Below are 142,999 nucleotides of genomic sequence, written 5' to 3' on the forward strand. Positions count from 1 at the left end.
TGTTTGAAGATTGAGAAAAGACACAAGGCAGGTTACTGTAGCGTCTCTCTGGGGTGTTGGTTGCTGTCTGCCCCTCTCTGTAAGCCAGCCTGGGCCTGGAGCAGCAGACCACAGTGTCCACAGAGCCTTCAAACACAAGCCTGGCCATCCTCCGTCAGAAAAGGATGGCTGTGTCAGATACACCGTCACCTCTACCGGTGCAAAAAAAAAAACAAAACAATGGCCCCTGAGATGTGTATGTACTGTATATGTACGTAGACATGTGAAAGATGTGGCTGTTGATAGTTTGTAGAGGTAAAACCAAAATAGAGCCAGAAAAACACCTTTCCATACAAAACTGTTTTTATCTTTTAGCTGTCAGTATCAGAACTGAGAGCAGTTCCAGGTGCTATGTTGAATAACTGACAGTCAAAATTCAAGAGGTTTAGCTAATAGCAATTGTTCTATTAAATACAGTTTAGCCTAGAGAGAACCACTGAACAAGCTTTTTCTTACAGAGCGCAGACAACCTTTGTCTAATGAGGGCCAGACGTGTTCACCCCCAACCTCCCAGCAGCCCATACCCTACAGCCCTCCACCCCAGCCCAGATCTCCAGACACTGGGCTGGAGAGAGGCATGAAGAAGGGGGCCAGACTGCTAACCATCCATCACATCCGTCTGACCCGCCCCGCGGTGCTGAAAAGACCACGGTTATCACTCACCCCTGACGCAGCCATCGACGTTTACCCTTAGATGCACACACACACACACACACACACACACACTTAGAAAGATACGGAGGCACACTGAAAGACAACCCACAACATCTTTGCAGTCACTCCAAAATGCCCTGTCACCTCTTGTCCTTCCCTCCATTGAACTCTCATCACCATCCATCAACCCTCATCATTCACAAAAATGCCAACACGCTCAACAGATGGCTCTAAACCAGCATAATGACGAATGCCAGGTAGCTCCCAACAGGGACCAATCACGTCAGTGTGCACAACTACAAAACAGTTATTTCCAGTCCTGGAAAACAGTTTATGCAAAGCTAGTGTCAGCTTCGACCTAGACTGGTGGGGGGCCTTTGTGCTGATCTGAGTTTGGTGTTACAATAGCTTGTATTGTCCCGCTGCCTCCCAGCTTTATTACATATGTATGTGTTGATTGCTGCAAAACAACAATGCTGGTGCATGACATTAAGCAGTAACAATAACAGTGATGCTTGGCGCTCCTACTCAGCGTTGGATGTTTATCCAGCAAACCCCTGTGTTGACGCCCAGTGCCCAATGGTGTGAAATACCAGCAGAGGAGCCAGCTTGGGAATATCATGAATGGGGACTTTATAGAATACTTTCCTTTACTGGGGCATATTTCAGTGAAACAATGACAGATCAGGGATGATTGACTGCATTTATGGCGGCACATATCATGACATGACACAGAACTGACTCAGACTTCAGAAGTCATCTGAATAACTTTTAGTTTTGGCCTGGCTGGTCACTAAGCTTTGTATAGGAAACCAGAAAGATCCATACTGTGTTGATGTGTGAAACTGATACAGAATCCACGGCACAATGGGCACATATGAGAGAGCTCCACGGGCTCAAAGGTCACCTGGCCCACCCACGTCACTGTGGTGTAGCAAGGCTGTGTGGAATGCCAGGGGGTCGGTCTGGTTGAAAACCTTGGGTTTGTCACCCGCTCAACCCTCCAACCATCGTGACACACCCGAGCGGGCCAAGCAATGTGCACCCTGTGGTATCAGAGACCTCCCCACCCTTGGGTCCCATTCACACAAACCCACACATGGGCGTACGCAGACAACAGCCATCTCTGATGCCCTTCTGATTCTCCCCGCTGGCATTTAGCTGGAGAAGCTTAGTGTGTGTGCGCATACGTGTGTCAGTGTATGCGTGCGTCTGTGTGTGTGTTTGTTTCAGTGGGGCTGTGTGCAGCAGGGAAGAGGGGTGGGGGCTGAGGTGACAAGAGTTGTGGTGCAGATGTCCGCACAGCCAGCGGAGCCTCATGAATGGCGACTGTTGTGATGGTGACGGGGAAACGCGTTGGAGGCCTGGCCTACGCACTCCAGTCATCTGAATGGCTGGAATTCAACATGGTCGAAAAGACAAGCTCATGCGTGCAGACTGGAAACAATGTGGCCCTTTTATTACTTTTCCTCTATCTCCTCTGTCAGTCTCGCTCTTTCTGCTTTGGCTTTGAATCAGTTCCCCTCTGTAAACGTAGCTTTAATTTTCATTGTGTTGATGGTTTCATTGTGAGGTACCTTTAAAATTACTGTTGAGCATCAAAAGTTACTGTATGTGTCTGAAAACATAAAAGAAATTGATTAATTTTTGATAATACATCATGTGAGTCACATAATTCTTGGAGGATGGAGCACAATCTATTGAAACAAAGGAACAAAGATGGATAGGAAGCCACGGGATAATTGATTTGAAGTGGAAATGTTATGATTGATCTATTGATTTGCTGTCTGGCGTTCCTGCCCTTTCTAACAGCAGACATACAGCTTCACTCAGGGGACCATGAAGCAGAGGACACGCAGGTCCATCTATTTACCATGCCACTGTGAGGACTGTGAGACAAAGGAGAGACAAGATGAGGCTGCCTCCTCAAGCTCTGTCCTATTAAGCATCTGCTCAGCCAATCCAAGAAGTCGATGCTTGGTCAAACACATTTTGTGACTGTTTACATCTTAGATTTAACTGTCACATATCAGCATTTTCCAGATGAAATAGTGTGACTGATATTCAATTGACGAAAGACAGAAGGGGAATTGACTGTTTGTCTGCGGAAAACACATTTCCAGAAGAAAGAGTGAATCCTCTGCTGCTCTCCGTTTGCCCTAGATTTACTTTACAGTACACTGTCAGCATTATATGTAAATGAGAGCACACACACACTTGCACAGATGCACATAAGACATCTACCACCAGTCTTTCTCAGAGTTACAGTCCTGTATCAGTCCACGGGTGTGGGAATCTCCTCACACGCTGTTTATTCTATTAGCTAAACCAAACAACAAACTGAATTACAACAGCTATACCACATTTGTGAGATGACATTAACACACAGGATATGTTCAAACACATTCAAAACTCAAAAATGTTCAAAGACAAATTCTGCTTGATACCGTCATGCATCTAAACCCTTAGTTCCAATTCTTTTATTACTGACAGTGAGACTACAGTGAAGTCCTTTATCCTGAGTAACAAACAGATAAATCACTCAGCTCTTACCCACACACTCACACACACAGGGCAGCGACAGACAGTAAATGTCCAACATGTCCCAAGAGAGACCAAGAAAAGGATTCTTGTTTGAAGCAGGAAGGGGTTATTGTTCACCAGATGCCAAGGCGTGGGCACCCAGGCACTGATTAGCTACAGGGAAACATTATCTCTCTGGCCCAGTTTACAAGACCCAGTCTGGCCTGGCCAGGCACAGTTTGGCCATCTAGGTATTTTATGTTCTGAGTGGCTCTTGTCTCTCATAAGAACAAAGTGCAGGCTTGTTGGAGGAACCCAGGGGGGTGAGTCCCTGCTCTCCTCCCGCCTCCTCTCCTCCCCTCTGGCCCCCGGACCAACTGCAAGACTGCTGGAGTTCAAGCCTGGCCACGTGTTGGCCATTACACTCCCACAATGACCTTGTTGAGCTCAACATTTAGAGTTCCATAAAAACATTATTGTCCGACTCCTGGGATCATTTGTTCACTACCACAAAGGCTCAGAGAAAACCAAAATGTTAACCCCCCGGGGTTTTGCGGAGGCACATTTTTCAGATTCTGCCCCTTCTCCTCCTCTCTACCAGTCCGCCCTCCTGGTACCACATTGCGCCCACACTGACGTACTTCCCAGCGGTGCCCACAGGGCACTTCTACACCAGCACAGTCAGAGATAAAGAAGGCTGCTTGGTCAAAATGCTGCGCCATAAAATAGTCATTTTGTGTTTTGTACTCCCAAAGAGCAAAACCAACAATAATATCCATTCTCTTCTGCATACATCACCATTTCAGCTATTTTCCTCTCATTTTATTGTCTTCTGCCCACAAATGTTCCTGTTTGTCATCCATCCATCTCTCCTTCCCTTTCAGATGCATAACTATGGACCCATAACAGCTAAAAGTCCCTAATGGTCATTTACTCTCTAAATATGTCCATTTCACATCGGCTGGGTGCATGTACCTGCTGAGTGAATGGGCAAGGTCGTGCCAGCCTATTAGCCATATTAAAAACCAACCCATTATGGTAATTGGAGAGGTCTAATGCATGTACAGGTTGCTTAGCGCCCATGTATTAGCTCTGATAGATGACTCAGTGATTAGCATTGAAAGGTACATTGTAGTACAGCGTGGCTGCTTGCCCTGTGCTTGCCGTCCTCTGATCCTGTCTCTCAATGTGATGACCTCTGCTGTGGACACTTAGGTCAGTTCCCTGATGTCCCTGACCAAATGGTTGCTGCTGGGAATCGGAGTGACTGCTGTGGACAAGGACATTCGTTAGTCACTGTGACAGTGACAATGAAATTTTACTTTTTTTTTTTTTGGAGGACTGAAAAATAGACTTTTCATTTAGACACAAGGACATCATCGTGGTTAGAAACTGCGCAAGGCGCATTTCATCCTCATCACCTGATTTTACATTAATGGACTTAAGATGCGCATTTAAATGTGGACACTGTACATCCTGGACTCAGATCCTCTGATCCACCCAAAAGAACAGTACAAGTAAACCAAAGTAGAATTACCCCCCCCCCCCCCAACCAGTCAAGTTACAGTTTATACATGTCTGTCCAGACTCATATAATAAATGTAGTGTAGACTTTGAAGGGATTTAATAAAACAATATTCAGTATTTTTGTTAAGTTCCTCACTACTTTGACATGTATGATTCCAGTGAATAATTTCCTGAGAGAAACATGCTGTCTTCACTTAGAGACTATTTTTACTGAGGAGCCAAAAGGACTGATAGAGAGCTTTGTCCCACGGTGCACCGACAATCACCTGAAGCTCAATATCAGCAAAAACAATGAGCTTGTAGTGGACTACAGATATGGATGCTGCTGCAAAGAAGCCACAAATTCTAAAATGTGACGTCACCCATGGATTTCTGAAGAAGCCATTGTGATGCTCAGTGACAGCAGCTCCAGCCGTCGCCATCTTAACTTTCGTCTAACCCAAAAATGGGCAAAGAGGTGATGCGTGGGTGGAGCTGAGGCGGGCCGAATGAAGCCTGGTTGCTGAAAACTACTGGCTAGCTGTCTCTCAAAGCAGCCATGGCCGTAATTATGGATAACTTTAAGCCTTAATATAATTTAAACAAGTGACTTGAAGCTGACTTTTGGACTCAAGTGTTCATTGAAGGAACAGCAGTTTTTGGCACTTCTGCATTGGCTTCATTTTTCAGCCCTGGAGGTTGCTGCTTGATTCATTCTTGAATCCAAGTGAACATGGGTGTCAAATTTGAAGAAATTCCCTCAAGACGTTGCTGTGATGTCGCGTTCGTAGAATGAGATGGAGACCATGGTGACCTTGACCATCAAAATCTAATCAGTTCATCCTTGAGTCCAAGTGTTTCCCAAGAACGTTTGTGCCAAATCTGAAGAAATCCCCTGAAGGTGTTCATGAGATATCGTGTCCACGAGAATGGGACGGCTGTACATACAGTACATATGTCTGTCCACCCTGCTGTTCTGTTGTCCGCTGTCTTGCGGGATGGACAACCCAAAAACATAATGTGTCTGGCTATGGCTGTCGACAGCGTGGAGGCATAAAAATGGTTTTAAAAAGCCAAACATCTCAGATGTGTAATTATTAAGTAATTAGTACTAATCAACAACACCGTCAGATTTCTGGGAAAATCTTATTTCATTATTATGAATGCAAATATCTCAGAATTCAAAAAGCAGTGAAAATCTTGAATGGAGGATGTGGAAAAGAGGTGGCAAGAACCCACAGTCATACTGATGAGAAGTGTTAATACTTCACTACAAGGTTTTAATTTAGAAATCCATAAGGGAAATGCTTTGCCTTGAGTATCCAGATCACATTTCATTAAATTTTACCATCTGTCCTGAACCACCGGCACCCACCCCAATCCCCGTCGTACTCCCCATCCAGAGCTCCCATTCCCTGCTCTATGAGCGGCCCTGACTGGGTCTCTCAGGGAAGGGAGCACATTCTCCTTTCATCCCCTCTTGGAGGACAAACATCAGTCCCATCTTGCCGACCATCCATATTCATGAGCCGCTTATAAATATCTGATAGCAGCCTCGCTACAGCTGTTTAGCTGGGAGAGCAACGTAAAGCGCCTCGCACACACACACACACACACACACGCAAACAAACAAACATTTGGCGGGGTTGTGCATGCATGTGCACATACATACATGCTCAATACAGTGCAAACATGCACTGTATTGGTCTCTCTTTCACACACATAAACACATACACTGGTCGGAGGCCAGATATCGGCCCCACATCTCCCAGTGGTTCTACCTGCCTGGCCCCCTGATAGCATCGGCTCATTGCAGGGCTATCGCTCTCTCTCGTTCTCTCTCTTTGGCTTTAATTAAAATGTAAGTGTGACTACAAAATGAGAGAGGAATCCTTAAGTGCCGTATTTACCTTCCCTCTGACAGGCCTCATGCTTATCAGTGAGGCGAGAGTACTAGAGCCAAGAGACAGGGACTTCTCAAAGGCCTGAGTAATCGCTCGCGCTCTTCTCCCTCAACACACATAAACACACACACACACACACACACACACTCACACTCTTCCTCAGCTTGAGCATCACCCATCTTGTGATGCCTCTCTCCCTGTTTGCATGCATATGGAATACAAATGCTTAGTTCTCATCAATTTCAGGAATTTAAATGATCTAATGAAACATACAGTAAGTACAAAGAGTTTTAACTAAATCAACATCCGTAACACCTCATTAAGACAAAACAAAACAACATAAGAGTGTATGAAAGGGGAATTTCTTACGTTCAGTCCTGTGGCTGTAGCGATTCATGCTAATTATTCTTCTATTAATTCCAAACAAACAAAGTCTTTTTTACTGTTGTTGGAACATTTCACTTCCTGTGTGCCAGAGAAGTTTTCCCTGGGAAGATGTAATGTACACCCAGGTGTTTTGAACAGGCAGTGTAAAATCTCATGAAACTGGCATCAGTCGTATCATGTTGTTCTACATGGAATTGCAAAAGAAAAAGCAATGTAACAATGATGAATATTGCAGAATATGAAACAGTAAAATTGCCAGAACTTGGCCAGACGGTGTGTGGTGCGCTAGATGGGGCAGCGACCAATCCCACACGAGGAACACGATGGGATCACGGGCTGTGAGGGATGGCCAGGTGGCGCAGAGGACACAGCTGAAATAAATTAACTGTTAGAAAATTAACTGACCATACCTGACATCCATCGTATATGTTCCTGTAGAAGCTATGCACTGTAGAAATAAACCTTATTTCAGATGCAGAAGTTTAGATGTCTAGCCTGTGGATATTGTATCCTGCCTATTGCTTCACCAACTGCTGAGGGAAACATCTGTCTCTTTAGCAGCTAAATGTTCTACTATGTTCACCAGCTAGTCGCTAACTTTGTCTGCCGTTTGTGTCTGTGAACGTCTTCTTTCACGTTCATTTCAACCATTGCTAATATAAAAACATTTATTAGAGCAGCTTTTAAGTTCACATGTTCTATTTTCCCCTTTCCCTTATTTTTAGGCTTTACGCTTGATAAAAATCCGTCTTGCATTTTTCCATATATGAAGAGGAGCCTTGCAGCCATTTACAATGCAGAATCCTTGGGAGAGAAAAAACAGAAGGGGCCTCTTTGTCCCGGGGCTCCAGATTAGAACGGTGATACGAACACCTCCCTATCACTGTCTGGTAGTGGCTTCCTAATCACACCCGTGCAACTGATACTGAGGCAGAAACAGAACGTGAGAGGGAGGGTGAGCAAGAAGAAGAGAGGGGAAAGATGGAGAGAGAGGCGGCGAAAGGCACAATCTTGGAAATCAAATGCCACAATCCACCGCATGCTTAGTATGGCACAGATAGAGCGACAACATTCAAAGGTGACATTGCAATCATTGGACAATACTGGCACGGGCTGCTGCACTTTCAGGAAGGTAGAAGACCCAAAAACTGCACTTCTGAGGAACTTTTGCTGGTGTTTCTTTTCTTTTGATTCTTTTTTTTTATTTACTGATACCTAACCGCTTCCAGTCGCTCGTCTTCTCCTCCAACTCATTAGAAACATTAGAATTGCTGATGCCGGCAAGAAAACACATTTTGCTTCGGTCTGAAGAATATCTTTGTTCTGTTTCCAATACAAATAGAAGGAGATTTAAATATTGCTCCTCTGGAGTGTGCCTGTGTGGCTGTGTAAGAGAGGGAGGCAGGGAGAGAGTTTCAGTGTGCAGTGAGCATCTGTGTGTTGAGCCACGATTGGTTGTGCATACGAAAGGATGAGAAATTGTGTGAGCTTGTGTGTGTGTGTGTGTGTCACTATGTGTGTTCCCAGAGGGTATTTCTGTTCCTTGTGTGGAGTACAGTTAAAGTGAACAATAGGCAGTGCTGCACTGCACCCTATGCAGCGCGATACTACAGAACATCAACAAAAGGCAGACTACAGCTTTGTACAGGAATCTGGATCTGAATCCTGCTACACTTTTGGAAATGGCCCAAAATTTTGTGAGCTTGTAGCCACAAAGGTCTTGAATATCAATGGCAAACCCAAATGAAGGTCCAGTAGTTGGATCAGATTGGCCAATGGCTTTGGTCCTCAACTTGGAAAAGACAAAAGAATACAGTGCAACTGCGCACTGCAACAGGTGCGTTAGGTAGTTGTTGTAGCATATGTCAGTCATCAAAACAAAAGCACAGGGACAAAACTGGGGAAACATAATATAAAAACATAGCTAATTCAGAGGAATCACAAGTTGAGACAGACTAAAGAATACAGTAATATAGAATTACACGTGAGCAAAAGAGGAGGAAAATGAAGCATAACAGAAGGAAAACATAAAAAGGACAAAACAGAAGTAAACAGAAGATGGGGAATTGAAAGGAGAAAGGGGAGGGAAGGCAGAAGCTAGCTAGCTTTCCTCATTAGCCATGCAGAGCATCTTGGCTCCTCTCCCACACCTCCCGGCTCATCATCGCCTGGGCCCTGGCTGCCAGCACACCCCCATCTCCATGAGCCATCCCTCTCTGCCTCATCCCTCCATCCCTCCCCTTCCAGCCCCTATAATCACACCCGCAATCGCAGCCCCTAATTAGGTTAATTAATTTGTATCAGCCCTTGTAGGGACTTGGCTGATGAGGCAGCCATAATAGCATCAGCGATCGCTGCCCCCACCCCCTGAAAAAAAAAAAAAAAGATCTGATGCAAGCCTCTCTGTGACAAGACAGGACTATAAACCACGGGGTCACATTTACCTCCCCACCCCCAACCTTTCTCTCAACTATATCTTTTCTCCCCTCTAACCCCAACACATCCCTTCCCCCTGCTCTTGTTATTCAATAGGGGTGACACTGACACCTAAATAGTGATATATAACCCATCGTGTCACAGTCCTTCATTGTGTCCACTGGAATGAAAACATCCTGTATAATAATAATTGAGTCTGCATCTTCCCAGTGACGTACATCCATGCATATGGAAGTGTGCTGTTTTGCTTGTTTGTTTACACTGTCGTGGTGTTCCAAAAGTGGGGGGAAAAAGTGCATGGCATGATAATGATTCTCTTGGCGGTTTGTCTCTGTAGTTGTCAGAGAGACCGACTGAAGCATCGCATTACAATCAGCGGCCCTCATCGCCCCTCATCAGGCCACTGACGAACAAACTCTGATTAACACCCCCATCTGATTACTGCAATCACCCAGGCTAACCACGCACAAGCACTGTCCCCCAGCAGCGCACACACACGTGCACACTCATTCTGTCACTGCTGAGCAGATCTGAGGCGCGCGAGTACACAGAAAGGAGCTCTCATCATGCATCGTCACATAGCTGCCATTAGAGAGGTAGAGAAGCAACACACTAACACTTTAGAGCGACAAAATGTGCATGACAGTGTGTTTGTGAGATCATGAGAATATTTTTATGAAGTGAAGTTTAAAAGTAGAGGAAGCTGCTGTAATGGGTCATCTTTAACACACCTACAGAGCCAAGCCCAAGTACAGTGTCCAGTGTGTGTATTGCTCAAATTTAAGCGTCCCCTTCCCCATACACAAGAACTGGGTGCGTTCAATCGTGATGCAAGCAGACACATGCATAAATATACACACACACACACACACGCAATCTCAGGCAGACAATGACACGAGGAGGCTGCGAGACAAGGACAGATCCGGTAGTTAAAGCGTAATGAACACGTCCCCGAGGCGCGCGCCTGGCATTCCCCTGAATGATGGACTGACAGTAATACCGGGGCAGATGGGTGCCCTCCACGCCCCGTTCAACACCACACACACGTACACACCCTCCCCTTGTTCTATCCTGTCCCTCTCTCCTGCAGAGATACCCCCTGTAGGTCTGATGTGGAGGTGGTGGTGGTGGTGGAGGGGATCAGAGGTGCTGTGTATGTATGTGTGTGTGTGTGTGTGTGTGTGTGTGTGTGTGTGTGTGTGTGTGCGCACCTAGAGGTGGGGGGCACAAGTATGAGGCCCCCGTCATGATTTAGGCTCCCATGCAAATTTAATCAATTCGAGTACCTCTCGCCAGCCAGGGCTCATTAGCAGCAATTTAAAAAGGGGGCTCTGTGATCCCCACCTCATTGCATGAGCCAGACATTCAACGCAGGCACACACACACACACACACACACACACACACACACACACACACACACACACACACACACACACACACACACACGCAAACATGCTAAGATACACACCCATATCCAAATACTGACACACAAATACACAAAAACGCACACACGTCAGGGGCACTGTCAAGGCTGTAAAGATTTTCCTTCAGACGTCTTCCCCCTGGCATGGAGAGAGAGACCCTGCCTGCACGCCAGCCGAACCCCCCCCCCCCCCTTCTGTCCCTCCTCTCTATCCACTACTTCAAAAGCCCCATGACACCCAGCTTCAAGTTAAAGGAGAGAGGGATCCGAAGATAAAGACTACCTCTCATCTCCCACCCCTCGCATTCTGAGACACCCTCCCAACACTCAATCCCCAGGCTACCTCTCTCTTCTCCCCACCTCCCGCTCTCCAGCTCTCCGTAATTGGGGGATCGATTAGTATTGTCCTTAACCATCCTTACCCTCGGCTCTGTACGCTGGCTTTGGAGCAGGGCAGAGCTGTGTTGGTGAACGAGGTGGGTGGAGGTGCAGCACTTGTGGTTCGTGAGGATCAAGTGCCGGGTTAAACCCATGCGGGGAGGTGATAGCAGTGTGTGACTCATTTGTATTCTGTATCACCTGATAATAAAGAAAATGTGACCACAAAAATCACCCGCCGTGGCTTAAAAAACTGCCCGGATTTTTTATTTGTCTCTGACATTTTTGCCACCACCACAATATAATTGAGGTAAGCACTGAAATATTACATTTTAAAAATTTAACAGCTACATCGCTTTCCCGAAACAGAGCCCCTGCCAGTCGGGGTAATGCACAGAACACACTGTCAACAGTTTTCATGGGGATATTTCTTCAGTGGAAAGTAGTTCCATTGAAAACTGCGGTCTATAGATTATGGAGAGAAACTTTTAATATTTTGCAAGCAGGACAGAAGAAATGTTCTTCTGCTGTATTCAGATGGTGGCTGAAATCTCAAAACCAGGGCGAATAAGACCTCGTGTGTGCAGGTCAATAACACACGTGTTAAGTGGTTAAGTGAGAAAGATATAACAATGCAAGTATATTTAAAATGCACAGAGTACAGAATTAAAGAGACGGTGGGATTAAAAAGAAACTAATCACAAAATACTCCACTTATTTGTATTTTTTTTCCCATTGCGTGTTTTATAACTAAACTTGTAGAACAAAGATCCTCTGTGTTGTACCCCTTCTTAACCAGGCTCCACTTTTACTCTCAGTTGCCATATATTGGGGTCAATGTCATACCCTGCAGCTGTGTGACTACCACATAGCGCTGTAACCCCCCCATTCCAAAAATGACTATTCGTAAGCAAACCTCCAGGGTCATTAACTTTAGAGGTGGCGCTGGGGGTGGGGGGTGGCAGGATGGCCTGTGTGAGTCGTCAAATGAATTACGAGGCTTTTGACAATAGAGAAATGCCTGTCTATATCTTTAAAATCAGAAGGTCGCCCACTGCCCACCCCTGAGCCCTGCCACTGCACCCCGGCGCAAGAGTCCCGTTGCTGGGGGGAATGAAAGGAGAGCTTGAGCGGGAACAGTGGCTCGTCTGTGCTCGGGTCACACAGTCAGATAGGGGTCCCGGAACTGCGCACATAGTGTTTTGACCCCTGGGCTCTCCTCGACGACCTCCACCCCCTCCGCTTATGGACGCTGGGCCCGAGGGTCCCGATACACGCACGCTCTCTCAGCAGTGTGACGCAATAGCAGAGGGCTGGGAGGGTGGGAGGAAGGAGGGAAGGAGAGTTGGCGGAGGACGTCAATCACTCTTTCACTATGTGCAATTCTGACATGAATGGTCAACGCTGAAATGCGACTGAAGGACCTTGCAGGGTCTTTTGCGTGCTTGTACAGTGCACTGCACGCATGCATTTGTGTAGTCTTAAACATGTTTGTGTTTTTAAAACACCTGCAATCAACATTTCTACTAGGATTTGGAAACTGCTGTTAGCTCTGTGCTGTGTTTTAAATGAGAGCCACCAGTCCAAGTGGACACCCGCCATCACTCTTTCCCTGTTTTGGCCCATCCTGAGGTGTTGACTCACCTTTGCTCTGGTCAGCAGTGTTTGGGCCAAGGCCTCTGGTCCCTCTCCTGCAGCCCCTCCACCTTTCACTGCATCTGGTGACATTTCTGCCTGGCTCCCTCTCTCCCCTCTTCCCCTCCAGTTGGCTCCCAGGAGAGGCTGATGGATGGGCCCTGTTTATGAAGCTGCTGCCACCACAGTGATCAATCAAACCTGGGTCACTGTGATCTGCTGCCGGGCGCCAGGTCTTCAGTCTATTTCACTATCGGCTGCAGGAGCCACACGTACAGTTTGTTCGTACTCACTGCATGCATGCACAAGTGCACGGAGGCTGATGGAGAAAGACAGCGCTATAAAGAACTGGAAAAGGATACAAGAAAATTTGAGTGCGCTTGCCTCACCTGTGCTTCATTACATTTCAGAGAGCCCAGAAGTCTTGACTTCAATTGTCAGGACAGGGACTTGGCGAGGACTGATGGCAGGAGGATCAGCAGAAGAGCTGGCCTTCGTGGCAGTCAAACCAGGGATCTTACAATGAGGAATCTGAGCTAATCCCTGCTCCACCACGCACCCAGGCAAACTGATCAGCACACGCACACACTTTCCTGAGGAGTCTAATTAGCCAAAGACCATAACCCTGCGTGAGCTGGAGAGTCTTGCGAAAGCAGAAAGATGTGAGGAAGACACGGAAAGTGACAGCCCTCACAGGCCTTTCTCATGGGAGACATTTTGACGTGTCACAGCAGGAACAGCACAGGCTTTAATAAAATGAATGATGGCTGAATTCCATTTAGCTGCGTCAGTGTCTGGGCCCTGGTATTGTACACCTGCCCAGAACAGATTATTAGCAACACCTTTACTATGATGAGTCAAATGTTTGCTGTAAGAAAGGCCGATCATGTATTGTGAAGTGTACATAAGGCGCTGATTTGGTTCATTAAAATCAGGATATCTGGCAGCATCACATTAACAACTCAATGAAAGAGAATAAACTGTGGAAATGGATGCAGCCATAACAATAGTTACATTTGCCTCTCAGGGGAACCTTTTAACAGAGACATTTTTGCATAAGCACAGCTGCAGCTAATAAAATTAATAATGGGTAATTTTGATTAAAGTGAGCTAATGAGTAAGCATTGAAAATACTATTATTAGCAATGCTGGCTAACTGACACCTAAATCATACTTAATTTTATTAGCCGCAGCTGTGTCTGCCCTGCTCTGACATGTGAAAAGGGTCTGTTGGAGGTGTACAAGGCCTGCAACAAAGGTGTGTCCTCCACAGGCTCTTAAGCTGAACCCCCACCACGGTCCAGCCTGACACACGCTCATCAAACGCTAAGTTTATCAGCAGGAAGTTACCCTCAAATGGCCAAATGAAACGTTTTTTGGGGATCACATCATGTCCTTTACCAGCAGCTGATGACCACATGAATGCAAACACCTGATCAATATGCCGTGGACGTGTGATATTTCCAGATTTCATGGGTTGACGAGGACATCCTGAATGCAGCTGAGTCGCTCGCGGTGAGCTGTGGGATAATGAGGGATGCCAAAGTTTTGTCCTTCAAATTCTGGCAGAAGAACTCGTTTCTCAGTCACTTTTTGGAGAAGCCTTTGAAATGGAGCATCGCAGTCTATTTCCACAGGCAGTGCTGGAATGTATGTAAGTACATTTACTCAAGTACTGTACTGTAATTGGCAACTGGTAAAGTCATTTTTCATGTACTAACATTTCATGGATTCAGCTTCTCACATGTGAGGATGTGCTGCGTTTCCTTTGAATTATTTAAATAATTTAATTTTTGAATAGTTTTGGATTATTGGTTGGACAGAACAAGCATTATGAAGGTGTCACTTTGGCCTCTGAGGAATTGCGATGGCCATTTCTCCCAATTGTCAGCAGATTAATCCACAATGATCATAATCATTTGAGGTCCTGTATAAAGTAGTTCAAAATTGGCTCCACCTCAACCAGCTACAACTGTCCTGCTTTTACATTCATGCATGAGCAATATAATAACAGTCACTGGGGACTTTTACTTCTAATACCAGTACATTTTCCTGATCATACGGGGCTTACATTTACTGAAGTAACTTTTCAATGCAGGATTTTTACTTGATACGCAGTATTGTATTTGTACTTTTACTGAAGGATGTGAATAGTTCCTTCTCCACTGACGACAGGTTTGAAATGCAAATGAGGGGTTCAGCTCTTCAGTTTAAACCTACTGGAGAGCCGTTTGTGGCACACAAAGACAGAACCACAATTTACCTCTTGAGACTAAATGTTGGGTTTTACTGATGTCTGACTTCCAGCTTTGTCTGCTCTCTATGCCTGTTCCTGTGTCTTCAGCCACCAACAGATTTTCTCCCCTAACACTGTAATAAGGAACACTAATGCCACCTACTGGAGGAAGACCAAAATACAAACTACTGCCACAATTGTTGGCTCAGCTGTCGCGAGCACACAAAACCTCCCTAAATTCAGTCTGAGGCCTCTTTCATGATTTTCTGTCCCTCCATCGACAATGAATCCATAAAGAAACTTCAAATCAATCTGCAACAAGAAGGTCAACCATGAGTTACACACAAATCAAGAAGCCACATAAGTCTGTTTGTTCTTCTGATATTTATTTGAAAGAAACTAAAAGTTGTATATAAATATGTACAAAACTGCATGGCTGCAACAATATTTGAGGGAAAGAAAATGATTCTGTCTGTGGTGTCATCCAGAGGTCCATTATTCCACCAGCATCTCACTGGTGAAGTTGGTGACTTCTCCCTTTCTCAGCGCTTCCTCTTGGTCTCAAACTTGTAGATCGCTGCAGCAGTGGACGTCTCCTTTTTTACCTTCACTTTCTTGTTCTTATCCTGCCGCACAGATTAAAAAAAAGCTTAACATTGATTCGATGAACAGCAGTGAAGACGGTCATTTGAAACTGAAACCAAAACGCTTATTAAATCAAAGACATCTCCTCACCTGTAGGTCCATGCGGGTCTGAATCTTCTGGGAGATGACAAACATCTTCTTTTCTCTGTCAATCCTCTGGGAAAGGATCTTATACTGGTGCTTCCTCTGCCTGGCCATCTTCTACAAGGAGAGTGAGCAGAAAACATGAACCATCAGTGAGTTAGAATATGAATCACACACTTTTTTTTCTGTACAGATTACCGAAGCTCCGAGTGCTCATGCAACAAATGAGGCTGATTTTCATGCATCACAAACACAGACCTTTATACTGTGAGGCTCCACAGCTCCCTGGATGGTTTTAGTCTCCAGAGTTTCCAGAGTCGGCCTGTTGTACACTCGGTCCACCAGCTCAGGAGCCGTCCTGAGTTGTTTTGCCAGGTCAAATGACTTAACTGAGGAGAGATGGTAAAGCTTCCACTGAAACCGTTCAGTGAACTCAAGAACTACTAAAGCCCACAAAGACCAGGATGTTCACAACAAACGTAATTACTGCACATTTATATTTACCTTCTTTCTTGGAATCCACAAAAAATGTGTGCTTGTTTTTTTGTTTGCTGTCTGCATCCAGAAGATGGAGCTCTCCTTTCAGCCTCTCAATTTTCTGATATGAAATGATAAACAGGCAAAGGTTACAGGGGACAACAGAGGCCTTATTTAGAGAAAACTGAGGTTCACAACAAAAGTCTAAAGTTATTTCAGACTAGAGCTGTTCTTCGCTCTTGTTGCCTTGTTATATTGCTAATGTTTGGAAAAGGCAGAGAGCCGTCTGAGAAGTTGTGGATGTTATGAGTGTATTTTCAGCGTGAGGGGAAAACACTGGCAAACACAATGACATTTGAAAACATAAACGCACCTTAGCCTCTGCAACTCTTTTCATCTCCACGTATTTGATATCCTGCGTCCTCATCAATTTCTTCTGCTCCTCCGTCACCTCCTCCTCCTCCTTGCCTTTTTTCGCTACGTGAACTCCATCCTGTCAGCACAATAAGCCAACATGTCACATACTATGGCCACAGAGATGAGATAGAGTAAGCTGTTTAGAAGGTTTTTGGGGTCACGATGCTGATCTTGCTGCTCTGAAGCTAATCTCACCTGCAGCTGAGAGCTGATCATTTTATAGTAAAACTCATCTGGGTTCTTATCCAGAGCTTTCTTTCGCAGAGCAGCGAGGGTGTTTTGTTTCTTGTGGTAGTCACTGTAAAAAAAGGAGGCAATGTCAGCTCATCACAAGACTTATTCCTCAACCATGTTTGACAGCAAAAGTGTTATGATTTTGGACAGAAAACACGTCTTCAACTCACTCTGCACGAAGTTTGTAGTCTTTCTTCTTCTCCAACAGTCCCAGATGTTTCCTAAAACCAGGCTGGTGGTACAAAGTGATACAGTTAAGACACTTAATACTAAACATTTCTAAGTACTCCGTGTGCCACAGTAACATAACATCCCGTTAGTTAGCTTTGTGATAACATGGAGACATCTCAAAACAACTCACAGCAGGCTAGCAAGCTAACAAGCTAGCTAGCAAAACACTGAAATGCTCACCTGAGATCTTTCATGGTGGTTTTTCTGTCGGGATTTCAACGCTTTCCTGAATGAAGACATTATGAAAAATATCCTCAAGCGTTATAAAGTCAAATAGTTTAGTCAAACCAGGTGTACGTGGGGCTTTTCTGGGCTGTACAGACTGAACTCTCTCTTGCTTCAGGTCTAGCTGAACATGTGGGCTTCCTGCCTCGTTCAGAGCGTCTTTTCATTTCCGGTCCGCAGATTCGCCACTCACGCTGAAAACACCACCGGAGTTATAAAATAAATGGCGTTGTGGACAATTTACCAGCAACATAAATCATTTAATTAAACTTTGTTATTTAACAAGACGCAGAATGACAGATTTTCTTGATATAATAAAGTGCATTTGATTTGCATATAACGAGTTGTAGAAACGCGTAACACGCAGCAGGTGGCGCTGTTGCACACATTTTCAAAATGTGACGCACATTTCCAGCTGTGTGAGCCTTTGATTGAGGAATCACAGCAGAAGTAAAAGCAGTAGTGGAAAGAACAGTTGCTTGTACTTTACAGTTTCCATTTCATGCCTCTTTATCCTCACACTTAACTTTTTACAGCGGAAAAGCTGCGTTTCCACTATATTCACTGCATGACTGGTTAATGTGCAGATTAAGAGCTGACAAACAAAACATATGGTCAGTTTATAAAATAGGAACATAAAGTAGTTCAAATTTACATGCATCTCACTTGTGTATGCATCAATCATCATTCACAGGGCTGTTCTGCTGCAAACATTACACCTTTAGATGTTTTTGCGTGTACTTCTATACTTGGTTTCAATGCAAAACCATCTCCTGTACCTTTACTTGAAGTATTTTGTAACGTTTTATGCTACTTTTACCCAACTAAAGGATCTAAATGGAAATTGTTTTAATTATATTTATCCAAGTGGAAGACCAAAACAGTCGGTATCTGCTATTTCCAAGTTGTCTACACGCCTGGCTTGGCACAGTGACCACTTAAAACAAGTGAGGGTTATCACAGCACTGCTGACTTAATACATTTTGGCTTCACTGTTCATACACCAAATTATTTTGGTCATTATAATGAGGGCTTGCATTTGCCAGAGCACACAGTTAACACTAATTGGTAACAAGTTTATGTTTTTCCAACATGGACATTTATTGCATGTTTCTGTTGGAGTTCCAGACCCCTGTTTTGATTTATGTCCACACCAATAGAGCTTAAAGAGATTACATAGAAACGTGGTAATATGTCTTAAAACATCCACACACATTCAAATGGGAAACAAACCAACCATGTCATTTGAACTCAAACATTTTGTTGTTTGGATCCTACAGGTAGAACTAAAACTATGAGTTCAGCTTTCATGCAAAGGCAGCAGATATGCACATATGAACGTGCAGTCTTTTTCTCTCCATTTTGAGAGGAAAAAAGTGCTGCAGCAACTTGGAAGATGAGGGGGTCATCATTCTGCTCTGGGGGAAAGCTATCCACTTCCTGACATGATATTTTGGGTAGAGGGTAGACAAAGACAAAGCCGCAAAGGCACCAGTCCCCTAATCTCACCCAGACTCCCAACTCGCTGTGGATGTGAGAAGAGGCCTGCAGGACAGAGAGTGATATTCCACTAAACAGCCATTTTTCCCCCCATGGCAGCTCGCTATCCCCCCACCAACCACAAGGAATTTGTTTTATATGTGTGAGATTTGCACGGCATGCAGAATGTTTTGCGGGTGATTAGACCTATGAATGGGATCAGTGTTTCCACATTATGTCACAGGCTTGTTTATCAGTCTGATGGCTAATGACCCCGATTCCTGTGAAGTTTTCCTCCCAAGGCCCGACTGATCCACTCACCCGCTAACGTGTTTAACTAGGCAGACACAGAAGGCAACCAGGATTTACGGGTTAAACGTCTGTGTTCTGACTTAGTTGGCTCCTTGCTGTTTAATTCATGGGAGTATTTATCATTACAAGTGAAATGCCTGGTGAGCCACGGCAGGGGTAAATACTACTTTGGAAATCGGGGGCTTGTAACAAGCTGACGCAAGAGCAGGAGGACAAGAGGCTGTGGGTTTGCTCAGGGTCAGCGATGGAGGAATGCCCTTGTGGGGCAGATGCAGATCCATTTGGTTTTCTAATATGACCCTGTAAAAATAACACTGCTGACATATTGTAAGACTGCTGCACTTGGGCTGAGCTCAGGGCTTTGGTATGTCTCCCCTGACCATGGTTGGTCCTCAACTGCAGCGAGCCGCCAGGCCAACCCAGTTGAAAAATGCATGAGCCAGAAGTTCCTCCTGTGTTATTATTTAGTTGCATCTCCTAAAATTCAGGCAGGAAATTAACATAAATAACTCATTTCTGGCAGTGGTGGCACATAAATAAGTGCAGTTATTTAAGTACTGGACTTTTGAGGTGCTAATACTTTACTCGCCTCCATTTTCTGCTACACTATACTTGTACTCACCTACAGTGAGTCCAACCTCGTGTTTATTCTACAGCTACAGTTATCATTACTTTTCATATTAAGTTTTTACACACAAAACATGCGATGATCTTATAAAATACAATGCATTTTCAAAGACTACACCAGAGATTGCCAACCTTACCCCCCCAGCAGTGACTCCTTGTCACATTTCAGATGTGTGTGCGTGTCGTTAGGAGGTCCACCAAGAGCGCTTTCCACTCTCAGCTTGATGGTTTAATGTAAACACCCATTTGAGTCCCTAACAGGTGAAATTATTATGAGAGAAAAGTGAAAAATAAAACCTTAAAGGACCAGTGTGTTAGATTTAAGAGGATCTGAATATGGAAGACATGGACTATAACATTCATGATTACGTTTTCATCAGTGTATAATCACCTGAAAATAAGAATCACTGTGTTTTTGTCACTGCTGAATGAGCCACAGAGGGAGTGGGCCCACTTCCATGGAGTCCACCATGGTGCACCACCATGTTTCTACAGTAGCCCAGGACGAACAAAACAAACAAAGAGGGCTTTTCACATTTTTCATGTTTTCAGCGACCACTGCAGCTTCTCCTACACGCTTGGAATGGAATGACGAGGCAAGGTGTACTCAGCTGGCTGCAATCTGCAACCTCACCTCTAGATGTCACTGAATCCTACACACTGGACCTTGAAGACCTTAAATCGAGCTAAACCTCGACTCACTACAACAGTAAAATGCTAAATGTGTAATGATAAGCATCAGTATGAAGAATCTAATACTGTAACCCTCACAGGGTCTATTTTTCTGCAGGATGAGTGCCTCACTGTTCATGTTTACTTTGTAGGTTCACTTAAGTAAAATATTGAATGGAGAACTTTTGCTTGTCATAGAGCTACTTTCGCTTAAGCAGGGGATCTGAATACTTCCTCCACTCTTAACCTGGACCTCCAAATATTCCCATCTACCCCACCATACCCCAGCCATACAATGGGTGCACTCCTGGGTGGGATTCTCACCATAGCCCCTTAACCACAAACTCTTGTAAAACAAAAATTGTCTTCAATTAAGTTCCAATACGGTGCTTATTTTCCCTGCTTGAGTTTTAAAGTGGATATCGTAGCCTGGCCTGTTTTATACTCTAGACAATCACAGCGGTGAAGTGTCGAGAAGTGGATGAGTTTCAAATGAGGCCAAGTATACTTCAAGTGCTCTGTAAAAAAAAACTATTAATGCCAGTATCGTCAAAAGGATCTTTCAGTTGGCGGTCTTTTGGTGTTTGTTTTGAGCTTATCTTTAAAAGCCAGCACGTGATTCCGCAGGTGAGTGTGTGCATCACAACACTTGTTAAAATAACCAGAATTTCTGCTCACCATCACAGACGTGGTGAGCGCAGACACATGCTGTGACAAGCCACAGTTGCCTATTACTCAAGTGGGACTTTTAACAGGTTAATTGATGCATTAGTCTGCAGCTCAGGGCCATGATGCTCATTAGAGTTAATTTCACTCAGGTGTTCCAAAACCACACATCCAAGAAAAGAGTTTATGGTTTGCACTCATGTTAATTTCATTTGTCAGAGCATGACCGTCACTGCAGACGTCATCATCGCCGTTCACACGCTGTGTCAAAAGTTGTATTCTTCATTTAAGGTCGAAAATATCATCCTAAAGTTAGGTTTGATTAGCTTCCCCATCGCCGTTCGCACACTGTATCGAATGCTGTATTGTATTCTTCATTTAAGGCAGAAAATATCGTCCTATAGTTAGGTTCGATTAGCTTCCTCATGCAAAAAATCTTTCACAATTTCCATCTTTAAACTTTTTTTGTTCTCCTCAGCGTAAATGTCAATGCTGTGAACTGATTACTGAGTTATCCCCCATTAACCTTTTAACTTGTTTCTTCCAAACTGAAACAGAGATGTTTTATGTGGTAGGTAGAAAGAACAACCCTTAACCTTTTTTAACGATGAAAGAAGCAGCGAGGGAGTCATCAGGATGAATTGACAGGCGTCTATCCTCTAATTTGTCGTGCGCAGGCTGACGGGACCACGCCTCAGCGTGCAAATTTAGAATTTATAATTAGGGGTTGTGGGGAAGACGGGGGGGAGACCAGTACTCTTTCAGTTGTCACAAGACCATGAAAGATAAGAGTCACATGCTCAGGCAGTTATTTTAAAGGTCAGTGTTTAATGAGATGTTTCATGTGTCACATTTTGCAGCTGCATGGCATTTCCAAAAACATCATACATACACTGATGCCAAATCAGGCTCGCATGATAGTGTTTTAATGCTCTTAATTTGAGTTAAAGGTATAATCCAGCAGTGTGAAGAATGTTATGCAAGGTGTTTTTAGTAAGACGGTGGGCGAGACTCAATCACGGCCGCTCTATGCCGCCATCGGCCAGGTGTGCGAAGGAGCTCGCTCTCTTTTTCATTCTTCTCTTTCATTATGAATGAAATCCACGAGAACCATCTTTAAATGTTATTACATCTCTTCCCCCTCTGCCGCGGCATACTTTTCACCTGGCCTTCATTTGTGGCCTTCTGGATACCTGTAATCACTTTCGCCTGGTTGGACGACATATCGTAGGAGCTAGGTGTCTTTGAGCATAGACCCACCTTAAGTGTATGTAAGACAATACTCAGATTGGTCTTGTAGATGTTTTTTTTTTTTAACACGCCATGAACATAATAATTTGTGAAAAATACAAAACAAAATATTTCCTCTGGGTGACTGCGGTCTTGGTATCAGCCTACAAAATCTCATATCATTCACACTCTTGTGTCGTGCTGCCTGAGTTACAGCAGATAAGGCTGAAAAGACCAACCACAGAGAGTGCATGGTGACCGGAGGGCCGGCTTCTGGCAGCCTCTCTGGATCCTTAATGTCAGGAGAAGCAGTAGAACAATGCTATCTACCATACAGGGTGGAGCCTCTGCCAACAGCACTGTGTTTTAACAGGGTGGGCACAGACTGATTAACGGTAATGACTCAAATGATCAGATGTAAGAATCATTCCATGTATGACAGAACGGCGGCCAGCTGCGTTCAGGATCGGCGTCACTCCCACTTGTTGAGTCATGACAAAAAAAGGAAACATCAGGAGTGGAGAAAGGAGCCACACTGTAAAATATAGGGAAGTGAAATTTGAACAGCTGGGTCTGTCTTTACCCTGTTTGGTCATGTCAGAGCGCACAAAGGACTGTCAACAAAGGTCACTTAAGAACAATGTGCACAGAGATACAAGTGATGCTGAAGTTTGTTTCACCTTTTTAATGCTCAAAATTTGACATTTATTTAAAGTTTGCCTCTGAATAGTTGTCTTGCTTGAAGCAGTGTTTAGACTGAAGGACATTAAAACTCTCCATCAGAACCCAGGATGTATTGTTATGGCAAAACTTTCAAGTGACAACAAATAGAAACGACACCTATTCTGTATTATGTAGCTCTGAGCCTTTGCTGATTTGACACATACAAACTATTTCTTAAGGGAATCAGAGTAAAAGAATTCAGATTTTCCAAGCAAATTGTGGCCAAAACTCATTGTAATTAATAATGTTGTTGTGGATTGATCCGATCAAACCTCCAGCATCAGTGATCCACAGGTGGAACTCCAGGATGTAATCATGGTAAAGTAATAATGATAATAATTGCACCATTTTCACTGTTTTGATGTTTATTAAACCACCTTTAAAGACCCTCATCTGAATAATGTCAGACTGAGCAGCGGCTGTACAGGAGTTACAGAAAAATAATGCATTTTATTCTGAAATCTAGTTTGTTTGCAGATACAAACTCGGTTGATATCATTAAAATGTCGAACTTTTTGTTTATCATCGCCCATCTTGTAAATGGTTGATTTACCGATTGGTCAGCAAATTTAGTTAAAAAGAAGCTCCAAAGTACCTCGTGATGAACCATCCCTCATTCAGTAAGAAAAGCAGGCCTGTCATGTTCTCACCATTGAACCCTAATTCTATCAGAACAAGTTGGCAGTAAGCGGCACCGGAGCGCAGACGGAGGGCCCTGCTGGGAGCCGCTTCCATCACACCCTCCACCGCCTGGACTCCTCTCTGCTCTCGTTTGAAGTCTCTGGAAAGAGGGAGGGAGGACTGAGGTTTTTTGGGGGGGCGGGATCTTGTGACTCAGAGGCAACTTCCTCAGTAGTAGGACAAATGTAGCCGGCACGCCGCATCTGCAGTCTCCGCCGCAGAGATTTGACTGCTGTCACAAGGAACACAGAAAGTTTTCGCGCTGGAGGGCGACGCTCCTGAGCCGACCTGCAAACTGATCCCAGTCCTGATCCCAGTCCTGATCCGAGCGAGTGTCTGCTGGCAGAGAGAGGGAGGCGGCTTACCGCTGTGGCTGCAGAAGGTGCCTCCAGACTTCAGACATTACTCCTGGTAGGACTTTTTTTTTTTTTAAATACTTTTTTTTTGGTACATTGTCACTTTTCACCTCTTCAGCAAGGAATTTACTCAGAAAAGTGTTTTATTTGATGGGAAAATGAACTAAGTGTCATTTAAAGCCTTATAGTGGTTGTGGCTGAGGTTTCCAAATGGAAATGAATGACAGAAAGAGAATCAGCTTCAGTCGCTGTGACTGTCAGCAACAACAGCAACCATTTGAATCTAGAATTAATGGAAATAAAAGTTTTTGGGGAAAAGTTGCTTCCTTTGGCCAAAGTTTGCCCAAATTAAAAGTTTCAAAACAAATAACAACTATGACTATTAATAGTATTTTTAAACGATTTCTGGTAGTATTAGTTGCACTGTAACTTATTGATTAATGCATGTTTAATTTCACACCTAGAGATCGTATTTACTCCACACTTTTGATTTGAAAAGTTTTGGCTGTTTGGTAAAAATCTGTGAGGATTAAAGCAGGCGAGGGCTCGATGTTAGGACAAGCCTTAATACTTCACGCCTTAGTCAAACATGCCGCCTGGGGAGAAGCCTGCAAAGTAAAACCCTGACGAAAGAGGAACCACTTCCTGTGACAAGTCAGGGGGTCTGGACATTTTCTGTGTGTCTCTGCTTTCTTTGTCTATGCCTTTCTCTAATCATGGTCTCACACCTGCACTCACACGCACACACAAGTAAGGCAACCCCCCCCTAAAACAAACAACGTGTCATGAGTGGAGGGACAGGCTGTGACCCATTGAACTGTGTGGAGGAAGGACCGAGGAACAACTGTTGTGTCACAGAAGCTCCCAGCTGAGCGGTGCGCGAAGGCCTCAGAGAGCAAAGTCCCTCAGGCTAAAATTGTCTTTTCTTTGGCAGCAGGAAGTGGGATCAGGCAGCGTGCGTCTGGGAAGGGTGTGTCCGTGCCGCTGCAGCTTCTAGTTTGTTTTGGGCGTACATCATCGCATCAGAGCTCATAGTAGTGGTGTCATCCACATGATGACTGTTTCCTGTTTCACCTGTTGCGTCATGTGGGAGCAGCGGGCACTGTGGGAAAGTAAAGTGTTGGAGCTTGCCAAAAGGGAAAATTTTATCAGGATCTCACATGTTTTTGAAGCTTCTGTGGAGGGTGAAAGAACAGGGATGATGTCGCTCTTTAGCCTCCTCTACAGTTCATGTTTTGTCTCGGTTCCAGTTGGAAGAACCATTTGATGTTGTCACACCTGTCTTCACACTCAAATATAACTTTTTCAGCATTTATTCAACTTTTAAGATCTTTTTAAGATTCGCAGTTCATTTTTAAGCATTTGATGCCTGTTGTGCTGATAATATAGTAACATTAAACTCTTAATCCTACAATCTGTGCTACTAATAGAATAATTAAAACTCATTTTAATCAGGAAGGAATGGTTTTTAGTCATTTTGAAGCGCCTTAATAGATGTGTAACCTACAGAGATGCAGTCAGGTTTGATTCTGATACGAGGTATGAAATGAAAACTTGTGTCTTTAAACCTACAATAACTCATAACAAGGATTTATCAGAACCTATTAAGTTTATATGGCAAGCTTGTTAGCAACTGATTTAAACATCTAGCAGTTACAAAGCAACATTATCACTGACTTAGATGCTTGTGGCCACCTGGTAAATCCAGGTCCAACATCCACTCCTTGTAGCTCTGTGTCTGGTCTCTGCCAACTCCCGAGAGAAATATGTGGCTCTTTAGCTGCTAAATGCTCCACTATGCTCACCAGCTAGTTGTTAATTTTGCCTATCCGGTGTTCGGTTCTCAGCAGGTGGTGTGCAGTGGAGCATTTTTTTGTTGTAAACAGCTGCTGCTGGAAAGGAGGTTGATGGGAATGCTGAACAGAAAAAGTAAAGCTGCAGGCCGGAAAAAGCAAAGCAATGAGCTGAAGGATGCTGAGAGAGAGGCGTAGGGTGGTAATTCTCTGTGAGTTTGTCACAATGAGCAGCTTGTTTAACATCACACATACACACTCGCTCCATTGTTCAAAGAAAGACATTGATTAGTGAGGCTTTAATTGATCTTCAACATTTAGAGATTCAGGCAGATTTGAGTTACGACAGACTTAATAGAACATTTCTTAAACTGTGTGTCGTAGCCTTTGGTAAAATGATGCCTTAAATGATGCACATTTGAAGCTGAAGGCTAGAAATTCTCAAATCTCATCAGCAGACTTTGCTCCCACACTTTTCTGTCTGTTGCTACAGACATGACACCTTGGAGGAATTTGCTCTCTGAGGCATCACGCTGTGCTCTCACCACTGACAGGTTGTTTTTACACAAGCTGTTTGTCACAGTAACAAGCAGAAATAGGCCCCTAGCAGCCAGAAGCCAGTCATTCTGTCCCATTTACCATCTGGGAAGTTTGCCTTGACAGAGCCCACGGGCTGTATAATGTATTTGTTTGCTCTCTTCCTCTTCCTCCCTCTCGCTCTGTTTCATTGACCATGGTCACATTCTTCGGAGGTCTCAGTGTTTTCCAAAGGTTAGCTCCGCGTGGTGGTTGGACCCCAGCCAGCTCTAAACTGCAGTGGGACTGCGAGTAAATGACTCGGACTGGTTGTGGCTGGTTTTATGGGTTGGCATCGTTTGAAACGGGGCCAACGATAATGATGGAGAATCGGCGGTCAAGTGGTTGCAGGTGGTTGGAGAGCAGAATTTAGATTTGTGTTGAAGCTGTGCCCTTTTGACATCCTGCAGCTGTCTGTCCCTCTGTGGTGTTTCAGAGGACACTGGACAGAGTTTGCTTTCATTGCGTTGTCGCATTCTGTGAAAGGTTGCGTTCGGTCTGGAGGTTTTCATGCCGAGCTCCAGACGGCTGGTCGTATCTGATGGTTTTCACTGCACACTGTGATGCGTCCTGAGCGTGTTTCACACACATTTTGTCAAGACATGTTTGTCCAATTCGAAAAGATACAGGGTCTCTCTGTAATCACCAACCTCTTGTTCTCTTACTTTGTTTCTTTGTTGTGTCTTGGTGTCCTCTTTTATGCTTAAAGTTTGACAATCTGGACATTCCAGCACAGCTATTAGGGTGCATACCTTTTTTTTCAGCCTCTTATTCATGTGGTTCCAACCAGAATTAAACAATGCAACCCAATCCAGCTTTTAGCTGTTCAGGCTGATTAAAAAAACATCACATCTGTGTTACATGTGAGACCAAAAAAGGGAAATTGGAACTCTTTCTGCGTTGGTGTTAACAGAACCTGTCTGGCACACAGCTCTCACTTCTGTGAACTGTAACACTGAAAACTTGGGAAATCATCTTTTGTCATAAATCAAATCTTCTTTTTAGTTAGTTATATGAGTATCTCCATGTCTTTCCCCTGGTAGTCAGGGCGCCCCCACGGCCTCGTGAATAGGCTGTGGGGGCGCGTGGCTGGCAGCGGGAGTGTGTCTGAATTCCCTGAAAGGGGGGAAGTGACCTCAGGTTTCCTGTGTGGGGATGGCCAGGTGTTATTGTGAGGGGCGCAAGACTTCCTCCATGGATGCTTTGTTGGTAAACGTCTGAAACGTGATCCTTTGAGCCAGGGCCCCTGTGGGAGGTAATATGCCCCCCCCCCCCCCCCCCCCATAACCCAGCCATCCTGCCTCTCTCTCGTTCCCTCTCTTCTTTCTCACTCTCTGTGCTTCAGTGATCACTTCATGTGAGATTTTATGTAAAGAGAGTGTAAACTTTATATAGGCAGCTAAGGAGTGTAAAAGGTAACTGACTCTGTGCTAATGGGGTAATTATATTCTTCGAGGCATACAATTACAGGTCTATACCTAGCACTTACCTGCTACTCTCAAAGGAAGTGCTGTTTTCAAAGGAAATACCAAATTGTAAGCACAGAATTGGAGATGCCTCATAACTACACGCTTACGAGTTTAATACAAACTAATTATATGTTATGGAGGACTAAGCTTTGCCTCACTTTACCTTTCACTTCATCTTCTCTGTGTAGCCTCTCCTGTCTGTTATACTTATTACACATTGAATTAATGCCACCCTCTCTAACTTATCACTGTTTCCTTTGCATGTCTCACATGAAACAGATGTTGTTTGGGTGCAGGAAACCTGTCGACTCACTGCAGCATCATCACATTCTGTCATGTTATGAACGTGTGCAGGGCGAACGTGTGAGTCAGCCGTGACTGTTTCCCTGCACCCTCGCCTGAAGGTAGCAGGGGAGGGTCATGTGCCAACAGAAGTGTATGGCATGTACGAATCGTCAGGGTTTGATGAAAGGAATGCCATGATGCAAAAACGTGCGACGGTTACCAACCCCTCCACCGTGTGCCTAACCTACATCTTGGGTACGTGATCCCACATGAACCTGTCTGTATTTCCTTGGAAACTCTCTCACCTCTGCTGTGGGTTGACAAAGACTCTTTGCCAAAAAGTGTGCAATTCCATTTAGAGGTGCTAAACGTTGCTGTTTGCCCAATACGTTGGCTCCCATTAAAAGATGTTATCCTGTGCAAACAGAACATTTCTACACACGGAATAAATGTCGCAAAAGCCCATAAATAAGCATGACAGTTGGGTATATTTTGTCAGATAACTGGCCTCCAAAACCAAAAAAGCAAGTCACATCAAGCAGCGGGGAGAAGGGAGGATTGAGAGGGAAGCACAAATCTAACGTCTGCGGACAAATTGCAGTGGTTTTTATACAACTGGTAATGCGATATGTATTATGAATTCCTATAACTAATGGTTATGTTGGACCGTGGCTAATGGCAAAATCATAGGATAACCTATGGTTAATGGAGGCATTTGAGGAGAAGAATGTGGGGTGAGGAGAATTTGATGTTATTTCACCTTGATGGATCTCTGCTAAGAGAGATGACAAAGTACAGTAAAGAACCAAGGCTTACACTTCATACTGTACCACCACATCTTCATGAGAGAGTGATCGTCTCCTGACCTACAATTATCATGGCTTCTGTCAGATGTGAATCACTTTTAAATTGCTGAGTGCTTTACTTATTGTAGTCTTAGTGAAGAATTACCAAATCTTAGACACTGACTGACAAGCCTACCCGCTATGGTATCTCTGAATTGGGGCTTGTAGTAAAAAATATATGAGCATGTGAGTCTGTGATAATCTAACGGAAGCCATCCAGTGACACATGACTGACAGGGTGCTTTTATTTCTATGGGAGTAGCAATGTCGTCATCTTTCCCATTGGATGTTGTTCCACACTGGCTTAATTGGGCAATAATTTCAGACCAAGCTGTGGCAAGCAGTCCTAAACCAAGCAGTGATACACAGCAGGCCTCAAACAAGGCAACAATGCCCGGGGCTCAAAATGTCGCCTTTCAAAACACTGTAAACCCAGAGAGAGTGGGCCGTTAACAAAGTATTTCTCCACAGCAACATGCTAGCAAGACTCTGTTCTCATAACAGATGTCTTGGAGAGGTAATTTCGCCTTGGCAGCGTTTGCGTTGTTTGTTCCACCATGCCACTACTGTATCCCCACGTCCACCCCCTGCTGCTGTGGTAGTTGTGTCTTTATATGGCTAGTAACTTCAGTTTGCCACAATGCCAACTGCATTAGTGTTGATTGCTTCCCAAACACTTAACAGGTTTGGCTCCCACATGTGCAAGGAGTGAACCCAGACTCTGACATCATGGCAGGGGAAGTGCAGTCATGAGAGTGTGGGTGTATGGCGAGGTGTCTGCGTTCAGCGCATTTTTATACAAATGTGTGCGAATGTTGCGTTGCACAATCATCTCCCGGGGACGAACCAGAAGGACCTGACTTGTCGGGACGGCATGGAAAGCTGTTGCTTGTTCAGATTCGATGTGTATTATCTTGCCACTGATAAATACAAGGTTGTTTATTTGGAGTGCAGCTGTGAGTGAGAGCGTTCCCCTCGCTGAAAGTAAACACTGTTAAAATGCCTGCTCCGCGTGATGAAACGAGCGAGCGATCAAGAATGCGACTCCTTACCCAGAATGTCTTACACCATCTCTCTCTCATCATTGTTTTTTTCTCAATGCTCACTCGTATTTACACAGGCACACACACACTTTGTCTCACCCTCTCACTTTCGTTTCTATGGCTCTGTTGGAGAGACAATAGTATCTACAGAGGAGACAGGCTGAGACAAGCCAGACTTGCTACATACACTGAGGTGTGAATTTATGTCAGTCACATAGCAGAGTGCACTTGGCACCGCTCGGGCACACTTTGGCACTAACTTGTAAAGCTGTCAGAGGCACGTTGAATAGGAGTAGGAAGCGGGAAGGATGTTTCTTGGCCTCCTTTGCTTCCCTGCTTTCTCTCACCTTCATGGGATACTGACCGGCCCTCGTACGGTGCCTTGGAGGAGCCATAAATGGCAGAAAGTGTCCTTGGTGTGGCTATAAAAGGACGGCAGCTCCTCGATGAGAAGATGATGGTGATTTACGGCAGCGACGAGTAATAGAGCGCTAAGGAGGGATTTCTTGGCTTCTTCAGTCAGGAGAAGTTAGGAGAGAGAACGAAAGAATGGGATGGAGAGAGGAGTGGCCTGAGCACACTATCATTGCCTGTGGGCACATCTGTCAACAGGCTGTCACAGAAAAGTGTAATCAAAGACAAATGAAGTCCCTACTGTGTATAGTTTACTCTGTGCGTACCACCTCTCCATCTTGGAAAAGTTTCTGTTAGAGCGCAGAAAGTATTTACCCTTATTACAACAAATGTACCCAAGAGAAAGAACATGTTGTGACTCCCCCCGAAGCATCCGGCGTCAGCTCTTATTCACTGTATGCAGTTAAAGTTCTCAAAAGTGGTGCAGTGAGGTCATTACAGTGAAATACTGCTTTGTTTGACAACGTGCTCACAACCAGCAGATCATAGTGAGCTCAGGATGTTTGTAGTAATCGGACATAACTCAGTCCAGAGGGAGATCAGAGCTTGTACATTCAACACAATTACCAAATGATTCACAGACCTCCAGCACCAGAGAACACTGTTGTTGTTGCTTTGCTTTGACTGATATTTAGCATAATCATGTGGTGTTGGGAGATCCTCGAAGATGCAACAGTCATTGGGGCTGTAGCTGGAACAGTTCTTGTTTTCACCAAGCTTCAGAAAGTCCTCTGGTGCAGCATGGAGCGTGGAGGTCATCCTGCAGAAAGTTCTTGCATTTCTTGCATCTTTGCACCTGAGATATATGAAGCAGAAGGCTTCAGTCATTTCCTTAAAATTGCATTTAGATATAGTCTGTATTAGATGGAATTTGCCAAGGCTGTAAGGTAGCACAACTTCACAAACCAATAAAGAATTTTAACATTTTTATTTTTACAATCTATTCGGTGTTTTTAGCTGCTGCCATTCTGTGGTTCAGCTGTCACCACAGAATTCACAGAGAGTACAGAAACACACATGCGTTATTATAAATATACTTTATTACATACCATAGCCTCCTGTCTCTCTTCCGCAGCTGGAAAAGCCAAGATGGTTACACAAAAGAGCACTCGCTGCCGCACATGTGGTACAGCAGTACATATACAGATGTTACAGTGACGTAGAAGAACAGTGACTTGCTGTGCTTTTGCAGCAATTTCACTTCAATTGATGGGGAAAAATTACAGATGTCTGGACCTCGATGTTGTCAAAGCTAGCCTGAACCTTAAAAGACATATATTTTTGTGTCTATGGAAAAGTCTTTGATCCTGCCATTCAAAACCTTTTATCATCTGGAACATCACTAAAGAAACAGCAGACACTCTGCTTCTAATAAAGTCGTCAGTCAGGTGTGGATTTCACTTCTTCAGTTTAACGACAGTCTGGTGCATTTTGCCTTATCGGAGCACCAAGAGTTCCTGTGTAGTTCTTTGCAGTTATGCCTCGAAATGAAGCTGTCTCTGTGATGTTGGAGGAATTATGTGACAGATAAAGACCACCATTACAACTGGCAGCTTGATGTAGTGTATATGTCTCGGGCATTCGGCCAAACCACCTACAGAGATGGAGCTTGACCGCATTATAGAAGCAGCAAAGTGTGAATGTAACACTTCTCTGCCACCAATCTACATATAGGTGATATATAAATGGACTGTTACATGCTGACCCAACAAGAAGTGCAAGCAAAGATTTTCAGATGGACCAGATGAACTCGGGTGAGAGAGAATTCAGTTTTTGTTGCCTTTTCGTGCCAAACATTCATTAAAACCAGCTCAGAGCTCGGATGCAAGAAGCTCGTTAACACCAGGTGTGAATACGGTCGTGGATTTTCCCACCTCAGTGAAAGTTGCTCAGAACTGTACATTCTGTTTACTGAAAAGTCTGGCAAACATCACGCAGTTGTTTTCTTCTTTACTTTTCCTGAAGTCCACCATACGTTTGCAATTCTGTCAGTGCTTTAATGGGCCCAAACATTCAGCTTCAAACAGAACCACATCCAATGTTGGCAATGGAAATTAGATCAATGGGTAAAATGGGGGCCAGACGGTGAGCAAAGCACAGCAGAGGGCCAGTGACACAAGCACCATGACTTCACTGTGGAAGTATTCAACCCCCCTTAAAAACCCCCATCCCTCATCCCATCGCACGCTTTCTCAACAGTGGTGAGTGGAAACAGTTTAAGGTTTAATGATTGCTGACAAAAAATTGGAAGAAAAAGTGTCCTATAGAATGAGAAGTCATGCAGGATGATGGTCATTGGTCACACCATATCATGCTTGCGGTGATCTGTCAGGGGAGTATTACAGTGCCTCTGCACAGCGCTGTGTGTAAGTCAGTGCCATGTACCTTCAAACATTCATATATCCTGTTAATTTAGACGACGCGAGACACACATTTACGCATCGCTTGACGGATGAAGAGGCTGCAGGGCCGTGAGGAGAACCTCGTGCCTTCAAGTAGCTTCTCACTTTTGTGTCTGTTTTGTGTTCAGCACTGTTTCCACATCCCACGAATAGAGAAGCAGGATAAAAGCAGAATGAGGTCGGACAAGAGTCGGCCGAGAGTTGTGGTTAATAGATTGAAAGAGATAGACAGGTCTGCTTGGGAAGCAACATAATTCAACCACGCTATCAGTGTTTACCAAAGCACCTGTTTTCACGTCGCCTCTCCATTTAACAACCGCAGCTGGGACTTTGCATTTTGTCACTGATAATGAATTAGGTAGGGAAGATGAATGGTGTTTTGCATGGCTGCATGATAAAGAGATCCCAGCGTGTGACACTGGGAGATAAGGGCCTGACGGATTGCAGCTCAGTTCTGGCAAAGTCGAGAAACTAGCTGTAGGATTTCTGAACTTGCAGCTTGCAGTCTTGAATGAACCTCAGATAAATCCATTGTCTACCAAAGGGAGTATTGCTTTTTGATACCGGAGCTAATCAGTTTTATGTGACTACATGTTTACATCCAGCACTACTGCTCCACTGCTCCCCTGTTCTTCTGTTATGATTGATTTCTACATGACCCGCACACCTCCAGGTTACCACACAATCAAATCCAGCTCCCCTGGCAGTGTGGGTGGATGCGAAAGCTCAAAACACAACTGACAAGTGAGAGCTAGTAATGTGCAAAGGCACAAGGTCTGCACCTAGACTGGAGGACAGCAGAGAAAAAGAGAAACGGGTAGGTGGGTGAATGACTGGGGGACGTGGAGGGTGGAGGCGGTCCTGGGATGCATGGCAGCATGATTTATGGACACCTTTGAAGTGAGCTCATTCCAGCCACACGGCCTGCCTGCTGCATTTCAGAGCAGGGACGTTCTCCTGGCGGCGCGGCGAGGGGGATAAATGACCCTGAGGTCGCCAACCTCCACTAGTGCCCCACTCACATATGCACTTCCTGATTATGTTGCAGTTCATCAGCGTGTGTTTGGCTTCCAGCAAGCGAAAGCGAGCTGCCAGGGCGTCCGATGGACACGTGACTCACTCCTCGGGAACATTCGCAGAGGTCAAAGCAAACGGGGAGAGTGACAAAGAGGAAAAGGAGGTGGTCCCTCCCTGGGATCATAAAAATTAGGTCAAGAGAGATATGTTCCTACAGAGCCCAGCTCGTTTTGTGTTTTTGCTGAAGTTTGCAGGATTATCAAGGGAAATTTATAGTATCTCCGTAGTGTCTGAATGGAAACTGATTTTTATCATCCTTTGCAGTTTAAATCTCTCTCTCTCTCTCTCTCTCTCTCTCTCTCTCTCTCCAGTAGGCTCACCAATGATGACATCATTGTTTGAATAAGTAAAGCTTCCATCTTCTTTTCTGCTGGTGAGGATTGAGGACTAAGGCGGGTGGCTTGGCAGCAGTCAGTCCCAGTGCGTCAGTCTGGTTCGAATTCATCATCTATTCGCTGTGTTTGGATTGTTATAACCAATATCTTCCCACTTTGTTTGAAACTCATTTCCTAAATACATCAAACTGTTTGATCTTATCAGCCTCATTTATGTGAGCAGAAAAGCTGGGGATTGTGCATATGAGCAGTAATTATGCTCAACGGGAAGTCCCCACAAAGAGACTTAAACAAACTGCTCACTGCGTCTGCGCCTCCTGCACAAGTCACCCATTGTCCCCCAGTTTGGCTGCTGTGTTTATTTTTTGTTTGATCCCTCTATCTACCCTCTGCTTTGTGTGCGCACATGTGTGTGTGTGTGTACCACTGTAGGTGTGTGACTGCTCGTGCACATGGCCGCAGGTGTGCCTGCGTCTCTTTGCCTTTGTCCTCCTGCAGGACCGTGTCAGTGTGTTTAGACATAATACGCCTGTTTTTCATTGTGACTGTGTGTTTGCAAATGTGTGTGACCGTCTCGCTGAGAACTCCCAGAGATGTCTCTGTTTGGGGTAACAGGAAGAAGCACAGCGTGTGTGTGTGTGTGTGTGCGCACGCTGGCTCCGACTGCTCATTGTTATCAACCCCACACTGGTGAAAGGGGTTGTTGCCCAGTAGGAAATGAACCCGCGTTCGGTTCTCACAGCACATACCAGAGCAAAGGAAGAAGACATTATGTTTTTCATGACAGGAAAATGGTGCACGAGGATGTTTCAAAAGGTCAACCCACACTACTACATCTATTTTTAGGTCTTTGGTTTTATGCTGTGTGGTGATTTAAAATACACATATAACAGTGTGCATTTAACTGTATGCACTGGTGAATTGTCACATTTATTTTAGGCAAGTTTGACCTGATTTTCCACATCTGCGTTCCAGGCTTCACTCAGATAATAATTAGGAAGTCTAAAATCTCCCTGAAGGATCTACATTTGGGATGTATTAATATAGTATCCGAGTTCCCTGATGGGTTCAGAATTTTTAATGGCGCAGCACATCAATTTTCACATTGCCGCAGCATCCCAAATAAAACGCTGGGCTGTGCCCTCAGTCAGAGCTGCGCAGGATGAAACGATAGCTAAGCATCACTGCCAAGAGGTTTATGGTCCAGGGGAATGAGGGCACTGTTTACACGTTGCCAGGGAGATGTGCCTGAGAAGGGAAAAAATGGCTGCATATACTGGAAATGACTTCTTAGATATTCATCCCAGTCGTCTCACATTTGGCAGGCGCCTCTCGGTTTTCTGAGCTAACGTAATGCTTTTTTTCTTCTTCGCATGAACCCATCTTCTCAGGGTTACAGAGTCGGACAGGGAGAGAGGTGAGTGCCTCGGCCTGTCGCGGTTGTGGGAGATAATGCGTGCAGCTGTTGTTGAGAATGTAGATTGTTCCTGCTGCTTATAATGTGTAATAACCCTGAAAGCCCTCTGCAAGCAGAGATTGGAAACATCCACCTGCTTATAACAACATGCTGAATATTCATGTCTGGGGATCATGCTTGAAAAAATACCCCTCCTGTCTGGGCATTAACCTCAGGGTCAGGTGCCATCACGGCAGCCACGAGCCGCAAGTCTGAATGAGTTATAAATAATTGCTAGCAGTTGCGAGTGTGTGCTTCACAGTTGTGTGTGGCATGCTTAGATTGCTGAGTGTGCGGCCTGTGAAACCTTAGCCCGGCTCCTTGATGTCCAGGCTCATTGGGCTGACTCAGCAACATTAGGAGACCACCTGGGAATGGCCAGTCTGCAGGAGCCATTTTGTGTCTTCTGGTTCACGGTTAGCCTTGGTGCTCAGCCCCTGCGGGTTTCTAATAGCCACAGAGCTAGTGCGTAAACAGCAGTGGTCAGGACACGTCGAAGCCAAAATGATGGTGCAGTCATTATCATCGAGCTGACTGGACTCAACTTTTTAGCTACGTTTAACTAGTGCATTTTAAATTATTCACACATACCACACAACCGCAGGATTAGTTAATTTTGTGAGTACGGATTTGAAACAGTGTTGGTTCGCACTGGAACATGAATAAACTGACTTTGCATTCAAAATGCACTCAGCTGAGCTAAAAAGGCAGAATAAGAGTTGTTTTCTTTGTCGCCCTCCACCACTGACATACCTATATGATGACAGAATCTGCTTTAGTCCTCTTCTTTTATGTTATTCTTTATATATTTGTGTTACCTTGAAATGATTTTCCACTGACGAAGCAACAAATGAAACAGACAGCATTTGGGCTGACACCAAGGCCACGAAGCTGCACAACACGCACAATTCTATCGAAGTTCAACAGTCAAGACGTGTAGCCATAGCAGAGAGACAAGGAAAAGAGAAACGTCCATGACCGATTTTCTGTCGCATCAACAGCAGAGACAGCAAAGTCAAAGCATCTCAGTATCCCCTGCGATCAGGTTTCATGGTCAGCTCCATAGCAACAGCTCAAAGGCACGTGCCTCAAATCCATATTAGGACCTGTGTAAATCAAACGAGGTCAAATTGGCCCCTAAATCTCCTGGCTCCAGCAGTTTAAAGAATCTTTTTATTTATAGGAGCAGTCCAGAGGTAATTTTTCCACGTGGTGACATGTAAGACATTTGCTGTGTCCGCCTGGCCTGCAGCGATGGCACAAAGACAGACAAAATTTGGTATTTCTCTTTTGCTACTGAAGATATTGCATCAGAGGGACTCTCCCCCCTCTGGAGGTTGGTCTTGTGAAAACAACATCCTCTCCAGGGGCTCACAAACCAGTAACTGAATCACCCAGCTTGTAAGTGAAAATACCCTGACCTCACTGTGCATACTTCTCATTCTGCTCAGATTTGAATGGAGACTGGGCTGCGTTACGCATGTTCAGTACTGTATGTGTTTAAGGCGCGGCGCCTTAAAATCCAGTCCATTTATTTAAACGGCGTGCAGGTCCGCAGTCCAGAGCAGGTGTCAAAACTGAGATGGGTCTTCAGGAAACAGTGAAGGCTTCAGATTTCAAAGGGATGCTCCATCCCTTGGATCACAGGCTGGAGAATGACAGGGAGGATGTGAAGATACCAGGACAGTAACTCAGATAGCCATTTTTGGGCACAAATGTGCCCTGGGAAACTTTGGAGTAAAGGGGTTCCTGGGATTAATGACCATGTTTGTTCAAAGAGGAATAATATACTCTTCCTCTCATACGGCTGCACAGAGGCCTTAGAACAACCCTGCTCAACTTATTTATTCTGAAACCAGCGGCCACACCAAAGCACCGAGTGAGACCCCCAGAAAATGTAACTGTTACCCTGAGATCTGTCAGCGCCTTCCTCAGCTTTCCTTCCACTATATACAGTGTGTTTATCTGTGAGACGGTGCAGTTTTGCTCAGCAGGCGTCAGCTTTCAGCCCTTTTGTCGAATTCTTATTTACCGCACGTTCTCTTTAACGCCATTGTTTCTGCATTCCTTACCTTTCCTCTCCTCTCACCACACTGTTTAACACCTCAAAGTGTATCCAAAGCTCAGCTAGCAGACTGTCAGGATTTTTTTTTTTTTCTCGCTTGCTTTCAAGATTTGCTTTCTCTTTTCTCACTCTCGCTCCAGTTTTCCCCCTGCCATCTAAACATTTACCGGCAAATACCGGCACAGAGAGGGGGGGAGAAAGGACGACCTTTCTTGCATTCTCCAGGCAGTGACTCTCCAAAGCCTCCACTGGCACACAGGAGTTGACTGCATAGTTTCCTCAATGCAAACCAGATGTGAAGCACTAATGTATGGCAGCATTTTTTTTTTTTTTCTTCAAAGGAAGACAAATGTAGGCCAAAAATGTAGTCTTTTGGCCCTCCGCTCACAGTGATATAAAAATAAATTCAGATTCATTCCTGAGTTCCAAACTTTCCCTCATGGTGGTTGGGACAGTACTGTATGATTTAGAATAATTGCGATGTTATTGTTTGGTGTTGGTGGAGTATTGTGGAACACTGGGATTGAGACCAACTTGTGGAAGGCGACAGATGAGATGTGACTATTGCATTTTCAGCTGCGCTGTTATTCAGAATGTTTTGCCGTCCATATGCACATGGAGCCCTCCTCGCTAGCATGTCCTCACGTCTCGGTGTGCCGAGCAACCGCCGGATTGAGACAAATTTATGTTTTAAGTATAGCTAAACATACGTCAGCGCAGGCTTTTGCTGTGCTTTTGTTTATCTTTTGTACACACTTGAATCACCGCATCAAATCCTTTTAATAATTGAGTCCAGAAGGTTAGACGTACAGTTCTTTCAGGCCAGCTGCTATTCGCTCGTAGCTTTCCTCTAATGCTGCAGTCAGTGTGAGCTGCACAACAGAATCAAGGCTAATATTAAAAGACATCAAGTCGTATCCCTACACTTTGCATGGTCATTAAAAGTTGCCACGAAGGGACAAATTACAAAGGCTGTGGTGACATTTTCTGCTGCAGGTAGTCATTTTCCTCCTTTATGTTTATGGTGTTGGCTTTCATTTGAGCCCTCTGTCGCCTCCCACTCCACACCAGGCGGTGTTTAAACGCTCAGGGACAATAACAGGTTTGCGTTCCAGTGTCTGGTCCTGCAGCCTGTACTCTATCGTCAAGTCTGACCCAGGCTCCCACTGAGCAGCAGTCTCAGGTGCCCCCGCACCAAAGCCCCCACCCCTGCCCTCCCCCTCCGCCCTGCCACGGCTCGTTCGTCGACGTTGTTCAAAGAAACTCAGCGAGTGGAACTGCTCTCAGTAGCTTCCTGCTCATAGCCTCGTGCAGTGTCCTGAGAATGTGGGTGGCCCAGGTTCTCCTCTAATGCAAGACAGAGAGAATACAAAAATGACAGCGCTCATAGTAGAGCCACTGGTTGTTTACCAACAGCATCTTAACAGTGGCTTACTGCCGACCCCATCCTATAAACTTTGATGACCGCAGATTGCTCAAAGTCTTGAATGTCATGATGATGATTGCAGTTTTGGTTTTCTGGCTTTGCATCAGTGTCGCAGCTTTACTCAACAGCAAGAGGCTTTACTGAACTGCCATTGTAGGAGATTTTTTATTACCTTTGAGTAAGCAAAACTCCGTCCTAACATCAGAGCTAAAATGTTTTTTTGTATTTCCATAGCCAGTGCTTGCAAGCTTGTTTAAATAAGCACATCTGTTTATGAATGGGGCTGCAGCATTATCTCTCCTTCATGAGCAATTTCCTCCTCTTCCTGTGGTGAGATTCATTGCCTCAGTGTGTCCTCTCGATTACTGGACTTCATTTATCTGATGCAGCGAAAGCCAGCGGGAGCAGCACACTACGCTCATATGTAACAAATATATTTCAGTGTCCAACGAGTGCAAACGTGTTGTGTTATTGTGACCTGAATGGCACTGACCACTCTAGATGATGTTTATGCACACAATTAGTCATGTTGATGTCATTCAGCTTGTGGAGTGACTAGTCTCACAGAATATGTGGATCTGGAAGCCTCTCCCAAAGGACCTGACCTCAGTTTCCAGCCCCTTGAAGAAACACATGAATGTAATCCCTCTGACATTGTGTCATAAACATAAGATCTGCCTTCGCCTTCTTGCATTAGTCACCAAATGGAAAGTCTTCCATGGTCATGAGGTGCTGGAATAAATACAATCAGATATCTCCATCAGGGTCCTTTTGAGCGGCCACTGAGCTGAGACACAAATGATTTTTTTCTCAAGTGTGCTTTATTTTTGATATGCTCAACCAGGCCTTCAAATGATACACTTAAATGTCCAGTGCTGTACTTTTTCCCCGTCTCAAACCCGGCCAAGCAGCTTTACTGTGTTTGGAAGATGTCCAGGCTCCGGACTTAGGGCGAGGTGATGGTAATGTGTCTATCCAAATGCAGCCGTTTCACTTTTCCTCTAATTTAAGTATTGTCATAGGCTTAAGTTCCTGCTCCAGCATTCATTTGCCCCTAAATGTCACCTTTTTCGTTTGTTTTGTTCTCTTTTTTTCGTGTCCCACTGTTTGATGTCTCCTCTGTTCCTTCATCCCTCTCTCTGGGGCCTGTATAAAAGGAAGTCATGTGTACTTTACGGGGACCTGCTCGACAACACACTCCTTCCTCTGGTTTGTGAGTCTCTTTGCTGCCAAGAGATCAGACCGTTAAAGGTGACTGAGTGGCTTTTGTAGTCACTGTTTTTTAAGTAAATCAGACCTTACTATGCACAGTAAAGTCCGCACTTCTGAAAGTATCCACTCGGACATAAAAGCACACTGGTCGCAATGGACCTATAAACACAGGCCTAACAAATAGAGCACTTTCTTCTTAACTGTCTTGCTTGCAGACCTCATACTACAGTTCAGCCACAACTTTTGTACAGTTTCCCACTTGGCAATAAGCTAAACCTTTAAAAATGGCCTGCCAAGCCATCTTTGGCATTCTCATACTGATGCTATTTCCACCAGTGGTCATGTTGTCTTATCGGGATGGATACAGTTGCACCACTTCTGGCACTTCCATGTTTTTTGATAGAGATATGGCATTCTCTCATTGGGCCTGCACTGTCATAACCGCAAAATGTGTTTGGTTTTGGTTTTTTTTTTGTAAAGAAGAGAAAATAAAAACAGACTTAGCTGTCAACAGGAGACAAAAATGACAGCTGTTAATGTAAAAAAATGTGTCCCCTGCGTGGTCGTAGTTTGCACGTCTGAAACTAGAGTTAGATTTTTCTGTTTGCCTTTTGGGAACCAAGTCGGTTATTGTGAGTGGAGCTGTTGCTAGATGTAATATTGCAATATAACAATGATATTTCAGTACTATATATACACAGTATATATATGTGCATATCCCGTAGAGATAAAATTGAGATGGTGATTCAATTTGCATAACAGATTTTGTAGAATTTAGTAGAGTTTGATCAGATTAGAAGTAATCCATGGTTATGAATAATATTAGAATTATCTCAGTCAGCAATATGTGTACATGTGTTTTTGAATGCACCATGAATGATGACACTTGTGCTTTATTTATACTGTACATAATGCATTGTCTGTCTGGTCTGTGTACTTGTGCTGCACACAAGTTGACTAATGTGTATAATTTGTGTAGCGAGCCTTGAGCTGCTCTGACTCACACAAAAACACACCGATCCATAATAGCTGTCATCAGACCTTGAACTAGACATTTAGAGACGTTTTCATGATGTATACAATGACTGTTCATAGATTGCGTTTCACTGTACATTTTTTTCTAATGAGCATACACACAGTAGTGTAACGTCTTTCTCTGCAGTTAAAGCGTGTTGTCATTTTGCCTGTGTAGTCACCATCTGTGGTGTTGGTGTAACACGATGTCAAGTGCTTTGTCTAGCCTTAGTAAAACAGATATTTTACAAGCAGATTCTTCTAATGCACAGCAGGGAAGGGGGGAAGAACTGGCTGGCTTGTTCCCAGCAGGCTGTGTGGACTGTTCATTTGGAATCAACCAGAGCGTAAGCAAAGTTTGGGCTGGGGATTAACAGGCCTGCCTGTGGGACTGGACTGGACTGGGTGTCTGCTAGCCCTCCAGTAACCAACCATGACTTTTTCGCCCGGCAACAGCATACAGTCTGCTTGCTTGCATTGGTGTCTCACAGTTGTCCCTGAACTTTGCCCCCGTATGCCAATCAGGGAGGGTTGTGATGGCTAATAGAGCGCAGCCCTGGCATTCCTCTGCTATCTTATGGCTGTATGAAAACATAAAGGCACAAAGTTCATCACACCCCACAATATTAAGTGAGGGATAAAACCAAGTTGTGTGTCATGATTGTAATTTGTGACTCAGAATGATAATCCTGTTTTTCTACCAAGGACGCTTGCCTACATTGCTTAACCATTAATTTACTCATACAAGCAATTTTGATTTGCTTTTTGTGTTTAAATCATAAAATATAGTTCCTAAGAAATTCCTGTTGTTTCTGTCACTCAACCTAACCTGGACTTCTCCATGTCTCTGTACTTTCCGTGTGGGTTTTCCTCTCTGGTTGTCCCCCAGTCCACCAGCTTCGCCATTGCTTTAGAAGTCCCCTCTTTCCTCCTCTGATCGTCAGTTGATTGGAAGTCCAGATTCATGCAAATATCAAACTCATTTGAAATGAAGTTTGCTTGTTTTTCTGTTGCTGTTGGTGGTTACATAAGGGTTAAGGAAACCAGATAGAGCCATTTCTGCAGAGTCATTCACACTGACCCATATAGCTGCATTTGGTATACATTTGAGTCTGTCTCTCAGATGAACTCCCTCTGGATCATTATAGAGAATGACTTGCACTGTTGCCTCTATTAAACAGAGATCCCTTCTTTGTGCCGCACTACTATAATTAAACTCAGTCAAATATTTCTGGACCATTGTCTTGTGTGGAGGCAGTGGTGATTTCCTTGAAGCCCACACTTTTCCCAGGGGGCTGAATTCAGTCACAGCTCTGGTATTTGGGAACTTTATTTAACCCAGAGTGAGGTTCTTAGTCACTGGGTTCTGGACATGAAGGAGATGGACCTCTGCTGGGAAGTCAGCATACACAGGAGTAGATACAAAGCCCTGTGAGAACTGGCCTCCGGACTGGAGTTCATTGTGACCCAGATCCAGCTCTTCTCTCCCCATCAGTTTGGGAACGTGGGTTTTGGGTCAGCAATTTCTGCATGCAGTCACGTCTTGGTCTGTTGCCCCAGGGGTGAATGCGCTGACGTCATGCCCCTCTCTGTGAGAGCCTGTACCATCAGGAGTTCATTTCAGGCTCTGCATTGGCCACTTAAACAGCGATACTCAAAGTAGATCTCTCTGAAATGGAAACACTACAAGATCTGGAGGTCAAAACAAGCCCTTCTGATTTCTCAAGTAATACATATTTATGTGTCAGGCTTTGGAATCTTTGCAATTGAGTGTAACGTTCCCATCTGGGCTTTAGTGAGTTCTCCATTACTTAATCTTAACCTGATTGCTGGCAAACTAGTTATTCTGGCAACAAAACACATCTCTCAGGAGACCATAAAAACACTTGTAGAGAGGGAGACTAGCCAAAGCTGAATGGGACTAGTGGGGAAATAATGCAACACCCTCAATAATCCATCTCAGGTACAGGGATGTTGGCTCGTTGCACATCTGCGTTTGAAAATTCGTCATTTTGTCAGAGGACATTTGTGTTTCTACCCATCTGAAAAAGTTTCATGACCTACTTTCTGCAGCCTTTTTGTAGTGGATGATAAATATGAATTCAGGGAGGGCAATAGGCAGCTGCCTGATTTGCTTTGGAAATTAAAGCTGACATCAGACGTCATAGCTCCGGCTTCTCGGCTTTGTGAATCATGCCTCGTCTCGTTCTCTTACCTGGCAAGCAAAGGCAGCGCATACCTACCTGGCACTGCAGATAACATTAAAGTCATAGTGCTTCATTTTTAGCCTAATACTCTGCTGATACAATCTTGACGTTGTGGTAATGTGGGCTGATTGCAAGCTTACTGGAATGCTCTGACAGACGGTGTGTCAGATGAAATGGATGTTAGAAGGCAGACTCACGAGTTCAGCACCTTGCTGTACATTACATGCACAATTCAACCACAGCTGCTCATACTGATATTTGGCCATGACCTCCAGATGGATACAATAATATGAGGCATGAGTTACTAAAGATGTGTCCATTCAGTGATTAGATACAGCAGTCTACTGATGTGAGCCACGGCTGCAGAGCTGTCGAGCATTCACGCTGTTATTGAAGGGCTGTGATTGTCCCTGCAGTTTGGGGAAGTGGTGTTGTGTTAGCACAAAGCCCGTCAGTGGCTTAAATATGAAGACTGCGAACAGGTGAGGTCTGTCGGAGCTTGACTTCCTCACCCTGGCTCATTAAGAGCTTTTGTCTGGCGAGGGGCTGAGACAGATGAAACACGAGAGTCTGGGACTAATGTTTTCTTTGATGACGGATCCTGTGTGATTTGGCTTTTAGTGTTTGCTCCCTTTTTCGCCCTGTGTTGTGGCATGTGTGTGTGTTTGCATGCCTCCTGTATGCTTTGTGTATGTGCTGCATGTGCACACACTCTGCATATGTGTGTGTGTGTGGGGGGGGGGGGGGGGGGGGGTGTAAGACAGGCAGCACTGGGCCAGTTTGAAGTTTGATTGATTATTATATCAGAGGTGATTATTATTACTGGGTGGTGGGAATGAATAGCCAGCAGTGCGCCCTGCCAGAGGGCTGTATCACTTATCACTGGGCTCTCCTCCAGCCATGCTGTAATGTTTTGGCAACCCGATATTGTTGCCATAATGCTCTCACAATATTATTCTGTCACTTTGTTGTGTGCTCATTCATGATCAAGGGGCCTGTCGCGCAGTGAAAACCATGCTCTTACACAGGATACCTCCTGTATCAGTATGTGCATGTTGCAACTCTACAACTAGTTGCGTCTTTATGCTGAAAGGAAGCCACTTGTTAGGGAGTCATGTTCAAACAGCCTCAAGTGCCTGCACACAAAAATTCTCCCAAATGCTTTGTGGGTTTTTGTATCTCCTGGTGGTCCACGCTCGGCTCACGGATAGATTCCCGTCTCATAAATCTTTACAGGTGTGTTTGATGTGTGAGCTTCACGTGCAGCTTCATCATGAGAGGTTGCTCGGCTCGTTCTGGTGCTTTAATGAGCGGTTGACAATGACAGGAAGGAGCTTGGTAGAGAAAGCACAGCGACAGCTCCCGCTCTCGTCCCCTCCCTCTGCATCCACCACACTTTCATCACACGGCAATAAAAGTTAACAGGCGTTTTGCACTCCCTCTCTTGTGGCGCTCTCGCTCTCTCTCTCACTCCTTTTCTGTCTGTCTTTTTCCACTTGCTCCCACTTGCACTGTGTGTTTTGTTTGAGCTCAGCTTCTTCGCTGGTACAAGCTGAAGTATTTACAGCATAAATATTGGCAGTGAAAGTCCATACTGATGTCCAACTGCTGATGCCGGAAAAGGTGACAAAATCATCCCTCAAGACTCTCCCTCCTCTTCTTCTCCTCCCTTATTGTCCCAGCCCTCTCTTCAGTTCCTCGTCTCTTCTTGGCATTTTTTTTTTTAGTTTTGCTGACCTGTGCGTCTCCTTCCTGTGTTCCAGGCTTACAGAATATTACGATGGCTGACCGTTTCGACTGTGACAACTGCAAGGAGTCCTTGTACGGCCGCAAGTACATCCAGTCAGATGACAGTCCCTACTGCATCCCCTGTTACGACAGCCTGTTCTCAAACACATGCGATGAGTGCAAAGAGCTGATCGGCCATGACGCGAGGGTGAGACGTCCATTTTGACACTATCAGGCGTGCAATCTGTAAAACATGCACTGGAATGCGCCCCACATGTGACTGTAGTCTTTGCCATTTATTAACAGTTTACACAAAGATTAAGCAAATCAAACATCTGCCCCAATTAGCTTTAAGCCATTTGTTACCATGTTTTGACATGGCCTTGGATAGCTAAACCCGAAGTCATGTCATGCTAATGATCCATAATTCATGCTAAATGAGGCATGTTCTATATATTTTGTGTGGCAAGACATAGTAAAGGCTAATTTAACATGCAATTATACAGGCAATTTCCACTAAGTCCACATAAGCCAACGGGCTAATTTTGTCTAAGATTGTAAAAATGCTGCATGAGGGAACGTCTCCCGCTTCCCCACAATCAAGTTAGAATTTAATCTTCCCTTAATGGAAAACACTAACGTGCAGTGAATCATTTAAGATTGACATATGCTCCTTAGTGGAGTTTACAGAGTGAGGCATGCTACAGCGCTAGTAATTTGCTTAGCTAAGAAGGCCGATGAATTATCAACACCCTCGTAGGCAGTGGATGATAAGTAAAGCCAACATTTTCTTGGTTCAGCGCCCTTTAGACACTCAATTCAACACCCTTGTGAGATCTTTTTTACGCACAAGCACAGTACTGTGTGTACACGTACACAGAAACCAAATACTCTTTACAGCCTAGCAGAGATTACATGTGTCAGTTTGACCCAGACCAATCCAACTCTCCCCTCTGCTCATGTTGTAACCAGAAACTTAGTCTTGCAGTCTTTTCCTTATTTGCCTCCTTCATATTAATGTAATTCTGAAACTGTGAAGCATGAAAATAAATTTGGATGAGACTTTATTTATTTATCAATAAATGACCTCCAATTCCTCGTTGTCTCCTCTTGTTCTGCTGCCAGGAGCTCTTCTACGAGGACCGGCATTACCACGAGCACTGCTTCCGCTGTTTCCGCTGCGATCGCTCGTTGGCAGACGAGCCGTTCACGAGCCAGGATGAGGCGTTGCTCTGCAATGACTGCTACTGCAATGAATTCTCCTCCAAGTGTGTAGCCTGCGACAAGATCGTCATGCCAGGTAAAGGCCCGTCAAGCTCATTCCGTTCGCACTCTCTTTTCCCAACCATTTAATTTTTGCTCTGCATATAAAAGTCTCACAGTCGAGGTTAGTGAAGCAGGATTCGTCTTCTTGAACCATGAACTAGCCTAGCTGAAAGTCTAGGAAGACATAGTTGATTAAAATTAAGTAAAACAAAAGAGGAGCTGACTGTGAAATATCTTGCACGTAATGCGTTTGACAGTGCTGTATATTATGGTTCTTCACTCACCCACTAAGCATTAGTCTCATTGACCCACATTTTATTTTCCATGTAGTATACAAATTCAAACGTCAAGATAGATAGGCAAATGACTTTGGAAAATGATGACATGGCAAAGTCCAGGAGGCAGGGACAAATGAAAAGCAACAGATCAGGCAGATACAGAAAGGAAAGAGGCTTTAGAAGAAAGAGGGAGACGAGAGAGAGATGAAGGAGAGGGTCCTCGATTGAGCGGCAGCCAGGACTGACTGTGACACAGTAATTGCCAGTCTGCTTGACTTGTTGTCTGTAAGCCAGATCCCCAGGGCTGGCAGGCCGCCAGCAGACCGATGATATGAAGAGATAAGCAAGTCAGTTATTCCAGCGCCCCTGTAGCAGCTTACACAACCCTCATAAAGCAGCAAATGATCGCAGGAAGAGTACGACACCCCTCTTTATTTCAGCTGTTGGCAATGCCGTGTCTTCTTATGAAGATCACACATTTGCATTACAGTGTTCAGTGCGTGTTAAGCTCAAGTGAGTCACCTTGAGAAGGAGAAATCCTTATAGAAAGGGATCAGAGTAAAGACGTCTTACGTAGGAAAGCTCCTAGGATTTAGCAGTACACAATCCTGCAAACTCGTGAACATGACTAAAAATTCAGATGCACTTTGGTTGCTCTCCTCCAACAAAAGAACTAACAGCCTTATCCCTTTGCCATCATACAAAAATATGTACACCCTCAAAAACAGACGCACACACTTATCTATGTTGCAACACGTCTTCATACCGAAACCACTGAAGAGGTGGATTGCCAATGTCTCCCAAGATGACACATGTGAGAGTACCAGCAGCAGGCGTACCGACCTTCACTGTGTTCGTCATTTGAGTTACTGTTTCGTACATTACTGTGTGTAACTTGTAAGTATCATGTGAGTTAAATGTGTCAATGTTGACTTCCGGTTTCACACGGGACATGAACAGCTGTCTCCTGGGTGGAAGTCCTGTCTTTGTCCTTTGCTCCTGCCTAGTGATACATATAAATATGGGTCTCAATCACCTACTTGCATAGATGACCTTTTTCACGGGCTGCTTTCTGGATGCTTGGCTGAAGTGGTTTATGTTGTGTGACGAAACGGGGGAAGAAGAACATCAACGCCGTGTAACTGGATTTCTCATAAGATGATTCGGTTAAAAAGATTGCTCTGGTAAAACTGCAGTAAATCTCCCATTGCCAGAGATGGTCATGCAGGATGTTGTTCGGCCCATTGTTGTTCAGTGCATATAACAGACAAACTTACGACACATACGGTTGCAACAGAGTCCATGGTGGCATGTGGTGCGGAGCGGAGGACCTGCAGGGCAAAGAGGCAGCTCAAAGCATCTTTACTGTAGATTGTATGCAGCCGAGTGAAGTAGAGATATTTGCAGTATAAGCATTGAGGCACTTCAATAAAATACTTTGTTAGCGTCGAAAATTTTCTTACGTGCAAAAGCTGTCATCCATGGAGAGATTTTGTGTTTTGTAGGTATCCTGCTGTACATTTATAAATATTTAATTTTACTTGCAAAGCCCTTAAACTTATTGAAATTCTTTTGAAATTGCCCCCATACTGCATTTAGCATTTCATCTTGTTCGCTTTCATTCTAATTTGTCAGATACTGTACTACTATTTTCCTCCTTGAGCCACTGTAACTCCTGTAAGCTTATGACCTGGAATGTTTTGCAGCGTACTTTTGCAGGTTTTGATTAGAGAACACCACAGCACACAGCCTGAAGCAGTGAAACGTTAGCAATCCGCGGACAGCAGTAGTACGAAATGCCGGCCCCACACAAACCACTGCGTCACCCTAGAATAAACCAAGCAGTATAATAAAAAACTCAACAGCCAGGGGATAGAAGATGGATTGGTTGGGGACACGGAGGGGAAAACAGCATTATGCGTTTCTGTAAGGCCTGCCGCCAGTTTCCAGCAGTAGGAAAGAAGTGTGGGGCCTGTGGTATTATGATTTAAAATAAAATAAATCTTAGTGAAACAAAATGAGTTTTATATGCCTTCATGCAGTTCAAGTATATTATTTCATAGTTCAATAAAATTACCACCAAAAAATACCAAAATGGCCTTAACAATCCTTTGAAGGACGGTAAAAGATTCAATCTACACAAGAAAAGTGAAGTCTCCCTCTGCTCTCTGTCACTCTTTCCATCCATCTTTCTCTTTTTCCCTCCGTCATCTCTCTCTCTCCTCGCTAGGTACGAGGAAGCTGGAGTACGCCGGCTCCACATGGCACGAGGGCTGCTTCATCTGTCACAGCTGCGAGCAGCCGATTGGCTCCAAGTCCTTCATCCCTGACAAGGATGAACACTACTGTGTGTCCTGCTATGAGGACAAGTTCGCGCCGCGCTGCACACGCTGTAAAAAGGTCAGTAAAATTGTCGAACGACTGGGCAAACCCATGGTTAATCCTGAGCCTGCAGAAATGTGCATGAGAATACATTTTCAAAGTGAATTATAAGGATCTCCACATGACCTTTGACCTGTCTCATTTTCAGACCCTGGCTAAAGGTGGTGTGACCTATCGGGACGAGCCGTGGCATAAGGAGTGTTTTGTGTGCACCAGCTGTAAGACACAGCTGGCGGGTCAACACTTCACCTCCCGAGACGACAGCCCTTACTGCCTCAAGTGTTTTGGCAGCCTGTACGCCAAGAAGTGCGAGGCCTGCAGCAAACCAATCACAGGCAAGATGACATCACTGTGTTCTACAGGCTAGCACTGCTGGGCTACCGCAAGTGCTACTTATGATGGAGAGTTGGGGTTGAATCCTAGAAATGTTATAAAACGAGCAGCACACAAGCAAATAAAAGATGATGCACACCAGGTCCATTCAAGGGAGCAAAAAATGTCTGAAAGGCCCTGAAAGCTTGTTTTTCAGTCTATGAGTGATGGTGTCCTACCTGAACACATGATTTTCTACCAGTTTTGATTACATCACATGAGAGATTTCAGCAATTTCAGCCGTGCTGAATCCAGAGTCAGTCCTCTAAAGCTGGACGTTCAGTTTAATCTCTGTCTCCTCGCTCTTCTCGTCTTAGGTTTTGGAGGAGGAAAGTACATCTCATTTGAGGATCGCCAGTGGCATCAGCCATGCTTCACCTGCTCCCAGTGCTCTGTGTCACTGGTGGGCGCCGGCTTTTTCCCCGACGGCGACAGGATCTTGTGCCGCGACTGCAACAGCAGCCTATAGAGCAGTCGTGCACCGTATCCTCACCGTTCCCTTGACTTAACCTTCCACCCTTCGTCACAGCATTTCAAGAACCGAGGAAGGTAACGCAGGCTAACAAACGCTGCCTCTCAGGTTGTTTTTATATTAAGAGATCAGCTCCTTAAGGTGCCTGTCTGGGTCAGATTTTCATCCAGGAGCTAGTGTGCAAAATCCTTCCTTTGATGCTGCATTGGTTGAAGGAAAGACCACAAACATTTCCTCTTTAACCAAAAAGTTCATGATTTTGTGAAACAAAGTTAACGGAGTGCCTTAAGAATAACATTACCTATTTGTACTATTGAACCAAAGAAATGCAAAATGCTAGCCACTTTGCAAAAAAAGAAAAAAAAAAAAAAAAAAACTTCATATTTTATATAAAAAGTTGTCACTTCAGGTGGAGGTCAGACTGAAGAGAAGACACACAACACTGATACAGTATCGTATGTAAACCTTACTGCGTGTATTTCAAAGTATGGTGGAGGTACTGTTATAATGCTCTTATAACTGCAGTTTTAAGCATTTTGATTACAATCTGTCAGAAAGTAAAATTTAGAAAAACTGAGGTAGTTTATGGTAGTTATGATCAGTAAAGTCCTTTGCACTTTGGATGAGATATTCTCTTGCTACCATGTTACGTGCACATAAGAACACAGTTAAAAAAAAAAAACATGGCACACAGACCACTTTTTTTTGTCACGCATCTGCTTCTGTTGAACTTTGCCATGACACTTATTTTTAAAGTCTCTTCTTATTTCTGTCTTTTTCATTTGTTGTTATGAATCCTGTTATCACGGTCGCTCAAAGAGCCAGCATTTATAACCCAAAAGAAGCTGAAATGAAACGCAGTACTGTTGTGTACTGCAGGGGTTTGCATGTCTACGTCTGCCATGATTCGCCTCAATGATTATCCTGTTGCTGTTAACGCTGTTAGTGTTTTGTTTTGCATTGTTAGTTTGTAACGTGTATGTGACAAATTATTAAGAAATACCTATATTTCATTATTTCAGCTTTGATGCTGGTGAGTCAGAGTTGGCAAATATACATCTAAAGATGGAAAAAAAAAACTCCACTGAGGCGATAACAGTATGATTTTACTGTAAAAAAAGAAGATGATAATTGATATGGCTAAGTGCTAAATGTTTAGTTTTATTTGTGAAGGCTTATTAAATAAATGTACACTGTCTGATCTTTGCTGGGCAGTTTTTATATTCTGTGTGTATTTGTGGTTAGAGTGAACTATTCATTACTTATTTATGAGGTCATAGCTTTCTGTGGACTTGTGTTTACTGTCTAAGCCAGAGAAAACCCTTCTGCTGCGCTTAAAAAGTCTTTCTAGGAAAGATCAGTGTGTGTGTGTGTGCATGTGTGTGTGTGTGTGTGTGTGTGTGTGTGTGTGTGTGTGTGTGTGAGAGAGAGATAGTGAGTCCACAGGGGGAAGGGCATGGGAGTGTGTGAGTGTGAGAAAGTGTTAGAGAGAGAAGCCATGCGTGTGTAATAAAACAGAACAAACAGTGTGTGTGTCTGTAGGTTTAAGATATTTTTGTGTTGGTGTGAGAATTAAAGAGCGAGCGCACCTCTGCGTATATGTGTGTGTGCCTGAATGTGTGTATATGTATAGTATAAACTGCTGTTTATGCTGAGTCGACTGTTTCATCGCCTTGATGAAGCACACAAACACAGACTGCCAAATACACTCTCCTGTCGGCATTGGTGAAATGTCCTCCTCCCTGCCTCTGTTTGAGATTTTTTCACCAAAAAAGGAAATGGAAAAACTCGTAGCTGCATGGGGGAGGGAGGGGGGGGTGACTGGTGGTGGAAGTGGGAGAGAAAGGAGTGTGGGAGAGGGAGAGAGGAGAGAGAAAGAGAGGGAGGATGTTCACATCTGGAGTTGCTCCATGGCACTTTCACTGGGGGGTCAGCTACACACACAGACCCCTTTGGATTTATTGGAAGGAGGAGGCGGGCGGGGAGGTGACGGCTAGCAGGAAGGGTCAGAGGAAGAGCTGTGGAGAACTGTGTCATATGGTGCATGCACTCTGGAGTCAACTTTAACATTTTCAGCAACAATATGTTCTCGTGCACTCTTTCTCCTCGAATTGGTCCCATGTCTTTGTTGTCACTGCCGTCCAGAATCAAGCCTGCCCGACAGGACGCGTCTGAGAAAGCGTGGCCTTTCGCTCGGCTTGAAGTGCGCAAGCAGCTGCAGCTGGCTTCTCACACAAGAGGTCGGTCACTTCGCACAAAAGATATTAGGCTCGCAGTTGTGCTGCTGGGCGTAACACTTCACTAAAACGTCAACTCTTGATGCAAAAACAAACAGCGGGACTTGTATTTAGGCTCTGAACATGACAGGACTGACACACGCAGACCTAGCAGGACTCCGTCAGCCATCTTTAGCTGATAAAACATGTTAGGCTGCCTGCCAGTAACGTCATTTACAGTTTCACATAAAAGAGACGGGTGACGGGTGTCGTTCACACACTAAACACAGCTCAGTTTATTTTAATCAACGCTGCACATGTGAATGTTTAGACTGTATGTAGAATTGAACTTGCCTCATCAGCTTAAATCAACAAGTGGAACTTGAAGGACACTTTGCGTCCTAATAGAGACACTACAAGCCCGTCGAACACTTTTGTAAAATACACACTGAGTCATCATAAACAGTGGTGTTATTTAGCAAAACGTACCATCCTTTGCAGCGCTTATGTGCTCTTGTATGAAGAGTAGTACAGATTGTCTCAGTTGATAGCATAGATGGTATATAAAGAAAAAACAGAATATAAAGATATGAGGAAAATCTTTACATACGATCTATAGTTCATACAGGTTTTGTGGATTAAGGTAAAGTCATGCAGTTACTTGTAGTATTCAGTATTTAGCTTTGTTTGGTGCAGATACTGATAAATAGAATAAACAAAATCTATACTTAATATATTTTAGTTCCTAGAGGGGACAATGCAAAATCTATTGACTTCAGTAACCTTTCAGTTTGATTATCAGACTGTAAGTAAACATTTCTCTGATCTGTATCACACCATGCATCACCAGGCCTTCAAAAAATGACAGATTAAAGTCATAAAACATAGAATATAGCTCGAAACAGGGCTCCTACTTATAAGGTAGCCCCAACCAAAGAGCGTCGGAAGAGGAGTGAGGCTGATTGAATCATGTTAATACAGGCTCACATCCCAAAGGTTTATAGAAGGTTGGCTCCATAAAACCACCAGTGAGGGATGATTAGCACAGACCCCATCCATATCGTTCCCAGATGTCTGCTCTGCCCTGCTTTCACCCAGCTGGATCACTTTTCAGCCGAAAATCAGAATCACTTATCACAGTTTCAGAGGGAAGGAAATCCTCAGAACCCAAGGTAAAAGGTAAGGTAAGGTAAAAAAGAAAGGTATTTTTATCTGTAGAGTGCAGAAAGTTGAATAAATCTTAGCTCTCTAAGATTTTTAAAATCTGGAATTTAATTATTGTATGAATCTACTTGTTATGGCTCCTGTCTTACATCACTAATCAGATGGCTGTTTAATCATACATGCATTTATGTTTGTATTTCATTTAATCAGAGGTAGAATTCAGAGTATTTGTGCAGGGGCTGGGTTACTGTATTATCTATTTTTATTTCATAGGAGCCTAATACAACATTTTGTGAAACCGTTCCATTTCAACTCTCTAATTTCCCTCAGTATGCATCTAACTGTAGCAGTTTGCGTGTCATAAATTTTCTGGAATATGTGATTGAAGACATTTAAACTGAACCCACGTGTGTCTGGACAGACTTACCAGATACACTGCGAATAGATGATGACCAGGTCCTGCAGTTTGGCCGGAGCAGATGCGGGTTGTCGCTTTCAAACTGAAAATTTCAAGCGGTAACCGGGGACACAATATGCAATTCTGTGTCCCCATGTGGTCAGTCCCACAACATAAACACACTCATCTGCTCAAACCGAGGAGACAGACAGAAAGATGGAGTCACGGGCTGATAGAAGAGTTAGGTGAAAGATATATTTAGGAACTAGACCGTCAAGTGATTTGCAGACAATATTTTGAAATCAGTTCTGTATTTCATCAGAGGCCAGTGAAGTGGTCTAAGTTTAGGAGTACCGTGTTTGGTTTTTATTGTCCCAGTGAGAACTCTGGCTGCAGCTTTTTGAATGGGCTGGAGCCGTCCCATAGTCTTTTTGGGAAGTCCCGCAAGACAGTAATCTAGACTAGAGGAAATGAATGCATGAACCAGTTTTTCAACGCTTGACTGAGACGAGATGGATTCAACTTGGAAAATCTTTTTAGATGGTAAAATACCAACCTGTTCTGTTTCCCAGAGCGTTAAATACTGACGCTTTGTCACACGCCTCAGCGTCTCATACGGACACACAAAGTACCCTTCAGTATCTGTGTGGTCACAGTTTGATTCGGCTTTGGTACCAAAACTGCTTGAATATGTTCAGGAAAAGATTGTTCACTTTCAATTTGTTTGTCCCATCCATCCATACCACCCTCGTCCATCTGTGGTCTTTCTTGCTCTTTATATTGTTTTACCTTGTTCTGAGTATCAGGATTCCTGCTGCGCTTGTGAATGTACCTTGAGAGACGATGAATGAGTTAATGAATGAATGACCCTCTTCCTGTTTTTCATTTGCCAAACACCGAAGCAGACACAATCAGAGAAACTCGATCAAGCTTGAACCAGCAGCGGTGAGCATTGCAGCAACTTGAGGTCACGTCCTGCTAGATGCCTAGACAGGCACGACGTGGCATGAGTCAGTTATCCTGTGTTACTGTTCACATCGCAGCCTGCTGTATCCCATGTGTCCCAAATACCGCAGGCAGGACACTTCATCAGTTTTATTTATCAAGATGAGAAGACAAGCGTTCAGTATGATCCCTGACATTTACGAGCATGGCTACATGATGTATTTGTTCATTTATTCATGCCATTGTTTTCCCTCCACTGACTGTCTAAAGACTTAATTGGTAGGGACTGACACACCTGGTAGAAGCAATTACTCTGTCAGAGTGTCTCACCTGTTGATTACTGATTGGGAAACACACTTGTGTGAATGACACGGTGTGTATATATAATGAGGCGTGTTGTTTGTTCTTCTTGCTGCTTGAAGAAGTTGAGTGGAACCAAAGCGTGGCTGTGAACAAATGATTTTCTGAACAAACAAGCGTTTTAAGCTGCTCCCGTCCTTGATGTGGCTTTGATAGTGGCGTTTGGGGAGTTTCCTCCAGTGGGAAACACCTCCAGCTGCGGTGTGTCATTAGAACTGTTGAAATGTAGGTTCCTCATGCAAGATTAAAGTCTGGGGCGTGTTGACAAACTGCAGGCAACATTCAATATTTTAAATCTCTGACTGTTAAACGGCAGTAAAAACACGCCAACATCCAAATCTCTCATCATCAATGTGTAATTTCACCCAAACAATACACGTGGGATTAAGATTTAACAGATTGAGATGACTTTCCAACCTTAAGTGAAGTTAATATTACTTGGCTGCTCTGTTTCTGCAGGCAGGTGAGCAAGGGCTATGAAGGGCAGGGTTAGCATTCCTAAGACTGCGTTTAGTCACTGAAGATGACTCCAGGACGAACCTTACTTGGCATAAAATTCCCACTGGAAGTCCCATCAGCTGGACTTTTGTATAAGCTTTTTATTAATCCGTCTGCAAAGCGTATAACTGGAAGTGTGTGAGTCTACAGCCCAGTTATCAGCAGTGACGCAACAAAAGCTGAAAAACAGGCGCTGAGGGGGAAGATCTCATCTTTCACACCAGACACATCACCGGGTTTCTATGTGTGTGAGTCACTCTGCAAGTGAGTGCATTAAAGAAATCCACAAACATTGTAGAGACAAGTGTAATTTCTGTGGGAATCAAAAATGTGGTCATTTTGTTTTGTTCGCTGGATTACCTTGAATTCTGCAATCAAATGCTGGGATTTTCTGGGATTTTCACTCATTAAAAAACTCAGGAATCACATTAAGTGAGGTCACCTTTTGGCCACACAACATCTGATTACAGGTAAACACAGAAAGATGTTATGTGACTATAAGAAGCGAGTTATGGATTTTATTTAACAAGCAACAGAGGCAACCTAAAGGCGGTAACAGAAAATGTTCCGTCAAAAGTCAGAAAGTAAACCATGGCCATAGGTCTGCATGCTCTCGTCCTGCTCTCCCTGGCCTGTGTCCTCGCTGAGTTTAACGTTAGGTGTTCACATGTCAAAGTGCACTGTTCCACCGCAGTCATGTCTGTAGTAGGTAACCTCAGCAGACCGAGGTTAACCCCAAATGTCTGAGAGATTATAGTCTCATTGGTAATTTAGCATACCTCAGTGACTTCTTAACTGCACGTTTGCTACCGGAGAAGCTGGAGAATGAGGTGATGCAGAGTCAGAAATTAAGTTATAAAGCTGTTCAGTTTACAGTTTAACTCAAATGAGTCCAAGATGTGACAAAAATAGGCTTGCAGACATCAGGTTAAAGATGCATATTGACATGTATGTACCTGTTCACTGATAGGTGGCGTACTGCTGCTGCAGTTTCATGCTATATTGCATAAATAAATGAAAACATGAGATTTTCAAGGGTATCCTTTTGGCCATCGTCAATAAAAATTGATCTCCACGATGTCTGAACGTCATGTTCTGGTTTTTGGCTGAATATCGTCTTTTTCATACCGGTTGTTCTGACAGTTTTTTGTATTTCTATTTCAGTTTATTTTGGTTATTGTCATAACTCACTACTGCCACCTAAAGGCAAGTGTCTGTTTGTGTAGCCGCCGCCTTCTACCGTTCACATGTATCCGTGTGTGTGTGTGTGTGTGTGTGTGTGTGTGTGTGTGCGCGTGTGTGTGTGTGTGTGTGTGTGTGTCTGTCTTTTTGCTCAAGTTATTTATTTCCTTATATTGCAGTGTTTTGTTTTTTATTATTGTGGACTGTGGAATTAATACACTACCTCTAAACCTTCCTTGCAATCATCTGCAGCCCCTCTAGTCTGATAGTATTCCTCCTTTTAAAAGGCAAACTAGTTATTCAGTATTTAGTTACTATATGTACATTTAGTATTTGAAGCTTGAGTATTTTAGTGTTTGTAAAACTCACACACTGACTCAGAAATTAACTGTTCATTGACTGTTCAAAGTTCATGTCTCTGTGTGTTTGAGGACTTGCCTGTGCTGGTGGGAACCCTCTCGTTTTGAAATTAAGTCAGAAAACTGTGTACTAAATGCACTAAATGTACTGAATCAATGTATTCTTTTGTCCTGTGACGAGACCTGGCCGAGCCCTCTTCCGGGACACTCATGGTTCCCAGAGGATGAATCCCAATGGCCGATGGCCACCATGAGACATTTCTGAGCAGAATTTCTATTGGATTTATTGCCATGAAATTTGATGCAGACACTCAAGATGCAGTCTAATGACTTTGATGATCCCTCGGCTTTTCCTCTAGCGCTACCATCAGGTTAAAATTTCAACGTGTGCAATGCTTTGTAATACTTTAGAGCCAAATACTTGCAAAAGTAAAGACATTTCCATCAGCCTCAGCTGTACTCTGTGTTTGCTAAGTTTCAAAGAATACTGACACACCAAACTAAGACGGTGAACATGGCAGCGCCCCCATGAGTCTGAGCCTTGTTTTTCATTTTTAGATCAAGACTGTTCATTACCTGCAGCTTTACAGAGACCCGTCAAAAGACAAACACCTGAGTTACTGTGTTATTTCCAGTCGGGTAGTTCTCAGATCAGCAGTGAACACACGATTTAATTTAATCTGCTGTGTTCCTTCAGCAGAAGTACAAGACAAAGTGCGGCTCCACAGCAGAGCAGCTGTAGCGCCTCTCGGCGTACTGAAGGCTTACGTATGTGCTGTGGCTTGAGACAGAAAAAAACAACATGCATCTGTGTCCCAAGCTGACACTCGCGGGGCTGGTGCTTGTTGGCGAGGTTTGGAGTCTGCCTCTGTGGCTTGGCCCGGGCTCTTGTCCTCTCCATTCACTCCCATCCGAGGTCAAGGAGTTGTGCTTGCTTGTGGGAAGCTCTTATACTGTCTTGTAATGAGCGCTCTCAGCAGGAAAACAAGGCCTTGTTTTTCCAGAGATCAGGGTCGGATGCGTAGACCGCTCTGACCCAGCCTTCATTAAAATCCCTCCTCTCCCGAGGACGACTGATGACAACCGCATCCCCGGACAGCATCCTCGTCTGTGCTTTGTTTAACGTTCTCATAAGGCATACCTTTCACCTCAGCCGGGAAAAGCTACATGTTCTAAAATCTGTGGTCAAAAATCACCTCACGCTGATAAATGTGCTGTAAATGTTCTCTATATGGACAATTAAAGTTAACAGCATTTCACACCCACGCTGCATTTCACACACTCCACAGTGGATAATGTGCTTGTTTTATTTTGCCATTTTCTCCCTCCCCATACATTTTTACACTTTCAAGGGTTTGATGTGGTTTTGGAACAAAGAGTTCATTAATGTGGGGGTTTGGGAATGCCATGAATTCTTATAAAGCAATTTAGACTTGGACATCTTCGGGACACAAGAATCTTAGTCACATCTTTTGTCAGAGTGTGGTTTTGAGCTTTGCCCTTCTTGGTAATTGCTCTGGCGAAAACCATAAAAAAAAAAGAAAAGATGAAATGTACAGTATGCAGTAAAAGCTTCTTCTGAGGAGAAAACCAATTTGTGTCAGCAGATTATTATCATAGCTTACATTTCTTTTCTTGCTATTGCTGTAATCAGCATCACTGGCATCGTTTCAGGCTTTTTGAAGCCAACGATGTTGATTTAAGAACGCTTTGGGGGCTCAAAACAAGAGCTTGGCAGCAGTCGAGGTGATTGTCAGGGAGTGAAACAAATAAAGACGTTCCTCAACTTATTTTTTTCCCCTTTTAACCTGACTTCAAGGTTGAGTGGTGCAGGTGTTTGAAGATTCGACTTGTCAGCGGTTGAAAAGGAGGTAATAGGGTTTGAACTGCAGCAGGAATTCTCCTGCGATTGTTAGGAAAGAACAGAGCAGTTGCAATCAGGCCAACAGTGAGGAAGATGAAAGACAGATCAAATGAGCCAAAGCTGCTGATGGGAAGTGAGAAGCCTCTTGATTACTTCTCTGCTTCAGTGGGATTGAAGGTTGTCAATGAAAACATTTCAGGGTGTGTTTGAATCTGCTTGGGTTTATGAAACAGAGGTGATTTAAGGCTAAAGGGTAGAACAGCACTCTGCTGAGCATGCCCAGTGTAACTACAGTCAGCTACTGCTGGCAGCTGGGCCGCTCTGCTGGAACAGTTGTTTGGACATAAGATGTTTGGAATGAGAAGAGTTCGAGGAGTGGATTCGCCATGATTGACTGTTTAATTCAAAATGTCAGCAGGATTTAGCCGTGAAAAAAAGCAGCGAAACTCTGCAGCTCCTCTCGTGAAGGGCTGATCTGACTCTTGTCTCAGTGAGTTTAAAAATGAGAATTTGTGTTGGATTTTGATGGAACGAGAGAAAAAGCGAGCACACAGAGCTTGGATATCATCCATTTGGTATCAGTCATTTGAAAGGATTTACTTGGACAGGCAAATTATCAAGATGATGTATGAGATGTCAAGAGGCTTGTTTATTGATGTTACACATATTTTTGAAATGAGGAGATCCAGATGAGTAGAATTTGTACATTTCTGCGTCATCTTCGTAATTTTCACCAACTTCATGAATTGCAAATGCCTGCCTAACAAAGTATTTTCTCACAAGCTCATTTTGCCATAAAACACCCCCTCATATCTACCAAAGGCATGTGAGAACGATGGTCAGGGAAAAACTCTGAAGTCACACATCTATCATGAAGTTCAACAAGGACGCCAGCAGAAACCAACTGTCACGGATGGAAAAACATGTAGGCGTAAATCTAACTTTGTGTGACTGATTTGTGTTTGATATTCTGGAGAAAAAAAAAGGGGGAAAAAAGTGATTCTTTGCAAAACACAAACAGAGATTAATCATAAAATAAGATCGCTATGGTTGAATTCATTAGGATCCCTTCTTTTATTGTTGTTCTCTTTTCTTTTGGCTTTGCGGCTCTCCATCACTGTCCAAAAAACTTTCCAAAGTCTTGACAAGGAAAAGAAAAGTTTTTATTACTTATTTGGATTGCCAAATTGGACGTAACCTTTACAGAGATCACATGAATTATACACAAAATCCAGCATCAATTTCACATGATAATGCCCGGCTCTCCATATATTTGTAGCTAATGGATAATTTGAAGGCTGTGTTTTATGTATCGATGGCTCCCTCTTGTGGTCGTTTACTTCATTGCAGTTGCACACAACCATGAGCGCACACTAAAACCATAATCTACACCATGTTATTGTGCAAATACAATTAAATGCAGGAAATGAAATGTTACCTGCTTTTTGTCAGTAAGATCAGTGGTGTTGTGCCACAGAAGCCCAACAGAAAGCAGCTTTTCACTGAAAAACCATCTGAATAAATAAAAGGAACGTTAAATTAGGCTGCGGTTTGTTCTGGGTCTGCAGCGAAGTCAGAGCTGTGTTCACAGAGCAAAACCTCCCTCACAGGGACGAACTCCATCACTCCCCTCTTATTTAAAATAACCAGAAGGAAAAAGGATGTGATCATTGTAACAACAACAAAGCCCTCCCAGCAGCTTTTTCTTTTGCTCTCCCTACAACACTTATCCTAAAGCCAACCGCAGTTCTATTTCTTCCCTTGCAGTACTGATTAATACCAAAAGGTGGCAGTACGTGTCAAGTATCACGTCTATCACTCTACAACCGTCTTCTTCACTTTTCCTGTCCTGTACCAAGGGTTTCTGACCCTTTCCTCAGCCATTTGGGTTAAATTAAGCTTTGTAAATAACAACTAAACCTCATTAAGAGTGCTGCTTGTCCCATGCATGCCCTGGGCTTTCCACTCGCTTATTCTAAAAAGAATTGCTCGATACGTCATTGTTTCTCCCTGGGAAATCCTGCTGTTCCTCCCTTCTTTCTGCAGAGTGTCAAGCACAGAGTCAGCTACAGACACAACAGATGATACTGTGGAAAGTCAATGAATCTCTCAAGGACAGTTGAACATCTGGCATGAACAGCAAACTCTGAACCCACGTTTGGCAAATTTGCACTCACTACGCCACCCTCATGCCACAGTTATGATTTCCATCTCAAGTGACTTATGTCTTTTAACCATAATCAGATGGAGATTTGTCCTTTTCACAAAGAGTGCTGGCTTCCTCGATACATAAAATAGTTCTGTTATTTTGATTTAGCGGCCTTCCTTTTATAGATATCTGTTGCTGATCAAACATGCCAGGCTGTCAGTGTTGATGTACAATTTTTGGAATATTTTCGAATCGAAGAGGACATTTTCTCTTTGTAGATCTCCAGATTCAGCCTCTCAGATCTTGAGCCATAAAGAGAGGACGGTTGTGGAGCTTTAAAGATGGAAATTATCATGGATCAGTAGGATTGCTGACAAGACATCTCCAAGGCTAATCTTTAAAGAGCTGGAAGCCACTATGCTGGGAGGGAAGAGTCCACTAGAGGCTGCTGGCACTCGCTGGAGACTCGGTTGGACAGTCTAGTGGCCTCGTGCACCCCAGATCTTCAATCCACCCGGCCGATGACAGAACATCTTCGGGGGATTTATGCAAGAATTATGTCACCGATGTTGTGCATTAAAATGGGACCGAAAGGCATTCCAGAGGAAATGTTGTAACTATCTACAGTAAGACAGAGTAAGACATCACTGAAAGCAGAGCAAGAGTTTGGAGGGTCAGGTCACCCATAAATGTTTGTTTTCCATTTACATCTTGTGTCTGTGTTTACAGAGATTTTGACAAATCCACTGTAGATCGCTGGAGGTGAATGGAATTATTATTCATGGTCCTCACAGCGTTGAATACTTACATTTGACTGTTTGAACAGCAACACGTCTTAAGACCCTTTCACACATGCAGTTTATCCCTGAAATGTCCCGGAACATTTCCTGCATGGGGTCAGGTGTGAAAGGGAGCAGGGAAATCTGAACAGCCAATTTCCCACATCAATACCTGGTAACATCTCAGGGAAAATGCCTGCACGGCTGTGTTGTGAATGAAAGGGCTGTGATCGCGTTCCAGTATTTGATACATGTAAAAGGAAATAGCTCCTTATAAAAGCTTTAGAGTGAGGACTGTGGATTACTCTGAAGTTCTGGTACGTCATTTCTGGAAAATTATGTTGCGGCTGAAGTTGTCAAGCTGAGCAAAACCAGCATTTGGTGATTTTTTTCAAGTGATTATTGAAAATATAAAACACTTTTTTTTCTCTGTGTTTACTGTTTAAAAGCTTTACTGGTATAAACAAACTATAGAAGAGCATCAGGGTTCACTCTTGACCTTGGGAACAGTTTGTGTGACAAAATGGGATAATGGTGCTGCTCTGCTGGCAACACAGAAGAGGGAGTGCCTTTTATTTATTTATGTGTTTGCAAGTCTTTTTGTGACGCATCCCTTTTCTATGCAGCAATTCCCTCATTCCTGGACGTTGTTCTCTTTTGGTAGAAGGCAAAATAAACTCAACTCAGAGGTTCAGTTAACATAACTAATGCTTTCAGCTGCATCTTTCACTCACTGTCCCACATTTTGTCTCACGAAGCATAAACAGCGTTAGAAAGCGTTCATCAGTTAGATTTACTTGTAGCCTCTGTCTACGTACGACCTGCCAGTCAATTTGAGAGCGATACCAGGCTCTGATTTGGTGTTTTGGTGTAGTGGTGGTACCCTTTTGTTTACATTTGGATCAGAGATTGTATGCTTAAGTCAAGCAGACATGGACTTGCTGTGCTCTATTGACGTGATGCACTCCCTGGGGTCTGGCTCAAACTAAAGTAATGAAATCATTCAGTGCTATGGATCTTGGCAAATCAGGGGCACCCATATACTCCAAAGATTTACCATTCATTTCTCTTGGAAAACATGGGAGTTGGGAACAAGAGAGCGAAAAAGAGAGAGTGGGAGGTGAGGGAGAGCTCTGTCCAATGGAGCCAGCGTAAGAATTTATGGTCAGGAAGAGCGATGAATGTGTATTTTACGGTGCATACGCTACCATTCCCCCTGCCCTCCCTTTCGGTAATGAGAAACGGCTGTTTTGTTGTGGAGCCAAGGCATGGTATACCCCCTCCCTTCTGGCTATGACACACCATTAGTTTTTATTTCTGTCTCTGCTTTTACGACTCCTGCCCAGGCGCCAGCATTTGGCCCGTGATCGGGACCATCACACCATCTCAGCTCTTTCACCTCCCAAGATGGCCTCCTGTTGTCCGAGAAAGGCCATACCATAACTACTGAGGGCTCAAGAGAGATGGCATCATACTCCCAGCAGATCAAAAAATAGTCCTGATTGATCAAGACTGACCTCCCTTGTCACGCTTAGCCTGTTATTCAAGCAAATGTTTACTGTTACTGCTTCATCGATAACAGATTGATGATTAAAAAAAAAAGCCCATAAAGGATAATTCCTGTTCATTGCAACTTGGGTCTTATATCATAGTTTTGGCCATTATTCTATTGGTTATGTAATTGCACTGTTGGTGAAGTAATTGCTGTCATCTGAGAACATGGCGGCACTGCTGCGATGAAATCTGGCAAAAACACGAGCGGTCAGACAATCGGAAAACAAGGCCGAAAACAAGTTCATCCAGACTATCGAAACCGCTTTACTTGGAGGTAAAACCACAAGTGAGTGCCCCTAAAATGTTAGAGACAATCCCTCCTTCTCCAAGCTTTACTTTTATTGTTCTTTTTCTCCCACTTTATTTCAATTTTCAAGGTATTTATGTGTTCTAAATCATGCTGTTTGTTGATGCTGCGTCTGCTCTCATCCTTGTATTGTTTTACATGCTATGTGGTGGATTCCACAATAAGCTAGCTAACTAGCTAACTAACAGTCTGGCTAACCTCGAGGTTTGTTTAAAAACTGCATGATTGTGTAACTCTTTGTTTTTCTTTCCTGATTTTCCAGATCTGAGCTATTAAGTTAGTGCAATGTTATGATAACGGCTTGAAATAATGGCCATAAATATGAAAATAAAGCCCAAATTATACATGAGAATTTGTCCTCATGTGTAAAATGTGTCATACATGGAGACATACAGTGTGGCACTTGTATAAACTGCGAATACCATGAGATAATTCTGGATAAATAAACATTGGATCAATTGTCAAGTCAGTGTATGACTGAAGTTTCATCAGCTTCATCTGAACTTTATTTAGGCTTTCACAGAATAGGCTATACATGATGATACTAATACTTCTTATGTTTGATGATAAACACAGTGTGACATATTCAGCATCACAATCCATAGTATGAATGAATAATGTAGCGTGTAACTTCTCCTGAAACTAATATCTTGTGTAAAGCAAACAGACCCATGGAAAACATTCTCCGTATCTGCAATGTCATGAAGCCAGCTTTTGGAGTACAAATGTGTAAAATGCTATGTTTGTTCTGAAACTTGAGCAGTAGGAAACATTATAGTTGTGCAAAATCTTCAGACCCTGTTGCAAACAGACTTGATTACTGAGCAGCTGATGATTTGATGGCTTATATAATAATCAGTGGCTTGTAGTTACTGCATATTCGATATATCACTGTGCATTTACATTTCCTTCCTCTAGTTTTCCAGACCCTATTCCTTCAATCTATGAGACCAATATTAACACATATGTGCAAACGTAAACACACATGTACAAACATCTAAGTTCCGTCGACAAACAACTTGATTCCGTGCAGAGATGCACACAAAGTACACAAACACCCAGACTTTAGGTCGAGGCAAACGCACGCACACACACACACACACGCGCACACACACTTTAGCATGCACAAAGGCACACACATGCAACCTTGTACACATGCAAATACTCGTGTTTTTATTCCTCGTTTTCTGTGCGGAGTTATTTTCTGATACGAACACCAACATTTAATTCAAAACAAACAACTAAGCTATCAAATGGCAAAAGTTTTTGTGTCAAGTCATCGGAGAAGGATATGAGCTGAGCTCCCAGTAATCCTCCTCTATCTCTTCTCTTAGGCTTGCTTTGTAATAGATTCCCCTCCTTAAAATAATATATCAAAGACTTTCTGTCCTCAGCAACCACAAATGATTTCCAGTGCCTTTCATTTTGTTTCATCTCACAACAGGAAATAAAGGTACAAAGACTTAATACTATTCATTGTCTTTACATCACGTACAGCGGCTGTTGAGAAAATCCATCTGCCACCTCTCACAAACATGAAAACAAATGAAGAACAGATTGTGATTAGAATTGGACTGGAACAAAATACATCATAGACCAGAGGAGACTGAAGAGACCCTTCATTCATTATCAGACTTCCAGCTCGAAGGCTGCCGTCGAAACACAGGGATCTGTTCTTAGTTCAAGAAGTGACATAGGTCGGCTCGCGGCACGAATCGTGTCGAACCGCCGTCTTCAGCGTGGCTTCGCAGTCCAACAGTGATCGCTCACAGTGGAATGAAAATCAGCAAGGCTTTCATTAAGGATCACCGAGACACCAGTGTCTTCCAGATATGTTCGTCTATTGGAAAAGCTCAGAGAAGCCTTTTGAGTTGCAGCAATCCTCCAGTTCTCTTTGCATCGTCTACAATGCATAGCAGCATTAATCCCTTCCTTCATCACTTTGATCTTTGTCTATGGGTGGTGCTGCTGGGTGAGGCATTGTCTCTGGTTTCCTCTCAGCCTCATCCAGCAGGCGATGGACTTTAGGAGACAGAGCTGGTTGTGATGCTGGGAACAGTGGTGGTCCTGCTCTGGCCTTTTCTCCTCTTCCCTCCTCCTCCTCCTCCTCCTCCTCCTCCACCACCTCCTCCACCTCCCCCTCCCCCTCCTCCTCCTCCTCCTCCTCCTCCTCCTCCTCCTCGCCCGCCTGCATTCTCCCTCTCTCTCCTGTTTGTATCATCTTGCCGGTCTCCCTTACTCTTCCTCTCTGAAATGAGAACGCATAGAAAATATCATTAACAGTTGAGACCATTTATCAAATAAGCTCTTGTGAGATATCCGTCTTCACTGGATGCTGTATGTAGAAGTTCCTCCGCTTGGCTGAACAAAATGAAAAAGACGGATTCCTGAGGGATGACAGGGGATGATAAGGGATGTGTGTTGGATCAGGACTTGTGGTTGTGGTCGTGCGGTTTTTAATGCAGGCAAAACAAGTGTAAACCATCCACATCCCGTCCAGAATTATATTGATATGTTTAGGCATCCTGGCAGGATATATACAGCAGTAACCAGTGCACCACAAGTGGTTGACAAATAATAATCAAACCAAATAGGATAAAATAATACATGTAGACATTTGTTAGCCAATTGTTTTCAGGCACGTTAGTCAGTCAGCCTGCCGCTTTGGTCTGGACTGAGACATGCCAACAGCTGTTTCTGCACAGACGTTCGTGGTCTCCAGAGGCTGAATCTGAATCAGTCTGGTGATCCTCGGATTCTTCTTGCAGTGACACCATGAGGTTCACTTTTGCGATTTGATATCTATTGAATCACCATGAAAATTGGTCCATATATTCGCGTCCCCCTGAGGATGAGTTATATCCCTCAACCTTTGCTGTAGTGCCACTTACTTTGGTTTATAACCAAATACTCAAAACACTAATGATCTCTGTACTTTATGCTTAGTGCTAATTGTAAACATTTAGTATTCTGACACACCAAATGAATATGGTGAACATGTTCAGCAGCATAACTGCTAAACATCAGCATTTAAGCATAGTCACAATGAGCATGTTAGCATCCTGATTAGCATTTAGCTCAAAGCACCGCTAAGTACGGCCTCACAGAGCTGCTAGCAGGACCGTAGACTCTTAATTTCTATTTCAGCAGCCACTCACTTCCTCGTCCCACCAAACACAGACATACTCCCCCTATCTCCCCTCTGCTGGCACTCTTGCATTACGATTCACACCTGTCACACATTTAAGAGCATAATTGCTCTCTAAATACAAACATCCATCACAGCGTGGTTAATGTCCAGCCATTGAGGAGAGGAAAGAGATTAGCTCTGCGGCTGATATAAAAATGCAGCACACGCATAGACTGTAAGAGCACTCGGGACAGTCAAGTGACACAATTTTCTGTCACATAAATCACTTTTAAAATCACCTCTGGCAAAATGAGTTAAACACTGTCAAGGGCAAAATAATGGCCCACAAAGATGGGAAGAGCTGTCGCAAAGTGGAAATGGACACTGTGTCTAGTGTCAGACAGCTGCAGTTTAGGCAGCACTCAAAAGTATTCAGTTTTGTATATCCAAAGGAGTGCAGTTACGGTGGAGGATGTTTGTTATGAACTTGTGCGTTGAGAGTCTCTGCACATCCTGGAAACTGACTGAACACATGCCAAGGGCTGGACAGTGTTCGCTGCACAGTTGACAAGAGCAGGGCTTATGGCGCCACCATGTTTGTCTGCTGCAGTGCAGTAATAGCTGTAGGTCTGTGTTTATTTCCCTAACAGAATTTTTAAACTTGTCATACAAACAGTTTTGATTCTTTGGTTTAAGTGCAAAGTAAAAAAAAAAAAAAAAAAAAAAGTCCAAAGGTAGAATATTTCTCAAATTTCACCTAAAACATGTTTACACACCAGCCAGTGAAAATCATTATACGGTGACAAAGTAGATTCGATGTAGCTGAATGTGAACAGATTTAACACAAAAATATTTATCCAGCACAGACCCATGCAGAGTCACAATAGCTTTATCCCCAACTGAAAACTAAGAGGCTCAGTCCCACACAGTAGTACACAAAAAGGACTAACTCATTTTTTCAAGAGCCATTAGTGCCAAAATCATGAAAACATTACGGCTGACATCATTTGGTGAGTTGGCTCAAATCATATAAGATGATTTTGTGTCCAGCGTGTTCATTATTTATGTGTTGCCTTGAATCAATAAACATATTTCGGAGCTTTTATGACCGCCATTCAAACAAGCACTTAATAATGAGCAGTAATAGTTTCAATTTATTACAATGAGGCACAATGAGCGAGAGCGAAGCCTGAGTGAAGTGAAGGGTCCTCACGCACACTCTGCAGCAACTGAGCTGATGTGCTTACTGTGTAAGGACTTAATTACTTCTCTAACAAATCACTAATGGAGCCAAGAGAGGGGGACTCCATCAGTTTATGACAGCCCTGATTGTACCTCCTCTCCATCCAAGCTAAACAATTTTGCCTGACAAATGCAATAACACATCCAGAAAATTCTGTTTTCGCGTGAGACTCTTTAGTGGAGCTTCAGGAAAAGGGAAAAAATTTGCAGCCAAATCAACACAAAGCGTGAGATCTGCAGACCACTAAATCACTAATGTTATACAAGGTCTGCCCCCTGTGTTTTATATAGCCAGTCTGCCAGCCAACTCCCACAGATGAATCGACAGCTGCGCCCTTTTTGCACAGAGCGAGTTTACCCGCATGAACTGCTTCACCAGAGTCATGCTTCCATCACCCATGAATTACCTCACAGAGGAAAATTCATTCCTGTGCATTTTGGCGGCTGTGCAGTATGTGTCTTATTTTCATACAGAAGAAAATGGAGGAAAAAGTGGACTAAAAATCCCCATAACATCAACAGTCGACCATTTCACAATCCACAAAGCTTCTATGACTCAACACTCGTCAGCTGATACCTCACATGTCATCCGTACCTTTCTGATCCGACCCACCTTTGATCCAAGTTTAGAAATTTGGCGGTCTACGTTGCAGTTTGTGCAGGGCAGTTTATAATATTTCACTGTTAATTATTTGTCGGAAACCCAAGGCTGGAATTCTTTCCAGGACGCAGGCGTCAGACAGAGTAAATTCGCTTCTCATTTCTCAAATTACGCCGTCACAGCCTGTCGAACGATGCGCCCACTCCTCACTGAGCAATTACAAGCCACGCCGGCCTCCTTCCCTCTAGACACGACCACAGATCTACATGGGACAACGTCGGATTGTGTTCTGGTCTTTGGACTCGTAGCCCTACAGGAACGGTTCCAGAGTAGAGGATGGTGCTTGAATACGTAAGCCTCCTCCATGTTTATTCACATATATCCAGCATATCATCTGTTACATGTCGCAACATCTGTACAGATGCCAGCACCGTGCAAATATTGTTACGCAATGTTGCCGCTCCCTGAAATCCCCGAAGCGTGCCACTGTCCAATAAAGGCTTTAAATACTGCTCGTTTACAGTTCTCGAAGTCCTTGTAAATAAGTATAAGTTTCCATCTTTGGTTCAAATGGGCACATTATGCAAAATGGAGCAGTATATGGTGACATTTAGAGAGCAAGAAATTTGGTAAACACTCTTCATTAGCAATAATTTCTTTGCAGTTTAAGAGAACAAATGCTATAGCTCAAATTACCTGTTTAACAATAGCTCTGTCGTATATCTGTGCTTCATGAGGTTTATTATTCCAGCACCACCACTAAATATTTGATTTCTTTGCCTCCCTACTAGGAACAAAATGTTTGAAAGCAGATAACCGGTGGTGTTTTTGCTGCGCTTTTCATCCAATAAACCCTAGACCAATGGGCAAGACTCGTCATTTCTAAGCCTTTAGCTGCAAGTGAGGCCAAAAACAACTGATAAGCTGTTACGAAAGTTGATAATGGTCATTGACTGGTGAGAATGACTGTTAACCTGCTGGAGAGCTGCTGTGTGGATGATAAGAGCCCAAGCAAACATGTCACGGACGTGTAAACCTCACGCTTCAATGGTCTTCAGAACAAATAGCCCCTTCTAGCTCTGATCCTCGTCCAGCTTTGCAGTGCGTAATGCCCGCCCTTCATCTGCTTGGCTCGTGGACGGAGTTTATTGTTTACATGCTGAGAAGTCAAGAGATTCTGTATCCTTCTGCGAGCTCAGCCAAACCAAACCCAATCAACGCGCTGTGGGTCACAGACACACTGGCGGGAATACAGGCCTTCGGATGTTGAGTAACGGTCCCATCAGTCATCGTATTAACTGGTGGAGGCATTTCATGAAGCACATGGACTTTTTTGCATGTTCATCTGTAATCCCAGTACTGTCATCTCCTTATAACTGTTGTTAACTGTACTTTTTATGAGAAGGCTCTACGTGAGCCTCCTCAGTGTATGCATTTCCAGTGTATTCATGTTTACCTCTAACACAGGGCATCTTGGCCACGATGCACTTCCTTCTCTCTGTCTGTGGAGCGCAGGTCTGTGAGGGTACAAAGGCCGGGGAGGTGTCTGGGCTGTGGACCTGCAGAAGGGGCACGCGAACCCGGGACTGGGAGCCTTTCTTAAATCCACATGTTTTGTTCTTCTTCATGCAGGAACCCCACTGACTCCACTCGCCCAGTTCGCACTCCGCAGTACGCTGACCTGGGTGAAAAAAATACGACAGAGACCGAGGTAGTGAGTGAATAATGATCCACAGCTCGAACATCTCACATTTGCTTTACAGCCTTCCTGTCTGTTTTTTACAACCCAGCAGTTTTAGCTCAGAATAATGAGTTAAGTAATTTCCAAATCTGAAAGCAATTTCATCTATTTTGTTTTTTGACTAGAGACGGACAGATGGAGAAGGTTTCTATGAACCTGAAAATGTGCCAAAGCTTGTGGCTATTAAGTATGCTGCACTCACGGCAGAGGCAAGTTTTTAGGGTCACGTTAGTCTAGTCTCAGTGGACCAGCAGGGTCAAGTTAGAACAACAACAACTGACGCCAAAAAGTCAGCTTGAGGCTCCAGCTCTTTCCAACACTGGAGCCGAGAAGGGCTTCGCCGTTTCTAACTTACGACAGAATTATTCTCAACAGCAAAAAAGAAGAAAATGAAAAGAACAGGAAGGTAAGATTGAGAGATCTTGTGATTTTTCTCAAGAGTTCATTTCCCCTTTTCCAGACCAGGCAATTGAGCATAATTGGCTGCTCAAATTAAGTGATAATAAAGGTCAACATGTGGCTCACACCTTGGAGCAGCTTCAGTAAGCGGACAACACTTTAATAATACTGTCTGGTACATTACAAGAGCTTTAAGAGATGCTGCGGCTGAAGATTGCTTAGGTTAAAGGTCACTCACCGACACACTCCATGGTCTCATTGACGGTGCGCTGGTCTGGAGGGCAGCTGACATAACATCGCCCACTGTGTGAATACAAGCCCTCCTTACATTTTGTGCAAAAATTGCGATTGAAACACGCTTCACAATTGTCTATTTTACATTCTGAAAGACACAGGGGAGACAAAAAGAGAGGATCAAATGAGAGGATCAAATCAAGTCACAGTGAGTCTGGTGATTGTGTGAGTGTTCATTTTTACTCGTTGCATTTGGCTGAAAAGAGCTAATGGTTCTCCAGAGAGAGAGGACAAGAGGAATTTTATTTCCTCTGAGAGATTTATTAGTGATTAAACAACACGGGGTCTATTTAGGGGGAGCAACACTCTTCTCTTAAAAACACATGCACCACAGGCCTTGTTTTTTTGGAAAGCGGGTGTCAGTGAGTACAGCCAGGACTGTATTCCTTCAGTGGGTTTCTCAAGAGTGGGTTTCTCCACACCTCAGACTCATTAAAATCTTTAACTTTCCAGTCAAACAAACAACTTCTTGAATTTTGGATAATTACAAACATAGGAGAATGTTAAAAAACATCTTAAACAACTCCAACACACTTGGGTTTCATCTCGAAAGGCACTTCCTTAATCTCATCAAATAACAGCGGAGAATATATAAATTCTGTCCTGTCAATATTTCAGTACAGGAAATGTATTCAGATCTAGATTCGCCGTATTCATGCTAAACTTAAGAACGTCTACACTGCAGCTGGTCCCATGCCAAGGTCAGAAATGGTCTAACACTGAATCCTCACTGGGATCTTAATGTTCTTGCCTCCTGCTCCCAATTACTATTTTTAAGCCTCTGACAGCTAAATTTGACAGTACTGACGTTTGTAGCCCTATAATGTAAGACAAATGTTGCTAACAAGACATTCTGGGATGACATGTATAAAGTCAGATGATTGGATAATAACCCAGGTTAGCCACTGAGGGCCTCCGAAAAGAATTTGCGGAGGAAATTCAGCCCTCTATGCAACAAACCAGGATGGTGAATGAATGCTGCAACACATGGGGCTTCGCTCTGTTGAAAACGGTCCAATATTTTGATGAAAGGCGTAAAAAATGTTTTGTGTCATCAGTTGTGTCATTTGCAGTGATGCAACCAGTCTTGAAAGGAAAATAAGGTAAATGTCCCAATGTAATCTGCAATGTTAATTCAGAATTAGACACAGATTATGCTGTCTACCTATCTAAATCCAATACGTTACATTACAGTGTGACAGCTGGAGCACAAAATTACAGCTCCTGGTTTTTGAACTCTAAATCTGAAAATCAAAATCTGAAAAGATTGCATCACCATGACCAGAGCTTTATCTGATGGGGTTATGTAAACGTGAGAGAAAACATTATGTAGCACATCTGACAGATATTAGATGATGTGGGAATGGGAAGTCAAGAAAAACAAAGAGTAGAATAGTCTACATTTTTCTAAGCAGAAAATCAACACAAGCTGTGGGCAATGTAGCTGCCCCCCCCCCCCCCCCCCCCCCCCCAAAGCATCTACTGTATGCCTATAACTAACATGAAGTATCAGTGAATGTCATCAAACTTGACGTAATAATTTAAGTTCATTATAGTGGTAATGCATGTTTTACTGCGCAAAGACCCCCCTCTCATTCAAATAAACCTTTTAGGTAGTTACTTCAGGGATTATATATATACAGACTGCATGGTGCAGTTAGTAAGGGTGTATCAGAGTAGAAAAAATGTGTAAAAGTGAAAGTATAACAAACATGGATTGTGGCCTGGCATGAACCCGGCACATGAGGGCCAAATAAAAAACACAGACATGCTCTCACAAAAACAGACAAACAACAATGCATTAGAAATGTTTTTGTTGGGATTTTGCTCCAATCCTGTTTTCTGCCCACACGTAAGGGGAAACAGACAACAGGCAGAGGTGCTGGCACTCCTCGGCTAAAAGGGCTGGACCGGTGCCACCAGAACAAACCAAGCGAGCTTGGTAAGTCCCATGAGTGTGGTCACCCTTTCACCCAGCTTCCAAATGAGCCAAAGCTGCCAATAACTGTAATGAAGACCAGTTCAATTAAAATTTCTACTGACTTTCCTCCGGTTCAGCAAATACTCTACTAATTTTGTGTGTCCTTTTCCCACAGACATGAGGAGCAACAACAGGAGGATTTCATCAAGTGTGGTCGCTTCTGTTTACTTATTACTGAACGCTTGTGTCTTGCTAGTGTGCATTCAATAATAAGGGGGTGCATTTTATTCACTCGCAAACGTGGAAAATCGTCGCACAGATTATAAAAGCAGCATGAAATGACAGGAGGATAAAGGGTGTGGCAAACGGGCAATACGGATTCAGGTAGGATCTCCATTTTACGTCTGGTCTTTGTTCAGCGCACAACCTGGTGTAGCAAAGTGGAAATATACAGATAAACAAGACAAAGGAACTAGGAGGATATCCCTTTGCTCCTCCAAATACCCCCATATTGTACATAAACAGGAGATGATGAGCCAAAGATAAACAGATCGTTTACACTTCTGCAGGCTTGATTTGACATCAGCTGTGTGATGTTTGCCAGCGAGTTAGCTCGAGCCTGCGTGTATTTGGAAGATTCCAGATGTGTATCTACAAATCTAACGTGCCCGCTGAGTCTTAAACTCACGGGTGCATCTGTTGTTGCCTTCTGGGTTCCTCATGCCAAAGTATCCCATGGGGCAGGAGGCGAGACACACGCCTATCTGACGGATGTCATTGCGCTCCAGGAAGATGAAGAGCTTGGGCTTACATTTGATGCAGCCGTTATACTCAGAGCATCGGTCACAGCCTTTGGGGCAAGATGGTGGCCCCTCAGTGCTAACTGTGGAAACATAAACAGAGAGAAAGGAGCAGTCAGGTTGAGGTAGGCAACATAACAGCATGGTGTAGCATCACGTAAGAAGATTAATTGTTTCCAGCCAAATATTAATTTTAGAGGGAATAAAAAGGGCATTGGTCAACATTCTGCATACAACATCAGGGAGCTTTAATATTTTGCTGGCACCGCCGCAGATCCAGCCATAAACCTGCCAGCGCTTTATCACTTCAACAAGGAGGGGTTAATGCTTGCAGCTTAATCTAACTGGGGGTCGGGCCAAACATCTTTGTTTGAACACTTGCTCACTGTTTACTTCAAACTGCTCGCCGGAGATACTTAACAGATTTTCATTTGGAGAAACGCAGATAATTGGGGCTGACAGCCAACCAAGAGCCAGTCAAAATCAGTCAAGCTTCATCACGCAGGGCCTCCACTGGGGTCAGTCAGACATGATCTGGGCATCAGAGAACTGCAATAGCGACGGACATGGCTGAGAATCTAATACAGCACTGGTTTCTATAGTGGTACCAAACGCACTAAATGCACTTAGGCTATTCTTCACTTTCTTGTAATCCCAGAATCAGACCTTAATCCAGCCCCCTCATCTCCCAAAAAGGAAAAGGCACACAAAGAGTACTCTAAATCATTTCTAGGAAGAGTGTGTCAAAGTGCACATCCTTTTTCTACACAGTCGTCGGCGCTGATTTACAGTCCTGTACCGCATCAGCTCTAAATATACATACTCTCACACAGCAATCCATCAGCCGTCCCACCTCGCGGAGATAAGTTGGACTGGTAAAAGCGTTAAAAGGGTTCTCCCACGGACAAATTACTCCATGTGTGAGTCACGGTATCCTCAAATGCAGCAATTACAGCCAGGTCTTATTGCCCACAATCACTAACAATGAAAAAAAGTAATAATGGCCCCGGGGAGTAACCATAACAGACTGGAGGATGTGAGACTGTGGTGTTTTAAACTGTTTATGACGCGTGCTGCACTGAAAAAGAGAGAGTCTGTGCTGTCGGAAGCATGATGCGAGCTTCTCTCCTCTCTGATGGTTTCATTTCGATCCCTGCGTGACACTGAATTTGGTCACAGAGGGACGCCGACAGCTAAGACACCAAGTCCCTCTGTCGTTAGCTATGTGCATTCCAGGAAGCATGGTTTAAGAAAACACTGAATGTGATGACATGAAAGATGGAAAAGCTGTAAATCAGAGGTGTAAACTGCAGACCTCTTCCATATCTGGAGGGCGAATGCCTCAACTGACTGCGATGCTGCCGAGGGAGCTCATGTATATGGTGAGTGACCTAAATCCTTTTGTCCTCATTACAAAGGCACATGAACAACTGCGACTGCATTTAAGGTCATTGTGCATGTACATGTGAGTGTATATACAGTAAAAATACTCTATCTTTTATGCCATGAACATCAGTCACAAACAGTTCTTCTCCTCCAGTTTATGTGATTTCAATAACACCACATCTGTTACTGTGGCCAGTCGTGGTATTATATGAATTTTGGTTCACAGAGGCTCGGGCTGAGGCTGGCATTGGCTGAAAGCTCCTTGTGTGTAAAGGAAGAATTATTCCAAAGCTGACAGTAACACCAGCGCTGAGGCTCTGAGGCCAGAGATATACTGCATGTCGGCCTGAGACCATCTTTGTGGTTGCGTGAGGTCAGAAAAATGCTTACAACAACACCGGCAGCACGGTCCAATTGAGAGCTTAGAACTGTCAGGTACTCATTCCATTATGTACCCACAGAGCCAGACACAAAAAGAGTGATGGCTTTGGGGGTGAATCCATCAAAACCCCTTTTATAAACAGCCCTAATACCCATAAAGGTTTTACATAAACTGAGAGAGGCATAATCTCTAAAGGAGGAAGAAAGAAGAGCCAGTCAGGGGAAACACTGAACCTAACATAACCCGCCTCGAAAAAACAAATAAGAATGATGAGAAAATAAACAAAATGTTATCTTTATTTTGCTTGTTAAATGTTTATAAGACGTCCACCACTGTGACTCAGACCACAGAAACGAAAGGCAGCAGTGTTGAAGTGGGTGAAAAAAAAAAGAGAAGAGATAAAAACAAGCTGAGAAACTCACCCCGTCTCTGCCTTCTCGCCTTGGACAGCTTGAGAGCATCGCTGTGACCCATGGAGCTGAGGAAGATCATTGCCAGCGCCACCAGTCCCAGCTGCATAGTCCCTGTTGCCTTCCCGGCCACGCAGGGTCCCCCCCTGCGACCAGACGGATCAGGTGGGGGGGGCCCTTCCTCTGTGGGACAGGTGAATCCCTCTGCCGCTGGGACGGATGATCCCTCCTCTCTCCTGTGGCACGGCTCTCTTTCTCTGCCTGTGTCTCCCTTTCCCCCCTCTGTCTCTCTGTCTCTTTCTCTCTAGTGGCTGCAGCGTCCGCAAGTCTGTGTAGTGGAGAGTGATGCTGCGGTTGCAAGTCCAAACAAGCCCGAGGCACAACAAGCCATCACGCTGGTGGTAGTACTGGCAAAGGAAGTAGACAGAGCGGGGCTGTAGGATGGAGGGGGACTGAGGGGTTGTGTGGAGGATGAAGAGGAGGAGAGAATGGAGAGGAGATTGCCGAACTTCTGGTGGTTCAACCCATGAAGCTTGGGGTGGGCTGGCAGGGAAGCAGGGAACCCGCTGTTTGAGGAGGGTTTGCTGTCAGTGAGTGCCTGCGTTCACAAGCATGGGTCTCATTAAAGATGCTCTGAGGAGGCACTAAAATATGGGCTTGCAGATTGAAAAAAGGTGGATGCAGGTTCTTGACTATGTGTGACAACACAGCAACCTAACAGAAAGGAGGCAGAGAAGACAAAAAGATGGGGAAAATTTTTAGGGGAACAGAAAGAGATAAAGTAAAATTGAAGTACTGTATCAACAAGTTTGAGTAATTTGCTTATTTGCTTTCAATATCAGAGTTAAAAGCAACGTCTCTGTCATGCCTGAGATACATAAAGCTACTGCCAACAGCCTGCTAGCTTAGCTTAGCATAAAGGCTGGAAACAGAGGTGTGACTTGCTGAGTTCTGTGCTCAGCATCCTAATGGTTACAGGAAGGCTCCAGAAGTCACTACATCTCGCCAAGAAATAGTAAAACCACAACTTTTCTGGTTTATTACAGAGGTAGCTTTAGAGATACTGGTAAGCAAATGCACCCTTGGACAGAGCCAGGCTAGCTGTTTCCTTCTGTTTCCAGTATTTGTGCTAAGCTAAGCTAACAAGCTACTAGCTGTAGCTTCATATTTATTGTACAGATTTGAGAGCGGTATCAATTTTCTCACATGACTCTCAGCAAGAAAGAAACTCACCTGTTTACCAAAATGTTGAACTATTACTTATTATTATACCTATTACTTAATATGTTATTCCAATAGTAATAGAATAATATCACACTGCTGCATCCTTTAACTGCATTCGTTCAAAAAATTATCCTTTTGCTTCTTAACATCAGAAATCTGAAGAACCAACGATCAGTCTAAAAACCACAAACACTTCGGGGTCTCGGCATTTCAAGCTGTATTAACTTGTATGATGTGTTGAGCCTGTTGTCCTTTGAAAATGCAGTAAAGTCAACTCTCTGAGAAATGCAACGCACACTGAGACTGAAGGCCTTTGTCGTATTTGGTGCGGAGATCTTTTTTAGATAGTGTCATACGCTGCCTGTATTTACAGCTCTGGTGTGAAGAGGACACACAGAACATGTTAGCATCGGAGCAATGGGAGGCCCTCCCTCGCAGCTCAATAAAGAAAAATAGGACCATATTTGGCTGTTGAGTTGGTTGTGCCTCTGAATCACACAAAGGACAATGCCATTTGGTGCGTCTAAACATTCCCGGAGGTGACATTACATTCTTTGTTAAAGTATAAATCAAAGGCGACCAAATCATGTCAGATTTCACCATATTCCTTTTAGCTGGGCTGACCCAAAATATTTTCAGGATCCAGAACAGGAGTCCTGCTTGATGCCAGAAATAACATGCAATCTTTAAATTTTGAAAAACATGATTAGGTTTTATTTTATTTCTAACTGATACAAACAGGTATAAACAAATCCAGCTTGATTTCAGTGACGAACTGGAGGAAAAGAGTCATTCAGTACAAAAATATCTTCTTATTATGAAACATTAATATCACATTACTTAATATCTTGAGATAAATGGAGTTAAGTTGAGCCGCCGGTGAATGGGGGCATCCGTCTAAGCCTGCTAGTGTTGAATGAGTCAAGGAAATAGGACAAACACACACACACATGCACACACACACACACATGCACATGGACAGAGCAACACAATTTCTTCATCCTAAACGCTCCTTTCCTGATCAATACAACTCCAAAGCACACTGATTTACACCTAACAGACGACAGGGGTACTTGTATCCCCTCCTAATCGGGAAACACTTCAGTCTCTCTTCCCCTCCACTTTATTTACTGCTTAATACTTAATGACTCGCAATGTCACTGACACCTCTCGGCTGAAGTCGTATTTACAGGAAAGAGCCAGAAGAGTGGCGCAGCCAGTCGTCTGCGGCACCTGTTGGTTGGAGAGTGATGACTGGAGAATGGGACATGCTAAGTCTCTGGATCACTCAGAACACAACCCTTCCAGCACTGAGTAACTCAAGACATGTGCCAGAGACTCTTTCATAACACAGCACTCCCACAACTCTGCTAACCTGCCAAAAGCCCACCTCAGCCCATCCATATCTGCTCACACACAGCATGGAGATAAGAGACAGGATCTGGCTGTTAGCTTCCTCAGAAAGCTGATTGTTGTAGGCTGAGCCCATCTGTGTTTTTAACATCCCACAGCTCGAACGTCTCGCCAGGTGACTGTGGCGCTACTGTGGCACCTGTGCCATGTTTTGAAAGTTCTCTGTCTCTGCTCCCTCATCCATTTAACTGAGTGCCTTTCCTCACCATCAGCCACATTCAGCTGAGCCCAATGAAACTAAGCCCCGCTCATCAAATAGTCAGGAGATTAAATTGCCTCCTTTGTAAGTCTTAAGTTTGATCTATCAATTATTCAAGCACTGAAAGGGAGCTCCCACACTGGGAATTTATTGAACTTGAGAAGGTGCCACAACTCTGAGCTCAGAGTTACAAATGCAACCTGTCGATAAACTTTGTGAGCCTACTGGCTTTTTGGCACATATTTAACCATCAACATGTGTAACGAATGTCAAAATGCCTCAATCACACGATCACACAGCAATAGTGGCATCAAATCTGAGACACAGAAGGCAAAGAAAGGCTAAAGAAGGCACAACCTTCAGAGATTTCACTGTGAGTTCATTAGTCATAATGTATTTTTCCTCACGTGGGAATGACAGAGCCAACACTTCCCTCTTCTGCTGCAACATGTGGCCCCCACACTGACATCAAAATAAAATTATTTTTAAGTTGCATCTGGACTCCAACAGTAGAATAAGTGGCAAATTCTAGCTTTTAAATGAGCAGATTTTGCTCCCCAAATTAACCTAACCCTAACCCTAACTGAGCGAAGGAAGTTGTGGCTGATTTCACCCACTCATAGCAACCATTAATGCTCAGTTTATTTAGATTTGTAAAATCCCTGATTTGTACATCCAAGCCTTAAACTCTGGAGTTAGCCAGCCTAGCCCACAGTGAAAACAGAAAGAGATAAACATAAGGGGATGACGCAACAGGACAAATGGATGAGGGAAATGAGGTGTTGACCGAGGGCACTGTAATAGAAACATAGTCAGAGTCATCATCATTCTTATGCACGCACCCATGCTTTCAACTCCTTTCAATTAGACTTTTTAGACGATCGATAGCCTGTCCAGCTCAGCTATCTGCAGAGTGTGGAGAAACACCTGACTGCACCACCAGCACCCACAGTAGCCTCAACCATTTTGGTAATCATTTCCTCTGCTTTGTGTCTTAAAGAGGCACTGAGGGGTCAAAGGTGCAGCACAGTGGACACTCAGAGCAGAGAAAAGCATCATCGGCCTCTTCCTCCAGTGAAACTACCACCAGACCCTCTCTTTTCTAAGTTTTTTTTTCATGTAGGGCTAAAGCCTGCACAGCTCCAGCAGACGGGGGATTGATCTTGTACAGCTCAGCTGAGCACAGTTCAGCTTTGTCTCGCAGGCTCGCACACCATGCTGGATTACAGCTGTTTGCATGGCGCTGCTCTTCATGGAGAAGGAAAATCAGATGCAGATCCCCACCTGTCTGCAGTCCAGCATCTCCGCTGTCACGACACTGTCCTGTTGCTGTTATAAATCCCTCCCTGTCTGTCATTTTGAACCTGGGGAGGCAGTGTGTGTGTGTGTGTGCGTGTGTGTGCATGGGTGTGTACAGACAGATATCAATGCAATTCTAACGAGTGAAAAAAAGACAGTTTGTAAACTCAATCCCACTCTAAAGTTCAGTTCAACCACAGTCAAAATATGATGTCCCAAAATTATAATCAATTCTCAGTATTATTGCACATTTGGTTAAATATTGGGTAAATTTGTATTTCAGGAGAAAGTTCTCTTATGATGGCTTAAAGGTTAAATGTTACTGATTGCAAAATAAAATGAATTAGGATCGTCACAACATACATATAATAATAATAATACAAATCCTAATAATAATCAGCATAATAAAAATAATAATCCTTTAAAGTACAATAAAGTAACTTTTACATAAAGAAATGTCTAGATTTGCTACGACAAAGTTTAATCCTGAATTAAGATATTTACTGAAAACTAAATGCAACCAAAACCTTGAATCACTGAATCCGAAAAGTAAAATGTGAAAGAATGAACCCACCTGTACATCGGGGTCCCCGAGTAATGCTGTTCATTGAGCGGTCCGGACTCAATTTCCTTTTTTATAAGGGAAAATCCGTTACTTGTTTGGTCACAAAGAACTCCTCCTACAGGATACCCCCATGCAAGCCTTCTCTGTCATCATTTAAAAAGACACATGATTTCATTTCTTTCACATCTGTCACAATTTCGAGGCAACTTCTTTGCAGGCTGTGCAAAGGATGCACAAGGCAGACAATGTGCATTGGATTAAAGTAAATTCCTCCAGTAAAAGGTTACATGCATAAAGAAACACATATTCCGATGACTTAAGTCACTCTGACTTTTTTTTTAATTTCGTCTTCAGAAGTCGGGACGCGCGTTTGCGCTGAAGCTCCTGCGAGTCGCGCTTTTTAAATCCACTTTGGAGCGTCGAACTGCATCCAAGTCAGGCAAGTAGTTACAAAGCCGTGATATTTGCATCCAAACCTCAGCACTGCCAACGGGCATTACAGGCCCCACCCCTCAAATTCTCACTGAGAGATGAAAAACCTGCGGTGGACTTGCGGTGAAAGTGTTGCTGTTAAACGACCTATATTGCGCGCAAATTTACGTTTATTCCCTCATTCGATGTGATTTTATAAAGATGATCGTTTCTGCATTGGGCCTTAATCCTGCAGAGAAAACCTACAAAGTGCACAAATGAAACATAAAGTAAAGCCACTCCAAATAGATGCCATACACTTTCATTATTTCATGCCACCATATAAAACAAACATATATGAGCCTCTGAATAGCTTTAAGCGCCATAAGTGACAGCTCACATCCCATTTTACAAAGTTTTCTACTTCTGGTTTAACAACAAAGCATAAAAAAGCACATGAGCACACCAGAGCTGAACTCACATTTATTTCATCTCTTTTATTTAAACAGTTAAAATCCAACTGAGCTTGAAAGTGCCTAATCCTGGGCACGGAAGACGCAGCACATAAAGGTACTCACAGGAAAAAAATACATATAACAAAGTAAAAAATACAACGTCATATAAAGCAAAGAACAGAAAGAGACAAGGAGGTGTTTTAGGTTATTAGATCAGTCGTTTAAAATTGATTTTCAAATCTACTTTATCCTTCAGCTGTGGTTTTTGAGTCCATATGGTTATCTCTGTCTGCATGAAGATGGAAAAAACAAAATCAGCTCCATGCAAAGATCATGCTGTTAATTTAGCCTGTGTGTCTAAAATAAAAAGAAACTGAAAGCATTTAAAAAAAATCCTTTACCACTGTTGTCCATGTCAACATATAATCAGCATACATTTGCACATACAATAAGTATCAAATATTAGAAAGGTCTCCGTTTCCTTGTTATCCAACAGGGGGCCATAAACAACAATTCTTGGAGATCATGCAGACCAGCATTCTTTGTTTTGCGACTGTGACATTCATCAACAATGTTACGATGAGAAGGACTACTGGATAAACACCAGCCACATTCAGCTACACTTATCCCGCTGAAGGATTTATCATGAGAATTAAGTTACAGAGCAGGCTGTTTGTTTTTATGTCTAGTCGCCAAGGGATAAACAGAGCCAGAGCCCTGAAAATAGCACATCATCACTTCATCTTTACGATGGCCTGTGATGCATTTTGACATCTGCCATCAAAGAAAAGCAGAGATGCAGCTGTAGTTTACTATAAATGCAAAAAGAAAAGAAGAAAAATATACCTGGTTACGTTATTCTACAAGCTAGCTGGTACATTTGTGACCTAAATATTTATCTACAGTTTGATAACTCCTGCTGCTTTTGCTGAATTTTACAAGTGATGACTGCAAAGACTCCTGTTGGAGCAATATATTATCACCATACATGACGTGTAATTTGTACTATTTTTACACAGAGAAGGTAAATGACAAGTGGTACTTCTGAACTGGTCAGTTGGACTTTATTCTTAAAGCATTTCTGAGTCACTTACAGCCCGTTAAGTCATGAAGACATCCACTGCCTGCCAAGCGACGGCACAGGGGAGCCCTAAAACAGAGCCAGACAGTCTTTTTGTGTCAGTTGTAAGATGCTTATGTATGCAAATATTGCAAAGTCGACTTTATTAAGGTCATAATTTCTGTCGTAGCCTAAAAGCCAAGGGTAGTTATGGGCAATCTAATACCTCCAGGGTACACTGCAGAGCAGCCAGTTTAAAGAGAGACCCGGGGATTAATGATGACTAATGATAGGTTTATGACTCCAACACTGTGACTGTGCAGAACAGTGAGAATGTCAGAAAAAGATATACAAATGTTCATCATATCCATCATCCAAAAATGAAAATAACACCACTGTCCCCCCCGGAAAAAAAGAGATAAATCAAAAAGAGCTGATTTTAAAACCATGTAATACACTGCAAGCCTTCATCATTTAACTGAAATACATGACAGGTTTAGATTTCCCATCCCGGCCTACATATGTGAAAGCAACTCCTGAATTTGATCAGAAAAGGTCGTTGTTCATCCTGTCTTTCTTTGATGTAAAGGGGAAGATAATCTTGTCATATTTCATATGTAAGACATGTTTATTTGCTTCTGAAACACTGATAAACTTAAGATGATATTCTCACAGTAAAGGGACGATTCCCTACTGAAACACTCTGGATGTCGTCTTTCATCTTGACTATTGTTGCTGTCCACAAATGTCTTGTCAGCTCAATTTAAAAGGTTTCTGAAAGGGATTTGGTCTTAAATAGCTTTATGTCAAAACTTTTTATGGACGTCAGTCACGATTTTTACAAAGTATTTTATTTTTTATTTTATTCTTTTAATGTAATTTTTTTGTTTTTGTGGTAATCTGTCTTCATTGGCTTTGTTCTACTTCTTGTGACACGCATTCACATATCCTGTACAAAGTGTTTCAGTCTTGGCAATTCTTTCAAGATGTTTCAGACGTAAATGGTTCAGTTAAACAGGCGTTTTAATATTTTGTGAGCGAGCCATACTGCACTGTAACGTGTCACAAACTCCTCGTCCAACAGCTCTTCACCACACTCAGTTCCCTCCTAATGCCTGACAAAACCACAGCTGAGGCTTGCTCCAAAGTCAATTATCTCCGCAGTCATCTGTGCAGGAATCGTCATGACCCCGAGCTATTATGTCCAGACTGTAGCTCAGTTACCATCCGTGCATTACACTGCGTTTAAATGCACTGCCATCAGATGCTTTCAGATAAGATAAGAAGCTGGAAGACACGTTTCGTATGAGATATTGGTGATGACAAATTTAAGTATCACAACTTACCGTAACCAATAACAAACCCGTTAGGACAGAAAGAACAATGAAAAAGCGGATTGGCAGGAAACTCCAAAACATGAGGGAAGCACTGTGTGTACTTTCAGATGTATTATTGATTATCAAAGTACAGCCTTTCATCATCATTTCATCCTCTTGGCAGGTTAAATCAAACGTGGTGCATTGTTACACAGAACAACCAGTATCCACTGTGGCCAACTAACTCACCAAAACTGCGATCTAGATAAAGATTAAAAGCTCACAAGGGAGTTGTGTTTTATGTTTCTAAAGAATAAAACCAAATAGGCACAATTTTGCCTGGAATTTCGATCTGTGTTTGCCGTAGATGGAGTGAAACTCACGCAGGAAGCTCAGGCCTTAATGCTCCACATCATTTTCACCAAAGAAAAGCCAAACAGTCCCACTGCTGCCTTAGCTTACTGGTGAATATCTAACTTGGTGCCTGCCAGTGATGCCACTGCAAAACAAGTTTAATCCTGATGGGTTTTTTTTTACACATTAGCCTAAATTACGAAATGTAGTGTTGAATGAGATAAATGTGACTGAATTGCCAGTAAATTAACGACTGGGCAGATGTTTGTCACGGTTGTGCTCAACGCTGATTCAACTATTTCTGCTGGTTATTCTTTGAAATACAAAAAAAACACCCACAAAATCCAAAAAGTAAGAGCTTAACGTCATAACTGACCAATGTGATTAACCCAATAGATCAATCTTATCACTAAAGGGCCTGTAACGAGCCTGAGAAAACAATAATAGGATTCAGAACAAAAGCACAGCTTGACAAAGAAGAAAAATGGTGTTTGGAGCTGTAATCTGTCTCTCTGTCCATGTGTCTCCAGGCAAGTATGACCACTTTATTGGATTGTCAGAAGTACTAAAATGATCACTGGGTTCAGAATTTTCTGTGTTTGACAAACAGCAGAAGACAGAACACTTTGATCACAGAATTTCAAAATAAGAGGGATAATTACTGCTATGCAGCCCCATTGTAACGTTTTAAGTAAACAAAGAAAGATATCCTGAACTGTTTTTTCCTTGTTGTTTATTGTATCACCAGTCTTCTCGTCTACTCTGTCCTGGTGAAGTGCAGACACGATAATCCGCCGTGGGAGAACACAAACCATTTCTGCCATGGTGTTGAGAGATTGGTGGTTCCATGTTGTAACCCTAGATCTATGAACGCAGCTGGAGACTGCTAACAGCACTTCTTCAGGGATCTTAGGTCCATCTGAAAATTTGCATGTTGAGAACGATATGTGCAAGGTTGCATTACATCTAGGTGCCATGACTCTGTTCTCCTAAGTTCTTGTTTTATTTTACATGCACGTGGCGTTTCCACCCCCAAATGGTCTTCCTCGGGTGAGGGTGAGAACACACCTGCATACAGGTCTGCAAAGCGGATAATTGATGCAACTTTATTTGAGTGCCACACAACCAGTGCAGCTCAAACCCAGTGAAATATAAAGATAAAAGAACACAACAAACACTCCCACCGTGAAAATGAAGGATATTTAACAGCTGAAAAGTCAGGCTTTTAGACATCACGGTGTATAACAGACAGTGTAAAATAGGAAAGTTTTTAGCTTTGACTTCTTTGGTCAGAGTTGGTTTAATATCATGTGGGAAGATATTCCAAGTCTTTGTTGCATAATAACAAAACACTACTTCACCATGTTTTGTTCTAACTCTTGAGGCCAGCCCCGGATGTCCTAAGGGTCCTAGAAGGTTCACATGGCACAAGCATGTCAGAGATGTATTTGGGCCCAGAGCCAGACACGATATGTGGAGGACAGAATGTTCACACACACATGAATGTCACATCAACACAACATTAAAGCTACAGGATTTGCTGTGTGCATATTCTTGCTGTGCTACAGTCACAGATTCATGCATTTGGGCACAAATGCTTCAGCTCCTCGCAGCTTTTCTTTGTTCTCACATCTGTGCATTCACACCCTCACCTTTACCTGAGGAAGACCTTTTAAAGAATCCAGAAATAGCCGGAGCAGAGAGTTCTGTATCTGGAGAAAGCATTCACTTACTCAGCGTTCACATACAGCACATATGAAAGCATCTTGGGTGAAGATGTGATGTGAAATAGTCTTCAGAATTTATGGTTCACAGGTAGTCTATATTAAAGAAAGAAAAGAAGAAAGAAGAGGGGAAAATACTCTGTGTTCTTTATGGCTTTATGGAGTAGTGGTGGGGGTGTAAATGCCGTTTAATAGATTGGCTTGCTGGGGCGACTGCATCATATGTTTAGAGACAAAATGTTTAAACTGATGACTGCGCCAGTCATATTTTAAAAAAAATGTCTAAATAACCTATTTGTAAAATGCAGTGTTTTGTCTATGTTAGGGTTTCAGTTTCATAAAATGATTCTCCAGCTGAACGTCAATCTTTACTGTAAATGTACGACTTCTGAAACCCCATTAAAGCAATATTTACTGAAGAAGGGAACTCCTCCATTTTTGGAGCCGCATTACCGCATTCACTGCCATCTGAATTGCCATAAACATCATGCGCACAGCAATTTATCACACCAATTTATTCAACATCAACATTATGATTGAGAGCACTTAAATAAAAGCCATCCTGTCAAGCGAATAGAAGATGTATGTGGAGCTCAAATGTTATGGGAAGCATTTTCTTTGAAACTCTTCCCATGACTTGAAAATAAAGATTGATCACATTTGAAACAACGTGCCCTGAGACTTAGCCGCTGCCAACATGTGTTTGCCATATTGGTCCTCAAACGAACAACCGGAATATCACCTTATTTTTATACACGCGAGGCATGTGGTTACTTTGAAAGGATGTGCCATGCCAATCACTCCTTGCTCTTTACAAGATAGTCTACATACTGTACATACCTAAATCAGTCTTGAAGCGATTAAATAAAAGACAAATTCCATCTTTCCTGTTGCTGCAGTGCAGAGATGTCAAATTCATAGAGTGCAATTTTGATTAGGAGGAGTGCAGTTTCTATCAGCCCTGACATGTTTGTCCCTATTCAAGTGGGCAGACTCAGTGTTACCACGCAAAACACAATAGATGCTTTTTCATTTAGAGGGGAAAAAAAACGAGTCTAGCAAGTAATAGCTTCTTATTTCAGAAGAGAAATCGTATTCATTTATTTCAAATTCCACTTTGGAACGTCTTCTTGGATGACACATAAACATTTTGTGTTATTCTCAGACAATTTGAAACAGGTGAGCTGCATGCTCTAAGATTTCAAGTGAGAGAGAAGTCCCAAAGTAAACAAATTCAATTCACTCACTACAAAAGGATCCCAAACACTCATCTGCAATTTGATCTCGGTGCGTATGATTTGAATTACCGTAAAGATAAGTTTTATTTTCAAGGTATTAGCCAATGTTAGCTCGGACCAGGTGAAAAGCAGTCTCGTGTCATGAAGATTTGAGGCATAACATCACTGAGCCAGAGAGCGAAAGAGCAACTGTACTGCAAATAGCTTCAGCGCAACAGATGTTTGGAGGATCCTGATGTGAAACTGAGACTTGGTAGGTAAGACCTCATTAAACTGGAGTGTCTCTGTTCATATGCTGTAGGTTTGATTTTCATGATATCAGGTCCTGTTTTCAGCAGGAGCCAAACAACGAAATTGCATTCTCTGACTGTTACTGGCGGAGTTTTCCCGTCCTGTGCAGGATTCACAGAAAACAATCATGAAAGTCTTTCTCTTTAAAACAATGTGATGCGATGAATCCTCTCAGCCCACAGTTTGTGTGGGCGCACTGTAAACAGGCACATTACATTCTCTTCTTATGTGGCCTTTCTGCCAGAGTAGCCGCTTAAAGAGTAACGTAATACGAGACTGAAAAGCAGGGTTTCACTTCCCCGTCTGAAAGTTTCACCTCTGACGATGCGGCATCACTCATGCATGTGGTTGGCTGTGGTCAGAAGTGCACTCTTTTGCACCCGTAAACACACCCAACAGTGATGTCAGGGTGTACTGACACACCCTGAAGACATTTCTATATTGCCACAACAAGTTTAACCCTCAGAGGTGACAAAAACAAGATTTTCAAGGTGTGTTAAGTTTCTATTTAAGGTGTGTTTGCTTCCCCTAGTAGCCAATAAAAGTGTCAGAATTCTGGGATCAGTATCATTTAAACACTCTTACTGCCAGCAAGGGTGAAACAGTCAAACACTGGAAATTGTTTCCAGATTATTATTAGTATTATTTTCTAAAAAATCTTATTGCATTCCAGTTACGTGACAATATTGTTTACGTTTCCCTTTGATGAATATCATTTTTAATTGCTTCTGAAACTGATTTTTCACTGTTTGTTTCACCTCCGGTAACTGATCAGTGGACTGCATTTATATAACCACTACGAGCCTTAAACCATTCACACACACTCACTCAGCGATGACACAGCATCAGGAACAATTAAGGGCTCAGTATCTGACTTTGACACATGGATAGCCAAGGCCAGGGATCGATCAGCCTCTGAGAAGTGAACCACTGCTCTACCTGCTCTACCCACAGCTGCCCCTGTGGCTCGTAACATAACAGTTAACAAGCTGCCTCTTCTGCTCATAGCTTGAAACCCCGCTGTTAACAGAAACAGGTGATAACCAGCTTCACGGTGCCAGTTATCCAGGATCACAAATGTTAGTGTAGCGAGTAACCCAAAGAGCAGCAGAGACCTCAGGACAACAGCTAGCGATACGGAGGCTGGCTGCTAGCTACGTTCTACAAACGCAATAAACACGGAGTTTACGAGAGTAGGTGTGAAGACTAAAATAGAGCTAACAGGAAAGAAATGATTTGTCAGGTGCACAGAAACGCAACTCTACATTAATGCTAATGTTGCTCCCTTTTTGCAGATTGGCAACTGTTTGCTAACACATTCCCCATAAGCCATAAACTTAATAAGGTGATAATATATAACTTGTGTTTATAGCTTGTTCTGCTGCCCCCATGTGGCCATAAATAAATAAGTAATGCAGCTTTAGGGAAGGACGGAAAGCCATACCTGCACTGACACAAACCTTTTCTCAGAGCAATTAACCAGCTATTCTCTTAGGTTTATAACAGAGAAGAACAGGGTGAAACAGTATGAGCTATCACCTTTGTCTGACTGACACATCCAAAGCAAAAGCAAAGGTATTTTAAGGTGAGCGTGGTCGTGGAGGTCAATGCTATAAACCTGCAGTTGTGCTCTGGCAGGTGCACCAGAAGATGATCTATATTAGCTGGTGGAACATAAAACAATAGCTCTCAGGGATTTTATGCAAAATTGATGAAGGCACAGCTAATCGCCAGTTAACATTTACTCCATTGATCATAAAAAGAAACATGTGAACAGACAAGTTGGCTGCTGGCTGTTGCCGAGATTCCACACAGTCTCATATCACTAAATCTTGTTTTCATTTTCATACCCTCCAGAAACCAGCTTGAGACAATCCTCTCAGGCACTCTTTAATGAACATGTTTATTTTATTTTATACTTTCCCGTTATTCCTCCGACTCTACTGAAAGTCAGCGTATGATATCAAGTTTGCATCTATCCATATGTGGCCTGCAAGTGACAGAGGACTGCTTCAAATGAAATGAAGTGCCAACATTTGGTCAGACTTTACAGTCCAATCCTACTTAACCGTAAAACAAATATGTAAGATGAAATGGGAGCTTTTAATAGCCATATTGGATGGGTTTTTACTGTCTGTGCAGTGTCAGCAAATTCTGGTGCAATCTCCTTCCATGTTTCGTTGTGATGGATTTTACAACGGATCAAACTGGGAATGCTAACATCTGTTAGGTCTGTCAGAAGAAAGACTGATTTGATCCAATAAGCTTTAGATGTTGTTTCAAATTGGTTGCAGACAGAACCAGAATTGTTTTTTTGCTTATCTGTGCTGTTACAAATGTGCTACTGCTCGATATAAGAAGAAATAAAAGATTCAAAGGTGGAAATGTTCATTGTCTATGATGGATAATGTGTTTTTGGATTTGGAGTCATTTATGCTCAAGTGATCAGACAGGTGGCAAGTTTGTTCTCCATTCTTTCTATTCTATGCAAATCTGTATTTCCCTCAGTTCCAAGTTTAATGGTTATCCACTCAGTTATGTGACTACAAGCTTATAGAATGAAGATTATGGTAAAAAATGTCTGTGACAAGGTGCTCTCTCTCAAATTTAACATGGCAGTGCACTGAAATGACTGTACATAGGCTTTAACTATTGGAAACTGCCCAAGCAATCTCCAGGTAATAGGAGGTTTACCTGAAATATTCCAGAATGTAAAGTGATTCTGAATCAAGATTAAGATTAATGACACCTGAGGGGAAACTGATGCAGCATCTTAAAATATATAAAAACCAGAAACACTATAAACAAGAATATAGCAAATAGCTTTGTGAATGCATGGAACAATTCCAACAAGATAACAAAATAAACGCAAAATAAATGCAGTTTCAAGGGTGTTTTTATCTCAAATCATGGTAATCACGATAACAATATAATTTGTATCAATAACTACTTCTATAATTCACTGAGTAAGAGCTGGTTTTCATAGAAAATGTTATAAATAATGTCTTTTCCCAGACACAGTGTTGGCTCCAATGAGGATTGTTGGATACGGGTTATGCCAAACACTATTGTTTCTTGATGTACCACAAATGGTGTGTCATGACAAAATGTCTCCTCGGTTAACTATTCCCCAATATTTTTCCCAGATAAAAATAAATTAATTGGCCGATTGCACACATAGGGATAAATTCTATTCTAAGTGATGGCTCCAGCGATTATGAGCCCTGCAGCTGAGAGGGATTTGTGATGACACAATATACCAATTTCACGTCCTTACTGCCCAATAAGAGTCTAGATGCTAAGACACAAAGACAATTGTTTCATTTAATGACATATAAATAGTCATTACGTCTAATATAAACTGTATTTTGTGAAGTGGTGCACAAAAAACTGACAATTTTAAGAGTCACTGAGGGGGACATTCGGAGACAATGAGGCTATATATCTCAGTTTTTGCAAGACCTCTATTTAGTTTCGAATGCACATTTTCTGCTCCTGCTCCTTCATTCTCTCCGCTGTTCCCTCTCATCCCCTTTCCCTGCATGGTGCATGGATTACACAGCTCCAGTCATGCTTCTTCTCTCTGAACAATATTGTTTATGTTTCACTCGACCGTGATTCGTCTCCCACAGATGTTCTGGAACTGTCCAGGGTGTTAATCACAAGTAACGTCCTCCTTGGTGTAAAGGAGCCTGGCGTTATTTCAGCCTTCCCCAAACGTCGCTGTAAGGCCAGTGTGTTTTTCTCATCCAGAGGCTAATGAGTTCATTAGCACTTGAGACTGAAAGGGGTCCTTTAAAGTGTCAAAACTTATAAAGACTGGGCAATGTATCTAAGTACTGGTATCACTCACTACTGTATGATATGCAGTAGTTTTCTGCAGCACACTTTCATTCAGATTCCTTAATAATAATAGTATTTTATCTGTCAATGTCTCTCATTGAAATAAGGTGATATTAAAAAAAAAAAAGTGCTCATTTTTGTCCAAATTATTTTACCTAGTCTTCAAAATGAGTCCTTAATATCTGCAGAGACAGCAGGTCCATCTGCAAACTGCATCTTTAAATAATAGGAATAAAAACAGAAAAATGCAAGAGCAGTGAAACTCAAAATTCTAAGGCAGGCAGTACACACGAAGCAGCCATAACCACCTTAAACTCAACGTGAGGCAATGTCTCATGAGTCTGTCTCACTGAACATGAGTTCCTCTCCAGTCACTCTGACACAATGCAAAAAAGTGACATTAGACCAAAACAGTCCATTAGACGTAGACTCTTTGATGCAGGAGCAGCTCTCCTTTCATCCTCCTGAAATGTTGAAATAAAAGAGCAAATTAGATTTCAGTGTATTGGTTAACCTCTGCAATGCAATTGGACCAACTGACACCTCCATTATTATAGACGCATGTTTTCAAAAATCTGTGTGCTTCGCACACTGCTCAAGGTCACCTGAGTGGTGGTAAAGTGGCTGCACTTTCCCCACCCGAGTTTATCCTGCCGGTCCGGGGAACTGAACCGATGACCTTCCAGTAATAAGCTTGCTTCTCTAAGCTCAAAGTAAACCAGTTCCCGGTTTGACTCAGAATTTCACTCAGAACAAGTAACACATTTCAATTAAGAGTTGGAACAAACAAATACATATTTACTTTTAACATACAATTAGAAAAGATTTTAAAGATTTTTCGCATTTATTTATTTTCACGTAACTGAGAGTCAACTGCATCTCCCACGAAAACAAAGTCTATCAAAAACATGTCACAGATGTGAAGATGAACGATGTTGTAAGCTCATTAAGGCTTGTTCACTGTTGTGCCAGTCATCAAAGAACACATTTGGCCTGTATTTCTGACATTTAATGAAAAACATCCAAATCAATGATCTTAGCTTCAGTGTTTAGAGCTTGATAATTGGCTTATAGAGTTAGTCAGTTGAAAGACATGAGCAGCTGTGAGATTTGTGTAGAACTGCTGCCTTGTAATACTGCTTGACTAGCAACAGACAAGAAAACAACCAAAGACCGAAGTAAAAAGGTTCTCTTTAAAATCCCTAATGGCACGGCCTGATGATGTCAGCACAAAGATGTTGGATTGCCTTGCGTGACTTTACAAAATTGCCGTCAGTTATGCAACCTCCACCCCTCTGTTAGCTTGAACGACAACCAGAAGCCACACGTCTGATGCTCACCATGGTTCCGTGAGCCTTGCTGGGGAAGCTGTTCTCATCAGGGTTGAACTGTGATTTAGGGAACATTGAGGACAGACGTCATGGCTGTTGGAAATGTGGTAATATCCCCAGGCACAGTGCGGGCAACGGAAGGCTAAACGGATCTGCAGAGATATGCAGTTTGAAAGTAGAATCAATATTTATTGTAAAAAGTGCTTTCCAACGGTCAGTTCAATAGACCTAACAGGAAAGCGGCAAATGAATCAGGGTACAATACAGGAGTCATTATACTTGATTCAAGACAAAATCAAGCATTTAACCATATGTGGACGCTGATCTTCAGATGGCACCAAAATCGTGTGATTTGTTGATGCATTAACTAATCACGGTCTGGACATGCTCAGCTTTTATACGACAAGTGAAAATTAGTTGTGCTATTTCACAGCTATTACTGCAATTTATTGCCCACAAGATAAATCATAGCAGCATGCGTCTGTTTCAAGTGGGCTGTGGTGCACGTCTTGCACATTTCCGCCTATCATCAAATTGTAAAAAACCTTTGACGCTCAGCAACTCTTTTATTGGAGAACATGTAGATGGAACCAATGCGTCTGCAGCTATTTAAAAGCTTCAACTTGTCACATGTTGTTTATGCCATTATCGTCATCAAATACGTCCAAGAGCGCATATTCAGAACAAAGAATTACAGGTGCTGAGACAGCTGCTATCGGCAATCAGTGGCATTATGTAGCTACCTTTCACTCGGCTATATCCTCATTTGCCCTCTATTGATAGACTGACCCTGTTTGTGGACATACTGGGAATCTTCCCACATTTTCTTTGGATCCAACACAAAATAAGGAGCTGGAGAGGGAGCAGCATCATGATAGACAATCACTTGTGTCAGCGGCACTGAGCTCATTTAAGCTCTGGCAGTTATCTTCGAAACACACGTCAGTACCAGTTAGTGGGTGGATCTTTCCAGTTCAGACTTCCACAATTTACTGCGGTGACTAGATATTATTAGCTAATTCCAAGATGTATTTTGGGATTTTCAGATGTTTCTTTGGAATTAAGAAACTGTAACAAAGTCTTGTTATTGATATCTCAAAGGTCACACATTAACAGCAGCCCAATATGAGTCACAGAGATAGCCATAACATTAGAAAAATGGGAAATCTCAACCTTTAAGTTGTTTATTGAAGCTGACATGAGAGGATTAGTGAGTGGTTTTTTTTGCCAGAACGCATTTCCATTGTCTTCTGGTATTAAACATCTGGTTTGATGCATAAACTGTTATCTGTGGTGGAGAGGTGGCGGTGTGACTCAAATCCTGCGTCATGGACGATACCTGGAGCTGTTCAGTTGTCTTCTTGGATCCATCCTCTTCACTGATGTTTCACAATCTACACCTTGTCGTCATAGTTGTATATGCTATGATTTTCTGTTGTAGACATGTTCTGCACACACAGAATCTATTATATGGCTGTCCGTCCTGGGTGAGGGATCCCTTCTCTGTTACTCTTCCTAAGATTTCCTCCATTGTTTCCCCTGTTTAAAGGTTTTTTAGGGAGTTTTTCCTCTTTTGAATCAAAGCTGTATTACAGATTGTACAATGAAGCCTCTTGAGGCAAAATGTGATTTGTGATACTGGGCCATGTAAATAAAATTGAGCTGACTTGACTCATCTTTATTTCTAAAGTGGACTGAATAATGTACTGTTGAAATTGTGTCATTTTTCACTTCCAGTGAAGTATATCAACATCTACAAGATGGATTGGCACCACATTTGCTACAGATGTTAACAGTTTCTAGATGATGTAATCCTCCGACTTTGGGGATCCCCTGATATTTCCTCTGGTGCCAACACGTTGACATTTCTGGTTTTAAGTGAACCAACATCTCAACAAATTTTAAATGGATTGCCATGTAATTTAGTACAAACATTCATGTCCCCCCCAATGATTTGGGCAAGCTTTGCTGATTCCCTGACTTTTCATCTAGCGCCATCCTGGGGTCAGATTTTGAAGTTGTCCAATACTTTGGTTCTTGACCACACACACCTGCAAAACTAACAATATTCCAACTGGCCTCACCTGTCCGTGGTGTTCAGGGCTCATTTTCAAATGTTAGCATGCTAACACACTAAACTGAGATTGCAAACATAGCCTCAGGATTTAGCTATATTTCATCATCTGTCCGTGAAGGTCAGTGCAGTCAGCATGTACTCAAAGCAACTGTGCATGTACTAGAAAGGCAAACTGAATGTGCTGTATATATGTAGTGCATACACAGAATGAAGCATGTGCACATCTGCTGTCCACATACGAGTCTGTGAGTCTGCAGCTGTCTGTATTGAGATATGGACAAAGCTCAGTGTGACTTACAGATATAGCCCCAATTCCACATGTATTCTTCACACAAAAGCTAACACTTTAATAAGCTTTCATCAGACTGATTTGTTATTTGTGTTTTTATGGAGAAATCTTTAAGCAGAAATCTTTGCATTTACATGAAAAATGCGACTTTTATCATGGCTGTGTAGTGCATGTTTCAGATCCTTCGAAACAGGTTTCGGACAGATTGATTTTTTTGGCAGAAAGAAACAGTATAATATTTCTTCATTTCTAAACTCAGCTGTTAATCATAGGAAACACTTCCCATATTCATGCTTTGTTGATAATGTCGTGATGAGAGATGAATAATACTGATGCGGAAACGACCCGGCTCATGAAGCAAAGCGTTCTGCACCTTGTTGACGGGAGCTGAGACTCATACTAATTCGTTTCTCAGATATGGAGTGTGAGCCTAAATTTGAGTTAAATTGCTCCTCTATTGTGGGGTAATTTTACACTTCCTGTCCATTCCTTTGTTTTCTGTGCCCACTGATCAACACTGATAACACGAGTTCTGTGTTCAAACTGTTTCAGATTTTTGAATGGGATTAGGACATGATGTTATTTCAGTAGTTCTGCAGCACCTCTGCTTGTTCTCAAAATCACCCAGCTACAATCATTTATACCAAATAGCACAAATGCCTGTTAAACCAGCACAGCACTCTTTATACACCATGAAATTATATTGTGCTTTTTTGGAGCACCCAGTTTCCAATCCCATGTTATCTTTCTGTGGTGAAGCTTTGCATTTTAGGACTTCTAATTTGGGATAAAATGTCCTTTAAAGTGCTTTTGTCTCCGTTTGCCATCCAAGCAGTATGATCACATCTTCGAATTGGTCTTAAAGCAGCACAATGCAATTTACCTGCCTGTTGCATATACTCGACGACTTGTTAGGATTGGAAAGGCCATTGAAAATACGCTCCAAAATAAACACATTTTTGTAAGTCCTTTTTCTTGGTTGAGCCAGGAACAGATGTCCAATCTGGCTGATGAATCGGAACCATCTGAAACAACCCTTTTAGTCTTAGTTCAATAAATATACTTTTCAACACGTTCACGGGGAAAACATGTGGAGTCACAGCACAGGCTTTGCTCTTGTGGTACCTGTAACCTGCAGAGTTATTAAGGAGCCCACTGCTTGCCTCTTCATAAATATTTCAATTAGTAATAACTATTCATATTGTCTTTTTTAAACTTTTGCAGAGCTCCATCGAAACAGTTTGCATTATGTGCTCATAATAGTGAAAGACATTTCAGAAGATCTCCAATGACACCATTACAGAAAACATGCTTGTAATAGCCCGTTTACAGGATTTTCTCGCCAACTGTTAAACAAGAACAGAACTTCGAGAGCTGTGGTGGTGTCTCCTCAGGCAATGGAAGGAGAAGAGAGCTCTTGTCTGTCTTTTATTTGACATGGTTCTCCCTCTTCAGAGCTGTTGCCTTCTCTCTGCTGAACAAGTGTCAGACATGTCAAACGGACATTTTTGCTCACAATGTATCTTCAGTGTCTATGGTGAAAAGACAATGTTTTGAGAGCCATCAGGCCAGCACTTGACATCTGCAGCTTCTCTGTACATTCAGAGGAGAGTTACTGCACGTTTAGAGCTTGACTGATGACTGAATAAATTTTTTTTTTCACTACCACTATCAAAGAAGATAATCTTAATAAAGCAGATGGATCAAGTGCTACAAGACGTGCGCCACACTAAGGGCAGCATGATTTATTCCATTTGAAAAGCAAGCAATCACCAGCTGTACATTTCAAAGTGTGAGTATGTACGTGTGTGTGGGTTTTGCTGCAGACTTACTCTTTGAACATGCACGTGTCTCCCGCTCAAAAGACCTTTGGTAGCAGAAGTCATTAATGGGACTTGTTTCCCATCTGTACAAGTAAACTATAAGAGGAGCTGCGTGCTGGAAATCTGAATGTGCTAGTGATTTAGTATGTCACTGTGCAGTAAACACCATGATTCAAAGCCATATGACTCCCAACTGCTCAGAAATCAGACCCAATCGCACATCTACTGCAGACATAATGCACCCCCAATGGCCCTTTCACAAACACACCACGTTTGTCCTAACAACTCCTAATTGGCCCTCAAAGAATGACTTTGATTTGATTTATATGCGAGTTTGTAAGTACGGGGGAAGTAAAAGAAAAGAGAAAAATCTCTGACAAGATTCGGTTTCCCCCAAAGGGCTTTCGAGTCAGTTAAACTGTCTACAAATTGCTCACAGCCCAATAATTGAGCTCAAGTGCTGCAGTAGGAGACAGACCCTATGGAGGATCAAATAACTGATTACTAAGGAAAAGAAAGTGAGGGTGCCAGGGAAGATTTGTTGAGGAACCAAAAGATCAGTTTGTGTATCAAAAGATATGGCACAGACTGGAAATTCCTCTAATACAAATCTTGTGTGCATGAGATGAAAGTTTGGGAGAAGTATGCAGGAAGGATGCCATCGCCGGGGTTTAAGCTGCACAACTTCTGTAGAGTGCTGCACTGTACAGATCGGTCCTTGCCTCTTTTGGCAAATATCTTATATCAGCTCTTATTTTCTGCAGAAATAATGTGAATGGTGACACTCAAACTTCATTAGCTAGTTGCCATTAAGCCTTAAGAGAGATGGTGATGACTACATTCAACCCTGCATGACGATCTCAGTCACTGGTGCCAACATCTGAATATAGTTCACAAACTGAACTGTCCTGCATGTGGTGGAGAAATGCATCGATTTCTACCAAATAAGGACCAAAAGTGTTTCTGAAAAAGTGACAAGCACTGATTTATTTTGGTGGGGTGAGAATTCTCAAGAGAGCATGTTTTGTTTAGCACATACGACTGAACAGATAACACCAGTGCAGAAACTGTGTAAAAATGAACGCGAAGAGTCTGGGACGTCGATGACGCGCCAGACTCGCACACAAAAGAACAACAAAAAATAGGACACTGATCTCAGTTTCTGCAAAATTCATCCCAGCTGTCTCAAATGGAGCCATTATTTTGTTGCTTAAGACAACATTTAATATCCTGTAACGTGGGTTTGATAGACTGCAAAAGCATTCTTACATGTCCCATATGCAGGCCTTTGACCCACTGCTTCCTTTAGCATACATTTGGACTGATGTTATCTGTCGGGTGGTCAGTGTGGGTCAGTGTTACTGACTTCACTTTTTACTCACTAAACTCTCCTCCTCAGTTTTCCTTACTGAATAGTTGGGAGTGGACACCTTGTGATTGTTAAATTTCCAACGTGCGAAAAAATCATTTGAAATAGCTGTGCTTGTTTGGGGAATTAAGGAATGAAGTGGAATGGACGTTCTCTTTTTCTGCCTCTTTACTTCCAAATAGGAACCTTAAAATACAGGAGGTCTGCGATTTTGACATTGCTCAGCTTGCTGTATTTATTTTTCCATCGTATGACTCCATGGTATACTAGAAAATTCGGTGGAAAGTAAGATTCTCATTCTCTAAGCACCAAAAAAACATTTAAAGCCATATTTCCCCTGATATCCCCCTGATATTATCAATATATTACTTGAAAAACGGTCAAAAAATATGATCACTTTTATACGCTGCTCCTATATGTTGAGCTAATTAACTTAAGACACAGATAATAATGGGAGACACTGGCTTGTTCATCATAAATATAATCCTGACACAAAGAAAGGGTGAGGTTTTGATATAAAAGTGTGCCAAAAATAAAATCTTTAACAATATTTGGCACATGATAATAAAAGGAGAAGACAACACAAGCACATGTAAAGGGCTTTTTTGATTTCATGGCACTTTTATAGAAGATGTAACATCGTGACTGCGTGTTAGAACAAAACCATAAAGTAGTACAAGGAGTGGAGTGAGAGGAAACGAGGGATGCGTGTTCCACAGATTCTCCAGTTCCACATTCCTGCAGTGCAAGGAGGTGTAGTTCACACATCCTATCTGCTTGCTCAATTTAAATATTTTGCTGTGTTTTAAGTGCTTCTTAATTTTTCATGGTCTCCAGCCTTCCCAGCTGATCCCTTCCAGATGTGGTTCAAGTGGGAGGTGAGTGAGGAAGCAGGGGCAAAGACTCTCCGCCCTATACACACACATGCGCACACACACACACACACACACACACACACACACACACACACTGAAACCCACTCGTATAAAACAGCTTCAGCCCTTTCGTCCTCACTGCATGTCAGGTCAGAAAGATGTATTCAACACATACGAGGACTCACACCCAAAGGAAGAGTATCGGTGTCAAGTCCAGTGTTTTCCTCAAATTCAGTGGGAATAACATATAAACTGAAAAGAAATCACAAAAAAGGGAAAATGATCCCTGCAGCAACGACGGGCCGCAAACTGACACTGGGCCAGTCACTGTCACAACGAATGCAGACAGGCCACATCTCGATCAGTCACAGAAAACCTCCAGGCTCATTCGCTGCAGGGTTCGAAAACATTTTGTTCATTTTCTAAAGGTCCTGGAACAAATGAATGGTGGGATGATCAGCTCCAAAATGTTGTTGTAGACCTCATACTCACATAGCCTCAAACACGGGGGAATGTCTTTGCTCACAGGAACATATGTTTTTACTGCCTTTTTCTTGGATTGACAATCATAACCAGTTTCTTTTAATATTAATTACATCAGATGTCATATCATATGAGTTCTGCTGCGAAAGAAAAATATGATTTACTGCCAAACTTTGATAAATACTTCACGATACCACAATTCAAAATTAATAGCACAATATGCAGTTGAGTGTAGAGGACTGTTATTAAGTTTACACCATATCTTTAAAGGATCATGTTGTTTTTCTCTGTTTCCTTTTATTCCATTAACTACCAATTGCATTTGCTGCATTTTCAGACCGTTTTCAAACCATACCAAATATTTGACTGATTTCCCACCTTCAAGGCAGCCAGTGGTTTCAGCTTATTTCAGTACAGTGTGAAAATGAACCAATATAGGTCCCAGTGAACATCCCAGTGAACGTTTGGACAGCTTCTGTTTTTGCCAAATTTGGTTCATTCTTGTGTCACACAGAGTGCCGTCTGCTTTAGCATTCCTTCTGTGGTGCAAGTGTCAAAGAGAATAAAGAGTCGGCTACTACGTGTTTACAATGCAGGATTTTAGATGCAGCTTCACATGCTGCATTTCTCAGCTTTCATGTTCTGTTTTTCAGCGGCCACCTTGCAGATCAGTTGTCAGGGACTCACTGAACTCTTGCTGAAGGTTTTCAAAACAGTCTTCTTGCAAAATCATCAGCGTGCAGCTAGAAGAAAAGTGACATTTTCTCTGTGGTTTATTACCAATATCGAGTCTCTGTAGGTTGATTTTCACAGCAACTGAACTGAACTAAATGCAGAGCCTGCTGGTGGGTAACAAATCAAATAATGTAAGAATATTACTTGGCTTATTAGTGTTAAATGTTTATCATTTGTTGGGATTTGCTTAAGTAAACCAACAATATGGTGATTTAAATCCTTGTAGGCCCCATAATCATGATTTTAAAACCCCAAAAATTATGTTTAAACACACCATTTAACCAGTAATCAACTGTATAAGATTACATCATAACGTTTGTCTTTGAGTTTTAGTACTTCCTGATTTTAAACGATCTTAGATATTAGATATATTTTGGGCAGAATAATCTGTTTAATGACTTGGACAAGAAAGACTTGTGTGTGCACTGGCTAATTTGGAGGCTTCAGTGTTTGTAGCTGCACATCATGAATCGGTACATATTTGTTGATGTAATGTTTTTCAAAAATTACAGGCCAAATAACATAAGGATTGGTTTTTCAAAAGACATGACAGTGTATTGGGTTTGAAAGCCTCTGTGCGGCTTAAAGAAGCGAGACAGATACTTGGAAAGGACCATGTGCTATATTGGGTAGAGAATGGGATATGTATGTGATGACAGGCCTTTCAACTCAATGCTCCCTCCCCTCTGAAAATGCCATCATCTTTGTCCTTGTATTCCCCCAACAATGCAGTAGATGGACAGCTATATCGACCAGATACCATCAATAAACGTCTTCTTACGTTTGCCTGCTAACACTGTATGACCACAACGAAGAAATGCAGTCACAAACGTGTCAAAATTGCATCCAAGATTGGGAGACTGGAAAGAGTGATCTAAGGAATCTCACATCCATCTACACCAAACTTAATGGTGCACAAATGATGGAATGTTTTTGAAAGTAGGTGAGGCATGAAAGAGCTCATAAATAGGCTACCAGGCCCAGGATTTGGGAGCGGTTCAATGCAACATTACCCCAGTGCAAAACAACACAGGAGCGAGCTGAGTGTCTTCATCTCTCCTCATCCTCCAGACAGACAGAGTGAGGGGAAAGGCAGAGCGACCTCAGTAACACCAAAACTCAAAATTTATGGGACCCTGCACAGCGAGACAGTCAGGGTTATGCCAAATCCGACGTTTTTGCCTGCCCAGTTAGAAAACACCATTAGATTGCTTCAGTCAATTCATCAAAAAACTGGGGATTTGGGGGAGCTTGTCTAATTTACAGGTCCTCAGGCCCACCACGGAGAGAGTGTTGTGGTTGGCTGGGGATGCCTCAGCGCCAAAACTGCAGCCAATGGCAAAATGTTCTTTTCTGTTGAGGTCAGGTCAAACTGAAACCATTAGAGAGAAGGGCAAGGTAGTAAAAGAACCGGGGTCAAAAGTGTTCTTGAGAAATATGGCACTAACGAGCATCTGCAGGCCAACGTCATGGAAAGAGGCTTTTTTCCTTTTTCTTTAACATCCTACCGACACATCAAACCAACACTACAAACGCTGAGTCATGCAGTTAATGGACATGAATCTTTAAAGAGCAGAACCTAATTTTCTCAGCTCAGTGGACCCAGGGAGTGGAGTCAGGCACAAAGACGAGTGTGGAGAAGGAAAAGGGGGGTTAGAGAGCATAAGGACTACATGGGAACTAATAATCCCTTCACAATAGTCTGCGCGTCTGGGTTCTGATCTGCACCACAGAAACTCTCTATGGTCTGGAACATTCCTTCAGACTCAGGTTTAGTTCCTCCTGGAGACAGACGCACGTTGGCTCTTTATCCAAACTCCCCTGTCGAAGCCAATATTTCAGATCTCATATAGCTCATGGCAGGGGGCCGGCAATCTAACGGCTTATCGTTTTCGAACAATTTTAGACCACTATTATAAGGAGTTCAACATGGTGACCAAAGCAGGCCATTAAAATTCAGATGAAGTTTTCTCGCCATATTTAAGGCAAGAATTAATCTTCCCCTATGGACCTTCTCTGAAAACGCCCTGTTGCTAATCTGTCTGGGTGCCCAAAAGTTCTTTCTGGCCTCAGGTAGGGAGGCCTTGGCTACGTAAATCATTGTTTTTGCATATTTGTGGACAATACTCCAAGCCCCAGCCAAGCATGTCAAGAATTTGTTTATGATGTTTTAGATTGCATGTAATTCCTGACTTATTCTGTGAAGAAAAGAAGAGTTGTGGCCTCTGAAGACTGGACTGAAAAATAAACCCATGCAAGCCCTGCAGCTCAACTGCCACTCAGCACTTGTGCATTCCACTGTGGCAAATTGTAAATTTAATTTACAGCAATGATTTCTTTGCCTGCCTTCATTCCTGGTCGATGCAGAAAGCAAGTGCACTCATTTGTGTCTCTGCTGGAAGAGTCGTGTCAGCATCTCGTCACCAAACATGAGTTGTTCATCGTACCGAAAGACGTCTTTTTCTTTGGATCAGCTTCACTGTGGGCTTTGAAGACAGTGCTTATTGACAGGTGTCAGAGCCTTTATATCTTTTAGACTATTTGTGATCCGGCCTTCCATAAAGTGGTATGTGCTCAATGGATGTGAAGCAGACCAGGAGGAGGTCAAAGAGTCTCAAGTGTTTTTGGGGGTACTGGAGGCAAAATAGATCCCTCTCCGATGAATTTTGATGTTTGATCTGCTGGAAGAAGGGCAATAAGAGGTCACTTTAGTGTAATCGCAGAAAAAAGGAGGCACCTTTCAAAAACGTGGAGGTTGAGTGGATGATCTTTTTTTTATGATCACCTTTGAAGCCAGAACAACAGCATCATGGTTAGCGGGACCATGACAGCACTTTGGTAAACATGTCTTAGAGCTATGTAAAAAGGCGCCAATAAAGCCTTGCTGCTTTTTCTTGTCTTGTCTCATTCTAAGCTGCTCTCTCCTTAAAAGGCAACATTTGAGCCGTAGTGATACTGTATTGTTTGCCAAGGACACACGTTGGGAAACAATCACATCTAGGAATAACGTGGGACACAGATCATTAAAGACCTGAGCTGGTGGAAACAAACATCCCATGTCTGTTTCCATTGGTAACTCATGATGATATTAAGCATTTACTGGTGTTCAGTAACTCAAACCTACTTCGCTATGTAGCACAATGTCATGGATGAACGCAATGGAAACAGAAACAAACAAAACCATTAGATCTGAGCAATCTCACTTTTGAAGAGAGTTTGTGTGAACTGACATTTTCTCGGATACAAGTGTGTTACATTTATAGGTTACTGAACTCGCCACCAATCTTTATTGACTTTGCTCAGAAAATGCTGAGCACAGTTGTGCATGCATAGCAACAGACCAAGAAAGCATCAAACCACAAGATGCAATCAGTATGTTGTTTAACAGTTTGGTATGACCTTAATAGAGCACACAAAATGGATTTTTCATGGTCATGTAAAGACTATGTGTACCACTGCCATATGTACAAAATATTGCCTGTGTGCATGGAATATCAATTTGTGTGTAGACATATTTTCAGACCACTAGGAACACTTTTGTATCCCATTCCTTTTCCTCTTTTTTCCCAACCTGCAGCTTGTATGTGAAGAGTTGAACTCGTCCATTTACACAGTCCCACCCTGCGATTGAGCACCGAATGTATCCTGCCTTTTCTCTTGCACTGAGCACACATTTGGGTGTGTTTGTCATTGGGTAGAAAGAGGGCTAATGTGTCCGCCAAACCACACTACTGGCCCATAGATAGGAATTTGGGGGCTAAATGGTCCAACATTTTACTTACTCTTGTTACGTCCCTCTGAGAATTTCAGTGTTTTTCCATATTTCTTCACTTTCACAGCATTTAATGCACTTAGGTGAAAATTGCTTTTACTGTTGAGGGCAGAAATATTGAAATGCAATTATTCTTTATGAAATTTGTATGTAATTTGTAATAATTTTATCTGTGTAATGACTAAAATTATTGTTGCCTAATGTGGAAACTACAAAAAAAAATTTAATATGAGTATAAAGCCTGAAATATAATTTCTAATATAATTCTAATTATTACATTAGATATTTGTGAGCTTTGGGACATTGGTTTGATATATAGATGCAATTTTTCTGACTATCTTGTGCCCTTTCTGTGCCAGGTCCTAACTGATTCATCCAACTTTCATGGGGGTCCAGGAAGACCTACCAGGATGCTAAGGCCAAAGAGACCAATTGTTTGTCTAGGCGACCTACCCCATTCAGCCCTTGTATACCAAGCTTATACCTGAGTAAAGCCAGGGATATATTTGAATGTGACACTGAATGCTTAGAAAAAAAAAACACACTGGAAGCAAAGGAGGTTCCTCAAAGAGCCTGTGTTCTCACGAAGATCAGGATGGGAACGAGAGGCACAGTTCTTCTGCATCTTTTCCCAGAGCCTCTCATCCCTCTACAGGCTAAGTCTACTGCCAAGAGAAGTTCCAGGTGGTCTCCAGGCTGCCTTTGATCCTCACCAACCAGGGCTTCTTGGACAGATCAGTCAGTGTAATCACTTGTGTTTCAGAGTGCTCAGGGGAAACAGTAGTGCTCCATTTCCCTTTCATGGCATGACCTCAGCAGTGGCAACCATGGCCTTGAGGTGACACAGACCTCTGTCCAACTAGGCCTCTCTGTTGTCCTTATCTAATTGAAAGGGCAGCAGATAAATGTTAGAGACAAGCTGCCTTGATGAGGCACAGAAAAAGAAGCAGAGAGAGGAGAGTGGGGTGTTGGTGCCCACCTCCGGTGAACACTATGTCGATTCAAGTGGAGAAAATTGTTGGCAAGAAGGACTATGGCACACAGCCCCTCTGAAACTTGCCATGCAACTCTTATTTTTAGCTGACCCTTCAAGTTTACATCATGGCTGAACCGCAGTCCAGTTACTGACACTCAAAGTGTAGCAGAGGTCCAAGCCGTGTATGCACGAACACCCTGCGTTGGCAAGGTGAAGCGGGTGCTGCTGACCAGATGCACAGACAAGGTGCAAAGAGGGGCCTGAACTCCATGGCAGCTCATCTTTGGTCTTTGGAGTGTGTTTGTCTTGGACGAACTCCAGACAGAGCCGCCAGCTCCTTTGAGCAAGTGCTCGAGCAGCAACCAAACAGGTTTGGTACATCAAGATTGTGGGTGGGGGAGCATTCTTGCATTTCACTTAAAATTAGTTTTAAAGTCCTGGGAAACTCTTGACACCCATCATTTTCTTATCAGACGATAATAATTGTATCGTTCTGTGGGATACCATGTGATAACTGCATCCTCGCTGTTCTCAATGTGTTTTGTTTTTTTTTGTTTTTTTTGATATTTCAGGATACATGGAAAACGTGATTCTTCAAGGCACCAGGAAGAAAGATGGGCTTCAATGTTTCTGGTGTCTTTCTTGAAGAATGTGCTCTATCATCATGGAAACTATAAGACACAAGCATGTCTGTTAGGTCAGTCATGCACCGTAGTTCACTGTTATATAGGCCCTTAACATGTGTTCCATTAAAATCCCTTCAAATAGTGGTTATTTAGACCTTTTAGGCCTATTTTCCCGTAATAGTTCCCACATGTTTCTCAAGAGATATCCATCTTATCAGGCAAAACACGAACCAAAAGTGAAAAAAATAGTTTCAGGTAACCTAATGACTTCTTGTAAAACCCCATATTTCTATAAACTGCATTCGGTTAATACCTTCACCTGGAGGCCTGGCAGTGGGACTGCCAAGGCAACTGTTTGCTTCTTACAAACATCAGAGGTGTCTCAGAGTTGCGCTTTAATGATGAATAATGAAGTGATCATGTATGAATTTACACCAAGGCGGAGATGTCCATGTTAAAAATTGTAAACATACTCTAACTTAATTTTACCTTGCGGTTTTCAGCGACATCAGAAAATAGTAAATATTTTGGCTTCACATTTATATTACAACTCAAACTGAAGGTCACAGATTATACAAGTGGAAACTGACCTGTGAGCCAAGTTCAGTGAGTGTACAGCCCGCACTAAATAAATTTTCACCTTATTGTGGCTTATCTCAACCACAAATGGTGGTTTACATGCCGCAGATTAGCACTCATAAACACTATTCATTAGCGGGCTCTGAGAATGCTTCCCATAGGTCCTTGCCAACAGATTATGCCGTGATTTATGTGGTGTGAAACTTGTGGCCACGACAAGCCGTTAACTAAATAAGTGGAAGATTTAGATTTGGTGAAAATAAACAGAAGATATTATGCATTAGTGAAACATATTCTCTTGAAAAACAAAATATTCCATCACTTCATCTCCAGCTGGGTTTTTCCAGGATTGGTTTTTCATTCGTTTCATGATTCATGCTTCTCACTTCTCATTATTCCCTCTTTTGCCTCTTTGTAATTTCAAATCTGTCTAATCCCCTCTTGAAACTGGCAATAGTATCTCTATGTATAAATGAGGTGCGGGCGCTATCTGAAGACAGGAGCTCCTGGCTGGAGTGCTTTGCTCTCTTCAGTGCTTTCTCTTCAGTGGTGTCATGGACACAAGAGATTTGTAATCGAGACTTTAATATTTCCAAATATTAGCTTCTTCAGAGCTTACATTTATGATTAAAATTACATAAAAAATAAATGAAAGAAAATCCATTTAAATAAATACAATTTTGAAATCCTTCAATGTCTGAGAAATCCCACTGGGAAGCTAATCTTTAGACTCTAATAGTTCCCAGAGTTTAGGGATGGCAGCGTTGGTCAATCAGTCAGCCACTTGTTATCAGACTATTAGATGATTGCCAAGAAATTTTGAAGCTTGTTGTCATTTCTGGCTTTTACTGAGTTGTATTAATGACTATTGGATGGATTGTCGGGACATTTCAGCCTTGATTCCCAGAAATTATGTTTATATACAAGTATGTTTTATGGGAAATGTAATGCCAGGCGAATTATGCTTTGTATTAAGATAATGAGGAAATGTTGTTCATTAGCGTACCTCTCAAACATTTGTTTCCTGATCACATATTTAATTGGTTTTCTGCAAAAATTTAGCTGTCTTATATACACTATCCACTCATAGTGACGATAGGACTATGTGTCACGTGGTTATGTTTAGACACTGACAGCACTTGGTTGGGGAAAAATCAGTCTATTTTCAAAACAAGAAAAGTCAGCTGTGACTTGAGGCATAACATTTTTTGGCTAACATTAAATCAACATCTTTCCCTAACGTTGCCTAAAGTGTTTTTGTTACATAAACCTAACCACAGACAGGAGTCTGGGTGCGAACCCTGGATTCTGGTGTCACACTCCTCGTCCACCTCACTGTGACTCCAGTGTGCTTCATAAATGTAGTGTCTCATTCATTCAAAGGAAAGGTGTCTCTGAAATCCAGACAGTGACTGCATTGCCACCACAACTTAGCCTAATTATGAATGAATGACCATCATCATAGTTTCAGTTTATCCTGCAAAACTAATAACATTTCCATCAGCCTCTAATTAGCAATTATTTGCATGCTAAGAAACAAAACTAAGATGGTGAACATGGTAAACCTTATACTTGCTTATACAGCTGTATGTTAGCATGCTGACATTAGCATTTAGCTCAAAGCACCATTGTGCTAAAGTACGAGCTCACAAAGATGATAGCATGGCTCTAAATTTAAAAAATGGAGCACATTGCGATATTCTGCAGCATCACACCCTTCTTGTGTCTTTGATTGCTGTCTAAATACAGAAAAACTTGATGAAATGGCTAATGACACAGCAGTGACCACCAGACTTCTGCACTTCAGTAGCCCTCCAGATAAGCCATGAAGCACTCTCAGCAGAAAAGCTGGCCTTCAATCGCAAACACTCCCAACAGTGAGGCTATAAGGAGGAGCAACCTTCAGGCCTTTGTCAATTTTTCTCTTTTTGTTTAGTCAGGCCAGCTGGAGGCTGTGCTCCGTCATCTAGCTGGTGTTCCAGATTTGACTCAAAGCAGAGACTCTGCGAGTGAGCCAGGCTGAAATATTATCCACAAATGCACACATTCACATGAACAGCTATGGGGAGCTTCAATGCACTGCCACTGACTTGTGAAGCAGCATCTGTCACACTAACCCCGTTTTACTCGAGTACCTTCGCCCACTGAGATCCTCTGCATCTGGTATTTCTCACCAAATGAGGAAGGTATGTCAGGGTGCGAAAAAGCAAATGTTTATAACTCCTGCCGCAGTGTATCATTGCTTTTCCGAGCAACAGTGAGGAAGTAATAGCTTAATTGTATTGTGTATGATGAAACTGTGTACTTTTAGATTGCCGTGGTTTTATAGCATGCTGTAAATTTGTTACTGTTGTCAGCTTGTTAGTTTTTTAACTGTTTTCCATTAAAGAAATCCCTTTTTAAACACAGTTTATTGTCTTTTTGTATTTTATTCTCTTCTCCTAATTCTTACGGAACTTTTTACAAGAATGGTTTTATTTCAACTGAACCGGACTGAAGCAGCAAATATTCCTGGGAAAAACGTGTGCTGGGAGGAAAATCATTCAATAAATCTAAGATGCTTTTTAATAACACGCTGCTCAAGCAGGTGCTATTGTAGGTCTTATCCCTTTTGAAAAGTTAAAACATCTCTCCTTTTGATGCTTTTTTTCATACCATTAATCACATTGAAGGAATGTGTCAGCTTTTCAAACAGTAAACATCTCATCGCTTATTTTATTTTGGAATGAACAATTTTTGTTGAACACATAAAATCTGTAAGACACATGCTGGGACTTAAGTGTCTATCTGTGCAAGGTTCTGTCATAGTCTTATTAAACACAGGTGTTCTAGCGTTCACTGTTGACGCCCCTCTCCCTAAAACTCCTGCGCTGTCAGTCACAAACTGTGGAGACTGATTAGCTGAATGAATATCTGCTTGAAAGATGGATGCCATGACTTCAGCGGCTGGCAGTCTTTATAGTTAAACAGAAATAAACAAGCTCTATCTGCCATGCTCTGCGGCTAGAAGACCAAAGAGTAGAGGCAATGGGGGAAATTTTCACATCATCTGTCAAGTGTTCTCACTCCAGCACCCTGATGGGAGGCCAAAGAACATGGAGCTGCTCTGTTTTCAACCATTTTCCTGTTTTATGGGTGTATAAACTCTAGTGTATAACAAAATTGTGTGCTGCAATATAAAACTGCTCCTTAAATCTGCTATTTTAATGTACTGGCTTAATTTAGAGCTGTTTTTTTTATATGTGTTTTTATGTCTGTTTAAGAAAAGACTGAACAGCTGACTGATAAATAAAATTTCACGAGTGATACAGAGGTAATTTTGCTTAGGCAGGCGATATGATGTTGCTGAAATAACTGGATTTTCCACTTCGTGGCAACCAAATTAGTTAGTTTTCTTTTATCTAAGCAGGACATAAACCCTGCATGGGCTTTCCTGGTTTCCTGTCTGGTGTTTTCATACTACTGAGACATCCATCATAACTTGTGATCTCTCTGCCATAGATAGAATGACTGCGACTACACACTGTGAACTATGTTTAGTACTTCTCCTAACTGAAGAGGTTAACTGGTGGTGGCTTGTTATGCGAGGAAACTGACCCTCCTCAGGGCAACAAAAAAATAAATCATCTTCATTTCACTCTTCTGCTGCAAAGTGATTCAGCCAGTTTCAAACAGACTCTCATAACGATTTGCTGGATTTGAGAGGCCTGCGTGCAAGAATGATAATTTATTGAGTGCAAAAGGCATTCAAAAGGGTGCATCATGAGCAAAAAATTCTGTTTCAGTTTTCCTGTTTTACTTATATAGTGCCAAGTCACAACAGTCATCTCATGATACTTTCCATGTAGAGCAGGTCAAGGCCAGACTCTATAATGCACAGAGACCCAACGAGTCCCCCATGAGCGATGACGGTGAGGAAAAACTTCCTTTTAACTGGTGAAAAAACCACAAACAGAACCAGGGTTTAAACCCAGAGAGTGAGAGCGGGAGAGATGCACAGCAATGACAATAATAACAATAACAGCTAATAATAGAAATATTACTACTAATTAAATAGTACATGGTAGTGTATATAATAATAATAATAATAATAATAATAATAATAATAATAATAATAATAATAATAAGAGACAAAGGCAATAACAGCATACAGAAATGGCTGTACTTGTTAACACAACACTCTTCAAGGTACACCACTGTGATTGTCTTGCGAAACCAGAAGACTGTGTATAGGCAATGATCGAAAATGGTTGCATTTAAAGGTAAAGATGGTAAGAATTTGGAAGGAACCACAGTCTTTACCCATAAATACAGCCGTTACAGTTTGGGTTGAAAGGAAGTTGACTTGAAATAAAAGGGGTTTGACAGTGTTGACTGTGCATAATACGCTTTGAAAGACAGACTTTTAAACAGTAAATTTGGATTTTAAAATGAAAGAAATGTTTACATTGAACCTAAACAGCTTCTTTTGGTTTCTCCTGCTTGGATTTTCCTCTGCTTGGATTCCATCTTAAAGAGGAAAAGAATTCTACTTTTTTATTTAAAAAATCATTTATTGCAGTGGATTGCTGATGCAGTCAGTTCCAATTTCATCTGTATGAAAATGAACAGAGAACATTCCTCGGTCTCCCTGCTGTATAAACTGAATACTGGATGGCGCCTCTCCAAACCGGAGTCTCTACGAACTTGCCTACCTTGGCACTGAGCCACACTTGTGTAACATACCGTACACACTGTGAAGGCAGCATCATCACAACCAGACAAACTTGGCCTGTCATAAATTCTGGTGTCAAATAGGCCTTCTGAAGGCCTGCGCTAATGAAAATCATGTTAGTATTTTATTTCTTCCTCCTCCTAGCAATGAAGCTTTCAAATGTCCTTTAAAAATTAATATAGAGCAATAACATTAAACTACCTTTAGGGTACTTTTTTATTTTGGCTACATGTATTTATATTTCTGATTAGACCACTTCTTCATTGCATGCGCAGGGTTGTAACCACCACTGAGGTCTTGTCCTTGGCACTTTTTGGGCAACAAAAAATAAAAGATTTAGTATTTCTCCACCAGAATTGTATTTATTTAAGGGCTGAGGCTGATTTGAATCAGCATTTACTCCCTTCATGTTTAGAAAAAAAAAAATACAGAATAACTGAGCAAGTAAAATATGAAGAATACTAAGAATTTAAAACTTTCTAGAGACTTTTTTCATGAACGAGGAAAACTTGAACTCATGACCTCAGTATTTATAAAAATCCCTGCCACAGACCTGAAATCTTTGTCTTGCCATATTTTAGCCTAAACACATGTATTCACCCACCAGGCCCATTTTATCATTTAAAACACATTTTCCTTTCAAGTCGTAGGCCTTCTATGAACCTCACTTCAATTTGCAGACAGCAGCCAGTCAGGTAATGAAGGGCTATGCAGACCATGGAAATAGAAACTGTGTTGCACCCTCTTCTGGGATAAAAAGAGCATAGCATCAGTGCAGAGTTAGGGGGGTAATATTTGAGCTTTAAAAATCAAGTGAGTTACTTATTTTCCCCAAACTGTCTGGATTTCAGTTTGTATGTTGCTTGACATGTTTTTGTTTTGCTGTTTTTTTATATATATGAAACTTCTTTTATTTGAAACACAATTGTTTGCTATCTGTAAATTTAACTCGCAGTAGATTAATTTCTGAAAGGATCCTAAGATTGCCTTCCTAAATTTTAAAAGACTTTATCTCACATTCAGTACTATTAAGATGATTACACAAGAGCTTCGTGCCTTTTAACAGCGACACTTAATACAACGTGCCGTCCACCTCAGCTCGGTGCACTCACAGGAGCTCTCTGATTGGTTCTTGTTGCTGTCGCTCTTTCGATGACGTCCTTCCTGCTTCGCCGTATCGACACGTGCACGGTGTATAGTGGAGAGCTGAAGGAAAAAACAGCAGCTAAACTTCAGCTTTGACATACGACCGTGTGTTCTCTATTTTTTTTTGTCTGGACAAGGCTTTGCCAGCTAAGACGTCAAAATGGTGAAGCCACGGTTCAAGGGGAAAAGCTCGATAAACCCCTCGTCGTCCAGCAGCAACCCCGGTGAGCTAAACCCCCATTAGCCACACCGTTTGTTTACAGCTAATGCTAATTGTTGCTAGCCTTGCGGTATAAAACTCTTGAGAAGACACTTCTGGATTTATTTCCTTTGCTAAACTACACCAACGATAGTTACTAGCATAAATCTGGCTGTGTGTGAGAATGACACACAAAACTGGATGACATAACTAAAACAGAACTAGCTAACAGTTAACCTAACTGCTGTAACACACAGTGACGGTAACGTTAGAATTAGGTCTTGACTCTGAAGTATACAACTTTGAGGGAAGAGCCTGTGACCAATGGAAATGTTTAAACGAATTGTTCCTAATGTCTGGGAATAGCTTCTACAAATGATTGATCAAAAGCAGCTCCTGCAAAGTTAATGTATTGTGGCAACAGGTCTGTGTTGTTGAACAGCTTAATCACTGAAGTATCTGTGTACATATATTCCACAGATCGAGCCAAAGGGGCTGGTGGAAACAATATGAGGGACCGAGCCACCATCAAACGTCTCAATATGTACAGACAAAAGCAGAGATGGTAAGTGATGATAAATACTTGTCATTATTCTTGTGTGCTCTCAGTGTCAGTCAAATTTAATAATAAGCTCTATTTTTACTCTGATCTTCTGTCCCCAGCAATAACCGTGGAAAAGTCATCAAACCTTTACAGTACCAGTCCACAGTGGCTCCAGGGACTGTAGCCAGAGTTGAACCGAACATTAAATGGTTTGGTAGGTGCACTTCTTTACCTCTGTTTGTGTTGTCTATGTTAAAGCATGTCTCCTGTGGTGGTTGAAAGTATATTGCCTGTCTTTGTAAAGGGAAGCTACATTACGAAATGTGGGATTATGTGGTGTTTTTGCATGCTTGCAAGAACACAAGCAACTCTGAGAGGGTGGCACTGCTGGGGATAATGCAGGTCATTTGTCAATTACCTGCTTCTTCTTCATGGATTATAGATGAATGTGTTCATGTTTGGTGATAGGAAAGACAACACTGAACACATGCACATCAGAAGGAAAAAAACAACAACAACAACATAGTGTAGTTTACCAGCTGCCAACTCGTGGTAAAACATAAGCCTTGCCTCTGGAGTCTGTGTCAGGAGGAGGAATAATCCAGTGGATTTGTGTATTTCCCAGTCATAGTCCCTGGGAGACGCCGGCCTTGGCAGAGCTAAGGCCGACTCTCCAAACCCAACTGACTACTGACTGGCTGACTGACTGATCAAGGGTACTGTGAGTGCCCGCTGTGTATATTGTAAATAATCATTGCTACCGAACTGCAAATACAGACGTTACTATTTAAATCTTGATTTCCTGATTCGGTTTGTTCTTTTGGGGATCCATGGTAAATCCTGGAGCGGCCTTTTGAGTTGTCTTTCTTTTGGTGGTCGTGAACTGGATTGGACTGAACTCTTTTCGGGAAAAACAGACTCTTTACCAAGTGGATTGAACACCGAGTGTTTCATACACACACTCACACACAGACACATCAGGTTTTTGGTGACCTATATTTCATTGCTACTTGCTATTTGCTTTATTGTTTTGTCTGGTTTGACTAAGCTAATTTCTTTCTGTTATTATTAACTGTCAGATGTGACTCAGATTGGCATGCTTCCATGCTACAGTACGTTACAAAAGAATATGGCAGCTTTATCACACTTGATGCTATGGAGCTTTGTAACCTGACACTGTTTTTTAAAGAAAAAATTGAAAATGCAAATGACAGTTGTCAGGGCATAAAACCAGTGATCTGTTGATCTGTATGAATCAAGACTCAATTGTCTAACGACAGTGCTGAAAAAAATAATGTTTTAATCAAATTCTCAGATGATTTGGTGTCAAGATTATCAGTTCATTTGGTGTTAACAAAGAGAACAACGATAGCCTCGTGCACTGATACGGCATTAGGGGTGAAGTGGGTTAGACTGCATTTTAGGAAGGCTGCCAGCGGAAATACAAGTGTTTTTGAGTTTTGAAGTCCAACATCAACTGTTTATTCCATGCCCACGTGTGAACAGTGGAGCAAATCTTGAATAAAAACTTGACAGCTCCTCAGGACAGTGAAAGTACTGGTGTAATAATCACCTAATTAATGTGTGGACAGACAGGTCAGACTTTGATTCTACACGTTCTGCATTTCAGCAAATACCCGTGTGATCAAACAGTCGTCCCTCCAGAAGTTCCAGGATGAGATGGGAGCAGTACAGAAGGATCCATATCGTGTGGTGATGAGGCAAAGCAAACTCCCCATGTCCCTCTTGCATGATAGAGTCAAAGCCCACGTGAGTATGAAGGCTATGAGCTTCTTTTTACCAGACTTAAAAGAATGATTCTGCTTTTTTCCTGTGCTGTCTGTGTGATGGTCATTGTGTCCTCTGTGTGTCTGGAGGGCCTGTGCATTATTGTCTCAATTAGCATTTTTTATTCTGAGTGTAATGGGCACATAAAGCCTTTGATGTTTTTACCTGGTTTATATTATGCGATGCAGATCGACATCATGCCTCTGTTTTCCTCAGTACCTTGTTTATTGGGGTTTTATGAGGTGAGATGAACACGAGGCCTCTCTTTAATCCTCATTCAATGCTCAGTCAGCCCCACCGTGACCCTGAGTGTACTTGCACTGTGCTTGGCTTGGCATGGAAGTTGCAGACTACCAGGCTTTTTACCCCATAACCAGCAGGATGCTTCTTATTCTCCTCTGACATATCATTGGATCTCTTTTTGTCTTTTTTTTTTCTTATGTTCTGTTGTCACTAATATAAGTGAGGCCTTTCATAGAGTTTGAAGCAGCTAAGGGTCCTGATTATTTTTCTTTTACCTTCATGTGTAACTATGGATTGACAAGTTCAGACTCATTTCATGTAGCTGTGTTTTTTCCATGAGCTTGATTAGGATATTTGACCAGCAGCATGTCAGGTCAGTGTAGCACTGACTAATAAATATACTTGTATATATGTATTTAGAGCTCTGATACAGCCGCCTGTCTCTGTCTGCCAATTCATGACCTTGATGTTTTTGATAGATCACTGTGCAAGTGAAAAACGTTGCTCTTCAGTCTGGATTTCGGGCATTTGATTGAACATTGGAATGATCTTGTTCCAAAAGGCAGATGAATTGAACCAGAGTCTGTGGTTCTTCAAAGATCTTGGCATCCTAAAGCCATAAACAGCATTGTTTCTGACAAACCTTGTAAAGTGTTTGTCCCTCCCAACCCCTCTTCACAGTTTTTACTTGTGATTTAAGATGAGTGGAGCACTTACCCAACCCTGGCACAGGCTTGACTGCTTAGTTGTTGCATATTTGCGTCTACTGTTTACCAAAAGCCTTTTTTTCTGTGATTCTGTCTGAAACCTTTGGAAGGACACTGTGACTATATCAACAATCGCTTGTAACACCAAAAAATAACCTTTTCCTGCTGTTATCCATCCGTTTCAGTACAACTTCACCGTGCTGTGTGTCTCGTCAGTTTATTTTTATTCATATGTATATTCATATTTTCATATTTATACACTACACTAAAGGGCACTATGATATACAAGGAAGCACCATTGTAATGCAATCTGTATGTTCTTAATGGCAGAACTATTTGGCTATTCAAGCATAATCCTTTCCAGTTATTAATTTTCATGTAGACCTACTGTAGGCTGAATATGCACTCAGCAGCTGTACTATGTACACAAGTTCAGTAAAAACCAGAATGAAGGATCTCTAGAAATCACTTGTCAAACAGTCAGAGCTGCAGGTCTGATCTTTTTCCTTCTGTTTCTACACCTGCAGAACTCCAAGGTGCACATTCTAGACACGGAGGGCTTTGAGACCACATTTGGGCCCAAAGCTCAGAGGAAGAGGCCCAGTCTCATGGTGGGGGATGTGAAGGACCTCATAGAGCAAGCGGAGGCCTCAGCCCAGAGCTACAATGCAGACAATGACAAAGACCTGATGACCGAGGACACAGGAGTCCGGTAAGACTGTAATCAATCTGATGTACTGGCTACTCCAGCTGGACAGGAGGTTGCTAAGTTTACACAGTTAAAGGTCAAAATAATAGCTTTTTAAATTCTGATTTTGCAATAGGGAGGAAGCCCGTGAGGAAATCTTCAAAAAGGGCCAGTCCAAGAGGATCTGGGGGGAACTTTACAAGGTATCATTTCCATCCTGCTCTCAGCACTGTGCGTGGTGTTAATGTAGAGTTGGTGCACTGAAGTGTTATGGGGTCCTGACTGTCTTCTTGTAATAGGTGATTGACTCATCCGATGTCATCATCCAAGTGCTGGACGCCCGAGATCCCATGGGAACACGCTCCAAGAGCATAGAGACATATTTAAAGAAGGAGAAACCCTGGAAGCATCTGATCTTTGTTCTAAACAAGTGTGACCTCATCCCCACTTGGGTTACGGTAAGAAATGTATCACATGTTCATCTTTGGTTATCCGTTTGACTGGAAGTGATTGTGTCTGGCTTCTCTGAGTGTTAAATGCATGACTGACTCTTTGTCTCCACTCAATGTTCAACCAGAAACGGTGGGTAGCTGTTTTGTCCCAAGAGTACCCCACTCTGGCTTTCCATGCCAGCCTCACCAACTCGTTTGGTAAGGGCTCCCTCATCCAGCTGCTCAGGCAGTTTGGCAAGGTAAGCACATGCCACAAATTCAAACACCTTTTGGTCTGCCATGATCCTAAACCATTACTGCTCCAATAACAATCACCCACACCTCGGCTTTTTGCCTTTATGCCCTTCATTTCCATTTCATCATTTTAGTCGGAACTATTTCTTTGCTCATTGGGATCTTCAACTTGCACCTGCTTTGATTCATGAGTGTGTTTAGGATTTTATTACCTGGGGCTCAGTTCTCTTTAGTCCTCGTTATTTTGCCTGTTCCCATAGGAAGTCATTTAGTGTTTGATGGATATTTTTTTTTTTTTTTTTATCTTTATCTTTTTGGGCTTTTTAGCCTTAATGATAGTGACAGCTGAAGGTACAGCAGGAAAAGGGGCAGAGAGAGAGGGGAAGACACGCAACAAATGGGCCACAGGTGGGAGTCGAACCTGCAGCCACTGCAGAGGACTGACAGCCTCAATACATGGGGTGCACACCCTACCAACTGAGCTATAGGGGCACCCTGGATGTGGTTTATATACACTTTTATTCAGTGTTCTGATCTTAGAGTAATGGTTCCAAAAAGGTCGGGATGCCGTGTGAAACATAAATAACACAGAACCGGATAACTTGCTAATCCTTTTTGGCATATATTCAATTGAAAACAGCACCAAAACACATATAATTAATGTTTGACCGCATCAGTTTCATTGATTTTGTAAATATATGCTTATTCTGAATGTGATGCAGCAACAAGTTGATTACACATTGACCGTGATAAAAGGTTTTGTCTGTATCATCCAACCCTAGATGTAAACATGCAGTGTTTAGTAGCAGCTGTGGAGTAAAGCGTGTTTGTGAAATCATGGGACTTGAAAGATCTGAAAGGTCAATAAATCAAAAGATTTGACATTCAAATGGAATGTTCTTGTTAGATTTAATATTGCGATTTAAAAAGGCTTTTATGAGAAACACGCAGGAAGAACTTCATGCTTTTTTTCCTTGTAAATGTTTTTCAACGTTGGACCACATTCATCAAAAAGTCTGGAGATAACAAGGTGAAAAACGTGTTCCAAAACGGCCCTCAGAGTTCACCTCCTGGGATAAAAATAAAATATAGATGCGTGCCTTGTTTTAAAACGCTTTCAATCATCATCATCATCGTTTTTGTCTTGTTTACATAAAAAAATCCTTTTTTAAAGACATCATTTGGTGTTTTGTACAAAGTACATGTTAGGTCTGGAGTAATGACAAATTCACTTTTTTTTTCCCTTCTTCTGTTTCTTTTTTTTATTGCTAATGGAAACAGAGCCCCATCTAAAATTACCTCCATGAACTGAGGACAGACTGAGGCTGTTGTGTAGGAAACGAACCACTCTGACCTTATATTTTTCCTCCCACAGCTCCACACAGACAAGAAACAGATAAGTGTGGGTTTCATTGGCTACCCTAATGTGGGAAAGAGCTCAGTCATCAACACACTGCGGTCTAAGAAGGTCTGCAATGTGGCACCCCTTGCCGGAGAAACAAAGGTAAGCGTCACCTTAATAACGCAGAAATATATAAATAAACCTTAATTGTCAATCTGGACTCTGAAGGTTTACATACATGGCGGTTTAGCAGTATAGAATGTGGAGTAAAAAGATTGAAGCAGTGGTACAGAAACGCAGAGAGAGCAGCTTTGATTGGGTGGGGAGGTGATATGAGGTGAAAACATGCATGTTCCTCTTCTTAACGTGGTAATTGTCGATAGCTGCAACAACAGAAGTAGTCAGCTTAACTATAGAACTGAAAATCTAAGCGGAGACTTTGCCAAGAGAAAGAACAACAACCATTTTTATCTTTAATTTCCTCTCTCTGGGGCTGTTTATCCTGTTTGGAAACGAATAAGCGTCTGAAAACCCAAATGTCCAAAGCAGGGTCAAGGAGAAAGAAAGGGAAAATATCTTTCCTTTTCCTGTGCTTGCCAAAGCTGTGAACTTGGACCAAACAGAGGGGAGATTTTTCTGCACACCTATCAAATGAATCAGATGGGCGTGCGGCCAACGACTCCTTTATTTCTCACCTTGTCTTTGATTCTCACCACCAAACAGTCTCATGATCCACAGCACTGCTGTGGCCCTCATCCCTCCTTTTGTTAGAGTGGATGAATGGTTGTGTTTATGCAAAAAATTACACCGCAGTCCCTCAGTCTGATGAACCAATCATGGGAGGGAGAGTAGTTTGTAGCATGAGGAGAGAATCACAGCGTTGGCCAGATTCAAAACAGTCTTTGCTTTGCTCCACTTTTTTTTTTTTTTTTTAGATATAATTAAACATTTTGCTGCCCCACTTGTAATAAATCATCTTTTTACACCATTAAGTACCAGTAAGGTAAAATGTTCAGAAATCTCATGTGAAACTGAAATAATTGATCATACAAACAGTCCAATCTCTTTACTTTTTTAGGTGTGGCAGTACATCACTTTGATGAGACGCATCTTCCTCATTGACTGTCCCGGTGTTGTCTACCCGTCAGAAGACAGTGAATCTGATATTGTCTTGAAAGGAGTGGTAAGTCTCTCTTTCACTTTGTGCTCCTCATAGCGTTGAAAAACAGTAGCATCTGAAACAGCAGCGTGTCTGTCCAGAAACAATGCCCCAGTTACTCAGGATAATCCACCAACTGTTAATGTGGCATTTTTGACAGCTCGAGTACCTGAAGTGCGATGAACAAAGAATTCGAGGTGGATTCTGATTGCTCATCCCCGGGCGTGTAAAAATACTTTGATCAGCTCTGATTCTAATCCCCCAGATCCTTTTTCCAGATCCTAGGTTTAACAAGTAGGCTACACAGTCCCCGTAACTGAAAGGTTGCAGGTTCACATCTTCAACTGCACGCCTTGTATTCCCCTTCCTCACAAAGGTTCAAGTGGAGAAGATCAGGAACCCAGAGGAGCACATCGGGGCAGTACTGGAGCGAGCCAAGCCAGAATACATTCAGAAGACCTACCGCATCCCCACCTGGAACTCTGCTGAAGACTTTCTTGAGAAGCTGGCATTTCGTACTGGGAAACTTCTGAAGGTCTGAATCTTCTTCTCTCTATTTTCTGGCTTAACTGTCTATACTCAAAACTACTTTGCCTCAAGTTTTTATTCTATTTTTATAATATATTTTTCATAATGAGCAGAGAATATGGTCGCCAAACAAAACACTGTTATATGGCCACCTGTCCAAGGTCACTCCAAACGTACAAAGGCAGCATGTCACCAGAGTAACTGCAAACTGCTGCTCACTTTACTCTTCTCTGTAGCTACTAGCTGCCGTTAGCTAGCTAGCAGTTAGCCGTGCAGCTAACACAAACACAGCCTCCGTCCATTGCTGATGAAGTCCAGTTTGATGACAAGGAAATAGTGCTGAGGTGATCGTCGGCTGCAACCAGAACTCGGGGGGACAATAAACTTGCCTTAGCTCAGTAAGAGAGATAAAGTTTATTCTGATGATTAATTAGACTAAAGAAACCTAAGAGAGTTGGAGAAATGTAGCAAACTCGCTGCTTGCAGACATCTCCCAGCTGAATCAAGTGACCTGTATTATCAGATTATTGCCTCTTGAGGTACTACATGGTATTACGAGACAGGACGTGCCGGGGCTAGCTGGTTAGCATGCTAACTTCAGTAGGTACAGTATCTCTGTAACACAATCCATGTCTTTGACATAATGTTAGTTACTTTAACGTTTTAAACTGAATTCAGGCCATATCTTACGCATTGTACCTTTAAAGTACTACATCTGGTTTGTTTTCTGCTCACACACATTATGTGCTGCACCCTGATGGTTTTCAGTTAAATAGTAAAGTGTACATGACTGACCAGTTTAACATTTTAAGCTTGAGCAAAGTGTTCTTGGTATTATACAGGGTGGTGAGCCAGATCTTACTGCGGTCTCCAAGATGGTGTTGAATGACTGGCAGAGAGGACGTATCCCCTTCTTTGTGAAACCCCCTGGACCTGAGGGGGATCAAGAGGTGAGAGTTTTCTGAATTTTCCACCTGTGTTATGTAGGTAAACCACTTTTTTTTTTTTTTTTTTAACTACAGCAACCTGTGCGCTATGTGCCAACCTGCGTTTTGTTACTGTAACTTTTGTAGGACAAGGAGCCACTGGCAGTGGAAGGACCCCCAGAGGTAGTCGAGAATGTGCAGGAGGAACAGCCAGACAATCCAGATGCCATCTCAGAGGAACACGAGGAACAGCAGCAGAGACAGAAGGAGCAGGTCCAGAAGATTCTGGCTAATGTGCGACAGAACTTTGGCAAGATCTATGTGGCACCCGAGTTCAGCGAGGAAGACTTGGTACCTGTGGAGATGCCTGACCTGGATATGTCTGACTTCTCTGGCTCTGATGGCGAGGGAGACGGTGAGGAAGATGAGGGCGGAGAGGAAGACGGGACCAACGTTGAATCGCCCGATGGAGAGGCTGAGGAATCCGAGCCCACAACCATTCAGACAGGCAAGATAAACGGCAACAAGAGTTCACGCGAGGTGATTCGGGAGCTGGATGAGAAGATCTCCAAGTACAAGCAGTTCCTGGACCGGGCCAAATCCAAACGCTTCTCTGCAATCCGGTCAGTCTGCTCTCACCCAAACCTCACTCGCATATTTTCTTTGTTTTGCGTATTGCCCTAATTTAATTTATTCGGTCAAGTAACTTGAAGTTGTCAGGCAGAGAGATGCCATGCATTTTAGGTGGTCCGTGCTAACCAGCCTCTAAGCCCCTGAAGAGTAGCAGTCATCAGTTTGATCTGATCAGTGGTGTCTTTCCATAACTTTTGCAAGTCATTGTTTTCTTTAATCTGAATCTTGTTGAATTTCGGCCCACATGCTGAAGAACAACGTCAAATAGCAGTTGTACAGTTACTCTGAGCCTAATATAATTACTGTTTATTTCAGTAGATCCTGACTGGACTGAACTGTTTGCTTTGTTAGGTGATGATTTACTATCTTTCTTCTTTGGACAGGATACCTAAGGCACTTTCTGACAAAGCGTTCACAGACATCAAGACTAAACAAGCGGCAGCAGCAAAGGAAGCACAGAATAAAGGTAGTCAATCAACGTGTTTGTCGTGACTTTGTATGGTGCTGAATGTTGAAATTATTTTACCTGCAGCCATACAAATTAGGTAGGTCGGGATGACATTGAGATCCATCCGGACGCTGACGTCTAATTTGTCAATCTTTGTTGGAATTCAGCTGCAAAGCAGAGGAGCAAGAAGAGGAAAGCTGAGGAAGACAAGGAGTCCACACAGACACGCAAACTGACGTCCAAACAGGTATGCAGTGTTTGTTCTCCCTGACGTCAAACAGATCTCTCCGGGTGGACATGCTAGATTAATGTCTATTCCTCTTACTGGTGTAACAGGAATTGAGCTGAAAAGCTCTGGTCTCTTTTAGCAGAAGATTTCATCATTTTTGTTTCTCTGTTCCTCTTTATCCATCTCCACAGAAAAGGGCGATGGACCGTGCTCAGAGGACGAAGAAAGTCGGTTCGCGCTATTACGAAACACATAATGTGAAAAACAAGAACAAGAACAGAAAGGCCCCAGCATCAGCCACACAAGGCCAGAAGGCCAAGCGATCAAAGCACTAGACTGGAATCGTAAAACACGACATATGTAATAAATCTTTATTTAAATTTGCCAAAAAGGCCACATTTTGCCTGGGTGAGTGTTATGGTCTTGAATGGCTATTTGATGCCTTATCTTGACTGTTTGTATCTTTCCTTTTCAACTTTCTTTGACCCGTCAACCCAAAGCTGGTTTTGAATGACATTTCATTCATCATTTACAGCTGTAACGCTCTCTTGATGTTCAAGGGAAATGCACAGTAATTGTTGAAACTGTATTTGTCATGCTATTACAAAAAACAATAAAATATTTGCTAATTACACTCTTACACAGTTTAATTGATGTCATTGAGTAACAAAAGACAGATTTAGTAACATTCTGTACCGGGAAATGGCCACTCAGGTCTCTTTGTCGAAGTTACTTCTTTGGTGTTATGATTCCTTCCAGCTGGGTCTGAACAGGAAGTAAAATGTTAAGACAGCCAGCACAGCAGTTATTGATGCTAAATATAAAGAAGATATGTTTCGTTGGCATGTAATCATGAAAGCACACCTTGAGCTGCTGGTTGGTTCGCTTCAGGAACTGAATCTCTTCGCTGTGCTTCTTTTCCTCCAGCTGTCGCTTTTCATTTTCTCTCTTTTCAATTGCATCACATTTAGCCTTCTGCTCGTTCAGTTGCTTCCTCAGGTCTTGTCTCTCATTCTCCAGATCAGAAATCTAGGTTCGTAATAAGACGCACTGCTAAGTTGGTCCCAGATGCAATATCAATTATGTGAAGAGCACTGATGCCATCCTTATTTAACATTAACTCTTAAAGAGAAATGCTGCACTCTGCTGGATACTTATCTGAAAAACAGTCTAATTGTACTCGGATAGCTTGAAACGAGTGGCAAATGAAATCTTTCCATTCTGTTTTTTGGGTCCCTCTGCCCCTGTATGTTATTGGTTGTTGTAACTCGTGAAAAATAACTAGATGTCCTTACTCTTGTCTCCATGTCAGCCTTGCCCTGCTCCGCCTGCAGTGCTTTCCTCATACCGAAAGCCACACTGCTTTCATACAGCGTCTGGTAGGCAGCGATAGTCATTTGAATCTCATCTCTAACCCGTAACAGCAGCAGACCCCTCTCAGCACAGTTGATGGTCACCTGTCTGATCAGCTCATCTTAAAGAAATAAAAAAAATAGGAGGATCGGATAGTTGCATCTGGATAAAGATGAAACATCCTGCCAAATCTGAATATAATACATGTCCTTGAGCTCTGTGCATATCCCCTGTGTGTAAGGCAGTGTGTGTTCATTCATCATAACAACAGTGGCCTCATCGCCAGCATCTCCTCCTTACCAAAGCACTGGGAATAGAGCTCCCTGCGGACAGGGCAGATTCCTGTTGCTTTGGCCTGTCTCTGCTGTAGCTTGGTGTCCAGCAGCCCCTCTAGGCGAATGATATCTGTTCTTGTACAAGGTGCAATGGACACTTGCTGCACCCACAGTTTGTTTCCCTCCATCCATTCCCTGCAACACCACAAGTTGAGTTGAACAAGAGCGTGGTTTGAGATTGGACAATTTATCATTGATGGGGAAACTTTATACCTGGGTGGAAGGATGGTGTTCAGGATCTCCTGATTTTCCTGCTTGGTAGCCTCAGTAGAGATGGATTTTGGTTTGGGAGGTGGTGGAACAGGAGTAGAGTCAGCAGGCTGCTGAGGGCTCACTCTCAACGGGCGTCCCTGTGGTGACAAGTGTTTTATCTTACACATTGTATATAGCATGTGAATAATGTTACCAATCTAATTAGCTGCCATTCATGTAATGTCTTCTTGCTCATAAATTGGTAGTTGATTCCACACCGAGGTTGAACCATGTGGAAGAAGGTGCAGTAAGAACGGCAGTAGCCCAGTTTTGCAGATGTTGCACCATCTGCAGGTTATGAGTGCCACAGCTTACTTTTACAGTTACCATTGTTTTTTGTTTAAGTATTTTTCAGAGTTTCACCTGTTAGATAACACAATCAAATATACATATGATTGACATTGTAGCTGTAAAAGGCCACACATTACCTACTGAAGGTTTTGTAAATTAATATATTTCACTCAATAAACACCAGTGACTCAGGCTCACACGTTTAGGAGGATGTGATGATACTGACGAATGGTCCAGAAACCTGTTTGGGGGTTTAAAATTTAAATATATAGGTATATGTTTTAAAACAAACAAACAAACAAAAATTTTGTTGTTTTTTTTCGTGCTAAGCTGTTCTTTCTGTGCATAATTGGTACATATGTCTGTCTATTAGTTTTCAAACGTTTTCGAATATTTTCTGTCGTCTTTTGTATGTATTTTCTGTGTTTTTCTCCTCCTCTGGCATCACTTCAGTCGGTAAACTCACCTTTGGTGATTTTCCGTCTGTTCTTTTGGTGACCAAAACTGGGTTGTCGTACTTCAGGAGAGACTCGGTCGATGGACTCATAGTGGTTTTTATTTTACTATGAAAATGATAAAGCCATACACTGAAACCAGGAGCTTCTTGGTTTCGGGCGTTAGTAACGAAAATAGCGGTGCTGCCGGCGAAAAGTTTGTGCTAACTGTTTGTTGTTGTCATGGCAACAGCGTTTTGTTGCTGAGCTCCATTTTTGTGTGCCCGGGTGGAATCAGCGGCTTGGCTCACAAACGTTAGCTTTCGTTGCAGTGTTAGTCTTTGGTAACCCCGATTCATTGACATATTTACATTAGCACGACAAGGAAAGACAACTGAAGCGCTGTGGGGTTTTCACCAGGTGTGATTTTACTTTTTCACGCTTTCCAAAATTCTTTGGGTGTTTTACGGGAAACGTTTGTTCAAACGGAAAACAAAAATGATCCTTCCGATGTTTATTCGAGATTCACACAGGCCGTATATGACAGAAGCAGTCACCGCGGAACCAAGTAAAAAGTAGGCAGCGACTATGCCGACATAAATTCTCGGCGTACCACCGGATGCGGAAGTGCGTATTTCGAGCGTAGCGGTTGAAGTTTGTGATTGCCACACTTCTGAGTTTTCCTTTATTGTTTTATGTTTTTCGACGTGACGACGATGCATGTTTGGTCACATAACGGCTGAATTCGTTTGTGTGTTTTAAAATGACCAAAGAAAAGCGACACAGGAGGAGGGAATCTCCGGAGCGGGAGTCCAAAGTTAAGGTAAAGCAGGAGAAACTGAGCCCTGTTAGGCCACAGACATCACGCCGCTCGAGGTCGAGATCCAGCGGCAACTCCAGTCCACAGAGAAGAACCAGCAGGTATTTTCCTCACACACCTCATGTCACTTCGCATTTATCATGTGTTTTGTGGTTATTTTTTTACATCGACAGACATCAACGTAGGCTAACTTAGTGGCTCCTTGTTAGCTTTAAGTGTTGTTTTGTCCGCTAGCCCTCAATAGTCGGAGCTACATGGCACATCAGTGAAGTTGATAAATATTTTTTTAGTTTCTAAATGTCTTATGAGAGTCATTTAGGATCCTATTTTTGTGGTTTTCGTGTAACCATTAGGTCACCGGCCAGGACGAGGGACCGCTCGGCAGGAAGGAGAGAGTCATCTCCCGCCAGACGAGGCAGCAGATCGCCCAGGAACAGGAGAAGTCGCAGTCCTCATCGCGGTGCTGATGTCAAAATAAAGCGGGTGATTAGGCTTTCAGTTATTACCATGATGTAATTCAACTTTATTAGAATCAACACCAGCGAAAAGTGGCGACAGAGTAATTTTTGTTTCACTAAAATGTCATATTAATGACAAATTTTCAAAACAAAGTTACAAAGTGCTTTATTTTTCTGAACCAGGATTTAAATATTGCAAGGAGGCCAATAAAATCAGACAAAATAATACAAAATAAAATTGAATAAAATACCCAATAATAAGATAATAACAATCATAAAGTTGATCAGACATTAAAAATAAAATGATGTACTAGCATTAAAAAAAGAGTTTTTTTTATTTCTTTTTATTTAGTTTTGAGAAGTGAGTTAAAAGATGTCGCTGATTCTGCTACCTAAAAACTGGATCAGACACTTCTTCCCACAGGTGCATTGGTTCTTACAGGCACATTTCTTATACTTTGTACTGTACTTGGACTGGTCTATAGTACTCAGAGTACGTCACTTGTGTGCCACTGATATAAACCCTTTTAGTGTTACAATGTAACTTCAACTTTGTAAAAACAAATAAATGGGTTTAATAATAATGTAATGGTTTTGCCACTCAGTCATGGTCTGAGTCCAGTAGGCTGTGCTGTAGAGTCAGTATTTGGCTATGTTTGGCACAGATAGCATAGCTTCTACAAAGGTATTAGCACATAACAGCTGCCTATGAGACGTAAACATGTGCAAGTATGATAGTCTCATGAGTACCAGTCGGGATGTTGTAGACATCATTGTAACAACGGCAACTTTCCATTTATAGGTGGAGTACGGCAGCCGTACAACGGTGACATAACAATGGCCACTTCTTAATCTTTCCAGTCCAGCTGAATGTAATACAGTATAACGTCTGCAAAGCTGTACAAAACAATCTTCTTTGTCTAACTGTGTTCTTACCAAATATCTCACAGGAGCGAGAGGAGCATCGGGCTAGCGGTGATGAGCGCAGGAGACGAAACGAGCAGCCAGAGGAGAGGCGGAGCAGGTGGGAATCAGACAGACCACGGGAAAGAGACCGTGGCGGAGACAGAAACAGAGAACGAGACGCACTTGCCTCCCAACAAGCTGAGCGACAGCAGCACGATGAGCGGCGCAGGGAAAACCGTCAGCGGCGTGAAGAAAACCAGGAAGAGGACTTCGGAGGCACAAGTGACCCTCCTGTTGATAAAGAGAAACCCAACTTTGAACTGTCGGGGGCCCTGACAGAAGATACAAACACATTCCGGGGGGTGGTGATCAAGTACAACGAGCCACCTGAAGCTCGCATTCCCAAGCGCAGATGGCGACTGTACCCTTTCAAGAATGATGAACCCCTTCCAGTCATGTACATTCACAGACAGAGTGCCTATCTGTTGGGACGGCAGAGAAGAATTGCAGATATCCCAATTGACCACCCATCCTGCTCCAAGCAGCATGCAGTTTTCCAGTACAGGTAAGATTTAAGTTTTTTACTGTGTTACATATTAGAACTCTACAACTTCAGCCTGTAGAGTTTAGACTAGCTTGACACTGTGTTGCATTACACTTGGGTGACATGTCTGCCTCTCTGTCTGTATTTCTGTAGACTGGTGGAGTTTACACGTGCAGACGGCACCCTTGGCCGCAGAGTAAGGCCTTACATCATTGACCTGGGATCGGGCAACGGCACCTACCTGAACAACAAGCGCATAGAAGCCCAGCGCTACTACGAGCTCAAAGAAAAAGATGTTATCAAGTTTGGTTTCAGCAGCCGTGAGTACGTCCTCCTGCACGAATTCTCAGACACAGCCGAGGTTGACGCCAAGCAGGAAGAGGAAGACGACGAGGGCCTCGATGAGTAAATCGTTCCCATGAACTGTATTGCCCAAGTTCATTCAGGTTGGACAACATTGTCACCATCACCATCATCATCATCAGTGTTTGTCAAATAGGTGTTTCTGCAGGGAAATGAACAATTATTTGAAGTGGTCAGTGTGGGACTTAATTAAACCAACGGAAAAAGGCTGGTTTGTATATTCTGTAATTACCGAACTTGTTGCTCAAACCTGCCACAACTGTCTCAAAGAAGACTTCCTATTCTCAGGTTGTTTGTGTAATGTCTGTGTGATGCATGACTGATCTCACATCTGACAGTGCTCACAATCAAAAGTGCTTTGTGCCAGATAAAGATATCTTGCCGAGGTACAATGGTTCGTTACATATTTTTGGATCATGGCGGCAAGTACAAAGTTTAACTGAATACTACTCTGTTGTCGATGTCCGGGCCGTGTGTGTCAGTGTACATGATACGTGGAATGTGAACTCTAGAGTCAAGTTTAACCAGCGTTGCTTCCTGTCAGAGTAAAACATTACAGACATACAACTTGTAATGATATTGCCTTTTTTGCTTTGTAGTGCAGGGAAAATAGTTGGTGCTGCTGTGTGTTTCCATGCACCAATGCTGTGTGTATTTCAACACTTCCCCTTTTATTTTTGTCTGTTCTGAAGACCACGGCATTCATAGCAAAATTCCATTTATGTACTGTAAATAAAGACAGTGAAAATTCATTTTGTCTCAAGAGTTTTTAAAGTAGACGCCTTCTTCAACATTTTTCTTTTGTGTGATTCTTTCAGATTACTCAGGCTGCAACTAATGATTTTTTTCACTGCCAGTTATTTGGTCTATAAACGGTCAGAAGATGGTGAAAAACGGTTGATCAGTGTTTCCCAAAACCCAAATGACGTCCTCAATTGTCTTGTTTTGTCCACAACCCAAAGATATTCAGTTTTCTGTCACAGAGGAGTAAAGAAACAAGAAAATATTCATATTTTTGAAGCTGGAATCACAGAATTTTATTTATTTATTTTTAAAACAATTACTCAAACTGATTAATTAATTATTATAATAGTTGCTGATTAATTTACTAGTTGATGAGTGATCTATTAATAATTGCAGCTTTACAAATGATCATACAGTAAGACCAATACGCATTTATGCATTGGAAGTAATTATTGGACACTTGCTTTTTATCCATAAATCTATCCATTCTTTTCAAGAAATACAAAGAATAAATAAAGCAGCTTCGCGAGGTGAGAGACTGACAGCAACTGCGTTTGGTTTTCACCTCCGTGTTCTTGTGCGTAAATAAGACAGTGATAGTTTTTCACGGCAGAGGTCATGCGAGAGTCGAGGCAGCGCGGCATCCAGTTTCAGTGTCACAATGTCAGCAGGCGGAGCGGAACCGGGGAGGAGAGGAAGGAGGGCGGGTCGAGTGGAGACAAGTACCGGGAATGGGATATGCGCTGTGAGCGGAGGCGGAGACGCACCTGGGGAACTTACAACAACAGGCAACTGCACTGATCCCGTCATAATGGAGGCTGTCCCGACGCAGGACATGCACTGAGCGTCATCCGCGGAGCGAAGCCGAAAATGTACACGACGGAGCGCAGGCGGATGAGCCTGCACGAGCTTAGGAGGAAGGATCCCGTCTGGGTGTCAGCTGGAAGTCTGTGGCAGGACTCTTTGGCCATGGACCTGAGCGCCAGCGGCTCGGCTAAACAGATCGTATCCCCGCGGAGTCGGACCAGAGCGGTGTCCGTGGCATACATTGTCAACGAGGACGCGTCGGTGCCGCAGACCGAGGAGAACTTATCCCTGAAGTGTGTGAAGGAAGCCTGCGCGGACGCACACGCCGTTTTCCAAACCATTTCTGTTGAGAGAATATCGTTGGGCACCACAGACATTCTGGATCATTTCTACAATGCAGGCAAGTGCAGACATGCTGACCGGAGGAAATTTGGATGACATACAAGCGTAGCGCTGCGTCAATTACGCAAACTTACCCGCTCTTTTAAATTTCCCCCCACAGATGTAGCGGTGGTTGAGATGAGTGACTCTTTCTGCCAGCCTTCCCTTTTCTATCACCTCGGAGTGAGAGAAAGCTTCAGCATGACCAACAACATAATCCTGTACTGTTACAAGCAAGACAGTGATCTGCAGGCTATCAAGGTGAATTAAAAGCAGCACACACCTCTGTTTTTTTATTAGACATGGATGTGATGATTAAATGTGTAGAACTATGATTATGCTGCCCCGGGGCCCCAAAAGCAAGGCAGAATAATTTGTAATGCTAATTAACATTTGCATCAGAATGTGCCGCACTCAGGCTGCTCGATTAACCAATCAGGGGGCCCTGTTGTGAGGAGGGGCCATAATTTAGTTTGGAGACGTTTCACAGCAAACCTGGGACCAGATTTTGTGTGCATGGGCCTTCTGGTTGTTCTCTGGGACTAAAATGCATGTTCCACTGTGTGCACTATACTCAGCTGGAGTGGGATGAACCAGCCCGTCGGGGCCCAGAAGTGATTTTTGCAACTACTGAATTCTTCCCATATCGATTGTTCTTCTGATTAATTTCTTGATTAACTGATTAATGCTTTGAGCTATAAAAAATACCTATCACTCTTTTCCCTACCCAAAGGCAGTTTAAGTGTTATCCCTGTATGACGTGCCCATTGTCTTCCTTCAGGAGCAGTGTGGAAGTTACACATTCATCCCGTACGTGGTGTCACCTCAGGGCAAAGTGTTTGCCTGCGACGCTACCATGATGACCGGGATCAACGAGCTGATGCAGCCTAGTTTCCAGCTGGAGCCCCTGCTGACGCTGCTGGTGGAGAGACTGGTGCATCTGCTGAACAATGTGCATGTTCAGTCCAGGTCAGCCTTTAAACTGCAGGGCTGCGTGCTTTGCCCAAAATATCATCATCTCCGATTACATGCGCAGTTGGTTATACTGTAATCTTTCCGCATGTTTGACTTCACTCTGCTCTTTATGCCGGCAGCGAGTACTTCCGGGAGTCGATCAGGCATGAGATTCGAATGGCGCGGGAGCGTTTCAGCGGCCAGGACCTGAGCGAGGAGTTGAGCCGCATCCAGAAACGCCTGGACAGCGTGGATCTGCTCACACCTGACATAGTCATGAACCTGCTGTTGTCCTACAGGGACATTCAGGTGTGTTTCTGCGTGTGCAGGGCTACAGCACAGGATTATTTTCTATATTTATTGATCTTTCAGTTATTTATCCAATTAAGAAATTGACTGGTTGCGTAGCCAGATGTGTCATTTTATCTCAGTTTATACTGTGTGAGCAGGATCAGATTGTGTTCATCGTGGGTGCAGATGGTGACAAAAACAGCCACTACGGTTACTAAGGTTAATGATTGTTAGTAATAAATGATTTAAAGTATTCAGTGTCAGCTGTGAAAATGGTAAATAATACATTGTAATTCTGCACCCTCTCTTCTCAGGACTATGATTCCATAATCAAACTGGTGGAGACTCTGAACAACCTGCCCATGTGTCTGGTAGCAGGACATCAGAACATCAAGTTTCATTATATATTTGCTCTAAACAGGTACCCAGACGGCTCCTACAGCTTTTACAACTTCTCATGATTAAAGTAGCTTAGTGTTGCTGTGCCACTTTAGTATTTGCCTTGTGTGAAGACAAGATTCAAAGAGCTCATCGCTGATATTGTTGAACCTTCCCCTCTCAGGAGGAATGGCCCAGGAGATCGCGCTAAGGCGTTGCAGTTAATTCTGCCTGTTGTGGAGTCGGGGGGTAAGGTGGCGTCAGACGTCTACTGCCTGTGTGGACGGATCTACAAAGACATGTTCATGAGCTCCGGGTTCACTGATCACTGCAGCAGAGACCAGGCCTGCTATTGGTACATCCTTTTTACGTCTTTTGGGCTTTTGTGTGAAACCCTGATTCCAAACAAAGTTGGGAAGGTCATGGGTACCAGGTTATAGGATCATGGTTGGGTATGAAAGGGGCGTCCTGGAAAGGCTCAGTCATGTTGTTCTGATGTTACCGTTGTCTCGTCCAGAGTTGGAGTCTAATCCACCCGTGCTGTTTGTCTGTCGTTTTTCAGGTATGGAAGAGCTTTTGAGACAGAGCCAACGCTTCACTCGGGCATCAACAACGTGGTCCTCCTCATGGCAGCTGGCCATGAATTTGAAACTTCCATTGAGCTGCGTAAACTCGGTGCTTAACGCGTTCAGATTCTGTCAGACTCAGTGTGTCATAAAGTTTACGTAGACATTACACAGTATAAACCCATATAACTGTGCTGTTATATTTTAAATATTTTTAAGATAAGATGCAATATCCAGAAAACCAATTTTATTTTTCTGTCCTAATTTACCATACACTTTTCTTATTGTACAGCTGAAATGAATCATTTTACAGCTAATTTCATGTCTCTCTGCTTTAAGTGCACACTTGCACATTGAGCTGCATTTCACGCTACACATGACGATATACTATTTGGACTGATACAAGCACATAATAGCCTGTAGAACTGAGTCAGCGTAGTGTTACATCTCTACTGGCTTATTTTATTCCAGTGATGCACATAGTATGTTTGCAGATAATAGTTTTATATTGCTGTATTGATCCCGCTCTGGCTCAGCAGCCTGGAAGCCTGTTAATGACTCGTTTGCTCTGTGTTATTATGCTGCTGTTTAGGTGTGACTCTAAGCACTCTGCTTGGTAGGAAGGGCAGTCTGGAGAAGATGAAGGCCTACTGGGATGTTGGCTTCTACCTCGGAGCCAACATCCTCGCGAACGAACACAGGAAAGTCATCGAGGCCTCTGAAAAACTCTACAGGCTCAAGGCTCCTGTCTGGTGAGGCTTCAGAACCAGTTCTTGATTAGTAGTAATCATGCAGATCAGGGCGTTTAGTCATCATCAAGATTCATTTTGCAGGACATTTTAGTGTAATTTGGCTGGTTTGAATAAAAAAAGAGAAACCCATGTGGATCAGAGAGCATTTAGAGGGATTCTAGATTCATTTAATGTGGATTAATGAGTTCAGTGTGCTTCTTTCAGGTATGTGGCTTCCATTATGGAGACCTACATCCTGTACCGGCAGTTTGCCAAACTTCCCGAGGTGAGATCTCCAAAACAGGACACCATGGACTTCTGGATGGAGCTGCTCCTGCAGACCTGCAAACCCACCGTCTCCACAGACCGCTGCCCAGTAAGACCACACTGAATAAACAATCTAGAAATTTCATTGTGTACATTGTTTACTGCATTGTCATTCATCATTTTTGCACTCCTTATTGTTCAGTGTTTGTAGATTCAAGCATAACTGGCCAATAAAGCTGATTCTGATTCCGACAGCTTCAGCATTAACCGTGATAATAAACAGAGAAGCATGTGTTAACTGGGACTCGGCGCGCTCCATTTTAATCTGAAAGCTTACACACACCACCGTCATACTGTTGCAGTGTGGAGGACTGTGGTCTGGAAATGATGGAGGCAGTTTTTACTTCCCATTAGAAATAAATGACAAACCAATTATGTGATTATAAAATATTGAATTTTCACTTGCTGCTTTCCAGGTGCTTATTCTGGAGCCCACTAAAGTCCTCCAGCCGTCCATTGTGTGTGTGAGCGAGGAGGACGAAAGCCGCACTGTCCAGTTGAAACACGTCACACCTTTAAAGGTATGTAGACCCTCTGCCCCCCCCACCCCCGCCCCCTGGAGCCGCCCTCTGTTACGCATACATGTTCACGAGTGTCTGACAGACATGCGGACTGCAGAATAAATTGCATAATATCAGGAAGAACCAGCATTTCTCACACGGCTCCGTGGCCCTATGAATGTTTAATCAGGTGAGTGTGTGGGTGTGCTCTCCGGCTGACTTCATACCTCAGGGTTGTTTACTCCTCCAAGTGCATACAAATAGAAGCTGCTCTGTCACGGGTCACGCTGTGTGACGCTCGGCAGTCAAACTGTCTTTGTCCTGTGTTTTAACAGAAAGGCTTACACCAGTGGACTTTCCCAGCTGCTGAAATTCGGGGAGTGAGGTAAAGTGGAGCACGGCGTGTGCTAACGTCTCTCAAATATCTGCTGTCGGTTGTGGGTGTGGTCAGGCCTGCAGCAAAATCAGAAGACCCAAGACATGCAGGTTGTCTGGGAAACCTTGGCTGTCAGTCAGACTGTTCTTCCCAGTCTGCTTTCAGGCTTCTTTTTTGTTTTTTAGGGATTTTTGTTTATTCCTCTCTGGCTGCTGATCAGGCCTGCTGTGTACTTTAGCCTGGTTTTCTCTGCCAAGTTGCTTCTTAGGCAATTTTCAGCGAATACCCAAAATGGTCAGCTGCTAGGTCACTTAAAAACAGCAAACAAACAGATTGAACTTTGTTTGTGTCGCTCTTCATCAGAATTTCCTGAGCTCATCATTAATTTTCTCAGGTAGTCTTTTGTAATGCGAACATTACTCATTGGTTCCCTGGAACAGAGAAGTGGTTAATAGATACAGTCCATTTTAATTTGATTCAGCAGAATTTCTGTATAGTTTTGGTCACAGTCACACATTTTCTCAACAAATAATCTGAGGACTTAAAATCTGTATTTGCTTTCTGCCCTCTAAAGTGCCTCAAAGATTGATGAGCGGAGCTGCTTCCTGTATGTCCACTACAACTCAGATGACTTCCAGCTCTGCTTCCCCTCTGAGCTTCACTGTAAAGGGTGAGTTCGTTTTTTTTTTTCTTTTTGCTCGGATGTGACTCAGATCTGGCACAAATCACGTAGAATCTGATCTTTTTTTGGTCTAATTTTGGGCAACTTTCATACATGGTGCTGCATCAGATACAGGCTTGATTTCAGTCTGAACAGTCCTGGTGGAATTCAACACACCTTATTTGTCACTTGTGTGGGAGTCATCGGGTTAGCGCGAACATGGAGGACGGCTCCGATGGAGACAGTCAGCGGATGGACAGTGAGCTGATAGACCTCACTGTATTTGGAGTGACACTTCTGGACAAGCAGAAGTTCAGGAGTTGTATCCTAACTGCACTGTCGTTCTCACAAGAATCCATAATTAAAATTTTGGCTGGCTTCCACTGCACAGACCTTATTAATAGAACCAGAAACACTGACTTGAGTGGCCTCGTGTTTACTTCTGTACGCCAGCGCGCTGCATGTGACGTCTCTGTTGTTCTTTTGAGCCTGTGGGTCAGTTGAGGACCATGAGCAGCTCTGATATGTGGGAATTTAAGATATTGTGTGTGTGTGTGTGAGAGAGAGAGGCAGTGAGAATGACTGGCTGATGAAGATGAACAGACCATCATCAGACCATCATCACAGGGTGCAGGAAGTTAATTAGAGGTCTCGCCTTGCAGTGTTGTAAGTCTGGTGACCTGGAGAACCGAGTGTGATGTAATTACACTGTATGAGTCGCATTTCCTTCGCTGCCTTCTAGGAAATCCCCCTAGGACAGATTTTACCACTCATACAGAGTCACAACTTCAAATCAGCCTCTTGTGGTACCTGCCACTGCAGATGGATTCAGTTTTGAGACATCCACTGCTGAAATTTCTGAATTACACAATTTTCCTGATACAACATCCTGGTTACTCAGGATTCTGCAGTTTTACCGGGAACCTCCTGCCAAACAAAAATAGCTGTAAAAGTGAAACTAACTGCGTGGCTCCATACTGCTTGGAGCGCATTATGTTGGAAATGTATTTTGTGATTTGTGTCAAGTGAGCACAGGTTAATTTTTTCATTATCTCAAGGTAACAAAGCTCGCTTTCTCATGATAATGGCTCCATCCATTATCCCGTCAGTTCAAGTAAATAAAAGGCCGACTTCTCGAGATAATGAGATACGTTATCACAAGAAAACAGCCGTTCCACTCGCAGTCTTATTATACGATATGAATTACCACGAACCATGACACAGTCTGCATTTTCATGTGCCAGTATTAGAAAGCTGAATGAAAACGTGCAAACATGGTGAGATGCAAAACACAGATCGAAGCTGTCTCATGTGTATGCCGTGTTGGGTTAGTGGAGAGCTGTGGTCAGCGTATGTGCATCTGTTTGAGCTGTCCTGCATGGTTAATTTCTGCCTGTGTTTGATAATGAGCTCTCCTTCATTTGACATTTCCACCTTAAATCAGTAGCTACAGTTGTCAAGACGCCACCTCTGCATGATTGATTATTTCATCATTCCAAGATATCGGCATTAAAAAAAAATGCATGCACGGACGTTCTCAGCTTTCTGTTATTATTTTACTTCATTACTTCAAGTGCAGCATCAAAGAATACGACCTGAAAAACCAGAAAAATAAAGGAAAAAGAGAGAAAAATGACAAAAGGAAATACATCTATGGAGTAGTTGAGATGACAGACTGGAGTCTTTATACGTCTGTGTGCATACAGGCCTGCTGTGTTAAGTGTGATGTGCACGGAGGTGTGAAAGGTCGTCTCACTGCTGGTGTGAAACTGCTTCAGCACTGTGCACCTTGTCGACCACAGTACCGAACTATAACTCTGTTTATACATTCAGACATTTACTTTCCACGGGGACACCTGATGCTGATGTTCTCTTCACTGTAACTGATATTCCCTGAAACGTTATATAGCATGTCGTCATCTACATTAACGTCTTCTCTCACTGTTCTCTCACCAGTTTCTGCGAGCTGGTTAACTCTCTGCTTCAGCAGGCTGAGGCCCCTGCTCAGGACCTGGACCATCTAACCGAGGGAATACTAGAGGTCAGTCACAGTCCTCCATCCCTCTGACGCGGAGTGTGTCCTGGTTTAGGTCGACTCGCCTCAACAAGTAGAAAACAACTGCTGAGTAGAAATCAACATCCCAGGAACACAAACATTCTCATAATGAATGTGGAAAATCTGACTTGCGTCTAGTATCTGTGTGAATAAATAAATACATTCCTATTTAATTTTAGATTTACTCTCTGAGGCCCCTGAATCAAACATCTGTTCTCTCACTCTCTGTTCTCCTTTCCTCTGTCTGTGTTTGCTTGTGAAATTCCTCCGATGCTCCTGCTTTCAGTCATCGCATTCTCCTCATTTCTTCCTGCAGTACATCTATGAGACCAATGAGAATGGCGACAAGGTGGTTCTGGGTAAGGGCACGTACGGCGTGGTGTACGCTGGGAGGGACCTGAGCAACCAAGTGCGCATCGCCATCAAGGAAATCCCTGAGAAGGACAGCACGTAAGAGAAGCCAACACTGTTTTTCATCCATCGCTTACTGGGGACACAGAGCTGCACTCTCTCTCACATGAGAGTTTTTTCCTTAACAGGAAAGGACTTGGAGGAGATGACTCTCAGTAGATCCCCAGCTCTCTTGAGGGAGATGGATGAGTGTTTATGCTTGTCACTCTTTGTTTGTTACTCTGTAATCTGCACAAAGAGCTCAGGCTTAAATAAAGGGTTCCATCAGATGAAATGTGATATTTAAATCGCTTTCCAAACATTTGCCGAACCTCTCTGTTTTAAAGGCGCAGCACAGTATTTATCTTATCTATCGCTCCTCTGCTGCTGGAATTATCAAAGTGCACTCTTATCAAATGGAGAGAATAGGTGTCAAATGAGCCTGGATGTCATGATAATCCAGATGTAAAGTGAGAAAACAGAGAAGATCCTGTTAACTGCAGCCAATGAGAGAGGGGGGAAACCCTTTGAGTGTGGAGCAATAGCTGCTGTCATGTGACAAAATACATAAAGCTTTTTTAAGCTTTCAAAGTTGGAGTTTAAGCAATCGACTTCCCTTGAACATTTCATTTGTGTGTTTAAAACACAAGGCTGATCGTTGTTCAACCAGCTATATACTAATGGAGGATTTGAGAAAAATATCATTTGGACAGTCAAGAGCATCTAGTTTTTAGATTTTTTTCTACTAATAATAAGTGGTTTCATTTGGAATCATAAGCTTTGACATTCATGGTTTAATTACAATTACAGTTACAGCGTGTTGATTGTGTAAGTGTGTGAATGTTTGTCCATCCTGTATATTTTAACATAATGAACTATCACATGGGACGTTGTTTTGTTGACCAAAACCTCATCGTCATATTTTTATTGCTCTGTCTCTCCCAGGTACTCCCAGCCCCTCCATGAGGAGATAGCTCTGCACAAGAGGCTAAAACACAGAAATATTGTCCAGTACCTGGGCTCCGTCAGTCAGGAGGGTTTCATCAAGATCTTCATGGAGGAAGTACCCGGAGGTATGAATCCTGAAACTTCAGCTGTCCATTACTGGACATCCTTAGCTAAATCTGCACACATACACGGCCTGATATAAAACAATATATGAAGGAATTGTTAATTGAAAATGACGTATTGCAGCGTGAAACTGTCCTTCTAGAACCAGCTGTCTAAAATAAGTCATTGGCTTTATTAAACCAGAAAATCTAAAGACCAATTTTACACGGCGTGATAATTTAAACTAGTCTAGTCTGACGACCACTCAGAGGGCTTTTACAGCACAAGTGTGCATTCATCCACATGCGTTGTACATGTAATCTACAGATGAATAAAAAATGCCTGAACGTTGGTATATTACTAATGTACGTCGCCAGATGAAGTAACGCTCTTTGAAACTTTTCCTGGAATAAAGAGGAGGGACATTCAAAGAAGTCTCGTCTTGATTCCTTTGAAGCGCCGGCACAGGAAGCCCTGCCCCTGCTTTCATTGTGCATTTCCCCAGTTACTGCACGGCTTTGTTACAGCATGATGTCTTTTTAACCATCAAGGAAGTCTGCCTCTGTCCTGAGCTCAGATTTGTAAGTGTGATTGTGCAACATCTGCTGGAAGCTAGCTTTAAGACAGTGGGCGGTTCCAAAGACCTTCCACTCACCGGGGAGAAATCTCTCCCGACAGTGGCGTGATTGTCAGATAAACATCACAAGATATGTGAGCTGTTCCAACCCTTAGCTTGGTTTCATAGTTCCAGATGTTGCTGAGAAATAACTTCCTTTTCAACAATGACTGAAAGTTGTATTTTCCGGTCTGACACTCAAAGTAGGTATGATGCCATTGTTTGTTACCATCTCTGCCTTCACTGCAGGATTCAGGTCTTAGAAACTGATCAGCTTATATGATTTTACATTGCTGCTTGCAGGAAGTTTGTCGTCTCTCCTGCGCTCCAAATGGGGTCCACTGAAAGACAACGAAGCCACCATCATCTTCTACACCAAACAGATCCTCGAGGGGCTCAAATACCTTCATGACAATCAGATTGTCCACAGAGACATTAAGGTGATGATAATAGAACGTAGCTTTGTGCTATGAGTCAGTAGCGTTGGTGAAATGTCTGAATGTGGGTCATTTCTCTGTCCTGCAGGGGGACAATGTCCTGATCAACACCTACAGTGGAGTGCTGAAGATCTCTGACTTTGGAACCTCCAAACGATTAGCAGGGATCAACCCCTGCACTGAGACGTTTGCTGGTAAGATGCTGTGTGTGTTAAAACATGTATGGCTCCATCTTGTTCCACACACTTTGACACAGCGATCCCCATTTGTAGATTTAACTGCATTATTGGGAAAAGATGTATTTTTATCGGTGAATGTGATTATTTGACATTGACTTCACTGAACAGGAACTCTCCAGTACATGGCCCCAGAGATTATAGACCAGGGGCCTCGGGGTTATGGGAAGCCGGCTGATATCTGGTCCCTTGGGTGCACTATAATAGAAATGGCAACAGGCAAAACACCCTTCCATGAGCTGGGAAGTCCTCAGGCCGCCATGTTCAAGGTGCGTATGGGAAAGGTGTAGTTTATGTAGGCACATGCAGTACATTCATAGATGGATAGTTATAAATTTGGCAAATACTAATGTTTGGAAGTGGACATCAGAGAGGCTTTGAGTACAAATTATGAAAGTTAACTCTTAACTGTTCATCTAGCACCACTGTGAGGTTGGCATTTGGGGTTTTGAGTGAAATATCTCAACAACTGTCAAATGGATTGCCTTGAAATTTAGGACAGACGTTCATGTCGCCCTCTGGATGAATTATAATGACTTAACTTTTCATCTAGCGCCATCACCTGGCCAAAGTCTTATCTTGTCTTGTTTTGTTTGTTTTTTTTTCCTCCCCATATACCTGTAAAACTGGTGACATTCCCATCAGCCTCGGCTGTACTGTGTTTAGTCCTAATGAACAAATGCTAACCAAGAGCACCAACGAAGGCAAATATTAGCATGTTAGCGCTGTTATTGTGCACATAATATCATGTGGATGCTAGATTTTAGCTCAATAGTTGAGTCCTTTTAATTGTCACTGATGCAAACTAATTCCCATCAAGGTGGGCATGTTTAAGATCCACCCCAGGGTTCCAGAGTGCATGTCGGACGCGGCGAAGGGCTTCATCATGAACTGCTTTACGCCGAACCCGGATGACAGAGCCACAGCCACAGCGCTGCTGATGGACACCTTCCTCAGGTCGTCGCCCAGGAAGAAGGCCAAGGCTCAGCAGGAATCAGAGCCCAAAGACTGCCTTTCTGGTGAAGCCTCAGCGTGCATCAGATCCACACACTGCTCTTCTTTCTCATACATGTTACATGTTTATCTAAAACGCTTCCTATTCTCATTACAAAATCTTCTGTTATTGCACCTGTTAGGGCACCTGTGTGGAAAGTGTTGTCATGAAACCTGGTAAATGTCACAGATTTTAAACACTTGCATATCTAACCACAATCTCTTGGGGTTTTTTTTGCAGCTGACTATCAGCGTAGTCTGTCTGTGCCTGTCTCCATCCTTGTGGAGGACACTGATTCGTACTCGGACTCAATCGACCTGTCCTGTTCCCTGGACCTCAGGAGGCCCCAGTCCGCCCTCAGAGCAGATGAAATCTCTGAGAGCCCACCCAGCACCAGTGGCTTCCTCCCGTAAGTCAAGATTATTGCTTAAGGGAATACGAAAGCCCTGTATCAGTCATGGTTCTACAGGATCTTACGTCAGTGGCAAACCACACTCAGGTTTCAGTCAGATAGTTTGGCGAGGCTGCATCCTGTGTAGGCATAAAAAGGAGGGTGTAATGCCACTACATCAAATGCCACAATCTACAGATAATCATGTATTTCCACTGAAGAAATAACCCATAGATCACATATGAAATGTTGATATCCACATACATTTCTTTTACTTGGTTTTTTATCTTTACCCCTTGCTCTGCTGGGACTGATCTCTTTGTTGCCCCCTGCTGTGCAGAATACTGGGTTACTCTCCATCAGAAATGTGCAGCCCAGCCTCAACAGAGGAGAATATTGGTCTTTTTATGCTGAGGAAGGACAGTGAAAGGAGAGCCACACTGCACCGAGTCCTCACCGACTACATCAGTCTTGTCGTCTGTAATATACAAGAGTCTGTGCCTCAGGTGAGTGGAGAAAAGTCACGACAGCAGAGGTCAGAACACTGTGAAGTGTAATAACTGCATGGCACCACACATATACATATACACTACAGAGAATTGTCTCTTTATTTGTTTGTATATTTAATAATAGAGATAATCCCTGTGACACGGGTAGATGAACTGGAGAAGATGTAATGTTTACAGGGAATCTGACTAAAGCTGCTGGCTCTGGTTTTAAATTCAGGTTAAAAGAAGTAAATAAACAAATGGATGAGACAGATTCAGAATGCAGATGCTATTCATCAGTACTGGCAAACTAACTACTAGCCAAGACATCAAGTATAAATGATAATCTAAGTCCTGAATGTCGGTGTCCCCACTTACTTTGATATAACTTAAATTGTCCAGACATGTTGTTGCAATGCTGGCATTGCCAAAATCCAAAAATATGCACCTCTGTGTGATCAAACAGTCATTGCATGACTGTCAGCAGTGCAAAATTAATATTGAAGTTGGCTTGAAAGGTAGTAATTGTGAGCCTAGGGGCATTTTTGCCAACTTATTTCACACCGAGTTTGACATTTGTTTTCCACTTAAAAGCTGTCGTGTCTTATGCATGGAAAAATGTTCCTCCAGCACAAAGAATAATAGACTTTAAGGCATCCTCCCCAATTCGTTTTATGTCAAACATTTGTGTGACGCAAGATTGAAGAGATAATAGCTGGGTTTTATTGTACAAATTTAAATATACTGATTAAACTGTGTTTGTGAGCTTCTTTCTTAGGTTTGTTTGAGGCTTAATATAGAGGAACAAAGGTCACTGGAAAGTTCATATTCCTGGTAATATTGTTATTTAGGTCACACCTTTACATTTTGAGATGCTCTATCCCGAATAAACTGGAAAAATGACTGTGTCTATCCAAGTGAAGAACACTATTATGAGACAGATCAGTCTAAGTTTTTCATTTTTCAAAGCATGGCGATGGATCATCACTAACTGCAGACCACATCACCGAGCTCATCAGCTGCCTGCGAGACTACATCCGCTCCCCGGACAAGAAGCAGCTGACCAGCAGCCTGCTGGACCTCCGAGCCACGCTGCTCACTGCCGCAGTGTCACTAAACAACCTGCAGGTGGTGCTGTTCAGCTTCCAGGATGCAGTAAGTTACCTCAGAGTCAACACACAGA

General features: G+C 42.8%; 7 protein-coding genes across 8 annotated transcripts in view; 4 read left to right on the top strand and 3 right to left on the bottom strand.

Annotated features, from left to right (window-relative positions):
- Positions 1 to 15,501: 15,501 nt before the first annotated feature.
- On the bottom strand, positions 15,502 to 17,593 carry utp11 (UTP11 small subunit processome component). The gene is made up of 8 exons (XM_076737605.1): positions 17,392 to 17,593; positions 17,151 to 17,212; positions 16,942 to 17,044; positions 16,703 to 16,822; positions 16,357 to 16,450; positions 16,111 to 16,241; positions 15,859 to 15,969; positions 15,502 to 15,749 (listed from the first exon to the last, which is right to left on the bottom strand). The coding sequence occupies exons 1-8, from the start codon at positions 17,449 to 17,451 to the stop codon at positions 15,666 to 15,668; spliced, it is 765 nt and encodes a 254-aa protein (XP_076593720.1). The 5' UTR covers positions 17,452 to 17,593; the 3' UTR covers positions 15,502 to 15,665.
- A 6,406-nt stretch (positions 17,594 to 23,999) lies between these two features.
- On the top strand, positions 24,000 to 51,505 carry fhl3a (four and a half LIM domains 3a). Of its 2 annotated transcripts, XM_076738298.1 has the most exons (7): positions 24,024 to 24,237; positions 34,398 to 34,459; positions 45,565 to 45,737; positions 46,655 to 46,829; positions 49,304 to 49,473; positions 49,604 to 49,790; positions 50,145 to 51,505. In XM_076738298.1, exons 3-7 carry the CDS (start codon positions 45,582 to 45,584, stop codon positions 50,294 to 50,296), a joined length of 840 nt encoding a protein of 279 aa, XP_076594413.1. In that variant the 5' UTR covers positions 24,024 to 24,237; positions 34,398 to 34,459; positions 45,565 to 45,581; the 3' UTR covers positions 50,297 to 51,505. The 2 variants fall into 2 exon arrangements, with proteins under 2 accessions (XP_076594412.1, XP_076594413.1); XM_076738297.1 differs by lacking the exon at positions 34,398 to 34,459 and having other exon boundaries at positions 24,000 to 24,237.
- Positions 51,506 to 64,577: 13,072 nt separating this feature from the next.
- rspo1 (R-spondin 1) lies at positions 64,578 to 81,422 on the bottom strand. Its single transcript, XM_076736267.1, has 6 exons — positions 81,089 to 81,422; positions 76,392 to 77,093; positions 74,090 to 74,284; positions 71,425 to 71,568; positions 70,503 to 70,727; positions 64,578 to 66,321 (listed from the first exon to the last, which is right to left on the bottom strand). The coding sequence occupies exons 2-6, from the start codon at positions 76,486 to 76,488 to the stop codon at positions 66,098 to 66,100; spliced, it is 885 nt and encodes a 294-aa protein (XP_076592382.1). The 5' UTR covers positions 76,489 to 77,093; positions 81,089 to 81,422; the 3' UTR covers positions 64,578 to 66,097.
- Positions 81,423 to 112,577: 31,155 nt separating this feature from the next.
- Positions 112,578 to 123,326, top strand: gnl2 (G protein nucleolar 2). Its single transcript, XM_076737431.1, has 16 exons — positions 112,578 to 112,790; positions 113,246 to 113,330; positions 113,429 to 113,523; positions 114,940 to 115,079; positions 116,575 to 116,759; positions 116,872 to 116,938; positions 117,035 to 117,193; positions 117,313 to 117,426; positions 118,797 to 118,925; positions 119,842 to 119,946; positions 120,299 to 120,457; positions 121,293 to 121,400; positions 121,524 to 121,999; positions 122,393 to 122,475; positions 122,625 to 122,704; positions 122,878 to 123,326. Exons 1-16 carry the CDS (start codon positions 112,727 to 112,729, stop codon positions 123,019 to 123,021), a joined length of 2,193 nt encoding a protein of 730 aa, XP_076593546.1. The 5' UTR covers positions 112,578 to 112,726; the 3' UTR covers positions 123,022 to 123,326.
- Positions 123,312 to 125,684, bottom strand: dnali1 (dynein, axonemal, light intermediate chain 1). The gene is made up of 6 exons (XM_076737433.1): positions 125,384 to 125,684; positions 124,588 to 124,724; positions 124,340 to 124,509; positions 123,982 to 124,160; positions 123,551 to 123,715; positions 123,312 to 123,451 (listed from the first exon to the last, which is right to left on the bottom strand). Exons 1-6 carry the CDS (start codon positions 125,462 to 125,464, stop codon positions 123,416 to 123,418), a joined length of 768 nt encoding a protein of 255 aa, XP_076593548.1. The 5' UTR covers positions 125,465 to 125,684; the 3' UTR covers positions 123,312 to 123,415.
- A 21-nt stretch (positions 125,685 to 125,705) lies between these two features.
- snip1 (Smad nuclear interacting protein) lies at positions 125,706 to 129,194 on the top strand. Its single transcript, XM_076737432.1, has 4 exons — positions 125,706 to 126,272; positions 126,525 to 126,654; positions 127,580 to 128,100; positions 128,233 to 129,194. Exons 1-4 carry the CDS (start codon positions 126,115 to 126,117, stop codon positions 128,486 to 128,488), a joined length of 1,065 nt encoding a protein of 354 aa, XP_076593547.1. The 5' UTR covers positions 125,706 to 126,114; the 3' UTR covers positions 128,489 to 129,194.
- A 757-nt stretch (positions 129,195 to 129,951) lies between these two features.
- Positions 129,952 to 142,999, top strand: part of LOC143325202 (mitogen-activated protein kinase kinase kinase 5) — a 17,435-nt gene continuing 4,387 nt past the window's right edge. Inside the window, exons 1-22 of the mRNA XM_076738146.1 lie at positions 129,952 to 130,393; positions 130,496 to 130,635; positions 131,156 to 131,343; positions 131,469 to 131,637; positions 131,934 to 132,040; positions 132,182 to 132,352; positions 132,560 to 132,672; positions 133,156 to 133,315; positions 133,520 to 133,670; positions 134,038 to 134,142; positions 134,457 to 134,506; positions 135,072 to 135,167; positions 137,115 to 137,199; positions 137,531 to 137,664; positions 138,550 to 138,677; positions 139,574 to 139,710; positions 139,796 to 139,901; positions 140,055 to 140,212; positions 140,764 to 140,962; positions 141,178 to 141,346; positions 141,669 to 141,834; positions 142,786 to 142,971. Coding sequence (XP_076594261.1) covers positions 130,057 to 130,393; positions 130,496 to 130,635; positions 131,156 to 131,343; positions 131,469 to 131,637; positions 131,934 to 132,040; positions 132,182 to 132,352; positions 132,560 to 132,672; positions 133,156 to 133,315; positions 133,520 to 133,670; positions 134,038 to 134,142; positions 134,457 to 134,506; positions 135,072 to 135,167; positions 137,115 to 137,199; positions 137,531 to 137,664; positions 138,550 to 138,677; positions 139,574 to 139,710; positions 139,796 to 139,901; positions 140,055 to 140,212; positions 140,764 to 140,962; positions 141,178 to 141,346; positions 141,669 to 141,834; positions 142,786 to 142,971 — 3,255 coding nt within the window. The 5' untranslated portion in view covers positions 129,952 to 130,056. The remainder of the gene's footprint in view (positions 130,394 to 130,495; positions 130,636 to 131,155; positions 131,344 to 131,468; positions 131,638 to 131,933; positions 132,041 to 132,181; positions 132,353 to 132,559; positions 132,673 to 133,155; positions 133,316 to 133,519; positions 133,671 to 134,037; positions 134,143 to 134,456; positions 134,507 to 135,071; positions 135,168 to 137,114; positions 137,200 to 137,530; positions 137,665 to 138,549; positions 138,678 to 139,573; positions 139,711 to 139,795; positions 139,902 to 140,054; positions 140,213 to 140,763; positions 140,963 to 141,177; positions 141,347 to 141,668; positions 141,835 to 142,785; positions 142,972 to 142,999) is intronic.

The sequence above is a fragment of the Chaetodon auriga genome, chromosome 8 (assembly GCF_051107435.1).
Source record: "Chaetodon auriga isolate fChaAug3 chromosome 8, fChaAug3.hap1, whole genome shotgun sequence".
Taxonomy (NCBI): domain Eukaryota; kingdom Metazoa; phylum Chordata; class Actinopteri; order Chaetodontiformes; family Chaetodontidae; genus Chaetodon; species Chaetodon auriga.

Excerpts from the sequence above, each read along its gene's own strand:
- gnl2 (XM_076737431.1), top strand. The coding sequence starts at position 112,727 with ATGGTGAAGCCACGGTTCAAGGGGAAAAGCTCGATAAACCCCTCGTCG. Across the intron at positions 120,458-121,292 it reads GTACTGGGAAACTTCTGAAG|GGTGGTGAGCCAGATCTTAC; the intron begins GTCTGAATCTTC and ends GGTATTATACAG. Across the intron at positions 121,401-121,523 it reads GACCTGAGGGGGATCAAGAG|GACAAGGAGCCACTGGCAGT; the intron begins GTGAGAGTTTTC and ends TAACTTTTGTAG.
- utp11 (XM_076737605.1), bottom strand. The coding sequence starts at position 17,451 with ATGTCTTCATTCAGGAAAGCGTTGAAATCCCGACAGAAAAACCACCAT. Across the intron at positions 16,823-16,941 it reads TGATCAGCTCTCAGCTGCAG|GATGGAGTTCACGTAGCGAA; the intron begins GTGAGATTAGCT and ends TTGTGCTGACAG. Across the intron at positions 16,242-16,356 it reads TGTGGATTCCAAGAAAGAAG|TTAAGTCATTTGACCTGGCA; the intron begins GTAAATATAAAT and ends ATCTCTCCTCAG.
- rspo1 (XM_076736267.1), bottom strand. The coding sequence starts at position 76,488 with ATGCAGCTGGGACTGGTGGCGCTGGCAATGATCTTCCTCAGCTCCATG. Across the intron at positions 74,285-76,391 it reads GGCGAGAAGGCAGAGACGGG|TTAGCACTGAGGGGCCACCA; the intron begins GTGAGTTTCTCA and ends ATGTTTCCACAG. Across the intron at positions 71,569-74,089 it reads AGGCAACAACAGATGCACCC|AATGTAAAATAGACAATTGT; the intron begins GTGAGTTTAAGA and ends TGTGTCTTTCAG.
- fhl3a (XM_076738297.1), top strand. The coding sequence starts at position 45,582 with ATGGCTGACCGTTTCGACTGTGACAACTGCAAGGAGTCCTTGTACGGC. Across the intron at positions 45,738-46,654 it reads TGATCGGCCATGACGCGAGG|GAGCTCTTCTACGAGGACCG; the intron begins GTGAGACGTCCA and ends TTCTGCTGCCAG. Across the intron at positions 46,830-49,303 it reads CGACAAGATCGTCATGCCAG|GTACGAGGAAGCTGGAGTAC; the intron begins GTAAAGGCCCGT and ends TCTCCTCGCTAG.
- snip1 (XM_076737432.1), top strand. The coding sequence starts at position 126,115 with ATGACCAAAGAAAAGCGACACAGGAGGAGGGAATCTCCGGAGCGGGAG. Across the intron at positions 126,273-126,524 it reads CCACAGAGAAGAACCAGCAG|GTCACCGGCCAGGACGAGGG; the intron begins GTATTTTCCTCA and ends TGTAACCATTAG. Across the intron at positions 126,655-127,579 it reads CTGATGTCAAAATAAAGCGG|GAGCGAGAGGAGCATCGGGC; the intron begins GTGATTAGGCTT and ends AATATCTCACAG.
- dnali1 (XM_076737433.1), bottom strand. The coding sequence starts at position 125,464 with ATGAGTCCATCGACCGAGTCTCTCCTGAAGTACGACAACCCAGTTTTG. Across the intron at positions 124,161-124,339 it reads GCTCTATTCCCAGTGCTTTG|ATGAGCTGATCAGACAGGTG; the intron begins GTAAGGAGGAGA and ends TATTTCTTTAAG. Across the intron at positions 123,716-123,981 it reads AGGCTGACATGGAGACAAGA|ATTTCTGATCTGGAGAATGA; the intron begins GTAAGGACATCT and ends TTACGAACCTAG.